The sequence below is a fragment of the Rhinolophus ferrumequinum genome, chromosome 12, assembly GCF_004115265.2.
Source record: "Rhinolophus ferrumequinum isolate MPI-CBG mRhiFer1 chromosome 12, mRhiFer1_v1.p, whole genome shotgun sequence".
Classification (NCBI taxonomy): domain Eukaryota; kingdom Metazoa; phylum Chordata; class Mammalia; order Chiroptera; family Rhinolophidae; genus Rhinolophus; species Rhinolophus ferrumequinum.
In genome coordinates this window covers 71,481,275-71,625,453 of record NC_046295.1, presented here as the reverse complement: position 1 = coordinate 71,625,453, position 144,179 = coordinate 71,481,275, and the positions used below count along the sequence as shown (strand labels likewise).

The 144,179-nt window shown below is 39.2% G+C and overlaps 2 protein-coding genes and 1 long non-coding RNA gene across 7 annotated transcripts in view; 1 reads left to right on the top strand and 2 right to left on the bottom strand.

Moving 5' to 3' along the window:
- The window catches only part of LOC117031698 (uncharacterized), a 4,753-nt gene extending 262 nt beyond the window's left edge, over positions 1–4,491 (bottom strand). Inside the window, exons 1-2 of the long non-coding RNA XR_004424594.1 lie at positions 4,381–4,491; positions 2,560–2,779 (exon numbers count right to left, since the gene is read on the bottom strand). This is a non-coding gene — a long non-coding RNA (uncharacterized LOC117031698). The remainder of the gene's footprint in view (positions 1–2,559; positions 2,780–4,380) is intronic.
- Positions 4,492–34,966: 30,475 nt separating this feature from the next.
- Positions 34,967–58,689, top strand: RAB14 (RAB14, member RAS oncogene family). Its single transcript, XM_033122677.1, has 8 exons — positions 34,967–35,250; positions 44,446–44,504; positions 45,564–45,617; positions 46,934–47,111; positions 50,739–50,805; positions 54,707–54,794; positions 55,136–55,166; positions 56,402–58,689. The coding sequence occupies exons 2-8, from the start codon at positions 44,453–44,455 to the stop codon at positions 56,577–56,579; spliced, it is 648 nt and encodes a 215-aa protein (XP_032978568.1). The 5' UTR covers positions 34,967–35,250; positions 44,446–44,452; the 3' UTR covers positions 56,580–58,689.
- Positions 58,690–60,517: 1,828 nt separating this feature from the next.
- Positions 60,518–136,197, bottom strand: CNTRL (centriolin). 5 transcript variants are annotated; one of them, XM_033122138.1, is made up of 46 exons: positions 136,073–136,169; positions 128,853–128,933; positions 128,357–128,604; positions 126,599–126,729; positions 125,243–125,373; positions 123,675–123,816; positions 122,297–122,483; positions 119,191–119,384; positions 114,816–114,872; positions 112,783–112,902; positions 111,690–111,918; positions 110,186–110,295; positions 108,044–108,238; positions 102,672–102,825; positions 101,430–101,650; positions 98,169–98,345; positions 96,324–96,458; positions 92,740–92,885; positions 91,933–92,140; positions 91,300–91,479; positions 89,214–89,393; positions 88,343–88,459; positions 87,891–88,050; positions 87,280–87,428; positions 85,486–85,675; positions 84,133–84,446; positions 82,096–82,301; positions 79,899–80,091; positions 77,564–77,694; positions 77,281–77,421; positions 77,050–77,176; positions 76,009–76,173; positions 75,078–75,237; positions 73,849–73,964; positions 73,548–73,765; positions 71,352–71,509; positions 70,219–70,292; positions 68,899–69,087; positions 68,221–68,446; positions 66,699–66,904; positions 65,540–65,680; positions 64,144–64,416; positions 63,903–63,965; positions 62,514–62,708; positions 61,143–61,229; positions 60,518–60,884 (listed from the first exon to the last, which is right to left on the bottom strand). In XM_033122138.1, the coding sequence occupies exons 3-45, from the start codon at positions 128,571–128,573 to the stop codon at positions 61,170–61,172; spliced, it is 7,086 nt and encodes a 2,361-aa protein (XP_032978029.1). In that variant the 5' UTR covers positions 128,574–128,604; positions 128,853–128,933; positions 136,073–136,169; the 3' UTR covers positions 60,518–60,884; positions 61,143–61,169. The 5 variants fall into 5 exon arrangements, with proteins under 5 accessions (XP_032978029.1, XP_032978028.1, XP_032978030.1 ...); XM_033122137.1 differs by lacking the exon at positions 128,853–128,933 and having other exon boundaries at positions 136,073–136,197; XM_033122139.1 differs by lacking the exons at positions 114,816–114,872; positions 128,853–128,933 and having other exon boundaries at positions 136,073–136,197.
- Positions 136,198–144,179: the final 7,982 nt, after the last annotated feature.

Genomic DNA, 144,179 nt, shown 5'->3' with positions numbered 1-144,179 from the left:
CAAATCATTTCCTATTCCTTACTCTTACAGATAATTCTGCAAGGTATACCCTCAGGCATACAACTTTTTTCTTTCCCCAGCCCCCCAAATTCTCTTCAGATTAAACTCCCAGGAAGAGCCAGGGCCCCACAGGCTTTCCCTCTCTCTGCCTGGTGAGCTCCGATTCTTCCAGAGCCTCGCCTTCAGATAGTCTTCTCTGACGCCCAAAGAGAATGAACCTCTGCCCCCACCTCCCTGGCCCCCTTCAATTTTACCTAGAACACACCATCTCCCTCAGAGGCACTTCTGGGTCCTTTCCTTCCAATACAATTTCCACATGGCCCCAGAAGGATTTTTCTAGAAATACATGTTCTCTCTGTGGGAAAACAGAGTCTCTTAAAATGGCTAGTGAGACTGTAATTTGATATGAGCTGAAAGATCGGTAGAGGAGCCGATAGACAATTAGAATACTTATCATTCTCTTTGATCCAGCGATTCCACCTCCAGGAATTTTTTTTACAGAAGTACTCAAAAATGTACAAAATGGCATATCTAAGATTATTGAGGCAGCATTGCTTATTGTGGTTAAACTATTGGAAATTACACAAATGTCCACCAATAGAGGATTATTTAAATAAATTATGTTACATGCATACACTGACTATTACAGATAGGTAAAACTCTTTATGTAGTAAAATGGGGGGGTTTCCAAGCTATATCTACATTTTTAAGTGAAAAATGCAAGGTACAAAGCAATGTGTATGGGATGCTAGTATGTGTGTGTGGAGACTAAAAATGAGGGGAAAGAATAGATATGTGTTCGCTTGTACTTTGTGTAAATACTTTGGAAGGATACATAAGAAGCTGGTAACATTGGTTCCCTCTGGGGAGGGTAGTGGTGGCTGGTAGATTGGGGAAGAAAGGAGATTTTTCCGTGTATACCCGTCGTTGCCTTTGAATTTTAAACCATGTGAATGTATATTACCTATTCAAAATAATAACAAAAATAGACAGAAACCACATGTTGTGGAGACACAAAAATATTGCTCTCTGTGCTTTTCGCTAAAGGGATGACCAAAGAATTCATCTTCTGGAGAAAACTGCTCTCCTGTTGGGGGAAACACCTTCTAAGGGCCTTTTGGTTGTACAAAGCCAAAGTCCAGGGCCCATCTGGAGGGGGAGGGTTACAACCACAGGAGAGTGGAGGATGACCTCTTTGGGTGAAGAGATGGTTCTGATTTTAAGTAACTATTTATCTCCTCTGGAGTGGACCTAAGAGACAGGATTTGGGGGCACTGGGAACTGGGAGGAGAAGGGACAAAAAAGGACTAAATAAGAATAAGAAATAAGAATGGACCTCCAGCACTGAGATGGCTCTTCATGATGGTGTAAGGCTGAAAGATTCCAGAACAAGTGACTTGTTTTGCGGGGAGGCCAAACCTCGCTATCATGTGTGTGGCAGGATGTGAAGCTTCCAACTGTTTCGGTATGAAAACAGTTGCCTCCTTTCTCTTGCCTACTTACTGCAATTATTTTTCCTCATTTAATGTGCAGTTTGAATGTTGAGCCCTCCCTACCCTGAAGAAAAGGGAAATCTTTTCTGTTTTCTTTTTGGTTTGTTGGTATTAATTGCTGATGAACCAGACTCTAGCTTTAACAGATCAACAAGTCTTCTGATAAAGATCTAGAGAAGAACAGAGGGACTAGAAGAGAGAAAGGAGGAAGTACTAAGAAGGAGGCCAAAAAAGGGGAAAAGAAAGGTTTTTCTCAAAGGTAGATCAGAAGATAGGAAAGAGAAGAAAGTGACAGGGAGGGTCAGTACGGACGCCACTGGCCTGCGAGCTGATCTGGGCAGTTCATCAAGAAGCAGGACGACCTGAAGCTCAAATGAGCCAGGGGAATGGAACTAGCGAAGAAGGCTTCAAGGGACACTGTTTGAGCCCAATGAACATGGTGAGAGCTGAGTTATTGTCTCAGATTGTTCTGCCATGACCAGAGAAACTCCTATTGCCTGCCCCGAACTCATCCCGTACACATTGTTCCTCTGTGGGCCGTTGGTGACTAGACCATGCCACTGGCATCGATAACTCACTGGATGCCTGCCCAGCTGGAGAGATACCCTTCTATACAACTTCAACATGAACCTGCCCCATTATTCCAGGTGACATAACATCCAGGACAAAACCTGGAAGCCCCAAGCAAGGGAAGGGGCCTTGGACCCAGTGCAGTGGTGACAAGAAAGCTCTGGGCATCTGTCCATGGTGGGGGAAGGGGAACAATAAAAGTGAGAGCTGAACTAAACAAGCTCAAACCCTCCTGAGAGGGAACAGCGGTTAACGACACCACTGTCACACATGGGTAGGGACAATCTGGATGGCAGTGCCTCGAAAATAGGACAATACTCACCTGCTTAAAACCTTTTGAGGGCTATTCTCTGCCTAGTGGGTAAATTCCAAATTTCTCAGCCTGGTGTATCAGTCAGGATAGGCTAAGTCATGCTGCAGTAACAAATTAACCCCAAAATCCTAACGGCTTAACACAACAAAAGTTTATTTCATGCTCATGGTATAAATATCATACCTGTGCTCCACGTAAACATTCATGGACCCAGACTGATGGAGGGGCCACCCATGTGGAGCTGCACACTTGGAACACGTGGCCTCCTTAGTCACTGTGGCATGGCAGGAAAGCTAAGGGAGAACTTGCTTTTTCATACTTCAGCCCAGAATTGACATGTGTGACATCCATGTACAGCATGTTGGTGAAACTAGTCACATGGTTTCCTCCAACTGCAAGGAGACTGGGAAACATGGGGAGTAAATGAATAGTTGGTGAGCAGCACATATCTCTGTCATACACAGCATTCAAGACTATTTGTGATCTGCCCCCCAGGGTCTCCTCCAGCTTCATTTCCTGCCACCGCTCCACTTCCCAACTCATAATCCACCTCTGCTCACAGGAGTCTTCACTCAGCTACTCAGCTATGTCCTTGAACCACTGCTCCTCCAAACTTTGCTCATGTTGGTTCCTGAACATAAAATGACCCTTTCCCACCTTCCCCAAATGCCAAAATTCTACTTCTTTTAAGCCCAGCTCAAATGCCACCTTTCCTATTCCTGATCCTTCAGGGTAAAATTAATCGACCATTTTCAGTTCTGCCATATCTCTTTTGATATACTATACTTCCATTAGCACCTAGGGTCCATGGGACTGCCTTCCTGGCACCTTTCATAGTGCCTGGCACAGAGTGGGCACTAAATAAATATTTGCCAAATAAATGCTTCTACTTTAGACTTTTTCAAATAATACTTTGTATGACTTTCTCCACACCCAACTACCCACCCCAAATAGGTTGTGTACTCTGGATGATACAGACTAAATGTTATTCATCTTTATTTCCCCATTACCTACCAGCACTGGGAAATTTTTCAGTAAATCTTTGAGGGAGAATTCATTAATTTGCCCTTACATTTAATTTTGAATAGTGATTTAAAAATAATTGCAAATGGGTCTTTTAAAAATGAACATTGGCTGTGTGTGTGTTAAACTTCACTTAAAAAGTGTACTCTAAAAACCAAACAAGAATAATAAGCAAAAAAGGGAAGTATTTAGAGACTAAATTGCATAAGCACAAAGGTACTTCTCGGAGATGTAATCACTGGTGTGTGAGTTTTGTAATAGCATCTGTAGACAAAAGTATTAACGTTCTTTTGGGCGCAGTAACATTGGCTAGAGCTGGTAGAAACATCCCGGCCTCAGGATCAGGGGAACACACACAGCCCTGTTCACTTCTTTCATTTGTTTCTCTGAGCACATATTTCATTATCCTCACTCACTAAAAAAACAGTGTTTTCTACTTCTCAGAACACAGCCCCTTGAACTATCAGCCAATAGCGACCTAGTTTCCAACTCCTTTCCAGAGAACACCAGCCATATTCTTTGACTCAATTTCAAGACCTCAGAGGAGGACTCTGAATGGCTCAGTTTGTTCATGTGCCCACCTGGCCCAGTTACAGGTAACCAGGTGGAAAGTCCCCAGACATACACATGGTTATTTCTTACCATGACCTTCTTTACAGGGGAACCAGACACCAGAAAACGGGCTGGGAAGAAAAGGCAATTGCTGCCCACTAAAATCAGGAAGAGGAAGAACCATTTTTGAGAAAGTAGCTTCAGAGAGAGGTAATATTTTACTATAAATATATCCTCAGAAAAGAGCGGGTGTAGGGACACATTTTTCGGGGGGTAATTAAAATGGTAGGAGCCGCTTCCTAGTTACTGTCTCACATCTCCCAATACATCACTGTGCGTGTACTTCCACTGCCACCTCCTATCTGGTCTATCTCCCACTTCTCTTGTGAAGTAGCCCCCACTCACCATATCCATTGACTCAGATCTTACCTTATCATCTTTGGTCTGGACAGTTGCAACTCCTGTGAACTGGTCTCGGTGCTTCCATTCTCACCTCATTCTAATCGTCCACCACCAGATGGCCTGCAAATGATCTTTCCTACAAACGTATAACAAAATGAAGAATATATAAACACTCCCCTGGCGGACTGCCCTGACCAGGGAACTTTCCCTACTTAATATGTTTGATGGCTCCCATAATCTTCCAAACTTCCTGGCACAGCCTTCGAGGTCCTCCTTGATCTAGCACCAGCTTCACCTGCTCTCATTCTTTCCTAGACACCAGGCTTTCCCCCATACCCTCCCTACCAGCAGTCTATGCTTTCATGTCTTGTCAAGAATTTGCTCTCTCTGTTCCCTCAGCCCAGGATGCCCTTCCCATCGCCATTATCTCTGTCTGGTGATGCCACTTACCTTTCAAGGTCCACTTAGATGTCCTCCTTCCCTCTGTGGTGCCTGCACAGCGTGCCCATTTTTGGCTCTGGATACATCTGTCCCCCTGCTGTGTTCTTTTAGGTGGTAGCCATGTCTCATTTACCTTTAAGCCCCAGTTGCAAGCCTAGGATCTGACCCAGAGTAAGAATCAACAAATGCTTATGAAGGGACATAAGGAGGGAGGGAGGGTGTAAAGGAAGGAGCAAGAGAAGAAGAAGGAAGGAAGGGGAAAGGAAGGAAAGAAGGAAGGAAGGATTAAGGAAAGACCGAGGGCTCTAAGTTGCAATATTTGTTTTCTCCATTATTTATCACGGATGAACTTGGACAGGTTACGGCCCTTCTGTCTCCTCCTCTGTAAAATAGTATCTGTCCTACCCAATTCATAGGCTTATTGGAGATCAAATAAAGAATATGGAAGCATTCTATTCATTTCCATGAAAAGACTAGTTATTGTTAATTGGCCATTGTGTAGCATTTATTCTCCTAACTATCTGAAGACTGCAGTGGCAGACCCCCTTCATTGGTCAGGACTCCCTTGCAGGGGGGCGGGGGAGGGGAGGTAGCTTTAGCTAGGTTTTAGGAGTGACTCCTTACCAGAAGCTTGTGAGTCAGGTGGGGCTGACATCGGGGTTCATCAGGATCACAGTGTAAGAAGTGAGTAAATTTGACATTATCTTATTTTGGGTACTTTTTGTATTTATTTTAAATATTGGGTGTTCTTTTTCTCCTGATTTAGATGAATAATAAGGAATAGCCATAGCTATTGGCTATTATTAATGATTTAAATTCGAGTCAAAAGTTTTCTACTCATTTCTCTTATCTTCTGGACCAGTTGAATTGGAAAGTAGCTTGCGCCTGACTGCAATGGGAGATGATGAAAAGCTGCTTCAGTTTGCAACTGCTTGCCTGTATGAATCAGGAGTTTTTCAGTACAGTGCAACCAAAATAGCAGGCAGAGGGAAATTAGGAGCTGCACAGATGGAAGGCTACAGTTGGCATATTGCACTTGTCTGGTAGAGCAGGTGGGGCCTGCTTAGGCCTGCTGGCACGGTAAGAAACAGAACAACGTGGGGCAGATGTGGGACAGCAATGTGGCAAGGAGACCCTGATGTGGGACTGAATGGACTCTTGAGTGCTGGTGCAGCTCTTCCGCGGGTGCCGTGGCCTGGCTGGTTCCTGACTGCCCTGCTGGCCTGCACCGTCCCGTGAACTTGAGCAGGCCTCGGGGGGGACCCAGGAGCCCCAGGGAGCTGGGGCTCCTCACTTGTCTCCTTGTCTCATGTGTGGCTTCTGCTCTGCGTGTTTGCTTTCCCTACTCAACCAAAGTAAAACCTGTCCAAGCCATCGTCCTCCCCAGTCTTTGTACCCACTCTCAACGTCATGATCGGGCTTGACCTGACTCAGCTAGGGAACTGTTTGCCCATTTGCTTCCCACCATCGGGCCTCTGGCAATTGTTCTTCCCCTTCCATCCACATGAACACCATGGAACTACAGTACCAGCCAATCTGCAACGCCTCAAACCCTAGCCATGACTGACCTAGAATTGGGCCCTTCCCCTCGGATAGGACAGTGTCAGCTCCTGGACCAGTCAGTGCCTTCTTCCAGAATTTTTGGAACTGGGTCTAGGAAAAATAATCAGTTTCTATCTGGACGGGCTGAACCTGGGTGTGTGAAACTATGGATATGCATGTTTTCCATGACGTGGACTGGAAAATGAAGATAGCTGGTCTGCAACAGGATAGAGCTGTGGTAGATAGTCAAATTACGCTGAGCAGAGGAGAGGAGAATGGAAAACATCCTAGGCAGACTTTTACACTTTGAACTATGTTTTTCATGAATCTCAGTGGCATTTCTGCCCTAGAATTCCTTGAGATTGCCCTGAATGCCCACGATGTATCTCCAAATTTTTTCTAACCTTTCTATTAGTTGCAACCAAAGAATTCTCAGCAATACACACCGAGAAACTCCAACTTCAAAATTTTTATCCATCACAACTGCCTCATTTTCTTATTAACTAGCTTTACAATTAGTTTAACACATTTTGAATTTACACAAATGAAATCTCTATCAGTTTGCCTGTGCTGTACCTTAGGCTTGCACACTCGTGGTCGCAGCAGCTCCAAGCATCACATTCTCACACAATATCCCCAACCTTTTCCACGTAACTTTAAAAAACAAACAAACAAAAAACAACCCTTTTTATTATAAAAATGTGGTAGTCATTAAAAATAGAAAGAATACCATAATGGTCCCAATGTACTTGTCACCCAGCTCTCACAACTATCACTACATAGTCATCCTGTACCATCCACACATTCATATAACTGTCCCCTCCCCTAGGACTATTTTGAGGCAAATCCTAGACACTGCATTATTTCTTCTGTAATCATTTCAGAATGTATCTCCAAGAGACAAATTCTTTTTTTCAATCTCTACAACATTATGGTCATAGCTAAAAATACGGACAATCATTTCCTAGTGTTATCAAATCTGCAAAAGGGTTCATTTCCGCCGATTGTCTTTAAAAATGTGTGCTTTTTTTTTACAGTTTACTTGAGTTTGAATTCTTTTTAGTGGTTATAGCTAGAAAATATGTATTATTTTATAAAGATCATACACACGCGCGCGCACACACACACACAAACACATACACAGTGACCAAAAAATGTATACGCATTTTAAGAAAGGAAAACTGCATTAAAATTGTAATACTCAATATATACCGATAATAAAAGAGGAATACAAGTCACATTTGACTTCTGCAATTACAAGAGGTGCTCAAAGTGGTTACTATCAGAGTTCAGACACTTCTGATTATGGCAAACCACTGCTTGAGCAACGTTGACCAAAGTGTCCACTTGTATACATTTTTCTGGCGCGCGCGCACGGTATAATGCCTTCATACTGATAATTCCAACTGAAATGGGGAAGGGGAACTGCAGTTTTCACTCAACCCCATCAACCCTAATCTGCATGCCAAATGTCTCAGTTCCCAAGGACTCCAACACAATGACTTATTTCTATCCCATAATATGCAGTTCTTTTTGTCTCTGGATATATCCCTCCAGGGGGACAGAGTCAAATGATGGTGATTTCAAGTCACTCAGTGTCTTCTCTGTGTGGTTATGTCATGCACTGAATGCGCAGTCAGGGTCATTTTTATTTCATTTTACTTTCAGTTTCTAAGGATGTTTTTTTTAATTTATAAACTTATAGCCACACAAAATTTATCTGTACCTGAATATACAGAGAGACGCTGAATTCATAATTGCCAATAATTGGAAACAACTCAAGTGCCCTTGACCTGATGGAGAAATTGTGACACGTTTCTACAATCGAATGTCACCCAGCAATAAAAAGGAACCAACTACTGGTACACTACAACATGGACGGATTTCAAACGCATTATTCTACAAGAAAGCAACTCCGTAATTCCATTCACTAGACATTCTCCAAAAGGCAATGCTGTAGGAACAGGGAACACATCAGTGGCTGCAAAGGGCTGAGGTGAGGGGATGGTTTGACTCCTAAGGAGCAGCATGAAGGGATTTCTTGGTGCGATGGAACTCTTGTCCATCTTGACTGTGGTAGAAATTACACAACTACATGTGTTTGTTGAAACTCATAGAATTATACACTATATAGAGTGAATTTTACAATATGTAAATTATGCTTCAGTAAACCTGCCTTTAAAAAAAAAAAGATAAATGCACAGGTCATTTTGCTCATTAGTGCCAAAATTCCCCCTGTGGGTGGATGATTCGTGGCTCCCATTGGTATCCAGGTCCTAATGGGACCTGTGGATGTTACCTGATATGTCAAAAGGGATTTTGCAGATGTGATTAAAATCAGAATCTTGAGATAGGGCGAGTATCCTGGATTACCCAGGCAAACCCTAAGTACAATGGTAAGTGTCCCTATAACAGGGAGGCAGAGGGAGATTTTACCATGGAGGAGAAGCCATACGAAGACAGAGCAGAGAGCGTTTTGAAGATACTAGACTGCTGGCCTTGAAGATGGAGGAAGGAGCTATGTGCCAAGAAATGCAACGAATGAGGCTCTAGAAGGTGGAAAAGACGAGAAAACAGAATCTCCCCTGGAGTCTCCAGAGGGAGCACAGCCCTGCCAACATCTTGGTTTCCACCCTGTGGGACTTCTGAGCTCCAGAACTTAAAGAAAATAATTTGTGCTGTTTTAAATCACCAAGTTTGTGGTAATTTGTTACCACAGCAATTATAAACTAATACACCCTCCATAGGGGCTATACTGTTTTTGCAGTCTGACCAAAAGTGTAGGGCATGTCCTTTATTTTTAAGAATGATGAAAATTTTCCCAGAGGCCTCAAAGCAGACATCCCCTATATCTCATTGTGTCACATGGCCATTCCTAAGCCAATCACTGGCAAGAATAATCAAGCTTCCTCCTACCCCTTGCCCTGAGGCTGCATCATTCTTTCCTGACCCTCACAGCTGCCTGACCCTGACCAATATGGACTTTCTGCCCTCAAGGAAGGAGAGGGGCATTGCTTTGGGTTGACCACCAAAAATTATTTGCCAAAAAAGAAAACCTCCCAATTCAGTATATATGTGTAAGAGTGAAAAACCCTTGGACTAGGCTCTCTGAGGGGCCATCAACTGCAGCCTCCCAGGCCGGGGCTTCCCCTGTTTACCCACATCTGGCTCTGCCAGCTTCTTTTCCCCTCTTTCCAGAGGAGGAAGGGCCCTGCTGAGTGCTGGATGTGAGTCACCAAGGTTAAATAAGGCCCCATGAACACACGGGCCTGTCTTCCAGAAAAATGTCCCACTTGCAATACTGACTCCGGTCCTATTAAGGGAATCTTTTCTCCCTGTTTTAGCATTTCTCTGACATACTATTCTAGAGTCTGTCAGAGCCACAAAGGCCCTTAGAGGGCCTACTACTAATCATATTAATATCTAATACTATTATTATGATGGTAATTATTGAGCATTTACTAAGTTCCAGGCACTTTGTATGTATTAGCACATTTAATCCTCCAGCCTTCTTGATGAAGTAGATATTATTATCACCCATCTGATAGATTTCAAAACCCAGGAAAAGAAAAGATGAATTATCCAAGGGAAATCCTGGCATCAGGGTTCAAACGGAGATCCGTGAAGACGCCAAAGTTTTTGCTCTCAAACCCCATGAAGTCCCAAACTTTTCATTGTACAGATAGGAAATGATAATCCGGGGTTGCGGGGGGTGGGGGGCACCAGGAGGCGTAAGCATGTTGCCCAGGTCATGTGACCAGTGAGTGGCCAAGCAGATACTCACATGAGCATCTTCCTTCTCCACGGGAATCAGATACTTACCAATCGTCATGTAACTGGGTTCAGTTAGAGAAAAGGTGCTTCTCTTTTTGCTAAATGAGAGCGATGGAGATTTTTCTCATTGTGATTGTCCAATTTATCTGGCATCATTGGGGAATTTTTTAAAAAAATCAGAGTCACAGTGTAGAGAGTGCCTTAGAGTTTACAAAACGCTTTCAGGTGCTCTCTCTCATGTGGTCCTTGCTGCAGCTCTGTGAAGCAGGAAGGTAAGATCACCCCACTTCGCAGAGGAAGAAACTAAGGCCTAAGAAGATAACAGTACTTGCCGAAGGTCTCACAGATCACTAAGTGGCAGAGCCAGGGTCCAAACTCGGTCCTGTCTCTTGGAAGGAAACGTGTTGGCTATGAGGACCTGACAATGAAGGACAAGGATTTTTCCTATGAATTTTAGACTTGTATTTTCAAGTTTAAAAATGTTAAGATTTTGATTGCCTGAGGTGATTTTTTTTTTTTGGCTGAAATTTTTACACTGAATAAATCAATTTAGGAAGAAATGATATTTTTATAATCGCGAGTCTTCCCATCCTTCACCTTTCAGGCCACCAAGAAGAGCCTGATGATTTTCTTAATAGAGACCCATTGCATTTTTTTGCTGAGTTTATTCCTTTACAAACTGCCTTGGTAGCTAATCTAAATAACATCTTCAGTTCTGTTACGCTTTCTTACTAATTGGTTTATATTACATTATTTTTATTTCCAGTTGGTAACTTGATAGTTGGGTTGAACGTTCCTGTTGTTTCCAAGAGCTTTTCAGCTAATTCTCTTCAGTGTTCAGCATAGGATTATACTATTTGCAAATAGTATTAAAAAAAACCAAAACAACAAAACCTGCTCTCCTGATCCCACCAAAAGTGTTCTACCACATGACACTGTATTTTTCCACTACTCTGCATTTTCCAGATGACTAAATGGCTCCTTTAAGTGCCAAAATATTTAGAAATATAACTGCCTGAGCTGAAAAATCTTTCTCAAGTGAATTACGATGTGTGCAAACAGCTCTGGTTTTGTCTGTACAACACATCTCTCCCCCATCTTTTGGTAGAAGCCTCTCTCTTTCTTTGAGGGAACTGCCTCTCCCACGCCCTGGCTGGACAGCCCACCACTTGATCCCGTTCACATACCCCTAAAACAGGCCCCAATTCCACTGCAGGCTGACCCAACCAATCTTCCATGAATTTGTATTGTGAGAGAAGAGACACTTGGCCAGAAGGATGTCAGAGTGGAATCTTCCAGAAGGCAGGCCCTAAGGAATGTCCATGAGCTTTGGCCTGGGGTTGCCCTGAGTTGTGTGTCTCCCTCCCAAGGCCTTTGATTCCAGGAGCTACCCAACATCCCTCCAATACCGCCCTCTGTTTGCTTCTGTTACAGATGATCCAGATATCAGTGCCCAAGAGCTGGTTGCAGACAATAGACCCTGTTATCGATTGAACTGTGTCCCTCCCAAAAAGATATGTTGAAATCCTAACCCCTAATACCTTCAAATGGGGCCTTATTTGAAGATAAGCTCTTTACAGAGGTAATTAAGTTAAAATGAGGTCATTAGAGTGGGCCTTAATCCAATATGACTGGTGTCCTTAAAAGGGGGAAATCTGGACACAGACACAGACACATACAAAGGGAAGACAATGTGGAGACATAGGAGAAGGCCACGTCGGGACGGAGACTGCATCTACAAGCCAAGAAACTCCTGGAAGAGGCCAGAAGCAAAGGAGGACATGGAGAACAATTCCATCCCTAGTGCCCTTAGAGGAAGCGGGGTCCTGCCGACGCCTTCATTTCAGGCCTCCAAAAGGTGAGATAACAAATTCCTGTTGTTTTAAGCCCCAAGTCTGTGGTACTTAGTTACGGCAGCCCTAGCAAACTAATGCAGTCTTTCCTCTGTACCTCTCTCTCCTGGAGAAGGAAGCCAATACTTTTGCTTGCGCCCAAACCCTCCCTGCATGTTGCTCAGTGGGTAACTCACTCCATCTGGAGCAAATAAATTGTTCGCACAGAAATATTTTACATTTAGTTTTTACTTGAATTTGCTTCCCCTGCCCTTTTTGCCTCTGCCAGCACCATGCCCCACGGCTTTATGGGAAACTTTTTACCCAGTCATGGTATGTCACATAGCTTGGACTCCTATGAAGGAATTCACTTCACAGCAAAAGCAGCGATGGCTTAATTCCTGCAGGATTCACTGTCTGCCTAGTAGGCCCCACTGGTGACCCAGGAACAGGAGGATGGCCTTCTAGAAGCTCCCAGTGTCCACTGGGACCTAAATGCTTGCTCTCCTCTGGAAGTGATCCCTGCTGAGTCAGCAGCCCATCCGTGAAGCTGTTGCTGTGTCTTTCTCTTTCCAGGACAGAGAGAAGGGGCAGGCACTTCAAGTAGCTTCCCACTAGCCTTTCTTACCTAAAGTAGTAGGATTTATAGCTGGTGCATGGGCGCCCACAGTTAAGACAACATTTGCCAGCCTTATTGGTCACTCTGTCAAAGATGTGGAGGCACTTCCCTCCCCACTTTCCGGCTCTCAGCTGAGACACCCACTTAAGTTACTGGATTTAGGTATTCTTCCTCTTTCTCCTCCTCCTCTTCCTTCTCCATTTCTTCTTTTTCCTTCTGCCCCTCTTCCTACTCCTCTTCCTTCTTCTTTGAAATAGTGTCCTAAATGAATTACAGCTGCAAAAAGCATTTTGAATCAGCTTCTTCAATTGAAGCATTTGATTCTGAGCTGGCTGGATCTCTGCTACCTTCATTCAGTTACTGTTTGAAATGTAGGAGTCCTTGGTAAGTAACATCAATCTAAGATGCTCATGAATTATCTTGAGGATTGAAAAGAAGACAAAAATACACCCACAGTCTCCTGTTCTCCTCCCAGTTATGTTTTTCCATGGAAGGAATGTAATTACATTGATGAAACACCCGTTTACCTTTACAGGGTTCTCCTACTTTGTGGAGGGTTTTCCCATCTAGTGCTCCTTCCCTCTTCTGAACACAACCTAAGGGAAAGAGGACAGGCACGGAGGTCAGGGAAAGCTGGATGGAATCCCTGCTTTGCTCCGCTTTGGCTCTGAACTGCCAACGCATCATGTGTTAAAGGAGGGGGACTTAGCCTTTGTTTTTAGTGTGATTACTCTGCACATAGTAGATGCTTATGAAATATACTGAGCGATGCTCTGAAGTCTGTCGGGCGGGGTTTGAGCCCTGATTTACAAGCGAGGAAAACGAAGTTCGTTAGAATGAGGACAAGAGTTGTCCAAGGTCACAGAGCTGGATTTGGAGACTCAAAGTCCAAATCCGTTGTTTTTTCTATCACCTGAATCCACTGAATAACAGAACTTTCTCAGATTTTAATAATAATAACAGCACTGTTGGTAAAGGTAGCTTTCATTTATTGAGCATTTAACGTGTGCCAGACATTAGTCTAAGCAGTTTATGTGAAAGAATCCTTTGCACAGATGGAAAAGTCTGAGATTCAACAAGGTGAAGTAACTTGCCCCAAAACACACACAAGGGCGGAATCCACTTGGGTCTGGAAGGAAACCTTGGTTTCGCCCTCATTCCAAAACCTATGCTCTTCTCCCCCACATGACAACTTCCTCAATAAATCAATTATCCTTGGAAAGTGTTGCTCATTGTCTAAGTTTGAAGTTATCCAAATGTTTGCATCTTATCGAGGCCAGCTGTGTGTGCAGTCAGCTAAGGAAGTAGCTGGCTTTGGGATCAGCTACATGTCTTGCTAAGGTCCTTTCTGCACTATAGGAATGGACGGTCTATCCATTTAGCCTCTTTCCTAGGAATTTGGAATCAGAGTCCTGAGCTCGATCAAGATCTCCAAATATCGTGAGGAGCCCAGCCGTTTCATCTGTCTGGGTCTCCTTTTCCTCCTTTTTCTAATGAGGGTAAATGGTGAGCCTGGACAAGCCTGTTGTGCCAGAAAGTAAAGAAACACTCAGAGTTACTGGAGACACACCAAGGTACACAGGAGCTGGCTCATAGCAGTTCCCACGGGTCAAATTTGGGACAATTTAAACATCAAAATGAATACGGATGATAATTGAATAATAATAATAAAAGAATCCATAAGTATACAATGACACTCAACCTGCCTAACTCTCAAAAAAAGAAAAAAGAATGGAGAGAGCTCTGTTATACAGAAGATTGCTTAATAAATGTGAAAGAAATTAGAAAACTTGTTCTTAGCTACAAGCTATGTTCTTAGATATATGCTCAAGATTTTAGGGGTGAAGAGTCATCCTATCAACAACTTTCAAATGGTTCAGGGAAAAATAGTGTGTGTGTGTGTGTGTACATACATGCACACAGAGATAAAACACCTGTAGCAAAATTAGCGAATCTAGTTGAAGGGTGTATGAGTGTTTATTGTACTGTTCTTTCAACTTTTTCTTTTTAATCTGAATTTCTTCAACATATAAAGCTGAGGAGAAAATGGAGGCAAAATAATGCCGATCTCCAAAAAGCAATTTAATGAGATAATATTAGTAATTGTCTGGTACATGACAGATGCTCAAAAAAACATAGCTAGTATTGGGAGATAATAGTTACCTAAGATCAAATGAGTAAATCTTCGTAGAGCATCATTTATTATACATTCAACATATAACCGGCAGCACCTCATATATGCAAGGTCTGTGCCAGGAGCTGGGGATGGAGGGAGGAGAAAGACACATTCTTTTCTTACAGGAAGCTCATAAGATAGTGGAAGAAGACATACGAGCTGTTGATTACAATATAGATAAATGCCAAAAAAGGGATACTGAGACTTAGCAAAGGAGAGTGACTGATTGCATCAGGTAAAGACCAAGAACTTGGGCCTGATGACCACTTCCTACTTGCAGTGGTATAGTAGCCAGCAGGTTGCACCTGAATTTCTGGGTGTACCAACAAAAACTCCCAGGTGGACCAGGTCACCTCAGAAGCACTGAGTTCCTGGCCTCGAATGTCTGGTTGAAGCTGGGATGGACTCCTGCCTGGGACGCCAGAGCCAGAATTCTTGAGCTGGAAAGGCCCTGCCTAGGCTCCAGCCACACTGGCCCTCCTTTGGTTTTTCCAGGTAACCCTGGTCTGTCCTGCTCAGGTCTTACAAGGGCTTCTTCCCTCAACTCTGACCAACGCTAATTCCCTCATCCCTCAGATCCCTTCCTCAGAGGCCTTTCCTGAATACTCCCAAGCATCCTGCTACACTCTGGGTTTCTTTCACTCAAAGCTCTCCTTCAATTGTAAACAATTCATTTTTGCCAAATTAACTGTTCTGTGTCCGATGTCCTCATTAGACCATGAACTTCAGGAGGGCAGAGACTGCCTCTCTCGTATTCACACTGGTCTTCTCAGCACCTGCACGGGGTCCAACATGCATAGATGTAAAACAAACATCTTGGTGAGTCCCGGAAATCTCTGTGGGTTCTCAGAAAAAGGAAAGGGAAAGGAACACACTTTTTAATATTTTTTATTATCTGATAAGCGGCTCTGTGCCAGGCAGTCCACATTTATCATCTTATTGATTCATCAAAAACATTCTGAGACGTGGGTATCACTAGCCCCTTTTTGCAAACAAGAAGATTTGAGCTGTAATGTATCCTGTCAAACTACGAGTAAATGCCAGCAGTGTCAGGATTCAAATCATGGGTGGTTAGTTTCAAAGCCTGGGCTTTTTTTCTCTTTTGAGGAAAGGTGATGGACTGACGCTCCCACCGCCCCCTTCATACCTGCACCCATGTCTGGTGCTTTTCCATACAGATTTTGGCTGTATCACCGGAAATCATAAAGATAATGGTGACAGCCATAATGTGCCCACACTGATGAAAAATGCCTTTGAACACACCACATTCACAGGCATTATCTTTTTTTAATTCTATAATTGATCTAATAGTTGGTGAATGCCTAAGTAATTTCTGATATTTTTGTTTGTTTCAAAGAGTGGGATCTTGTGTAAATTCTTTTTTTTGGTCTTTCAAACTCATTTGTAATAGTTTGTTGTTTTTTCACCATGTAGAAGTTTTAGTCAAATTTGTTAAACTTTTATGATTTGTTTTATAAATCATAGAACCAATTTACTCATTTTTTAATAGTCCATTTATTTTACATTTTTTTTACATTTAAGTGTTTGGTCCATCGGTGATGAGATAGGAATTGCATTTTATTCTTTTTCAAATGGCCTAGCTAATTATATCATCCCCATTGACTGACTAATCCAAAGAAGAGCTTACTTCTGATGGGTTCTCATCACTCCCACTGGTTTTCAGACAAAAGCAACATTGGTGGCAGGGAGGCTTGAGTAAAGGCTCTCTTTATTTCAGGAAGAAGTCAGAAAAGCCTGTGCAGGGTCCCAGGTGTGCTCCTAACTCACAGGATGCCTTAGATAGGTCCCTTCCCCACTGGGCACTTTCCTTTAAGTTTACAGCTTTACTCTGGGGGGAATGAGAGGTAAAGTGATCTCTGACACTGAAAATTATCCTTCTAAGAGTCCTGAAGAATTCTTGTTATAAAAAGAAACGCAAATTAAAAGAATACCATGAAATCTTTTTTCACCTATCAGACTAGCAAACATTGAAAAGATTGATATTACTCACTGTTGGCAAAGATGGAGGAAAATAAATTTTCCTAAGCTGACTGCTGGTGGTAGTATAAATTGATTCCGCCTTTTGAAGGACAATTTGCTCACATCTACATAAAGTGCACATATTCTTGGACCGAGATATTCCACTTCGAGAAATTCTGAGAAGTGGAGAATGATGTCAAGATATTCACCGAAATGTTCATCATAGAAGAAATTGGAAACAACCCAAATGTCCATCTACTGAAAGATGGATAAATAAACAATGATATGAAGTAGTAGTTAGGACTTTGCATTCTGGCTTCCCCACTTCCCAGTTATGTGATTTTGGGCAAGTTACTTTACCTCTTCTCATCAGTACAAATGGAATGATAATAAGATCTACCTAATAGCCTTGTTGTGAGGATTAAATGACATAATACTCATCAACTATGCATGGCACAAAGTAAGCAACCCCAAATTATTAGCTATTGTAACGACAATATATTGTAAGTTGTGAAAAATTGTGTAAGTTTATTAAGTGTCCTTTCAGTGTCTTCTTTGGGGGTTCCCTGATTCTATAGGGGCCAAAGTCTTTCACTGTCTTTGACTACCGTGTTCCCCGAAAATAAGACTCAGCCGGATAATCAGCTCTAATGCATCTTTTGGAGCAAAAATTAATACAAGAACTGGTCTTATTTTATTATTAGACCGGGTATAATATAATATAATACCCGGTCTTATTTTACTATACCATAAGACCGGGTCTTATATAATATAACATAATATAAGACTGGGTCTTATATTAATTTTTGCTCCAAAAGACGCATTAGAGCTGATTGTCTGGCTAGGTCTTATTTTCGGGGAAACACGATAGGCTATCTCACAACCCTGTAAATTATAGAAAAATGATAGTAATGTAAATTATTCTTGCCCATAGACATACAAATTGATTTTGTCCTACAAATGTACAATTTCAGAGATGATTCCAAACATCAGTTTATTGCACTAAATAACCAACTTTACATCTATTAGAAAATTTATTTCTGCATTCCTGTGTGTGTATGTTAATCAGATTCTCCTTTGAACTGATTTTAATATATTACTGGTTCCTTCATTAATTACTGAGTTAATAAAATCTTTGACAAGTGTTTATTTTATATTTTCATTAAAAGTCACAATTTTGACTTTTAAAATATTGTAACAGTGTTTCTAGTGTGATCCAACTTCATTGTAAAGATATATGTCTTTATATTTCTTAGAGAAAGCCTAGAAGGATGAACACAAAAATATTTATGAAGGATCACTCGGGCAGGGGTAGGTAGACTATTTCAGTTGACTTTTACTCTCTTCTTCATACATTTCTATAGCGTTCAAATATTTTTATGCTGAATACCTGTTTTACGGCAAGTTGAAAAAAACAACCAACCTATTTTCCATTTTTGAAAGACAAAACAGAAAATTCTCCTGCTGGAACCAGTCATTTGGGATGGCAGGAGAGTATTATGAGGGATCCAGTGAGAGCAGCTGCCTCATTCTACAGGGCTTTGCGGCTGGTTATTTACAGGATGGGACCAACTGGAAAGCCAGGAGGCCAGCTTCATTCCCAGCAGACTTGTTTTTCCTGACACAAGGCACTGGGGCGTAAAACAATCGTTAAGTGGCAAAGCTTCAAAGTCCTCCCGTGGCCTGGCTGGAGGTGGTCAAGTCTGAGAGTTGGACCTCAGCCCTGGCTCTTTCAGACTCTTTGATCTCGAGCTGGTCAATTGATTCAGCCTCAAGCCACAGCCCACAGAATGCCAGCTCTGGAAAAGGGTTCCCTCAACCAATCCTTTCTTTCCACTGATGGGAAAATGGAAACTGGGAGAGGGGAGGGAACCCACAGAGGTCACACAGCAAATTAGGTGTCACTCTAGCAGCAGAACCCCGGTAGCCAGAGTCCCAGCCCAGTGTGCTTTTCCCTCACTACACTGGGCTGATTGTGAAGGGCCGCAAATGCCAAGCCCAGGAGACGGGCCCGACAGAAAGGGGCATGCTTGAACAGAACACGCCAGGGCCAAGGTTTAGGAAGAGGCACACTTTAGGAAGAGTTTTCACTCAAAACAGGGAGGAGCACACCCCTCCCTGTCTGGGGGCTGGGCTGGAAAAGGGGGCTACTCTTAGGACCTAACGTTCCACCAGGTCTTTAACGGAAGGCCTTGGCAAAGCTGCCAGCCACCTAATTGCACTTGAGGGGAAAATTGGCTGCTCTTTTTATGTTTGAGGGAAAACAGTGTCACGTGACTTTTGTTATGTAAAGAGAGAAGAAAATCCCCCATGAAATGGAGAAATCGAGGACAATAAGGCAGCACAAAAGAAAGGCTGCACTCCTGCTGGGTCTGGAGTATTGTGATGTTAACTGGCTTTTCTTGGGGCTGGAGCTGGGCTGGGAAGAGGGGCCTCTCCTCCCGGTCCCCGCCAGGCACGGAGGAGAGAGGCGACCCCTCGGGACAGTAGAGGCCAGGCCAGGCAATGGATTCTAGCGTCATGTCTGAAGTTCCTCCTTAGTGCTGTTCCCCAGCCTTGAGGCTCCGAATCGCACAATTTTTGCCATTTTAATTAACAAATCACACTGTTGTTGACTTAATATTTTTTGTAAATCTATTCACTTTTCATAACTTAAATATATTTTAAAGGAACATTTACATGGCTACCTCAATGGAAAATCAACATTATTTCCATAAAAATAAATACAAAACAAAACAATGTCATTAAATTCTAGCTAGATACTGTTGCCTGCTCTCTCTGTTACAAAGGGAGATTGGCACACTTAGAGAACTTCTCAAAGGATATTAGAAACAACCTGAGGTTCCTCGATTTAATCAGAAGGAATGGAAGAGAACTGAAAATAAACTAACTCTCCCTGTGAGGTTCAGTTACTGAATGCCTTTATGTGAAACAACTTAAGTGAGGTGTGGTTCCACCACAACTATTAGCCAAACTTTGGAAAACGCTCTCCCACCGTTTAGCTGAGTGACCTTGGGAAAGTTCCTCAACCTCTCTGAGCCTTTGAGTCCTTAACTGCCAAAGGGCTATGTTGACAGACCTGCCCTCTAGGCTTCTCTGAGAGGAAGTAACGATGAGGATGATAATGATAAAATTCCTGAAGCTGAACCTTCTGGTATTAGGCGTGCTTTGGGAGACTGAGGACGGAGTCTGGGTCTTCACTTGAGTAAAGAGGAGCAGAGAGAGCAGCAGCAGACAGACCAGCACAAAAGCCGTTAGCTTTCATCAAGTTGGATTTGTGGAAAACGGAAGCAATCCCCAGATTCTCAGAACTATCAAGGAAGTGAAACTGAATAAAGATATTGGACTTCTGGTGGTCACGTAGGAAGGATGCTTGAACAATACTGGTTGAGTATTATAGTAAAGGGTGTTAAATAAAAATTCAACTGAGTAAATTTTTAAAATCTATTTGGCTTTATTCAACAATTCAAGAATGGGTCAGCATCCCATTTAGCAAATAGAAAGGAGCTACAAAGAGCTGCAGAAAAAGAAAGGGTTTTAAAGGCAGGAAGGGGGAGGGACGAGGAAGTCATAAACAAAAGAAAGGATTATTTCAGGAAAGATCACCTTCCTTTGAGGGATAAAAGGGGTCTATCAGGTGAATTACCTCACTAGAGCTGACCAGTTAATTCCAGACTGACCAGTTAAGATTACATTCCAGGGGGAGGCAGAAGCTACAATTAGGGAAGGTAGTAAGTCTCCGATTGGTGATGTGGGCTTAGCACAAGTGACTCCACTTTGGGCCTGCTGTCTCTTTTAGCAAGGGAACCTCTGAATGACAATTTGAGGACCCAAGGAGATGAGTGGTTTAATTATTGTCCTTCATTTTACAAAGAAAATGGGACTCTATAGTAGGTGACGTCACAAAACTCATAGCAGACCTAAACTCCATGCCTTCATTCTTTTCAATATTTCAATAAATGTCTGAACATGCTTAGCTATAGCTAAACTCTGGGTCTGTGCAGAGGGTGGGTGGATATTGTATCCATTCAAAAAAGAAGAAGAATGAAGTGAGTATTTGTAAAACAATATGGACAATATAATCTTATTTAAGTAAAAAGGAAAAACAGGAAAACTTTATTTTTATGTATGTGCACCCATATTTGTAAAGGCTTAGAAATAAATCTAGTAGCAGTGTTAACAGTTGGGTGGGGTGGGGAAAAGAGGACTTTAGGTTTACCTGTATTGTTCCTGGGAACAATAACAACAAATTTCTATATGATTTGGGTTATTAAAAAAGTTAAAGAAACAACTGTTAATGGGCTAAGTTGTATCCCACCCCCAAATCCATATGTTGAAGTCCTAACCCCCAGTACCTCTAGAATGTGACTGTATTTGGAGATAGGCTCTTTAAAGAGGTCATTAAACTAAAATGAGGTCCTTAGGGTGGGCCCTAAGAATATGACTGGTGTCCTTATAGGGAGAGGAAATTTAGGACACAGACCCATATGCACACAGAGAGGACCGTGTGAAGACATCCACCTACAAGCCCAGGAGAGAGCCCTCAGAAGAAACCAACCCTGTGATACCTTGATATCAGACTTCTAGCCTCCAGAATTGAGATGGCGAAACTGAGGCACAAGAGGTCAAATAACTTGCTTAAATTAGTCACCACTGAAGCTGGATGATGAATGCAGCAGTCTGTGTTTTTATCTGGAGCCAAAGTCCTTGCTCTAAAGGAAGGCACTTGCTTGTTGGTTAAAAAGCTTCTGATGTTTTTATTCATTCCTTCATTGACGAATGTCCTTAGGTTTCACACCTTTTTGAAGGAGGCAGCTGGGTGTAGCAGAGAGAGCACAGGCTCTCGTACTCAGAGACCAGAGCTTTGGTCTAGCCTGGACTTCAGTGACCCCATCTGTGAAATGTGGGAGCTCTACTGGCCGATCTTGATGGTCCCTTCTTGTGCCAAGAGTCTATGATTCTGTGATTTCCCAGGCTTGGGAAAAAGTTACCAATGATTAATATAGCACCTCATTTCCTAACGTCTCAGCAAATGACAGAGCCAGGATTTTAATCTAAGTCCACCTAACTCCACAAGCTTCTCCACTTCCTCCTCGGGAAAAGAGAAGAACTGAAAAGAGACGGAGGAAATACTGCTGCAGAACCAGTTTGGCAAGAGCAACACAAGCAGGATGGAGGACCAAGGACCACGAGTCTGGCTATGGAGCTGGCCCGGTGTGGGCCTGTTACACCCTCTTGTGGAGGACGTGGGAAATGCTCTGCTCTGCTAGCTTTGTCATTTTGGTACCAGACTAGATGGAGGGATTGGGGTGAGAGTGGGAGTGGGGGAACAGGAAGTGGTTTTCTCAATGGTTTTGAAAACCATTGACCCCAGCTATGGTCCTAAAATGGAGACTGCTTGAAAGCATTGGTCACTTCTCAGTGAAGCCCAGCTTCACTGGGTTCATTTATTGATGAAACACAGTTTTTTGTTTGTTTGGTTGGTTGGTTTTGTTTTTAGGTCTTGTACATATCTGTACCAGGTATAAAGCAGTGGACCCAACAAGAATGGCACCTTTCCTCCTTAGCTCAGGGTTGGGAGTGGGGAGGGAGTTAGACATTAAACCTATAAAACCCAGAATAAATAACAGGCAGGAAAAACTTCTTCTTCCTTCACACTTGCTTTGTTCTTTAGCTTTCTCTCTGGTATCTGGAGGGGAAAGGATCTTTGGCAAGACCAAAGAATGAGAAATAAAGACTTTGAAGCATATGAATTCCTAAAATGATGCCTATCTGCTCTTAAAAGTTCATTTGCCTGGCAGATGCTGTGCTCTGAGGATTCTAAAATAATAAAATCCTCATCTGAGAGGCAACCAACAGAATTGGAGAAGATATTTGCAAACCACGCTTCTGATAAGGGTCTAATATCCAAAATATATAAGGAACTCATATAACTCAACAACAAAAAGACAAACAATCTAATTAAAAAATGGGCAGAGAACCTGAATAGACATTTCTCTAAAGAGGACATAGAAATGGCCAAGAGACATATGAAAAAATGCTCAACATCACTAATCATCAGAGAAATGCAAATAAAAACCACAATGAGATATCACCTCACCCCAGTCAGAATGGCTACCATCAACAAGACAAATAGTAACAAGTGTAGGAGAGGCTGTGGAGAAAAAGGAACCCTCATACACTGGTGGTGGGAATGCAGACTGGTGCAGCCGTTATGGAAGGCAGTGTGGAGGTTCCTCAAAAAATTACAAATAGAATTACCATATGACCCAGCAATCCCTCTCCTGGGTATCTACCCCAAAAATCTGAAAACATTTATCCATAAAGACACGTGTGCTCCAATGTTCATTGCAGCTTTATTTATGGTGGCCAAGACCTGGAAACAACCAAAGTGTTCTTCGATAGATGAATGGATAAAGAAGTTGTGGTATATATACACAATGGAATACTATTCTGTCATAAGAAAAGATGAAATACTGCCATTTGTGACAACATCGATGGATCTTGAGATTATTATGCTAAGTGAAACAAGTCAGACAGAAAAAGTGGAGAACCATTTGATTTCACTGATATGTAAGATATAAAACTGAAAGCAACAAAGGAACAAGACAAACAAAGAAACAAAAACTCATAGACACAGACAATAGTTTAGTGGTTAAGAGAGGGTAAGGGGGGAGGAAGGTGGTAGATGAGGGTAAATGGGATCAAATATATGGTGATGGAAAGAGAACTGACTCTGGGTGGTGAACACACAATGTGATATATAGATGATGTGTTACAGAATTGTACACCTGAAACCTATGTAACTTTACTAACCGTTGTCACCCCAATAAACTTAAAAAAAAAAATAGGCCGGCCCGGTGGCTCAGGGGGTTGGAGCTGTGTGCTCCTAGCTCCGAAGGCTGCCGGTTTGATTCCCACATAGGCGAGGGGGCTCTCAACCACAAGGTTGCCAGTTCGATTCCTCGAGTCCTGCAAGTGATGGTGGGCGGCGCCCCCTGCAATTAAAGATTGAACACGGCACCTTGAGCTGAGCTGCTGCTGAGCTCCCGGGTGGCTCGGTTGGTTGGAGCGCGTCCTCTCAACCACAAGGTTGCCGGTTCGACTTCTGCAAGGGATGGTGGGCTGTGCCCCCTGCAACTAGCAACGGCAACTGGACCTGGAGCTGAGCTGCGCCCTCCACAACTAAGATTGAAACGACAACAACTTGACTTGGAAAAAAGTCCTGGAAGTATACACTGTTCCCCAATAAAGTCCTGTTCCCCTTCCCTAATAAAAAATCTTAAAAAAAGAAAAAGAAAAAAAACCAGAAGTAAAATCTTCATCAGTACTGAGGCACCATGAGGAAGGGGGTAGGGCATAGCTCCTGAGGGGGGAGCAGAGTTTTGCCCCTCCAAAATATGCCTTTATGGGGATACTGATTATTTTAAGCTGGTTACTTTTAAAAAACAAAGACTCGGGGGAAAAAATCTTTGACCTTCCCCCTAACTGCCCAAAAGAATATACATAGAGCACCTGTTCCAGGAAGGGAGCTATCATCCTAGGTAACTACAGTTTAAGGTGAGCCAGGTGTGATGGACGGGGAGGAGCCCTGCAAGGCCCCTTTGCTCAAAGTCCTCTCTGTGTCCCATTGGTAAAGACGGCCCAGCAGACATTCGTTTACCAAATATTTGCTTCTCCATCTTCAAGTGAATTGCCTTCCTCCCCTTTGAAGTCCCAAATCACTACCTCACCCCCTTTCTCCTTAGTCAAGATGGGATATAAGCCTCAACTGCCATGTTCTTACGGAACCTCCATGTGTATATATGTAATTAAATTTGGTTATTTTCTCCTGTTAATCCTGTTGATCTCATGTCAATTTGATTATTAGACTAGACAGAAGAGGGAAAAAAAAGGGGAAATTCTCCCCTCTCCCACAGCCTTCTCCCCATTGTGAAACCAGGGCAATGTCTAGAATCAAACTTGAAGGCTGCAGGGGCCTCCAGGAGGGAACTCACACCCTGACAGGGAGAGCAGAGGGGTGGCAATAAGGGGTGGGGTCTTCAGTGGAGAGGAAATTTTACATACATTTTGAACCTTCACAACAATCCAATAAACTAAGGGCTACCATACCTATTTTATAGATGAGACATCCGTCTATTGACCCTTCCTTGTCTGCCAATTTAAGGGCCTGAGCAGAAAAACAGGCAGGGGCCGTGGGAGGTGATGCAGCGGACAGGAGCGAGAAGCCCAAACCCCGGTGTAGCCATTGGTCAGTGATGCGCTGCTGGTGACCGAATCCCTGAGGAGTGAATGCCCTGTTACCTGTGATGTGTGATCCCCTGCTTCTACCTCCCCTATGTCCATCTCTCTTATTCTACTTCTATCCAGAGCCAAGCACCTACCTGGGCTTTGGAATGAATACACAGAACCTGAGACATCTGCACGCCCATGTTACTGGATGTGACTGATACACCTGGGGGAGGAGGAAACAGACAGGAGGGTTCACTCAGCCAGCTGCCTGACCCCTCTCCCTGTGCAGCCTCTCCTGGGTGGATCTCACAGCTTTCTCATAAGAGAACACACAGCATCAAAGATGGCAGAAATTCCCTTATCCTGCTGATTTTACAGTTCTTAAACAAAAGTTCCATCCCGCTGATTTTACAGTTTTTAAACAAAAGTTCCATCCATAAAACCCTTCAAAAACTTAACTGCTCTGTGTTTTTTTGGGGTGGGGAGAAGGGACTTGGGAAGGGATTAAGGCGGGATAGAACCTACTGGAACCTCCCTGGCAGACTCTGAGGCCCCTCAGTCTAAGAAACTTTGGGCTGGATTGCTCTCTGAGATCACCTAACCTCTGCACATTACAGATTGGAAAAATAAGGTCCCGAGAGGGGAAGCCACCTACCAAAGTCACAGCAAGTTTCAGCTGAGTTAAGTCAAGCCCTCATTCTCAATTCAGGGCTTTATTTACCCCACTCCATCCCATCCTCATCTTCAATTAATTAGCAATATTTATACCAGGAAGCATTTGTTTGAAATATCAGGCCCTCAAAATGCCATCACCTACTTACACAGTATCATATGAGCCAAATCACTCAAGGGTTGAAGACATTGTAAGACTTACTTTTTAAATATTAGCTAGTCTATTTTATTTAGAACATCGTTTTTTATTTTTAAATTACGAGTTGCAACCCAAAAGCGACGGCCCTGGGTGTGAGTTCTAACTATCACTCTCTACCTATGTGATCTTGAGTAAGCAATTTCACCTCTTGTTCTCACATCTGTGAAATGGAATTAATGAGCTTCCCAGTCCTGCAGTGTGGTTGTGGGCACTGAGTGAAATAAAATGCTGACCATCACAAGGCGTTATGTGCTAATAAGCTGGGCAAATCCTTCCTGTGGGCAGAGAGAGGGTTAGGTACTCTATAAAAAGCTTTACTCTCTCTCCTGATAGACTACTACTAGTCACGAGACCCCCTCACGGGAGGGTGGTACTTTCCAGTTTACAAACCACATTGGTATCTGTGGTCTCATCTGAATGCTTACCCTTTCTGTGAGTTTCACTGGACAAGTACTGCTAGCTCCATTTCACAGAGGACAAAGCTGAGGCTCAGAGAAGGCCGAGGGTCGGTCAGCTAAGAAACAGCTCTCAGTGGCTGGCTGTCCCTCCGTCACTTCAGTGTGTCTGGATGGGGAGGGAGTCCACTGTGGTAGATTGGATTACTCTTCACCTATGTTCACCTCCCCAGAGGAGAGTTATATACCTCGACTCTGTCAACATGAGGCTGTAAGACTTGCTTTGATCAAGGAAATATGAGAAGTGATGTATGTCACTTTGGAACAGCTTGAAGACTCAGCATGTTGTTCACCATGTCTCTTCTCCTTCTGCTATGAAATCTGGTAATTTTCCACACAGAGACAGAAAGAGTACTCCATCAGCCTGGGTCCTGGAGTAAGGATGATGTGGAATGGGGATTCAGCTGACCCATCATGGACACCGGGGTGAGCAAGAAGTAAACCTTTGTGGTTGTAAGCCACAGAGATTTTGGGGTCATTTGTCATACAACAAAACCTAGCCTCTCCTAATATATCTATCAAGGCAATATCCTTTCCAGGGAACAGGGGGTTGATGTCAGACTGCTGGTCTATGGGTGTGTGTGTGTGTGTGTGTGTGTGTGTGTGGTGGCACAGTGGGTAGGGGAAAGGAAAGGCCCAGCTCAGTTTACCCTGGACCATACTCCAGCCAATCTTTCAAACCAGCTCAGCCTGCAGAAGCCTGTTTCCTGTTCTTCCCCTCTTCTCCCTGTCTCCCCAATTGTTTTTATTATTCTGCAGAAACCCTTCTGATCTGTTGAATTCCATGATAGCAGATACAGGTTTTTTTCTTTCCCAATTAATATGGAGAAACTGCTTCAGGAGCTATTGATTGGCTCTCAGAAATAATATTCACAGCTACTGCTTCTCGGGGGCTTTTTCACTATCAGGCACTCTGCTAAGAGCTTTCTAGTTTTTACCTCATTTTCTCTTCACAACTACCTGAGGAATTAGGTACTATTATTTCCTCATTTTAGAGGCAAGGAAACAAGAATTAGAGACCTTACAGAACTTATCCAAAACCACATGGCTATTAGTAAGAGGCAAGGCTGGGTCTCAAATCCAATTATAATGTTGGGTAATTTCTGACTTGTCAACTTGGGTCCTTCTTGTATCTGTGGACTGCATTACAGTTGTTTCCTCTGCTATTTCTAAGCCTCACTCTTTGCTCACCATGGATGGGACAGAGGAATCCCTTTTTCCTAGTTCTTGTTTCAAAGGGAAAGGTGTTTTTTGCTTATTTGTTTGTTTTCTGAACACATTCTGGGTAGAGGAAGGACGGATCTGTTGGGTAGGTTTGAGAATACCTGGTCATGCTCAACTCAGCACCGTCCTTACAGGGAGAGAGCTGCTCCTGGGGCTCCACCCCCCACAGCAGGGCGCCTGCCCTAGTCTTTGTATCCTGGCTCTGGGATTCACTATTAGCTACCAGTCTAAAAGCCTCTTCTCCAACATGACTTACATCAGTATTATACTATAACTCACCTATTCCCTCCTTTTTTCCCTCCCTCCCTCCCTCCAGCTACCAAGGTTATTTGGTTACAAGCAATCCAGTTCTGAACATTTTAAGAAAACAAAAGAGGAGATATTGGAATAACACCAAAATGACTCAGTCTCTAAGAGCTAAAAAGATTGTTATGGTTGAATTATGTCCCCCCAAATTCATGCATTGAATTATTAACCCCCAGTACCTCAGAATGTGACCTTATTTGGAAAGAGGATTACTGCAGGTGTTACTAGTTAAGCTAAGAGGAAGTAGTCTGGTGGGCCCCTAATCTGATTGGTGTCCTTATGGAAAGGGGACATTTAACACAGAGACAGTCATGCATAGAGAAAATACAGTACGAAGAGACACAGGGAGAGGGTGGCCATCTACAAGCCAAGGAGAGAGGCCTAGAACAGACCCTCCCCTCACAGCCCTTAGGAGGAACCAGCCCTGTTGACTCCTTGATCTTGGACTTGTAGCCTCTTGAACTGCGAGGTAATACATTTCTGTTGCTTACGCCACCCAATTTGTGATACTTTGTGATGGCAGCCCTAGCAAACCAATACGAGGATACATATAAGAATTAGCAAAACCAAACCAAACCAAACCAAACCAAACCAAGCCAAACCAAACCAACCAACAAAAAAAAACCCCACAAAGGAAACGGGGCAATTCCAGGGACTTCAGCAGTTAGAGGTGTGTGATCTTTTAATAATACAGGTGATCTTTTGGCCTCTCTTTGCTTCTTTTTGTTTTATTCGTCAACTTGTTCAGAACTCAGGCAAGGCAAATGGGATGCTATTTACTCAGAGTCCCCAGAGAGCCCAAAATGGGCTCCTGAGGAATTACACTGGTGGGAAAGCTTCATGGTCTACTGCTGGTTCCAGTCCTCGCCTTGGTGGCTTCAGAGTGTAACTCTAGCTTCACTTGGCCTTCAAGCTCTAGTGCCTGCCCCCTCTTAAGCAAAGAATGGTGGTATGGCAGAAATGGCTAGTTGTTTCGCAATATCAATTTTTTTCTTCCTCTATTAATAATAATACTTCCCAAAAAAAAAAAATAATAATAATAATACTTCCCAGAATAAAGACTACATTTCCCAGCCTCCCTTGTAGCCAGGTGTGCCCATGACTCACCAATTGGATATGAGCAAAGGTGATGAGCACAACTTTTAGATCATACGTTAAAGGGAAGGCACATGCCATCAATTTCTTTTTCTCCTTTCTGCTGGCTGTAATGGGACATGATGGTGGCAGCTGGAGTAAGTATTTTGAACCATGAGATGGAAATTATGTATTTGGGTGGCAGTGCAACAACCAAGGAAGAGCTTAAAAATTGCTACCTTCAAGCTGCCATACCAGCTCTTGACTACTTATCCAAACTTCTGTGTGAGAAAGGAGTAAACTTCTAACTTGAGAAAGATGTTATCATTTTTGGGTCTCTTAGTTACAGCATCTGAACCCATGTATCTTAACCAACTCAAGTAGCGACCCCAGAAGATGCTTCCTAATTTGGGGGAGGGGTGTGGAGCTCTGGCAGAGGCCTAATTGTGCACCTGATTGTATGAGGGAATCAGTGAATGGGGAAGAATAGAAGAATTGGGCATCTGTTGAATGCTTAGACTATTACAGATACTGTGCCCAGTATGTTCCATTACACTTTCTTAGTTGATCTAAACAACAATTCTTTGGTGATACATCTATTATCCCATTGTGTAATTGGGGCTCAGAGAAGTTAAGTGATTCGACTAAGGTCACATAGCTAATGAAAAGTTGTGCTAGAAATGGAGCTAAGTTCAGTGTGCTCCCAAAACCATATTTTTTCCTCCATAGTAAACCCTTCCCTCATCGTCCCCTGCCACCAAGTATATAATACAACACAATAAAATCTTGTCCCTGTTGGAAGAAGACCCTCCATGAGTCTCTTGTGTTTTTGCACATCTTGCAAGCAGAGGCACTGACGTCACTTGTCCTAGACTATCTTTTCAAGGGTGTTTGTAGAGCAAACAGCCTTTGAAGATAGTTTCCCTCCAGAGCAAAGGACAGATGCTTATTCTGTACTATAAAAGATTTGGTTTCCCTAAGTTCAGGGTTCCTCTCCTGTAACACACTGTGTTCAGACATCCAGGAACCGATGTAAAGATGCTAATGCTCGTGCTTCATATCATGATGTGAACAATGAAGTCCTTTGTCTCTGACCTAGGAAGTCTCGTGTCTTCTGCCTGTATCCGTGAAACTGCATTAGGCTGTTAGCTTGCAACTAGGGTTAAGATTTCAGTTTTTGGCAGCACCTGCCATATTTTGTGCCATGTGGAGAATCACCGTGTTTCATACAGCTGTGTCACACCACACATGCTTTCAACTTACATTATTTCAACTAAATGTACAAGGTCAAAAAAGCAATAAAGAAAATGTAAATACTGTTCTGCCCTCCCTTAGTCTAAATAACTGTATGCCTTGGAATCAGCATGTGATGAAAGAATTGAATCTGCTATTTTCTTAGGTCTTAGTTTTCACGTAGATATTATGGCGTGGTCATTTTGCCACACTGAGAGTGATTCTTAAGTTCAAAGATGTATATTTTTCATGCAACATGGCCTTTAAATCTAAATCACCGACTTCTTCCGGTGCTCAGCCACAGAGACAGCTACCATATCCAACAATGGAGGAAAACTCAGTCTCCAGTGCAGAGCTCTCCTGAAAAATTTTCAAGTACACTTTTCACCTTATGTGATTTTTGTTGTTCTTGTTATGGATTAACTTTAGAAGCTCTGAGTCCAGAGGATTACATTACGGGGGAAGGGGATCAGTATAAGGCATGGGGGGAAGAGAACTATTTTCATGGTCATGAAATTTCTTTTATAATTGAATACAGCATATACATATCCTTACATTTATACATCACTTTTTTCTTTAGTATTGTACATTTGAATCCTTTTGCATATCCAGAGACTAAAGAGTTCCACGCACTTGATTTTGTGTTCTGGGTCAGCCTGCTAAATTTTGAAGTATATCAATTGCCATTTCTTTTTTGATTAATATTTCTAATTATTTGTTTTCACTTAATTGAATTATGTATCACTGCAAGCTAATCAATTACATTTGAAAATATATTAGTTTTTTTTAAAAATTAGGTAGCACATGCACATGGTAGTAAATTTCAGAGTATAGATTGTATTGGTTCTGCTGCATCTTCAATGTTACCTTAGAAATTGGGACACCAATATTTTGATATCTGGTTCTGAATTGGTGGCAACTCCAAAATCACTACACAGAAAGGGGTGAGCATAGAGACAGAGAAAAAAAAATCTACAATCCAAGATAAGCTTCTGAACCAAAATTCTACAACATATGAGGAAAATTAACAAATAAGATTAACCCTACACAACCAATAAAGAGATGAATTAATTAGATTTAAATAAACACAATTGAGAGATTTGAAAATGATTTAAATGCTTAGGTTCTGGAAAAAGATAAAGAATAGAATAACACCTATTGCTACCAAAGAACTTATAAAAATATATACAGGTAGAAATGAAACAAGAACAGGTGGATACGACAAAGAATCAGTACCTGGAGTGATCTCATGCATCTCCCTTAGGAATGGGTGACCCCTCACGCATTTGCTGAATCTTCCAGCTGAGGGCCAGCTTGAACATCTCTGTTGTTCTCCAACCTAGGACTGGGAAGTCAAGGTGTGTGTGAACATGGTGGGTGGGGGCAGTTTTAGTCCCTCTCCATCTAGAGCCCTCCACCATGATATCCAAAGCCGCCTGCTATGTGGTCTCTCTCCGTTTGTGTTTTCCTTTGCTTAGGAAGCAATGGGGCAGAGCACATCAGTAAGCCTGCTACCCAAACATGTATCTGGGGGGTTGCCAGTCTCCTCTGCCTGCAGGCACACCTAACGTTCACTAGTGAGTCTCATGGAGGGGGAGGAAGGGATGTGATTCTCACGGAGGGAGAGGAAGGCTTCTTTTCAGAACACTGCATTTTCCTAAAGGCTACGTGCCCTCCCTTCTCTCCATTCTTTCTTTCCACTATTTAGTGGTGACGTTTGTCTGTGAGGAGAGGGGTGGGAATGAGGAATAAGTGGGGTTGGTGTAAGGGCTGGTAGAACAATAAAGGCTCTTCAAATGCCCCGCTGGAATATAGATAGTACCAACCATTGGCAATTTTTTTTTAATTAAAGTTTATTGGGGTGAGAATTGTTAGTAAAGTTATATAGATTTCAGGTGTAGAATTCTGTATTACATCATCTATAGATCACATTGTGTGTTCACCACCCAGAGTCAGTTCTCCTTCCATCACCATATATTTGATCCCCTTTACCCTCATCTACCACCTCCCTCCCCGCCGCAATTCTTTAAATGTAGAATGTGGGCCCCTATGGACTTTTTGGTTCAGATTTGGGCCTCAGCAGCAGTTTCAGTACAACAGGGAAAATGCCCCTCAATGTCTAGTGACATAAGCACATATGTCTATTTCCCATTCCTTTTATATTTTAAGAAACGTTAGCATACGTTTAGTTTTCTGAATCTTTTTTTTCCACCTGAGGTATTTCTTAGAGATTGTCCTATATACATGTGCTTAATATTTTGAAATTGCTGCATATATCACAATATGTACGAAAATTTATAACAGCCATCTAGTGATAGTTTGTCTCTAGTCTTTTGCTATGACAAACAGTGCTGCAATGAATATTTTGTATATATATCTCCTTTCACATAAATAGCTTTTTAAAAACCGTTACTTAGAACTACCCTGACAGAAGTTTGGCAGGAAAGACGGTCCTTTTTTATGCTGCAATTGGTCACACACAGTTTCTCATAACTGAAAATTCTGTGGCTTATCACAAGAATCGACGATTTCTACTTTAACTGCATTGCTTAGCATGTGACAGGCACTCTGCATTTACAACAACGTTTCTCTTTAATGCTGCCTCAAAGTGTAATGTCTCTGACAGACTTACGCAACAATTAGGGATCTACAGTTAAGCTGTTACAAGTGCAAATAAGGGATGAATACCATGTTTCCCTGAAAATAAGACCTAACCGGAAAATAAGCCCTAGTATGATTTTTCAGGATGACATCCCCTGAACCTAAACCCTAATGCGTCTTTTGGAGCAAAAATTAATATAAGACCCGATCTTATTTCCGGGGAAACACGCTATGGAGTGGTGCTTAGGAATGGGGGTTCTGAAGTCATACATGCTTGAGTTCAAGTCCCACCACTGCCAGTTTTTGCCTATATGACTTTAGACGTGTATGACACTCAGTTCTCTCATTCATAAAATAGGGCGAATGTAGTACTGACTTCATGGGGGTGCTGTAGGGATTAAATAAGAAAATATTCACTATTCTTAGGATACTTCCTGGCACATAGTAAGTGTTCAATAAGCATTAGCTATGCATTCAGGGACAAATGGATACACAGAAACTTTCTAGCCAGACCTAAGTTCATAGCTGGACAAGTAACAGCAATTAATTCACAGCTTTCTCTATTTGGCATAGGCAAATTTCTTGATTTCAGAGATGTTAAACTGTGACCACAAACAAACTACACTTGTTAGAATTAAAGAACATAGGAATAGAAGCATAGACCTATAGGGATGGAAGGGATTTCAATATTACTTTATATTATCTTGTGATAACTATTCCATGTATTAAATCCTTGTATGTCAAGCATTCTGCATATATTATCTCATTTAATTTTACAAGGACCCATGGGAGATAGATATCATCATTCTTCTTTTGCAGAAGAGACTGAGGATCTGAGAAATCAAGTGACATGTCCAGTGGCAACGTATCATTACTGTGTTTCCCCAAAAATAAGACCTAGCCAGACCATCAGCTGTAATGCGTCTTTTGGAGCAAAAATTAATATAAGACCCAGTCTTATATTATATTATATTATGTAAGACCGAGTCTTACAGTATAGCATAGTATAATATATTAGACCCGGTCTTATACTAATATTATATTATAGCAAGTCTTATATATTATATTACATTATATTGTATTATATTATATTGTACCGGGTCTTATATTAATTTCTGCTCCAAAAGACACATTAGAGCTGATGGTCCAGCTAGGTCTTATTTTCAGGGAAACAGGGTAGTAAGTTGTAGAGCAGGAATTTGCACCCAGGTCCTTCTGAAAATAAGATTTGTAAATTGCCATACATTTTTCCAATGAAATCCCACTTGCCCATGGCAAAACTAGCTTATGAAAGGTATTAAATGCCACCACGAGTGAGCTTGAACTTCATTTTGGGGGATTGAGGCAGAGTGGTGTTATCCATTAGGCACAGTGCCTAAGGCCCATAATACTTTTAGGGGCCCACAATGTTTCAAGTGCTTTTAAAATCAGAAGAGAAAAACGAACTTTTAGGTTGAAGAAAATGTTTTGCGCTTTAATATATTCATCCATACCAATGCAGTTGTAAAATATGAATTATATATATAGATCCACAAGCACAAGGAAAAAGTGCCTAGGACCCACGAAAATCGTAACACGGCCTTGTACCGAGGTGGGCTAAACTTTCTGGGAAGGTGATAATAAGCAGACCAAATTGGAAGATGGGGAGGTGGTGGATAAATTGTGAAAAATGTGGTCACAATTTCTCTCCTCCCATCAAAGATACCCCCAAAGAGAGGTTAAACGGGACACAGGCGAAACATAGGGCAGAAAGTGCCACTTCCTAGCTGCATGATCTTGGACAAGTGACTTGATCAATCTGACCCTCAGTTTCGCTGTCAATAAAATGGGAACATGTACTCCCTGGGGTTGTTGGACAGGGACCTAGTGTGCCTTGCTCGCCGCTATGTACGAAGCGCTCAATAAACACATGCTGAGTGAAGTAATGTGTACTTATCACAGTGGCTGGTGGACCGTAAGCGTCCTGTCAGTGGTAGTTGCTGGCATTAAACATTGTAAAAAGTCCTCAAAGCGACAGCCCTATCCTGAAAGACCCAGACGTACCTCAGCAGCTTCTACGCGGACCTGCGCAGTAAACTGCGCTTGCGCATAAGCGCTTTCCTCCGCCCCTTCGAGCGTGAGGGCCCGTGGGGCGGGCTCCGGCGGCGGCGCGACAAGTCCAGGAGGGAGGATTGAGGAAGAGGCGTGGCTAGTAGGCCGGGCCCCAGCCACCTCCTTCCGAGCTCCGCCAGTTGCGCGCGCATCCTCCACCCCCCTTCTTTTGTGGTCCGGCCCATTGCGAGGGTGACAGGAAACCCTGTGCAGGGAGCGCCGCCATCTTGGACCTGCCCGAGGAAGATCCTGAGGGAGCCGCCAGAGCAGTCGCCGCTGCCACCGCTACTGCCGCCAGTGCGTCTGCACCCCTTCGGCTCGCCCGCTACCTGCCGGGGCCTCGGCCGACCCCCTCCGCCCCTCTCCCGCTGCTCTCGCACTCCTCTTCCTCGTCCTGACGCCCCCCTCCCTCCCGGAAAGCTGCCCAGCCACCAGCAACCCCCCAGGTAACCCAGGCCTTCCGCAGTGTCCCTCCGGCCGCGGCCTCCTCGCCCGGCTCTCCGATGGCAGGGTGTAGGGACGACAGCGAACCCTGGCCGCGGGCAGGCGGCGCCGCAGGGCCGGCCCTGTCAGGCCACGGCGAGCCCGGGGTCGCCCCGGTGCCCGGCCTTCCGGGACTCCCGTGGGGGGCGAGGGTGTCCCCGCGCTGCGCCCGCCTCAGCCTCCGGTGCTCCTCGCCCAGCGGAGAGCTTCGCGGCGTGCCGGGCAGGGTGTGTTCGGCGGGACTGGGCAGACTGGCCTCGCCGCAGGCCCCTCTCCTGGCTGCGGTTCCCGGAGGCTGCGGACCACCCCCGCGGTAGTTACGCACGCGAGCCGCGCCGCCCTGCAGCCCACGAACCCCAGACGTGGCAGTCCCCGTCCCTTAGGCCGCTCTGGCCCCGAGTACAAAAGGCAGCACCTCGCAACGTCGCCGGCATGTTGGACTGGCGCCGGTGCCCTTGTGGATGTGGGCAGACCGTCTCTGGGCTCGGGCTGGGTGGAGGAGGAGGTCTGGGGGTCGGTGCTTGCGAGGTTCCGGTTTGGGTGAGCCCCTCAAAGGCCCCTGACATGCTCTGAGGCCCTGAGCCCGGATAGCATCGAGAAATAATGAAGATCAAAAGTTTTGGCATTTCGAGGATTGAAGAAGGAACAAGCATGTTTCGATGGTTTTCACTTCACTGTGTGCCAGGCACCGGATTTAGTCGTCTTCGGACAGATTTATTTTAGCTCGTGGTGATAAGTCGAGTTATCTCCATGTTACAAGTGAGGAAACTGAGGCTTGAAGTTGTGATGTGGCTGGTTAACGACGGTGCCGGCAAACTCGCCTCTCCCTCCACGGTGGCTGGTTTTTACTGCACTCGGGTTAGGCTTGGGTTCACAGACACGACCATTTAAAAAGTAGCTACAGCTTGATTGCTTTTTTCCTGTTTTTGCCTTGAATGACAGCTGATGACTCCCTTATAACCCCAAAGTCTGTCGCGTCAGCGACTACACTGCCAGTCCGCATTCTCACTACCCCACAGAGGAGATGGCAAAATTTCCATCCTATATCTGTAGAAGAAACGGGGGGTTGCCAGAGAACAAGTGCTTTCCTGGTGGCCCCACAGAAATTGTTAGAGCCCACATTTGAACTTTTACAAAGTTGGCTGCTCGTTTCATTAACTGTCTCCACCACCTTTTATCTAAATGTGGTTGTCGAGGACAAACCTTGCAATAATCGAGCTCCCACTCCTCCTCACCCCAAGACTTCCCCCAAATGTTTCCTCAGGGTTTTGCTTAGGCCCTGTCACTTGGTCATGCCTTGACAAATGTAGTGTACTTTGACTTTCTAGTTCAGTGACTTTAAGCAAGTTACTTAACCTCTCAGACTCAGTGTCCTTATCTATATCGGGGATAATAGTACCTACATTTTAGAGTTGTGGGGATTAAATGGAATTAAAAGCCTTTCGTATGTTGCTTGGCATATACGTAGTTAAGTGTCCCAATTGCATGTAGTGAGTGTTTTGTGGAAGAAATGAGAGGAGCATGACTTTTGGAGCGTTAGATCTGGGCCTAAATCTTAGCTTTCCCTTTAGTAGTTTATGATCAAGGATATATCACCCCTCTGAGCTCATTCCTTATCTGTAAAATGAGTTTTTACGGTTAGAGATGTTTATAAAGTAGCTGGAGTAATTAGGCACGCAGTAAGTGGCAGTTGCTTTAAAGATGTGAAACCTTAGATTCTAATAACCTAAAAAATTCCTTGGAAATAAAGCTACGTTTTAAAAAGTTTTGCTCGTTATCGTTTATGTTATGCTTTATAGTTGTGTTATGCTTCAACTATGCAACAGAATTTGGGGTGTTCTTACAATTTTTATCAGTATTAAATATCTGCATAATGTTAGTAAGATGTACTATTAGAGGAAACTTTTGGTTAAGACAAATAAAATGTGTTAAAACTAGGGCTATTGTGAGATGTTTAATTTTTTTTAAAAAGCTTGAAATAGTACGTGGTTAAAAATGCCAGGCATGGCTGGAGACAACAGTGTGTAAATAGAAGTATCAAAGATACTGTGCTTTACTTTTTAAAAACTTTCTATTCTAGATAATTTTATACAACATAGAGTAGCATGCTGAGCCTTTACATACCACCTATCAGCCAGTGTCAACAGTGAGCAGTCTTGTGTTATCTATATACACCTTTACCCTCTCCACCAACTTCTTTTGAAGCAAATCTCAGCATAGCATTTCGTCAGTAAATTTTTCACTATTACTAATCTTAACGGTAGTAGGAAGTGCAGGGTTTTTTTGTTTTTGTTTTTTCCTATATACTTTCCTTCTATGAACAGAGATGCTGTACTGGAGTACTTTGTTTCCTATTCATAGCAAGCATACTATCATAGTTAGAAACATTTTGCTCTGCTCTTGACACATTAAGGAGTCCAGTTTTTTTTCTTACATTATTAATTTGTATAAAAGTGTAACATTAAATAACTTGTCAAAAGTGAGTTTTTTAAAGTGTGTTTCAGAAAATGGGTGGGCTGTTTTCAGAGGTTGTAATTCTATTGAGGAAAGGAAACTGACCACTCATTTTGATTAGATTAACTACCGAAAAGTTTTACGTCCACTTGCCTGACAAATCAAGTAGCATTCCACTTTACTGGGTCTATAAGCAAATCAAAATGCTTCTGTTCTTGAGTTCCATGTGGTAAGGACAGTGTGGGGATTTTTTTTTTTTTGGTTTTTTTTTTTTTTTGGATCATTACTATATTGTTAAAGTCCAGCACGAGGCTTTTGATTGCTAGATGCTCAACAAATATGTTTACATTGGAATCTCAAAAGCAGTCTGTCTTGGCTCTGGTGTTCTTAACAAGATGTCTTGCATGTAAAAAAAAAAAACTAATTTCAACAGTAAGGATCAGAATTTAAATCACCTGAAATAGTTAATGGGTTGTTTTTCTCCTGTGTTGTCTTGAGTCAGTTATGTAAAAATTACACAGTAACACCATGTGTTCTGAGGATTAGAATAAAATAGCTATATAACAGTTGTGAAAAGATTAGTCAGACATAGTGCATAAGTTAACACAGTAAGAATCCAAACTATATTCAAAAACAAAACAAAAAAACAGAAAAAATACCCTTGATTATCAGTGTGATTTTTGTTTGTATTTTGAGGCTGATTGGCTTCATATGATGGTCCCTGTATTATTGGTAAATGTAGAGGTAATGTTGGAAATATGAATGGGAGTTCTTTTTGTTCGTTATTTCATTTGTTTTATATCAGAATTGTGTGTAAAATGCTTTTAAAATATTTTAAAAATCCTTTATTTGTTCTACTTTTAATATTTAAGAACAGTACATATTCATACTATCAGAGCAGGGATATATAAAAAAAGTTAATAGTTTTCCCCTTCCCTTTTTCTACTCTCAGACCATGTATTCATTTTTCACAATTTGGGGTGTATCCTCTCCTGTTATATGTATATAGGATTGAGAGAGAGAATGTATGTTTAAAATGGGATATAATATTGCAAAAACCTCTGCAACAGGTTTTTTTTCACAAAATTTTTAACAAAATCATGGATATATTTCCAGTTAATACATATATTTCTAAGTGGTTTTTAAACTATGTGTATATTGTTTCATAGTACAGATGTACTTTATTCAGTCATTTCCCTGTTAATAGGACTATGGTTGTTTCCAGTTTTTTTTGCTGTAAAAACGCTGCATTAAATGCATTTGAACCCGTAACCTTGTGGACTGAAGCTTTTGTTTCTGTAGAGTATTTCTAAGTGAGTTTCTTGGCCAAAGGGTGATTTGGATTATTACTATTTTTTTATTTCTTTACGTGTACATCTTTGTTTTGTATTTATTTTTTATTTATAAATTCAGCACAAAGATCAGTTTCTCTGACCAAGTATAGATTTCTTTTTAAAAAAGATTTTTATTAAAATATAGCTAACATACAATATTATATTAGTTTTAGTGTACACCATAGTTATTCAACATTTATATACCTAAAAAAGTGATTACCATGATAAGTCCAGCAACCATCTGACACCATACCACGCTATCACAATATTATCAACTATATTCTTTATTCTATACTTCATATTGCCATGACTATTTCGTAACTACCAATTTATACTTCTTAATCTCTTCCCCTTTTTTACCCATCTCCCCCCAAAGCTCCTCCCATCTGGCAACCCTCAAAATTTTCCCTGTATCTATGAGTTTGTTTCTGTTTTGTTTGTTCATTTATCTTGTTCTTTAGATTCCACATATAAGTGAAAGCTGAGTTGGATTATTTTTTAACATTTTAAAATGTATACCGATTACTTCTCAAAAATGTTGTGGCAATTCAGACTCCCACAAGCAGAGGGTATGAAAGTGCCTACCTTCACATCTGTACCTGCAAATTTCAAAACTAATCATTTATATGTCTGTATAACTTTATTTGGAAAGGTGTTTGATTCAGTGTATGGAGACCATGCAATTCTGTTTTTGGCACAACAATGATTAAGTGTTTAATATGCATTTAGTAACTTCTCTCTCTCTCTCTCTCTCTCTCTCTCTCTCTCTCTCTCTCTCTCTCTCTCTCTCTCCCTCCCCCCCCTCCCCCTCCTGGAAATACATCTGTGATTTTGTTCAGTGAAAAAAAGCGCATTGTAGAGTTTTATGCAATAGCAAGCCCTAATTTAAAAGTTTATTTCTCATCCTAGCAGTGGAATGTTTCATTTTCAAGAGGTAAGGTTGAGAAATCCCTTGTTAAAGCAATATCAAGCATAGTTAATATTTAAAAGGGGCCACACAACAATTATTAGTGTTTAATTATGCATTTAGTAAACATTTCTCTTGACAGCCAGGAAGTTCAGAGCTAAATTTTACGTGCACTAATAGTAAAACTATTACCCTAAATTTTTGTTGTAATTATCTTTCATCTTTCTGTGATTTTGATTGTTTTGTTTTTATCAGTCTACATATAATACAGTCTACATATAAGGCAGTTTTAATAAGCTACTTTAGAGAAAATCAGGTTCTTTGGAATTAGTCCTGGGTTCAAGTTCCAGCTCTGCTATTTACTAACTTTGTAACACCGGCCAAATGTGAATTTCTCCAAACCTCTGTTTCTTCAGTTTTTACGTGGACATGGTGATTCTGCAATTATGAGAATTAAGTAGGAATTATATAAGACAGCATAAGGAAAAGGAGTGCAGCTCATCACATGGTTTACTCTTAACAAATGTTAGTTCCCTTCAGAAACTTTTGTAGGTAGATGTAATATGAATTATTATTACTGGTATTATTTATCCATATCTACAAGTACTGATAATAGTGCATCCTCTGAATTTAATTTTTAAATACTGCCTTTCAGAATATTAAATGAGAACCCAATGAATGAACTGAGAAAGATTTGTGTCCCAAAGTACAACTATAGAGTTTCATAGATGTACTCACAGGAGGAGACAGGATGGTGTAAATGGTTAAGGGGGGGGTTTAACAGTCAAAACAGTCCTGAGTTCACTAATGATTGACCACTTAGCTGTGTGACCTGGACATGTTACTCACCTGTTCAGCCTTTTCTCATCTGTAACGTAAGGATAATAGTCACTATTTTATAAAAGTAGTGGTAAGAATTAAATGAGAAGGCATGTATTTAGCACATTGCCTGGCATATATGAAGTGCCTAATAAATGGTAATTATAACAGTTGTTTGTTATTTGTTTACAAGTTCATCATGTATTTAATGATGCCTGTTGTCTGAATGTAGTACTTTTTATTTTCTTAAAGACATTAAAGGAGAACTTATGCACATGTGAACTTTACTCAAACGCTTTTTGTAAAACATGGAAGAAAGTGCATTCTAATCATACCAGTAGTTGTGCACAAGTTACAGAATGTTACCAAGGTTTTTCTAATTAGTGCTGAGTGGACTCATGTTTTCAGTGTTTGAATGAGACTAACATTTCTTAAGCCCTTTTTGTTTTTGACTTTTCAGTAAATAAAGCAGAAACACCCGTAAGTAATAAGAGAAAAACTTAAGCATAGTTTAGAATATATTCCTCACCATATCACCTTAACAGTGGCATGTTTCATGTTTAAGAAATGAGGTTGAGAAATCCTTTGTGAAAGCGTTATTAAGCATAGTTAATTTTTAGATGGGGCCACTTGAGTATAGTTCTACTGCAAATACATAAATTTGAGGGTTATCAATAAACTATGGGAGTATATTTAAATTTAACTAGTATCTTATCCTAGAGTAAGAAAAGGAGGACCTTCAATAAGATTGGGGTGATAACTTTGTAAGTTATATGAGTGTCTAATCACTACGTTGTACACCTGAAACTAATATAATATTGTATGTCAGTAATTGAAAAAGATTTTAAATTATTTTAAAATATATATATATTGTTGAAAGAAAGAAAGAAAAGGAGGACCTGTTTTGAGTGTTAGCGGCTACAGTGCTAGGTGTTTTCAGCCTTCCTTGTGTACTGAAATTAGTAAATTTGAGCCATTTTTCTTTAACTCTGCTTTTAGGGTTTTTATTTGTAATTTTAAAGAAACTTGAGCCAGAAAATTGCATGGTGAAGTGGATACAGGGTGCTTTGAAATAGTGATCATTCTCTTTTATTTGAAAATAGTTTGTGTCATTTAATGCTTGGTAATTTTAAAAAACATTTTCAAAATTAGTTATCTCACTAGATATTTAATTAATGAATTAAATTGTGTGGTAATTAGCAAGTACATAAATCATTATAACTAGAACTGGGTTGTAATTTCATGATTAGCCTTTAGAGCATTTCAGGTAAAAATTGATAATGTTAGAAGCCACAGTTTTAACATAATAAAATGGAAGGAAGCAGAGTATGTACAGCTACAACTTTCAGTAACAACAGGGAAAAGAAACAGGAAAATCAGAAGGGGGGAAGAACATGAGAGAAACTGTAATTTAAAGCTGACTGATTACTTTTCCCCAAGTTTGAATGGGGAAAGATGAGGTAAAAATTAATTAGAAGAAAAGAGTCTGGGTCTGGGATGAGTGCAAGTTAAGAAACTATAACCTTGAAATACCATTTTTACTGTGAGAGGTTATTTTTTTCCCTTGTGTTTGGGATCTGGTTCAGAGATCTGGTGAATAATCCAGACCAATTTTAGACTCGGGACCAAGTTTATTCTTAAATGATTTGAGTCCCTAGTGTCTGGAAAAAGGGAATCAAGTTATGATTATCAGAAGCAGAGCTAATCTAACTAGAAAAACCCCCTTTCCTGAAAGAACTGGTTAAGGGAGTTTACTATGATGTCAAAGACTGATTAAAAATGTGTTACAACAAGTCAAGCTGGAATGGGTAGCAGAGCAGCCACTTTTGTAGAATGTAATTTATACAGCTAAGTGAGAAGACTGCATTTTGTGAAGTGATCGTCTAATAATTTACAGCTTTCCCTTTCCTGATAACAATAATTCACTTACTTTAAATATATACTTTTTCTATAGATTAACTTTTATTATATAGAAATTTTATTTGAAATATATAAAGGTGTTAATTTCAGTAAATTAATTTCTCCAATCATACCAAATCTCTAGCTTGTATAATGTGAGAGTTGACTAAAACAGTAAAAACTGGATTAAAAAAATACTGGGAATCCGATTTCCTATTGGGGTTAGACCTTCATATATATAAAGAATTTTTATCTTTGTTTAAACTGAAAACTGGTTTGAGAATAATTTTATTGGAAGTTATTACCAGTATTAGAATTCATCTCTTATTTCTCTGGCACCCAGCACAGTGTCTCACACATTCAAGGCATTCATTTGAATAAATGGAGATGTTTTTTTTTTTTTTTTTAAGATTTTATTGGGGAAGGGGAACAGGACTTTATAACAGTGTGTACTTCCAGGACTTTTTTTCCAGGTCAAGTTTTCCTTTCAATCTTAGTTGTAGAGGGTGCTGTTCAGCTTCAAGTTGTTGTCCTTTCAGTCTTAGTTGTGGAGGGTGCAGCTCAGCTCCAGGTCCAGTTGCCGTTGCTACTTGCAGGGGGCGCAGCCTACCATCCCTTGCGGGAGTCGAACCGGCAACCTTGTGGTTGAGAGGACGCGCTCCAACCAACTGAGCCTTCCGGGAGCTCAGCGGCAGCTCAGCTCAAGGTGCTGTGTTCAATCTTAGTTGCAGGGGGTGGAGCCCACCATCCATTTTGGGACTCGAGGAGTTGAACAGGCAACCTTATGGTTGAGGGCCCACTGGCCCATGTGGGAATTGAACCGGCAGCCTTCAAAGTTAGGAGCATGGAGCTCCAACCACCTAAGCCACTGGGCCGGTCCCCCCCACCCCATTTTTTTAAGTTATTAAAAGTAGGAGACAAATTAGAATTCTTTAGGTTACGTCTATCTGAGGTTAAGGAATGGGTTGTGATCTTTTTGAAATATCTTCTTTTATGTACACTTTCAAATTTTACAACCACGAGTCCTATTTTATGCTATTAATTATTTCTCTCAGCTCCTAAAATAGTACTTAGCCAACATTTTATATATAATCTTCAAATCCTACATTTGGTTGAGCTACATGAAATTGACTTAAAAAAATTTACAAGAATAGTTTCATATGGTTCTAATTTTGACACTTTAGTTTGGAAGTAATATGATTGCTGTTTCTTTGGATGTATGCTAAACATTGATTTAAAGTAGAGTAGAAATGTTATTTTGAGTTTATAAGTCACTTTACTTTTTTAAAACATTCTATTGTAAAATCAAGGCGTTCTGAACAAGTAGGCCATCAGTAATTCACTTTACCAGTTACTAGGGATGGGGCGTTTGGGTCGGGGGGAAAGAAGGGCTAATTGTAATGAAGTTTCGCTTGAATTCGTAACGATTCCCTTATTTGAAATTTTCCAGAGTAACAGTTCTTATTGGATATTTCCAAGTGGGAAATACTGGAATTGTTTTGATATAAATGGTTTCTTACATTTGTGCAGATGATACATGAGAATGTTAAAGGAATGTTCACCCGTGAAAATTTATGCATTTGACCAGTTTGGGGAATGCAGTTTTTTCTCTGACTTGTTGTAACCAACATTTTGTTCATAATCAGTGTGCTTTATTTTATATATTTTTAAAGGATACCAATGATCAGCTTGGGTAACTTGTGTGTGCTTTTCTACTGAAGTAACACAGTTTTCTTTATTTTTAGTGCCACCATGGCAACTGCACCGTACAACTACTCTTACATCTTTAAATATATTATTATTGGTAAGTTTATTTAACTTACACTCTTGTTCTCCAAAGGTTAATATACAAAATATTAACAAAATTGAAGCTCCTTGGATAACATTTATTTTTGCATTAACAATGTACCTTTTGCTTAGTGGCCCTGGATGCTTTTGTAGTACAATTCTGGGTACCCTTTGAAGTAATGTTGGTTGTTCTTGAGGGCTCCTTGAAAGCTTGTTAATCCTGGGAATGAAATTAATTTCCTACATGTTCTGATACATTCCAAAAAATATAATGAAAGCTCTCAGAACTCCCTGTATTCCAAAAATTGATAGAGAACATGGATTCAGAATAATTGTATACTATGTAAAATGTAATATTGGTGGTTTTTTCCTTAAATTGCGAGAAGATTTTGCTCACTTTCAAAGGCAATGCTGTTTACTTAAGTATAGTTGTAAGAGCACAGTTGAAAGTGCACATACTTTTCAGTTATTCTTCACATGAGAACAGTTTGATTTAATGTTGAGCTTATGTGACTATACTGTAATGCTGCTTCCTTCACCAATGGTTAAATTGCTGTAGTACAGAGGTGATATCTGTTCTGTTATTGTTTCCATATAGTGTGTGTTCGTTTCTTCTGTGGAATTACACAAAAAATGAAATAAATATGAGATAAGACGGCATGGCATCTAGTGAAATGGGCTTCCAGAACTTATTTCTGCTTCGTATATTCTGCTGCCCTATTTATCACTCCTAGGAATCTTGATTTTACTCATGGGTTAAGGGAAAGAACAATACAAAACTTTGAAACAGCTCAAAGTAAAAAACACTGTTACAACAATTTCTTAAAAAGCACTACCCAGCAGGTAGCTAATAACATAATTTATAACTATACATTCTGTCACTGCTGAAAGTGGGCAATAGTGAAAAACTGACCTGTAGGATCTTTTGAACTCATTATAAATTAGGGAAATACAACTTTTCTAAGTGTCCCTAAAATTTGTGATATCGTAAGGACAATAGCAGTCATTGCATATAATTATAAGAGTATAAAATTGAGAAATGTAATTGCTACTTGAAACTTTTCTTTTTAAACAGGGGACATGGGAGTAGGAAAATCTTGCTTGCTTCACCAATTTACAGAAAAAAAATGTAAGTTTAATATGGAAGGTAAAACCTTAGTAAATTCTTTATTGTCACTGTTCTATCTTTTACAAAGTGTCATTTTCAGTGTACTCTATGCTTAAATGTAACCTTTCCCTATATATGTACTTTTGTCTTTAGGGAATGATTTTATTTTTAAAAAGGTACAGATAAAAGAAAATATACCCACATGTATAGAGTATTGAGTTTTTATATGCCATATATAATTTGATTTACTTATTTAAATTTTTTTATCTTAAAAATTAATTCTTAAAAATGTATACTATAATGTCATATTTTTTAACTATAATGTGAAATCTTTCTCTGATTTTGTATTATAGAAATTATTAGAGGAAACTAGTTGCTTATATCATCTGTTAACTAAATAATAGATTGGACATATTTAAAATGGAATTTTGTCTATTCATGACTTGATTAAAATTCAAAGTACAGCTCTGTCTTGGGTAGTAGGGGAAGAGGTCATTTTATTTTATGTAACTGATAAACTAAATATAGTTGAAATTGTTTCCGTATAGTTGAAATTATTTCTGTCATTTTTTTTTTCCTTAATATAACATTTTATGAAGCGTCCAGTGGTCTGTTTGTACTTGTACCTAGAGACTGGTGGGTTTAGGCTTCCTGTGGCCTAATAAGGAAAGGACTAATAAACTTGTCCTACTGGATTAGACATAATTCACTTGCCAGTATATATGTATGTTAAATGTGATGATTTTCTTTGAGATATTGGTAATATTTTCCAGGATAAAAATTTGTTTGAATAATAACCCCTAGAGTCCTAAAACCATTGATTTGTTTATATGTAATGATCAGAAGGATAAGTAGTATAATGTTGGTATTATGAAGAGTTTATTTCAATCTTTTAATCAATAGATTATTTCAGATCAGAGGTCAGCAAACAAGAACCTGTGGGCCAAATTCAGTCACTTCCTGTTTTTGTAAATTAAGTTTTATTGGAATGCAACCATGCCCATTTTATGTATTGTTTATGGCTGCTTTTGTGTTTCAACAGCAGAGTTGAATAGTTGTGACAGAGAACTTTTGGCCTTCAGAACTTAAAATATTTATTATTTGGCCCTTTACAGAAGTTTGCTGACCCTTGTTCTAGTCCATTTATGTGAGTTCTTACTTCTGGGTTTTTGCTGACTTTTTTTTTTTTTTTTTAAAGCACTAGCGTTAGTCTATTTATAGCCAACGAGCATTGGTTAGTCATTTGATTGTCCAGTGGATTTTTTTTTCCACTGATCTTAATTTGAAGCTTCCTGGAAGTTGGAATATCATATTATATTTCTTTTCCTTCCTAACAGTTATGGCTGATTGTCCTCACACAATTGGTGTTGAATTTGGTACAAGAATAATTGAAGTTAGTGGCCAAAAAATCAAACTGCAGATTTGGGATACAGCAGGACAGGAGAGGTTTAGGGCTGTTACGCGGAGCTACTACAGAGGAGCTGCAGGAGCGCTTATGGTGTATGATATCACTAGGTAAGAGATGAATGATTTTTCAACCTTCATACTGGAAAAAAGAGATCTACTTGAGGCAGGGCCATTTCTTTTTTATTGATTTAGGAATTCTTTAGTTCGTAACCGTGTGACTGTAATTGTGCTTCTTCAGGTTTTATGGTTCCCTTTAAATTGCTGTGTAAGACTTGACATAACGTGTCGATTTCCTTTTCTGAAAGTGGGTATGACTGAAGAAAAACTTTAGGAGATGCTGGTGGAGCTGACAGAAGAATACAATTCTGAAAAGCAGCATCAGTTGAATTATTTGAGGTGAAATAATATTTTATACCAAACCTTGTTCTTTTCACTTCAGTAGAAAGCAAGCAAGTCTTGAAGAGTTACTCTATTTAGTCTCTGGTGTTAAAGTTTACACCTTTTCAAAATAAAGCCAACCAAGGAATTAAATAGTTGCTAATCCAACATGGTAGTTATTAAAAGTTCTCATGCTTGCATCTGAAAGTGTTTATTAATTCTTTTTTGTCCTAAAATGGACCAAAGAGGTTTACAGTACTTCAGGCAGTGAGATTAAATTTATTTCAACTTAGCTGTTTCTGGAAACTTAAAGCACTTTATTCAAAGTAACAAAACAACTGTAAATGTTTGACTTCGGAAAACATGGAAAATTGTGACACTTCATTAAACTCTGTGCTGTTTGTCTACTATAAGTTGGAAGATGAACTGGATCACCTTTCCTGTTAATGCCAAATGTCAGGTGTTGTGACTGTCTCCCTTTTAGGAGGCAAGGTAGGCATGGGTGAGTGGGACCGAGTGATCATTAGACTTTCAAGCGTATTTCCTTTTGCTTTATGCTGTTTCCTAGAATTGGGTTGTTTCAGGATAAAACTGAGTGAAACAGCGTTAATGCTGTTCATATAGCCAGGTAGTGATCAGTAAATAGTTTCGTGAGAAGACTTTTAAAGAACCTGGCCACCTGTACAGGACATCTTTTTATGAGGGATGCATTCGTATAATTAAAAACTCCATACATTATTAATAAAATAAATATGGCAATGTGTGCTTAAACTATATCAACGTATAGTGTTGTAGTTTGTTTTTTGTTTTTTTATTTTTTTGGTGTGTGTGTGCTTTTTTTCTTTTCTAGCTTTATTGAGATATAATGGACATATAACATTGTGTAAGTTTAAGGTGTACAGTGTGATGATTTGATACATGTATGTTTTGCTTTTAAAAATACCTTTTAAACATAGTAAATACTTTTGGTAAAATGTGTGTATGTTTAAAAGTAATCAAAAGTAATTCTGCTGGAAATGACCCAAAAGTCCATCAACTGATGGATGGATAAACAAATGTGGTATATGCATACACTGGTATAGAACTCAGTTATTAAAAGGAAAGAAATGTTGACACATGCTATACCGTGGATGACCCTCGAAAACATTTTGCTAAGTGAAAGAAGCCAGAAATAAAAGGCCACATGTTGTATGATTCCATTTATATGAAATGTCCAGACTAGGCCAATGCATAGAGATAGAAAGTGGATTGCTAGGGGATGGGGATTGGGTGCTGTAGGGTATGGGGTTTCTTTTTTTTTGCGGGGTGATAGAACTAGAGGGTGGAGATCATTGCACACCTTTGTAAATATTCTTAAAATCACTAATTGTGTACTTTAAAAGGATGGGCTTTATAGTATGTTCATTATATCCCAGTAAACTGTTTACTGAAAAAAAGTACTTTAGGCTTTAGATAGGTGCTTTCTTGACTCAGTGATTCTTCAGAATGACATTGATGTTGCAGCCATGACACTGATTTTTTTCTATTATTATTCTTGACATTTTGCAAACTTCAAAGTCCCTGCTTTAATAATACTTTTTATTCTTGGCATTAACTCTTAATTGTTACAGGGTGCTTTCCTAAATTGACAGCATAGCTTATCATGGCAGTTTGTTTGGCTGTATTATTTGATATATCTAACATCCATGCAAAAGTTAGGGATATTTTAGCACTCTTTTTATTTTTAACACTAGAACCACCAGTTAATGAATATTTGGTGATATTGTAGTTGTAGATTTGAAATTATGATGGTGAATTTTAAATTAATGAAAGTTACCAGAACCATTGGCAGAAGTTATGGTACCTGTAAATAATATAGTTTGTAGTATCTTGATACCACTTACAAAGGATGGGTAGATTTCTCTGTTTACCAAAGTGGTGCCAGTATGTAGTTCATTCTTGCTGCCAGCTTTGACATTTTAAAATTCATCAAAATTAGTATAAATATTTTTTGGACTTGTATTATTTAAGGTTTTGTGCATGAAGTAAGGTATGTTTGTTGTATAAAAGCAAGATATACCAGTACTGCAAATACTGAACCAGTGATAGGGCTTGGCTTTTTAAAAATGACATTTGACCATTGTTTACTTAGAAAATTTGAACATTGGGAAAAAGTTATTTTGATTTATGTGACTGTTTTTTGACATTTAGGTGGCGATTTGTGTATGATATCTAGCACAGTAAAAACAGTCTGAGTAAGAAGTTCTTTTCCATTCCCACTGGGAAAGGATTAAATGTTTGGAATGTCGAATTTTATATGAGCACTGGCAGCTGGAGATTATATTCACAAGGCTGAACTTGAAACACTTTTGAGGGCCCAATGTGTGTAAAAGGTTCTAGGCCTGACTCTGAAATCATTTAAATCTTTGTGGGCTTCTGTTTCCTCACCTATTAAGTAAGTTAAGATGGATTAATGTTCTGTGAGTCTGTATAAATCAGAAACATTCTTAACCTTCACAATTTTATTATTTTGACCCCTTTGGTAAAGTCTGATTAATATTAATATTATACTCTGTGTAATATAGTCAATTGGATTTGTTTGCTATTTCAGGACCTACTTGACTAGTGCAAGTGAACCTATGAGTTTTTAAACTCTTGCTTGGAGAAAATGGAGAAATAGGGCAGTCTGAATCCCAAAATGATTTAGCTGCTGGTAAATAAGAGTACAAAGTTGGGATAAACTCACTCTGATATCTGGGAACTTGAATTTCCAGTCACATATATTAAATGCCTTTTTAAAGCCAGTTTTAATGCAGTTGTAATTAGCTTCCTCTTTAAAGAAAGGTGAATTTTATACCAGCATACTGTGGTGTGACTGTCTTGGTTTCTAATCTGAAAAATTTAAAGACAGATGCAAAAGTGGTTTCCATTGAATGTGTCATTAGTTAGACATTTTGGTACTATTTTGTCTCCGTTTTGTATTTGAAAGTCTGGATGATTTCACAATAATTTTAGGTTTTCAGATTGCAAATTTTGAGTTCAGAATTGTTTTCTGTAAATATTCTATGTTGTTCCTTGCTTGCTTATTGGTTTGTTTATGGGTGTGCTTTTAAATGTAAGCAATTTACTCCTGATATGTATGTAATTAGAGTTGTTGGATATTGAGTTATTTAAAAATAATAGTTTTAGATTTTTTAAAAGTATGTGTTTGCATTTCACAACTGTTATTCTTTAGGGTAACAATCTAGTCAAAGTAAAAATACTTTTTTAGGTCTGTCAATTAAAGTGTTTATTTTAAATATTTATTGAAATATCTTTTTTTCTATTGAAATGACAATTGTTTGTGGCAGTCACAGATATAAACTTTAATTTTTGCAGAAGAAGTACATATAACCACTTAAGCAGCTGGTTGACAGATGCAAGGAATCTCACCAATCCAAATACTGTAAGTTAAATGATATCTACTAAATGGAAAATTTAAGATCTAAGCTAACACAAAAAGGACAGCCATTTGCTAGTGGGATTTTTGTGTTTCGGTGATAAGAGTGAGAGAATCTTTATTTCTTAAATTGACTGAAGAAAACTTAACATTTTTTTCAGTACTCATTACCCCAGGCTTTTGTTCATGTTTGTGGTTAAAAAAAAAAAGAAAGTTATGAAAGGGGTGGTGATCTCATATCAAGTAGAGACTATGAAATCTGAAACTATCATTTTAAAAGGGATCTGTACTAGTTTTGTAAAATGTTACCATTAGAAGAAACTGGGCAAAATTTACGAGCAATTTCTGTATTCTTTCTTACGACTGCAGTTATCTCAATAAAATTTCAATTAAAAATAAAGAGTTCTGCGTGCTTTAAAAGCTTGTTAGCCAAACTGAGAAGATACTGAGATTTTAAAGGCCAGTCACCATGCTAGGCTCTGCAGTTTACAAAGATAAATGTGGGTCCTTGGCCCACAAAAAATTGTAGTCTAGCAGGGAGATTACCTGCGGAAATACAGATAACTAGGCTGAAAAGCAGAGTGAAAAATGAGTTAGAAATAGAGTGAGTGGTGCAGTGCTGGGTGGCCTACAATAAGCATTGCCATCTGGAGAAACCAGCTTTCCAGAGGAGGTGGTGTTTGAGCTGGGAATTTCGGGGTGAGTAACGTTTTAGTAGATGCTATTGAGGGTATTCCAGGGACAAGTGAGGAAAGGCACTCAGCTGTACCTGACTGAACTTCTCGGGAACAAGGCCTGTGTCTCATGTAGCTTTGTACCTCAGCAGCTAGCAGAGGCCTGGTTCAGTAAATATGTAATGAGTGGTAAGATTGGCTTTTATCAGGGAACAGCAATTTAATCATATTGAGAGTAGTTAACATGGTTTGCCTATTATGCCAGGGACTGTGCCTAGAATTTCATATTCATTATCACATTAAACCCACTGCGAACCTACAGATGTATGTTCATAGCAGCTGTATTTGCAATAGCCAAAACCTGAAAGCAGCCTAAATGGCACCGATAGGTGAATGGTTAAACAAGCTGGTACATCCATACAATGGAATACTCCTCAGCCATAGAAAGGAATGAACTATTGATTCATGCAGCGATTTAGATGGATCTCAAGGGCATTATGATGAGTGGAAAAAGTCAGTCTCAAAAGATTATGTACTGTATAATTCCATTTATAAAACATTCTCAAAAGGACAAATTGTGGAAATGGATAACAGATTTGTGGTTGCCAGGGCTTAGCGATGGGGGTAGAAGGGTGTGAGTTGACTATAGAGAGGGCAGCTCCATGCAGTTCTTTTGTGGTGATGGAACAGTTCTGTATCCTGATTGAGATGATGCAAATCTATACCTGCAAGAAAATTGCATAGAATTAACTAAACACACATTAGTGTGTAAAAAACAGGTGAAATCTGATTTAACAGCTGTAGTTTGTACTAAATCAGTTTTCTGGTTTTGAGAGTGTACTAGAAGTATGTAAAGTGCTATGCTGGGGAACCTTGATGAAGGGTACATAGGACCTCTCTACTCTTTTTTGTACACTTCTGTGATTCTATAGTTATTTCAAGTAAAATGTTTAAAAAAAAAAACACTCACTGTAGAGTGTCTTTGAGGAGTATAGTAAAAAATTAGCCATATTCTTCCTGCCTCATTGATGCCTCTTGAAATCTTACTGGATCTTTAGAAGAAAGAAAAATCTCTCGTTTAAGTTCCAGCTCAAATGTTAACATTTTCTATAGCATTGCCTTTGATTCCTATGTGGAAATTATAGCAATCTCCTCTTATCCGCCGGGGATACGTTCCAAGACCCCCAGTAGATGCCTGAAACCACAAATAGTACTGAACCTTATATATACTGTTTTTTCCTATACATACGTGTTCATACCTATGATAGTTTATTTCTAAATTAGGCACAGTAAGAGATCAACAACAATAATAAAACAGAAGTTATAACATTATACTGTAATAAAAGTTACGTGAATGTGGTCTCTCTCAAAATCTTTGTTGTATTGTACTTCCCCTTGTGGTGATGTGTTGACCGTGGGTAACTGCAAATGAAACCATGGCTAGAGGGGGAGCGCTGTGTATACTTTCTCCTGTTGTTGATGGTGTGTTTTGTACCTTCGTCCTGTTAGCATGCCACTTTGTCTCCCCTTTCATGGCGATAAGGAAGCAGTTGGGAAATTCTTCAGGAATTAGGGGAGGAGGCGGTGTTTCCATTCAGCGAACATTTGTTTTGAGTACCTGCTTTATGATGGCCCTGTAGTAGGCTATTATGACTTTCAGTCTTGATTTTTAGGAAAAGAAATTGATTTCTTTTTTTAAGTGTAATTACCTTAGTTTTTGAAAGACTAGTGGACTCATGTGAAAACTTCTTTCCTTCCTCAGTGGTCAGTTGTCCACAATGATTGAAGAATGCTCACTGTTATACTACTTAACTGCCCTTGCTCAGGGTTTACATTCAGGTCAGAAGTTTATTGGACACAATTTTTTGGAAGTGGGAGAGCCAGGGGCTGTAATTTCAACATGAAAAAGTTAATGGTAGAAATCCCTTTTAGTTTAAACCAGGGGTGTCCAAACTTTTTTCACCGTTTTTCACCAAGGGCCATATGCGGTAAAATACACAAAGAGCCGGGCCACTCACTCGAGGTGAAGTACGTATTGCCTCACCTGGTTTATTTAAGTAAACTAAATATATTTTTGGAATTTGCTGCGGGCCAATAAAAAATGGATCCCGCAGGCCGCAGTTTGGACACCCCCGGTTTAAACCATCCATTCCTCAAGTATCTGCATCTGGATTAGTGGTAATCTGTTTGGAAGGGGAAGGAAGGGAGGTGTGATTTACCAGTTGGTGCCAGCTTACATATTTACCAGCTTACATATAGAAACAGTTTATATATAAACCCCACCCCCCGATAAAGTCCAAAGCCCTATTTCCCAAGGCTACCCACTTTTTTTCTTAGAACTTTTCAGAGCTGCCTTTAACTTTGGCCTAAGTTTACTTATATAAAATGATTCCAAAATGGATGCAGTTGTGTGATATTTTGCCTTGGAGCTGAACTCACTGTATGTGTGTCCCCCAGCTCCACTGCCCTTCATGAATACACAAACATTTGTAATCAGTTGCCACAAACTTAGTCCTGCCTAGGGATAGTGTGCGGTCGGACAGTATTTGTCTGAAGGTCCCAGTTTGGGTTTTCTACCTGGGTTCCAATGTCCTCCTTACCACTGACTCACTGACTGACCTTTGACGAGTCCCTTTGCCTCATTTGAGCATTAATTTCCTTACCTGTAGCCTGAAGGAGTTGAACTAGTGGTTTTTAAACTTTTTGAGGGTCCCAGAAACTTTTGAAAATCTGATGAGAACCTTGTCTTCACGGAATGTCCTTGTTTAAAGCATTTTGTGCTTAATTTCAGTGCATTCACAGATCCCTTGGAGCTTGTCCATGAACCCTCAGTAATCTTAGATAAATCTTAATCTTTGGCCTAGATCATATGTGCTTCATGGGCTGTTTTATTTTTGAATGGCTTACGAGCTAAGAGTGGTTTTTACATTTTTAAAGATTAAAAAAAAGCAAAGAAGCACATACAGAGAGACTATATGGGGGCCCAGAAACCTGAAATATATACTCTGCCGTTTACAGAAAGTTTGTGAACCCCGGGCCTAGACGATTGCTGAGATCCCTCTTAATTCTAATGGCTTCATGATTCTATAGTCCTATCTGGTGGATAATTCCTAGTCCTTGGTTTCTTTTTTAGGCCCACAGTGTTTTTTCTATCAAGATTTTAGGATTTCAGAATTTTAAGGATTGATTTAAATGGTTGCTTTTGTTTTAAGATGTCTTTCTTTACACATTAGGTAATAATTCTCATAGGAAATAAAGCAGATTTGGAGGCACAGAGAGATGTTACATATGAAGAAGCCAAACAGTTTGCTGAAGAAAACGGTGGGTTTCTTTTAAGACTTTTAGTGGGGTTTTTTTTTGGGGGGGGGTCACACATGGGAGAATTTCTAAGGAAAGGTGGGGTTTTGATCCTGCAGATTATTTGACAGGTTTTTTATTTATTTTCTTTTAATGGCAAACTGCTTAAATTTCAAGAATGAAGAAACAGCAAAATGTGTTTGAGAATTCATGGGGTAGTACAATTATTCCCTCCATCTCAAACTCATACTATTTCATAAAATACTGAAAGCTGATGGAACACTTTTATTCAGATATTAACTGAAGAGAATGTCTTTGTGGGTTAATTTGAAATATCCTAATCATAGTCTGAATTTTATTTTTAGGTTTATTGTTCCTTGAAGCAAGTGCAAAAACGTAAGTATGGCTAAAATTAGTATATCATTTTCAATCAGATTTCTCTAAGTAGAACCATATATGTGAAACATGTATAATGTATGTATACAGTTGACCTTGAACATGTATTTGAACTTCGTGGGTCCACTCACACGAGGATTTTTTTCAATTGACTGCAGTTCATTTGACTCTCACAGTTCAAACCCGTCTTGTTCAAGGGTCAGCCATGTAGTTGGGAATCCACATGTGCGGACTGTAGTTACACATAGATTTTCAACTGCGAGGGAGATCAGTGCCCTTAACCCCAGTGTTGTTCAAGAGTCAACTGTACATAAAAGCTATAATATGGAAGTGCATAATGCTATGGCAGGAACAACACTAAGCAAACATCCCTTTGCTTCCTGTTTCACATTTCAAAATAATATTTTGTTGCTTTTTACCCAAAAGATGATACCTTGATTATGCCCATTGGTAATCCAGGTTAATAAATAAAATTGTGTTAACATTTCAGAAGTGTGTGACTTTCACAACTGAGGTTGAGTTTGCATCTTGGACTCAATCTTGATCAGCCTGTTCATTTAATACTTCTGATCATGGTAAAAAGCATGACTTAAGGAAATACTCAATGTCTAAGAGTAATCGGAAGCATAATTAACATTTTCTAATTGTTATTCCAAGTCCATTATTGAACCCGACTCCTATCATAGTTCTTCATTTATTAAGCCAAAAATTCCTTGCAGTGGAGAGAAGCTGGCCCATTTTTGTTTAGCCTCATCTCTACTGTTAGTCATAAGAGAACTGAACTGAAGTTGGAACATGGCTAATCATGGAATATGTTACCATCACTAAAAACAGTCCAATTCATGCTTGGCTAATCAGACAATGCAAATCCTGCAATCATGTTTGCATGTTTGAAGATATTTCACTTTTGTTTGGAATACCCTCTATTATTACAGAAATGGCCTCTCTTAACTGTCATATATTAATATATTAGCATTTTAAAGAGTAGAACACACCCCGTTATCCAAATATGGTTTGTAGAAACAGCTCAGTACTTTGTTTATATGCTTTCCACAGGAAATATTTTCCCATGTTGTTCTCTTAGCTCAGTCTTCTGGTAATCTCTTATTAGATGACAGTGGCTAAGTTGAAGACATCATGGCAGTTGACTAAAGGTTAGCAAAAGGTCAGTGTATAATGACTTATCTTTTGTAGAAAACTATGGCTCTCAAATAAAGTTGTCAATTGCCTCTTAGGGGAGAGAACGTAGAAGATGCTTTCCTTGAGGCTGCCAAGAAAATCTATCAGAACATTCAGGATGGAAGCCTGGATCTGAATGCTGCCGAGTCTGGTGTACAACACAAACCTTCAGCTCCGCAGGGAGGCCGACTAACCAGTGAACCCCAACCCCAGAGAGAAGGCTGTGGCTGCTAGTGACCTCTTTGCCATGGCTCTCATTTGACCTTTCACCCCTGTCTGTTGGAAGCAGTACTTTTTACTGCCTCATGTCTTCTGTACATCTTACTGGGTTTAATTACAAAAAAAAGGAAAAAAAAGAAAAACAACTCTGTTGTAAAAACAGTTTAACACAATACTAAACTGCTAAACAACTAGATGTAATCAGGTTATCAAAGGCAAGTAGAGTAATAAATCTCTCCTGCATGGAAAATCTAGACTTTTTCCCCCCGGTTGTCCTCGTGATAGGTATGTCACCAACACATAATTTAAACTGAGCACTGATGCTGGACTCCATGATTTTTACCCCTGCCTCTCTTTGGCTCGGCTTTGTCTCACTATACAGTTTAATTTGACATCTTAAGCCTTTCTCCCCGTCTTTTAACTGTTCACGTATGTCTGTTGTAACCAATAAGTTTATTGCTGTGAAATGACTTCTGATGCTAGAGAAGGGGTTGTATAATTGCTTTTGTTTTGTTATGTCAGATAAATTCCCTTTTGTGGGCGGCATTTTGGTGGCATTTTTCTTGAGGAGGTTTGCTTCTGTCTTAGCCTTGCACAGGGAAAATATCCATTTAGCTTTTTCTTGTGCTTAATTAATAGCTTTATCTCTCTTTTTTTTTTTTACATCATTTTATCCTTTTCTCTTTAGCAGAAAGTAAATATGTATAAAATTTGAAGGAACCGAACTAACATTACATTCTGTGTATATTATTTTAATGAAGAAAATAAATTGATTACTGGCATTGGAACAGTATAAATGACCAGTTTGTACAGTATGACCTCCATGTGACCATGTTATTCCCTTCCATTTCACACAAGGAAATAGACACAACTGCAGTTCACAAGTAATACTGGCTCCACCCTTTGGTGCTGGCAGTGTTTGGGGACATTATGCTGGAAAGAGCTCCTAGAGTGAGAGGATTAACACTAGCAGATTCTCTTCCATCTTTGCACTGTGGCTTACCTGCTGATTTTCTTAACTGTTCTTGTGCAATCAACAGTGTGCTAACCTGCTTTTCTCTTTTTGTAAACGTTTTGCATTACAGGCTGCATTTCTTGCCTTACTGTATAGAAAAAGAAAAAAGGCTGGGTTTATTATTGCACATTTTAAGCTTTTATACCTTTATCTTGGAATGGTGAGATTTTGAACCGACAGCCAGAACCACAGGCCTGCTGTTAAGGGATTTTAAATTGTGCATTTTTGACACTACAGTGAAATAATTGAAGAGATCCCTTGCCTTCTTAGATAAGGGGGCTATTTTATGTCATGTTTGCATAAATTATAAAAGGGAAAGTGTTTTTAACTGTTTCAGTGTTTGTGCTGATACAAAGTAAGTTATTACTTTGCAGTAGATGGTTTGGCCACTGAATACTGTATTGCAAGGGAAAAAATTTTGTTTCTTTAGACAACAAACTTACGTTTCACCAAGTTCTTTACTTCTGTTGATTGATTTCTAATCGAGTTTCTTCAGGCTGGGAATTCAGATGTTATTTGAAGTAGGATAGGTAAACCTTGGTATATTATATGAAAGGCACTCAGCTCAACAGCTGTGTTTAAAATACACATTTTAAAAATCCCTCTTTACAGACACTAAAGTAAAAATATACCTTTCTGGGTTGTAAACGTGGTAATACCCAGAGTATTGTATAGTCAATGTTAAATAAAAGCCAAAACTGGAATGTGCAGTAAATAGGATTTGGTTAATTTGTGGACTCATCTTTATTTTTGTCTTGAACTTTTTAAAAAAGATGTTGCCTGGAGTGCACTGGTACATCCTGTTAGACTTACAGCACCCGTTTGCTCACACTGTTGCATCACAAGGGACTCACCCAGGGACCATGACCTGCGGGGGTGTGTATATATTTACAGAGACAAAACCAACCAACCGCCCATTGGAATGTAAGGCAGCCATCACAAACTAAAGGCGGGCTTGTCGAGGTGCGATCCCTGACGCCCAAAGCCAGTTACAGTGGGTCTCATTGTTTTCGTGACAGGACTTATTCAGACTGCTGTACTCTTCATTTGATGTAACAAAATGCTATTAATCTAAATATTTGTAAATAAAGTACCTGTATCTAGATTAAAGTCGTTTGTATTATTTTCTGAACTATAATAGGATCTCATATTTTCTTCAAGCAAACAAATATTTGACATAAGTTGTCAGTTTTTATTGCAGAATTGTCCTTATTGTATAGCGGCGTATACGGATGTAGCATCTAAATCCACATCACTCGGGAATTGGGCTCCAGTTTCTGTCCTTGTGTTTGGATCACACTTGCTGTGTTTTCAGTCAGCCTTTTTCAAGGTGAGATCAGCACATTTGATGTCTCATAGTGTTCTCCCTGGACTGTTACTTGGGGCCAAATTCTGTTATTTGCAAGCGTAATCCCCTATAATAAACTTGGGTGCTCAAAAATAGAGGAGCAAATTGTCATAACATCTGTGTGCTAAACACTGGGCAAGTGCGCTATGGCGAGAATGTGAAAGTCTTCAGTTTTAATCCATGAGAGCTTCCTGCTTACTGTAGTCGCCGGCTTCTCTGGGTTACTCATTGCCCTCGCATCTATGAGGGGGCCTCCACATTAGTAATTGGGGCTCAGTACTCTATATGTTAGACATTCCAGTAAAAGGTTCAAGTGTTTTCCATGGATAATAAAGTGTCTCATGCAGTAAGCTTGACTTTTTTTGTGGGGAGGGAGGCGGGGATTAGTGATGTTCACATAATACTATTACTAGTTAGAGGTAGTAAAGTTTTTCTGGAAAAATGTCTTCTGGAACCAGATGTTTGGCTTCATACATTGATTACCTTACCTCTCTAATTCCAAGAGACTATAGTTTTGAGAGCTTTTTTGCCCACACATCTGTTGTTTAAAGGGTGATCTTTTTTTAACAGATGTGTGGTTCAGTTCACTATCCTTAAACAGAAAACCTAATGATTACCTTCCATTCCTGTTTATTTGGGAATTAAAGTTCATGTGCCAGTTTCGAAAGAAGATAGTTTACCCTCATTCAGCTCATGGATAGAACAGGAAAATGTGTCCCTGAAGGATTTCAGTAATTGTGAATAGGCCAGGCTTTTAAGCACTTTGCTATGACTTGTGACAATGAAACAAAGGAGAAGGTAAGTACAAAAGAAGCTACCAAATCAATTTTTGTTTTGGAAGTTGATTCCTTCTAGAACTTACTGTGTTAGTTTTATGTCACTTTTTATTTTCTTTGTTGTAACTATGTATCCCATGTCTAAATGGTCCAGTTGTAGCCAAACTACTTTTCAGGAATAGAAAGCTCAGCAGGTGGTGAGGGATTACCACACTGTGACCTCCTGTACTGTAGTAACACCTGCTGTGGGTCAGAAGCTACCCAGGTGTCTAGAGGGGAGTCCTGGGGCAAACTGTCAAACCTAGTACATGTAGCTTCATACTTCACCTATGCCATGGCAATAATTCTACTGCCACACATTTTTAACTGTGACAGTAGTTGCTATTCTTGTTTTTAAAGACATGTATTTGTAGACAGACCATGGAGTTCAGACGTTAATTATAGTACTTCAAAAATTTTAAAGTCTGAACATAATTTGACTTTACCTCTGGGTCAGAGCCTCCAAAGTACAAAGCTCTACTTTTCTGCCAAAGAATATTTCTGGTTGAGAAAAAGCACCTGAAGTGTAGTAGTTCTTTAACAGATTATTTCCAAAGGTGAAATATAATCATCAATAGGTAAAACAAACTTCAACCTCCAGGCAAAAGATGGAAAAACCATTTGAAAGACTGTCATTTCTTAGAATTAAGGTAATTGATGGCTTTACTGTAGATCTATGAAATGTGAAGTCAGACAATAGCCCCAAATTTATTTTACCTTTTATTTTCATAAGAAAATAGATTTTAAGCAAAATCCAAAAATAACTTTTGACACTATGAATGAAGAGAAGCATAAGTACACTTTTTTCTTTGTAACTATAGCTTTTAACAGATTTAAATTTGCAGTTACATTCAGCATTGGTTTTATAACAACACATTTCCAAGATTAGAAAAAGATCCTCAGCCATCTAGGACCCTGCTTTAAATGGCATACTATTCCCAGGTGTACAAGTGGTTTACAAAAACCCTGGCCTTAATGGTACCAGTGAAATAAACTACAGTGGAGTTTGAGCATCTGAACTCACTGGATCTTGATAAAAACCAAGTGGCATTTCAACTATGAAGTCAGTGAGGTAGTGGAGAAGGTATTTCCTCAGATATAGTTCTGCAAGAACATTCTCATCTGGCTGAGCCATTCTCTTCCTGCAATAAGACAAAGAAAGGATGAATCCTTGAGACAGTAAAAACAGGTCTTAAATAAACTAACAACAGTGATAGCATGATGGCTGATAGGTAAAATATAAATTAGAGTACCTCTGGAAAATGTTTTAAGATGAACAAACCACTGTACAAAATTATTCAAGAAAAAAGTTAAAAGGGTCCTTTTCTTAAGACTATAAGCTAAAATTCAAGACCTCCCAATCGAAAGTGCTAGTTAAAAGAACTATTTGTAACACGTACCCTGTGAGCAGGAAGCTAGGAATGGCATTAGTGTCGGTAACTGTCTGATGATTGTGATGGACCTTGTAGAACTTGTTGGAAGGAGCTCTGAAAAGGAGAGAGAGAAAACATTAGGTGCAGAGGCCAGCCCCCTAATTCCAACATATTAATAGTTCAGGCTTTTATCCCCCAGAGACCTGGACGATAACAGAGACTCCAAAATAATTCTAACAATCTCACCCCTACCCATTGTGCCTCTAACACCTCCTGTTCTCTTGAACTCTTCCGGCTGCCACCATGAGCTGGTAAATGAACCTGTCCCCCAAGCCCCCATGCCCTCATCTCCCGCAACTTAGTGCTGTCTTACCTCCAAAGCCACCTCCTTTGCAATGCCCAGTGCCCCTGACGCTTCCTTAAGGCCTGCCCTGGGCCTCAGTACCCGACTTGGGTCCTACCACAGAAGGTTTGAAGGTAATCATATTTAAACCTTGGCTCTGCTACTGATTATTACAGTAGCATAATCAGCATAATACAGTAGCATAATGCTGCCTATTATTACAGAGGCAACTGTCCTTGAATGTTCCTTGTGGCTCAACCATACCTATAATACACTGTTCTGTGGTGATGATAGATTAGCCCCTAAATCCTGGTTTTGTCTTTTGCTGTGACCTTGATGTCATTTCTCATTTTATACAATTTCCTTATCTGTATAAAGGGATAACCCTAACTTCAGGATGTAAAAACGGAATGAGCTAATACATATAAAGGATTTAGTACATGCACACAGTAGGCTCTCAGAAATGGTAGCCGTTACCTGTCTCTGACAGTACTACTGTGTTGCTATTGGTAGTCCTACCACCTATCCAGGAGTATATGTCACGTTCCCCCTAAATGAGTATCAACCTTATCTAGGTCACACAGAAAACCTTTGTTGTGAAAGTCCGGGTTTTCTTACAGACCCTGGTTAAGAGGTCTGCGTTCCAACTCTTGCTGAGGAGTAACGGCACAGTCTGTCATCTGTCCACAGGATACGGGGCCGGACAGACTAAGCTAGGACTTACACCCGCCTCACAGGTCTCGTCTCTTTATACTGACCCCACAGAGAATGAGGAAATCCAGAAGTAAAGGACATTAACGGTAGAATTAACTACGTCCCAGTCTCCAGTTCTAGTCTGTTTCCTAAGCCATCAGTTTATCCTCTTTCTACATCTACCAACTAGATGGTTCCAGTTTTCCCAGGAACCACGAAAAAACATGTCTTTCTCAAGACAAGTTTTCCAGCAATTTGAAGGTGGCATTTTTGTCCTTCTGAGTCTCCTCTAGATGGTGTACACCAGAGCTGTCAGGTCCTTTCCACGTACAGATCAGACCTTGTGAAGAGCTTCCTCTTACCTGGCTTGGTCCAAGCTGGCAGTCATCTGCGAGGGACGACTCCATGGGGGACAATGTGGAATCCACAGAGGAGCTGGTGACCAATTCCCCTAAAGCGTCAACTTGTCTCCTCAAGCTGTGTAACGTGCCCTCTGTCTGCCGCTTCCCTTTGATTAAAACTTCCGCTTGCTTGGACATACAGTGTCGCAGTTGGGCCTGAAAGTGTTATGGTGAAATTTGGGGCTTTACACGGAAGAAATGTACCAGAACTGTTACTCAGTGGAACATTCGATAGGCCAATCTATCATAAAGTAGGAATGGCTACTGAAAAACCTCTTGTCCTAAACTCCTAGTCCATGAGGTGCGTGCCCCTCTCGGTGCACGTCCACATTTACATCTGTGCTGTCAGAGGGGCCTTTTCTCAGCCTGGTCTCCCCACTGAACAACACACGATTCCCGCACCCCAGCCCCTCATGAAATTGCTGCCTCATCTCTCAGGAGAAGGCTGGTTTACACCTGCTATCTGCAGTGTCTCTCCCAGGGAGTTTCGTCTCAACCCCAGACCACTTTCTGGCTCTGCCCAGTGCTGTACCTTTGAAGTGATTCCCTCCAAGTGTACAGCAGCTCTGTCCAACAGAACTTTCTGTGACGGGAATGTTTGCTCTCTGCTTTCCAATAAGAGTAGTCACACATGGCTACTGACAGCTTGAAATGTGGCAACTGAAGAACTGAATTTTTAACCTGATTTCATTATAATGAATACACATAAAAGCCGCACGTGTCCGGAGGCTACGGGAGGTCAAGGCCTCCACTCCCTCATTCGGCGCATGGCTGCCTCTCCGCCACGCTGTATAACTGCTGTTCTCCAAAGATGCATTCTGTCCTCTTATTCTACCTCACTCTCTTCTTCCAACTCCCACCTCGACTCCTAAGCCCCAATCTTGATGTCAACACTGACCACTAACTCCTAGACTCCTATTTTCAGCTGCCTACAGCAGACATGCTTCCCTTCAGACTCAACACGTTCTGAGCCCAACAACTTATCTGACACCCACGCCTCCTGTCCAGTATTCCCAATCTTTCCCGCAACCACTGGCCTGTGAGCATAGTGTTTATCGCTGTATCTGTTTCCTGTCCCAAATGTTGAGGTTCTGTCAGTTTTAGTTGAGGCAAAGCAGCATTCCACAGGTTAAAGAACATGGGCTTAGCACCAGAGCTTGTGGTTTTGAATACCGAGCCCACCATTTACTGTGTGAGGCCAAACTCTCTGAGCTTTGACCGTGTACTCTACAACAGCGGGAGTGCTGCGATAGAGCCAGTGTGACAGCCATGTGTGAACGCAAGCCACTTCCCCACTGTCCTGAGTATGCCGAGTATCTCACACTACGTAGGGATTTTTAAGAGGGCAACCTTGAGTCGATCTTCACGGTGACGCAGTTTCTCTCGCAGTGCTTCTCCACGCCAGTGTTCATCCTTTTTCCGAGGCAAAGGGAAACATCAAAGGGTCAGCCAACACCACCATCAGTAACCAGCCACCCTCACCCTCCTCTTACCCTCCATACCCTCAAGCCTGTTTTTCAGCTTACTGGGGGAAGGTGGGAACCAAATTATCCTTTTACAGAGCCCAGGGAACAGCGGGATAAACCCTTACCATTATGTGAACCTGGGAAATATTCAGTTTTTCTTCAAAAGGTGACGGCCTCTCACTCACGGTGAATGGCAAGTTCTCTTTCAAGCTTTCCAACCCTCCTCCTAGGTTTTCGTTCCTTTCCAAAATAGCTTCCAGATCTTCTGGTAGTTCTGGAAGAAACTGGTTGAGATTCTTCAGGCTGGTTCTGATTTCACCTTTCACCTCAGATTTAAGTGTCCTCATTGCTTCACTGATTTCCATTTGTCTTCTCTCCAAATCTTTTTGGTTTGCCATCTAAAGAGTGAGAGTCAAATACCACCGGTAAAGTCTGAGACTTACTTGGAATGGTTTAATGTGTCGTGAATTTAAAGATCTACAAAATGTCAAAAACTTAGGATTTTTCAATTACTGAAGTATCTCTCAGCTACCAAGTAAACAATTTTACTGGCATTTTGACTAGAGCAACTTCCATTTAGAAAAGCGTGGGCACAGTGCTCCCTGGAGGTGTATTACTCTACAGAAGTCAGTCTCTCTGGAGTTAGACGGAGCTGGATTCCAATCTCATTGCCAGTAAACATGACCAGTATGACTCAGGACAAGTTAGCTAACTGCTGAACCTCTGTTACCTCATTTATACATTAAGATAATACCTTGTATTCAAAAATGTGAGAACTAGGTGAGAATTTTTAAGAAGCACCTGAGTGGTACCCAATAAATGGCAACTACAATAATTAAATCCCAAAGAAGAAAATAGCCATTTACTGAAACAAATCACAAGTGATCTAGATTATAAATGTTAATGCTCGGTCTTAGAAATGACCTGGTCAAATGTTTTCATTTTATAGGTGAAGAATCTGGTGGTTTGGGCCTCCCGAGGTTCCCACAGGTGCTGCAGGCTATGTGTAATACCCGAGATTCCTCTACGTGGCTCTCTCCACAAAGAGCTGAGTGAGGACAGTAGAGTCGTGCCCACTGCTAGCTGCCTTTACAACTTTGCAGAGGCTTGGGGCATTTAAATAAAACAGGTTTGTTTGTTTGTTTGTTTTTGTTTTTTAACCAAAGTGGGTGTGTATGGGGTGGGAGTGGAGGCACAGATGAAACTGAATGGCCGCATGGAATCATCCAAAGGACAAAGTGTGGCAGGTCAGCCGAGTGGCCACAGCAGCCTGACTAGAGTGTGCAGGGTGGCCCAGATGCTGACACCGACTAAGGGACAGCAGGGACATCTAGGATTAGACTCGCCCGGTCTGAGCAGTGAACAGCTCTCACTGCTGTCACAATGGCTCTATTGCAGCACTCAGCACTTTCACATTTCCAAAAAGATATACTCCTCTGAAAGAACTACTGAAGAACTGAAATTGGCCTGATCCCACGGGGAGTGGGTGTGCCTCCCGAGACTGCTCTGTCCTGGACACACCTGTTTCTTGAGCTCCGTGTACTCATGCTGCATCTGGTTGAGCTCCTTCATCAGGCGCCGGGCCCGGTCGTGATTGTCCTGGGCCACCTGTTCGATTGTTGCCATTTCCTTCTGCATGCAGCTGTTCTCCTGCTTTTGTTCCTAGCACAGGGGGAGGAAAAGGTCTCTTGTCTCCAGCACATGGAGGTGTCGTTGTTGGCTTACACACTCACTGGTTCTAACCGTTTCTCATCTGGGCAACTTCTCTAGCTGTAACATGGGGGTGATTCTACCTGCCTTATCAGCAGCTGTGGTACAGCTGGAGTACATACGTGGTCAGCCTATTAGTCCAAAGTCTGAATCTTAGATCTGCAACATCACTGTTGATGATAAGTTACTTTCCCTTTCTGAGCCTCCATTAGTTATCTGCAAAATGGGAACAACGCTCCCCATCATCACAGGGTATTGGGAGGCCTAAGACCTAGCCATTCGCATGCTGTCTTTGCAATCACGTTGCCTATCACCAGTTGGAAGGGTATCATCTTTTGGAAAACACACATGGTTGGCAAGTTCCATTCCACAACAGGGCTCCATGAATTCCTCCAGAGGGGCTTAGAAACATCCATTCCTGTGACAGTCCCTACTGCTGCCCATCTGCCCCATCCACCATAAACTGTTTAGAACTCATCTGAGTATCAGCTCCCAAAATTCATTTCAGGGATAAAAGCATGCTACATTGGCCTTCCTGGATTTCAGGTAATGATTACTTAAAAGCTAATGTTGACCAAAAGGGGCAGGATGAGAAAAATCTGGGAGCACTGACTGCAGCTGTGTAAATATGTCTTCAGAAGCCTTCTTTCTCCCAAGCCCCCTCCGCCCACCGTGGAGGGGTAAGCAGAGGTTTGCTAGCCAGGAGTCCTCTCTGCTTTGTGCTGACACTGTCTGTTCACGTGACAATCTTTCCAGCCAGCTAGCCAGAGCTCCTCTGGGGCTGGAGCCCAACTCGGGCAAAACCTGCCATCAGGATCAAGAAAAAATTATGCATAAACACTCCAAAAACAACAGGGCGATAGAGACTGGGTTGCCAGGTAATGTTTTGTCTACATTTGAAGTACTGTTTTAGTGTAAACATTTAAACGCATCATTTCCTCAAAAAAAAGCATGGGCGGTAGGAACTCACAAGAAGGTTTTTCTCCAGCTGGCTCCGCTGGATCTTAAGTGCTTCCTTCAGGCTGAGAACCTGTTTCTCAGCTTTCTTTCTTTCGGCCAAGAACTGGTTCCGCAAGAGGCTGAAGTCTGCCCTCAGAGAGTCCATCTCTTTCTGGAGAGCCAGCAGCTCATTTGATTTTTCCATTAATTGCTGCTCCCGTTCTGAAAGCTGTTGTTCTGAAACGAGCATTTTTCGTAGTTTAGCCAGAGGCCCCGGGCTTGCTGTGGGCAGACTGCGTGACATGCCACCCACTCCTCGTCACTGAGTCTTTCAAGTCTCCCCTGACCACATCAGAGCTCCAGAAAAAGGAGCCTCTTTTAGGCATAAGGATGCCTCTTGACAGAATTTGTTCCTGGAGGGCCTGATTCCAAAGTGATAGCTGCTGTCTTCCTTAAGTCTTTGACTAAAAACAGCACCAATCTTGAGGTGCAGGAAACATGGAATGCACTGCCGAAGTGTTTTTTATAAACCTGGATTTTAATAAAGGAGGGCGTGCCATCCTTCTTCCTTCATGGGAGGCGGTGCCGTGGAAAGAACACAGGACTTGGAGCGTCCGAGCCTGATGTTACAGGGGGAACCTCTCCTCGTGTTCAATGGGAATCATGTGTGCAAACATCTAGTACATCGTGAGTACTCTAGAAATAATGCTACTAAATAATGCTTATAAGTAAATCATGCAATTTCTAATGCTCATAAATTACAAATGTTTCTGATCAAACTCTTTAGAGTAACACCCTACCCAAATTTCGCTTTGACACCTCTGGCATTGCCACACTCAGCATATTTGTTAAGTTTCATCTTCATAATGAAAGGTTGGGTCTGGTTCTATCAAGAACTCCCAGAGAAAAAGAAAAAATAACCCTTTCAGATCCCCCAGTCCACTGAGTTATCTCGGGGGGCATTTTCTGAGCATTATTAAACCCTGCAGCCTATGAAAGAAAAAAATCACTTACTGATGTTAGAACAATCATTTACCTTGGATTCCCATGTCAAATGCATGTGCATATGACTCAAGAGAGAACAGACAGACCCAAAGGCAAATACCTGTATTTTGGTATTTGTCAAATATGACAGAAATTTGTTACTGTCAAATTTGGATAGAAAAGTGTTAATGTTTTTTTCTCACTGGTTGAGATAAAATGGGTAATTGGTCCCCAAACTCATAAATAATGTACTTCACAGAAAGTCTTTGGAGCACGTTTTGGCACTTCTTCGCCTTACTGCCCCACTTTCTTGGCAGAACATTCTCAAAGAAGGCAAGATGTCAAGTAAAAAGACTTAACAGTCAGTCTTAGGAGCAAATGCCGTCACCATACACATAACTGCTTCCTCATCTTTTGCAGGAGGATCAAATGGGTGCCTTACTTCCTGCTGTGCTTCTCCGGCCTCCTTCCTGGGCTATGGCTATGGCTGGGTCTCCTTTACACACTTTACAAGACAAGCAGCAGAGCGCCCACCCCACCCCTACAGAGTGATGTCCCAGAATACATACTGGTTTGGGAGAGCGTCTTCTCGAGGGCCTCACCCCACCTCTCCTCCTCCTGCAGGGTCCTGACACGCTCCTCAGCCACCAACAGCTTTGTGACCACCTGGTCCAGTTTGCTTTTCTCGTCTGTTAGTTCCTTTGCCAACTGCTGCTGCTGCTCCTTCAGTGTCACTTTACTGGCTTCTAACTTTTTTTCTTCACTTTCTCTCTCTTTCTGGAGTTTTTGAAGCATCTTAATAGAGAACAACCTCAGTTAGTCATAAAGTAACAAACAGTGTCCCAGATGAGGGAACTTGCATGGACACTAGACAGATTCCAGTTCAACAGAAAGTAGGAAACAGCCCACATGACAGGCAGTAAGTTCCCTTTACAAAGGTGATCAAAGAGGTCCTGGAAAACAATTTGGCCAACATGTGAGAAGGGGATTTAAGCAGTAAATGGCACCTGGCCATCAAGGTTCTTCACAGGACCGATGTAAGGCTTTCTAAGGCCTTAACGGTCCACAAATATTAATACCAAGGGAGACAGAGTTGGTGTCCAATCCCTTCTGCTTACACAGGGCAGTTAAAGGAGGCTAAGGAACTGCCCAGGGCAAGGTAGTTCTCAGCAGGTTTCTGCCAGGGAAAAAGGTGCACACAAGTGACAAAGTGTTTCCTCTTATGTAAAATCATGAATGTGAAGTACCACGTCTTGTTGGGTTAGTTTGGCCTTGTTTTCCTCAATCTCATTCTGGAGCACTTGGAGCTGCTGCTGTTTTGTCTCCCCTTCTTTCCGGCAGTCTTCAAGCTTCTGTATCCACTCGCTGATGTCCTTCTGGAGCCGGGACTGTTCACTGAGCCGTGCGTCCTTTTGCACGGTGGCCTGGAGCAGGTCCTTCAGGTGAGAGAATACATTGAAACTACTAACAGGGCCATCTTTACTAGAGGTGGCTAGCGCCACTCCAGAATCTACTCAGTCTGACAAAATGAGAAGCATAAAAGTTCCATATCCGTTTTTATCTCAGCAAACTTATACAAAGGTCCCCAGAACTCAATCATTGGCTTTCCTCTTTTTAGTACCTAAAAAAATAAGTAGACAGAAGATGTCAGAACCTCAGCAAGAGATTCAGTTCCTCTGGGCTTTAGTTGCCTTGTCACCAAAGAAGGTATAAACAACACCCACCTCACAGCCTTGCTGAGAAGATTTTAAAAAGCTGTGAATAAGGTTAATTCTTATTGAAAATGAACCTAGAGTCATAGTTTTGCTACCATTTGAAGTATGTATACAGGTTAAAAAACTCAGAAAACAATAAATACATATTTCTTTCTTCAAGGAACCCACATTGAGCATTTTTGAACAGGTTACCATATTTCTAACAACACAGAACATTCATAAGAACCCATGTAAGACTTTTTAAAAGATAGACTATTTTGATTTTAAGTTTCATACATCTTAGAAACACAAACTCCTAAAGGTAGATGGAGGAGTCTACTCCAACCCCAAATCCTAACTCACATGGTGGAAACAGGCCCAGAACTTGAGGTTCTCTGAAACTCAAATGACAGCACTATTCTCACAGGACAACACTAAATTAGCTTTAAGTAGATCATCAGAAGCACAAGAGTCAAGAATTCACTCTATGCGATATTCAGTATCTGACAAGATGGAGGCCCAGATCTGGCCGTTACTCTGCAGCTCAGGGAGTGATCACATCTAAGCCCAGCCTCTGGAGGTCTCATCTGTGCCACAGAGAAGAGATGGTTGCTGAGGGGTTGGGCTCAGCTCTAGCCACCACCTTATTTACCAACTTTGAGTAAAACACTGTTTGAATCAAGAGTTCTAGGGCTAAAATAAATCAGAAAATCACTGCTCTGCATCAACATTTTTTGTATATGTTGTTTGTGTTACGTAAATAGCCCTATGGCACCTGCTGGTGTGAAAAGGAACCGGTCTACTTTATCTGATATTTCACCCAATTCTCTGCCTGCCTTCAGGATATGCTAGAAGATTACATATTAGGCTTACCTGTTTTGTTAGGTTCACATGGTCTTGGACATCAGCCAGTTCCTCCTGGAGTGAGTTTAGTGCTTCTCGTTTTTCTACAGCAATAACATTGACATAAGAAATGCATATGTATGCATTTTCCAGATTCCCATCAGCTCGCCCCCGCAGTAGAGTGGAAGTGAATTTAAATGTATTTTCTGTTAAATGTATGACCACATCACACCACCTAATTCAAGGCCATAAAAGAGAGGGGTACATGTGCAACCCAGATGTGGGCTTGGAGCCCAGGTGTTTAAAGACTTCCATGTTCAAAACCTCACAATTTTTTTTTTTTTTGGTAAAAACAATACCTAGTGCTGATGAGGTGTATGGTTTAAAATCAGGTACCTTCAACATTGCTGGTAGAAATGTAAATTTGGTACAACCTTTCAGGAAGACAGTTTGGGAATAAATTTTATACCTATACTGGTTTTGTCACTTACTAGCTGTGTGAGCTTGAGCAGGTCACTTCTCTCTTAAGTGACAAGGAAACTAAGCTTAAGTTGCCTCATCCGTAAATGGGTAAAACAATATTTTTAATCTCATGAAAATGTGATAACAATTAAATGAGAAAATGCATATAAAATACTTGTATAAGGTCTAAGACATAGTAGGTGCTCAATAAGTACATTAGCTAGAATCACCTAGTGACTTCTCCTAAATAATCATGAATAGTTATAAAGATTTGATAATAAAGATATTATTTGCATCTTTGTTTTTCCTTTTTGAAACTATGCAAACACACATCCCTAGGAAAAATCTGGAAAGATATTCGCCAAACTGTAAACAGAAATTATCTCTGAGGGGTGAGGTCGATAGTAATTTTTATTTCATCTTTTTCCTGTTTTCAGATTGTTCTTTAGTTTTTTTTAAGAAAACAGCTTTGAGATGTAATATATAGACCATGTATTTCACCCATACAATTCAGTGGCTTTTAGTATATTCACAGATTTGTTCAAACATCACCACGACCTAATTTTAGTACATTTTTGTAACTTCTAAAAGAAACCCCATGCCCCTTGGCATGATTTATTTCTGAAATAAGGAAACTCAAACCATTCAAGAAGACTAACAGAAGGAGGAAGTCACATGGTCCCCGCCATGCTGCCTCGTACCTCGTAGCTGCTGCTGCATTGCTGCTATGTCTTCATGCAGTGAGAACTTGTCTTGGTTCAGTTGGTCTAGTTCCCGCTGCAGTTTTCTGACACCCAATTCCAGCTTTTCCAGGTTTGATCGCTCCATTTTGCTGCTCTCTTCTGTAGCTGCTGCAACCCTGCCATCCCAGCACAGAACAGTCAGATTGCCAAATACAAGATGTTCAAGTGCACACAAGCGACAACTGCAGGACAATGTTTCGCTTTCACCAGGCAGTTATGGAGTCTGAATGATTACACAGCCTAAAAAATTTAAAGCTCTTCAACTCATTTTCAAAAGAAATCTTATTTTCAGCTTTCCAAATAGGACATTTTTCAAAAAGTTAATTCACTACATTGAAGTTTTATAAAAATCAGGAATAAAAACATGACTAGCACCCAGAATTCCAAAAATGTGAGTGATTAACTTGGATCTCTAACTTCTGACAAGTGCAAAAGCAGGAAATATAATTGTATGTATAATAGGATTTGTCCAACACCAGACACGCATGAGCATGCCTTCTTTTACATAAATGGAATCACAGAGTATGGACTTGTCTGGCTTCTTTCACTGAGAATTATTACTGTGAGATTCATCTATGTTGTTGTGTGTATTGACTCCAGCCCTCGTGAGTACTGAGCAGTATCCCACCGTATGGATATACTATAATTTGTCTACTCACCAGCTGCTGGACATTTAGGTTGTTTCCAGTTTTTGGCTACTGCAAATAAAAACTGCTATGAACACTGGTGTACAATCTTTGTATGGACATATGCTTTCATATCTCATGAGTAGATACGTAGGAGTGGAACTGCTAGATCTTCAGGCAGGTATATATTTGAATTTTTAAGTAACTGCCAAACTATTTTCCAGAGTAATCTTACTAACATTTGACATTCCCACCAACTGTGTGTGAAAGTTCCTCGCTAACATTTGGTGTGGTCAGTCTTTAGTTTTAGCCATTCTAGTAGGTGTGTAATGATATCTCATTGTGCTTTTAATTTGCATTTTCCTAACGGTTAATGGTGCTGCGCATCTTTTTATGTGCTTATTTGTCACCCATATTTCTTACGTGAAATATACATTCAAATCTTTTGCCCATTTGAAAATTGGGTTGTTTTCTATTTTATATATATATATAATATATATATACATACTCGGTACAAGTACCTTATCAGATACATTGTCGTAAAGATTTTTCTCGTCTGTGACACTTCTGTTCATTATCTTAACAGCGTCTTTTGAGAAGCAGAAGTTTTAAGTTTTGATGAAGTCCAATTTTATCAATTTAGTATTTTATGGTCATGCTTTTGGTGTCATATCTAAAAAATTTTGCCTAAACCAAGGTTACAAAAGCTTTTTATCTATGTTTTCTCCTAAGAATTTTACATTTAGGTTTTACTTTTAAGTTTATGGTCCATTTTAAGTTTTACATATAGTGTGAGGTATGCACTGAAGTTCATTTGTTTTTATTTTGGATATGGAATTGTTTCAGTGGTATTTTTTGAAAAGATCATCTTTTCTCTACTGAAAAAGATGGTTTTGCATCTTTGTCAAAATCGGTTATCCTCATATTTGTGAGTTTACTTCTGTACTTTGTGCCATTGATGTATTTCTTTATCTTCATACCAGTACCACGGTGTTTTGAGTATCATAGCTGTACACTAAGACTTGAAATCAGGTAGCGTTAGCCCTAAACTTTTGTTCTTTTTCAAAGTTGTTTTCGTGTCACAGCTAAAAAGTTTTAGATTCTATTCTAGGTCCTTTATATTTCCACATGAATTTTAGAACCAGACTGCTAATTCATATTTTAAAAGCCTGTTGGAATTTGGATTATGATTAATTTGAACCTATATATCAATCTGAAGAGAACCGAATCTTAACATTATCTTCCTACCCACAAACAAGGTATGTATGTATCTCCATTCATTTGTATCTTCCAGCATGTATTATTTTACTTAAAAAACCACAACAGGTTATTTACAAAATTGCTTTAGGGGAAAAAACCCTAAAAGGAAACTCACCCCAAAATGCTACTGGTGATTGGCATTGCGTTACTGAGTTTGTGGGGTATTTTTTTTTTCCTTTTCTCTATTTTCCAATTTTTTAAATAGTGTGTTTATAATGTTTTAGCTTTCAAGACATGATCTTGCAAGTTTATTTGTTCCTGCTCTCACCGTCTGGTTTGTGCCAACTTCTTGTCCCAGACGTCACATTTCTCTTCAAGAGCTTGCTTTTCTTTGCACAAAGACTCAACACATGATTGTAATGCTCGGGTCTCAGCAGTCATTCGCTCTATTTCCCGTTTGTCCCTCTCGAGGAGCTGTTTCTGCCTCTCTATTTCCCCTTTCTGTTGCAGGGCTGTCTGCTGCAAATTCTCTAACTCCAGTTTCTCCTAAATCAAATAAAAGAGAACTCAAACATGCTAGGAGACAAAGACTGCAGTTTGGTTAAGGGTAAAACAGCTTTCTTTATTACCTCTAGCACTTCAACCTGAGTCTTCTCTAACTCAGACATTTTTTGATCATGTTGTAGCTTCAAACCTTGTAGCTCATTGTTTTCAAGTTGCAACATGTCCAGAATATTTTTCAGTTCTAACAGAAACAAAGCATGGTCCATGCTATTAAATGAACTTGGAAGGATTTACAAAATGAAACAGAAAATAATGTTGTTGACTGATACAAGAAACAATTAATAGATAATAAAAAAATATTTGTTGAGAATTAGTGTAGCTAATTAATTGTATTTTTAATGAAAAAATCTTTAAAAGTATTGCTAAGCATTAATTTTAACAAAACATTTTAATAAAACCATTAATAAAGATCTAGTTCTAAAAGTATTTACCCACCTAAAAGAATTTTAATAAAAATAGGAAAAACTTTAAAATGTGTAAGTCAAGATTTATATAACAATTTTTTGTCCTTTGAAATATAAATTTTTAAACATTAACTCTTTTACTGATTATAAAAATATTTGCTCACTATGGAAAATTTAAAACAACAAAGTAGAAAGGAGAAAACCAAACCCCCACCATCATCCCACTACCCAATGATCACTACTGCAATAGCATTGTGATGTATTTGCTCCCAGCACACACATACATACACACACACATTTTAAAATAAATTGGGTCCATATTCTGTATTTACCTATTTTTTTTCACTTTCATCAGTATTTTTGTATGTCATTAAGTGTTAACAATATGGCTTTAAGTTGGTCATATGTTTCTAAATTTTGTCATAAATATTGCTGCACGTCACCAACTAAGCCAGCTTAATTTGTGAAACAAGGAAATAAAAGCTTACTTTTCTTAAAATAAATAAATATTGTTATGACATGCATACAAATGCTTGCCGTCTCTAGAAAACTGTAACAGAAATGGCTAAATGGTTCAACAGGTGTGAATTTTAAGATACTTGAAACACTGGGAGAGTGTTCCAATTTTATACTTCAATCAACAGCCTATAAGGACTTTTCTCACCGCACCTTGGTCAGCAATCAATATGATTATTTTGCTTTTAAATAAACGTTATCAATTTGAATGGCAGAAAAGATCATATTCCTTTTATAATCTGTTTTTATTTGCTTGTTAGGAATGAGGTTAAACTTTAAAAGAAGTCTATTTGACCATTTGTATTTTTTCTGTGACCTAGAATACAGACATTTCCAACCTCAGACTTTGTATGATTATTTTCCTTTAAACTTACCAGTTTTATGTTTAGACATTTGCCCTAAAACTACCTGAAGATTTTCTTCCTCTTTTTCAATTTCCTGCTTTATAAGTATAAGTTGAGTTTTTTTTTCACTAATCTGTACATTCAGTTCTCCTTTCTGAAAACTCAATTCTTCCAGAAGAGATTTTACTTCCTGTGCAACAAAACAAGAAAAAAGTCAACCCCCCCCCAAATTATGAATGGAAATTAATATCAGTTCGGTTATTAACTGTCTGATTTCACAGAAATTCTAATTTGGAAACAAGCTCATTTTTGCCTCATGTCAAGAACAGCACTGTATTTTACACTAATATATTTCTGTGTAACAGAAGAAAGTAACAGACTGTCTTCGTTTAATATGTATATGCAATATTTCCTATGTACAAAGCAATATGGTGTAGAGAAAAAAGGCTGATACACATACATCTCCTGCCCTCAAGGGGCTTAGGTCTTGTGGGGAAGGAAGGCGGGAAACATGAACATGATCACGAAAAGGCTAAGATGCCCTAGGAAACGTGCAGAGCTACCAAACTCAGAAGAGACAGAAACTCCTTCCAGGGTAAAGGAAGTCAGGGAAGTCTTGTTAGCGTGAGGTTGGGCCGTGAAATATGGATAAGATCTAGACGTTTTCCAGAAGGGGTTCCTGGAGGAGAGATGCTATAATAACAGCATAGACAGAGAAAACCTTGGACACAGCCAGAAAACATTATGGAGGGCGAGGGGCTACAGATGGCAGCCACAGCCTGGATACATAATGTATCACCAAACCGATGTTATGGAGAGGTCAAGCGTCAGGAATTTATTATTTGCATTTGGTGGGAAATATCTCAAAATATCTCATATGAAATACGAGATATGAAAATATCTCAAAATAAACCTCTACCACTATCCTAGGACTCTTAAAAAAACCCCATGAAAGACATACCCTTATGTGACTGCACTTCTCAGCTACTTCAGTCTCTCCCAGCCTCAGCGCTTCTCGGAGGTCAGCTTTGGCCTGGACCATGCTTCCCTGGAGTAGCTGCACCTCCTCCTTTTTATGCCCTAACTGTCTGTCCAAGATGGCCATCTCCTGCTGCTGAGCTGTCACCTGCATTACAGAAAAGGAAGAATGCAAAGCTTGACAAAGGCCATGCAGCTTTCAGTGCTCACATGGAGAATAGTCAGTCCAGCTAAAGGTTCTGGGTAGAAATTAGGAGCTAGCCCAGTTCTACCGTGTTTCCCCACAAATAAGACCGAGTCTTATATTAATTTCTGCTCCAAAAGATGCATTAGGGCTTATGTTCAGGGGATATCATCCTGAACTCAAGCTAGGACTTATTTTCCGGTTAGGTCTTATTTTCAGGGAAACACGGTATTACCCTAGCTGCAAGTCAGGAGGGCCAAGCTGGGGGCACAGACATGAAATGCCTAATAAAGACCTTGAGCTCACGTACATAAAATCACTCAGATCACAGGAAAACAACAGGATAATAATGATTATCCCTAAGGTCATGGTTTTTCAAAGAACTTTCATATCTATACTTTATTCCATTTGACAACTATCATGGCAATGGAAGTTAGGCAGAGATTTAAATTTTTTTCATTTTTTAAATTTAAAAATTAGTTACAATTTTAAGGGCAACATATATTTGTTTACAAAAAAGCAGAAAATGCAGACATGCAAAGGGAAGAAAATGGAAAATCCTCACAACCCCCCTTATTAGATGACCACTTTCATACTTTTGTATAGACTAAAAATACAAACACAAGTTAAGTGTTCGCAAACACATTTAACATAAATGATCTCAGTATATTCTGTTCGGAGAGTTACTTATTTTACTCAATAATATATTGTGGATATATAGCCCCATTTATGCTTTATACTTAATTTTGTATCTTCCAGTCTTTTCTACAATCAAACGTGTATTACATGTTATGTAGGTTTCAAAACAACGTGAACTGGTTTTTCAGGTGTCTGCCATACCTGGCTTCTCAGCTTCTCCAGCTCCACTCTCTTGGCCTGCAGGAGGGTCTCGGACTCTTTGAGGACCTGCAGGTGGTCATCCTCATTGCGTTCCGCGGTCTCGATGTCTTTTTGTAGCTTCTGCAGCCTACAAAGCATGCAGGACTAGAGCAGGTCCAAAGGGAGACTCGACCCCAAGAGCCGTCTTCCAGCACAAGCCCCTAGAGGCCTTACAGCAGCCATTGTACTTACTCTTCGGTCAGTATTTCCTTCTTCTTGTTTAGACACTGGAAGTCTGAATCTTTTGCTGCAACAACTTTGTTTATTTCTTTCAAGATTTCTTCTTGCTCGATTTTGTGCTGCTCCAAATCCTTTGTGTCAGCCTGGAGCAATCTAAAACACATCTGATTATCCCTCCAGACCCTTACTTAGACTTTACATGCATTATTTGTCATAAGGCAATTACCATCCTCTTAGAACCAAGTTTCTCATTCATCTCACCTAATACATCAATGGCTGAGGGAATCCCACCTACCTGAGCTGCTGGTCGGCTTTGACAAGGTTAATAGCAGTTTCCTGAGCTCTCCTTTCTAATTCCTCAGCATCTTTCTCGGTTTGCAGTAAATTTCTCTTGGCATCAGTGAACTTTTCAACAGTATTTTTTGTCTAGAAAAGAAACTGTCTTTAAAAGCAGTTCAGTTACAATACTCTCTCACAGCTATTGGTAGTGTAGATTGGTATAACTCTCAGAAAACAACAAGGCAATACAGAAGTATTACTAATAAAAATGCTCATTCACTTTGACTCTCCAATTCTCAGAAAAGAATTCAGAAGTAAAGAATGCTCACTGCATACTGAAATAATGTAAGAGGACAAATAATAGATTCAGCAAGTGATAATGCGTCAACATAATGGAATACTGCATAGCCTTTAAAATAGGATGACAATGTAGCAACATGGGAGAATGTTAATGATATTATGTTGACTGAAAAAAAGATAAATTTAAACTGACATAAGCACTGTAAGAGCAACTATGTAAAACTATCTGTGTCAACAAAGACAGAAAGGCTACCCAAAAATAAAATAATCATTTGAGGGTGGTGGGCCTGTATGATACTATTTAAAAAATAATCAGTAATATTGTTATACGTTTTTTTTTTCAATTAAAAATATCTACCCAATTAAGTGGCAGTGAAGTGATTTTACCAATATTCCCTCCAAACAGAGATTCTGGCTGTACTCTCTAGATATTTATCACGTTAAGTAAAACCTCTTTCATCTCAAGATGATTTAACTGTGGCTGAGAAACACAAATATTAAATACTTTTGAAGTATTTCAAAAATATTCCTATACAAGATTTGGCAAAAACAGTAATTTTTTTTTACTTATTAACTTGGTTTCTTTTTCTGTCTAAAACAAGAGGCTTAAAACAATGTCATCAAAGGTCCAAAAATAGAGTTTGGTTGGCGCTTGCTTGGGCAGTGACTCATCTTCAGCTAAAAACTCAAGTTTTGCAGTTGCACTAAAGTCAGACGCATCTGTATGTTAAACTAGTCTATCAAATATCCCATGTGGATACAAAAAGGCTGGCAAGCTCCCGAAGAGCTAGATATTTCTTCACTTTACTTCTTTCCATTTCAGAAGGCTGGTTTCTGTCAGTTTCATCAGCAACGCATTGGACAAAACTCATTACACATTCCAGAATGCCACAGTTCCAAAGTATTAACAGTTTTTTTTAATCTCCTTCTATGTCAGGTTTTAACATGTCTGGCACATTCCTTACAAAATGCAGCACTTCCTCCCTCCCTCTTCCTCCTTAGCAAGCTCAAGCTGCCTCCTTGAGTCATTTTGGGAGGATGAAGAGGGAAGAGCTTATTAGCCCCAGTTCACTTACTATCTCTGCCTACAACCGGGATCATCAATTTTCTTTTATGCACCAGCGATAAATTTTTCTCTAGCCCTGCTTACATCTATTTTCTCTCACAGTAATCTAACATGGAATAGAAGGAACTGCTCATCTGAAAAGAGAAGAGGATATTTTTCCATTCTTATTAAAGCCATTACACACAAAATTTCTTTAATAATGCCTTCATTTCAGTTCTTGGGTAATAGATTTCTATTCATTTAAATCAATGCCTGTTGAAATAACAGTATAAAAACAGTAGTTCCTGAGGTGCTTCATGTGGGTACTGGATTTTATCTTGGAATTCTCATCTGACTAAAACAGCTCTCTTGGTGAAACAGAACTTTAACTGTGTGATCCTGGGCCACTTACCAGCCTCTATGACCTATATCTGTGAACTGGGCTAATGACCGTCTTACAGGGTTGCCAGGAAGGTTAAATAAAGTGGTATTTCTAAAACAGCCAATGTGTGGCCATAGTAGGGGCTCAATAAATGGTAGTTCCTTCTGTGTTGTAGTCTCAAGAATACTATCTCAGACCAAAAACAATTTGATTTTATATTATCAACTAAGAGAACAAAGACTAGGAGTCCTGTAAGGTCCATTGTTGCTTTATAAGAATATAAGATTGACCTATTTAACAAATACAGATATCAAAGCTAAAATAATTTTTAAAAAGACTCAAACAAGATAAGGAAGTGGCGTGTGACAGGCACTAATGACTTCAAAAGTTTTAAATATGCTACTTCATGTAATTCAGACCGAACAGCCTAGGTGTTCTTAGCCTGGATTTATGGATGAGGAAAGCAAAACTTAGGGACTTAAGTGACTTGCTCAGATTCTTACAGCTACTTGACTAGCAGAGTCCAGCCTGGAACTGGGCTGTCTGACTTGGACGACTGTGCTCTTATCATATTTCCTTTCTAATCCTTCATGCTGACTCATCCCAAACCACCACGGAACATACTTTCTCTTTTGTGCATGAAAGTTCACTCTCAGCTTCGGCCAGCAGTCGGTCAGCTTCCCTGAGCTCTGCTCGACGTTTCAGAAGGGTCTTCTCAATGCACTCAATTTCATCTACAATATCTTCATGGTATTTGAGTGACTTTTCCATTTCTAGTTCATTCATAAGACTCTCCACATCTCCATCAATGAAGTCTCTAAAAAAATTATATACACATACGTTAAGAAATGTTAAATGTAGACAACACAAGTGTCTACTTGTAGCCTAACTGATAAAAAGATGCACAATGATTTTCTAACTTTATATGAGAAAGGGTAGGAGAGACAGCTACACTTGGTTATGTTCAAGTTTTATGTTTACCTTTTTATTCAACATGGCATACTGTTGACAATAAGTGTATAATACGTATGATGTATGATGCACTTCATTTGTCCTTTTTAATATAAAGATTATTTTTTTGTTAGCTCTCAGTCAACACAATGTTGATACTTCTATTCTTCTGTGGTATAAAAATAAATCAAACCACAGCTACAATAATCACCTATTCCCTCAAAACTATCCTTCAATACCCAGCTGCTCCAAAGACCACCTAATTTTGTCTGTTTTCCTAGAGTAAAATTATGGCGATGAGAGCTAACAAATCAAAAAGCATGACACAGGATTTGGTAACTCAAGGCTATCATGTCAAAATTATTTGAAAACCGGACTACCTGTAACAGAAAAACATGAAAATAAATGCATTGATATATTCTCTTTAAATGAAGGCATAGAGATGATTTTTACTTTTTCTTTGAACGTTTTTGTGTTACCAAATTCCTTAAAATGATACTTTATTATACTTTCATATCTGGGAAAAGAAGTAGTTATTCCACTGCCCTACCATCCTCCTTAAAAAAACACCCCTCAACATACGCATACACCTACAAAAATAATAGATCTAACTGTCCCCCAAACCTTCAAACACCTAGTCCCAATCTTCTGTTGGTGTGGTCCTTGCTTTTCCCTGCCAGGTCTATTAGAAGGCAGAGACCATATCTCACTCACCCGTGTCCTCCACAGGTCTCCCCCCCAAACTCTGGTGCTTGGGCGAGTCTGACTTAAATGACAAAAGCTGGGCAACTGTCATAATTCATCAACGACTGCAGAAGATGAGCTTCTACCTAAGTGGCCCACTCAGCAGAGACTGATTCCTGAACAGACCCCACACCAGGTGCTATGGCTCAGGGGAGGCTCCTTACAGCAGGGGATAAACAGTACTAAGCCCAAGGCTGTCAATCCCACACTGGGGGAGCCTGAGATGAGAAAGACTTTGTGTAATGGAATCCCTGAACTTCATCTGAAAAGACAGGTCGGAGTTAGGCAGGGGGGTAGGAAAGACATTTTAGGCAGAGGACAATATGTGCAAAGGTGGGGAGGCAGAAGAAAACATGGTGTCTGGGGAAACCAGAGCAAAGTAAGTAAGGCCAGAACAAACACTGTGCGTGGGAGAGAAGGATAAAAAAGACGGGCAGGGTTCAGATCCTGGAGGGGGTGTATATTCTGACAGGACAGAGTCACATGGGAGAGTGGCACAGTGAGACTTACAGCCATGTCGAGGTAGAGAGAGACAGAGACCAGACAAGGAAGGCCAGTGTGGAAGCTACTGCGATGAGCGAGGATGAGACTGACTAAAACCCAGTGGAGATGAAAGAAGGGGACCAGTTTGAAGCTCTGTTGGTACAGAGTCAGGAAGACTTGGAGACTAGCTGGAAGGGGACCAGTTTGAAGCTCTGTTGGTACAGAGTCAGGAAGACTTGGAGACTAGCTGGAAGCCTGGAGGAGTGAGGGAAAGGGAGGAGTTGAAGACACTTGGCATGCTTTTAGCCAGGTAACTGGAGAGGAGGGATACTTGTGCCATTCTCCAGGAGAGACTACAAGAAGAGCTGACCTGGATTATTGGCTAAGAGAATTTAGGGATTACACTGTCCAATATGGTAATCATCATGTGGCTATTAAATTAAATTCCTTTCCTCAGTTCCATTAGCCACATTTATGTGCTAAGTAGCCGCACGTGGCTAGAGGCTATTGTTTTGGACAGTACAGATGAGAACATTTTCAAGATCACAGAAAATTCTGTTGGACAACATTGACTTAGGTTACCTTAATGAACAAGTACTATATTCATCTTAATTATAAAAATAAAATGACTAACAACAATTACTTTCGCTGTTGATGTTTCTCGATGGTTCTATGTAACTCTTCTATTTCATACTCTAAGTCTTTCTTCTCTTGCAAAAGATCATCAATATTGTGATGCAGTTGTTCCATTTCTTTTTCAGATTGCCGCTTGGATGCTTTCGTCCACTTCTCCTGTTTCTTTGATTTCAAATGCTGCATTATGTCTTCTAATCTAGAAACTTCATTCTCCTGAACAGAGGGGGAAAAAAATGCAACCCTGAAACATCACACAGTGTTTTCCCTCTTTCCTGCAATTAACTGTGGTTAAAGTGGTATGTATATCTGACCTGAAAACGGTGGTAGCTTTTAAAGCTTCAATATAAAAAGAAAAATTAAATTGAGCCATTTTTTCCACATATTATTTAATACTATAGATGAAATTAGTAGACTAATAAAGCTTTTAACTTTTCTGTCAATCCAGCTACGGTTGATACATTTTCACCAAGTACCTCCTGTGGATAATCTCTGCCTCCAGAGTTCAGCATCTAGCAGAAGAGATACACAGAGAGGTCTCTCTCTGCTCCCAGCACATGGGAGAGGAGCGATCTGAGAAGGCTGCCCACAGGAAGAGATGCTTTGCCTGGGTTTTGAATAGTAAATAAAATGGAAAAGACCTAAGCTGAAGAAATAATGTGCAAATATCAGGAGGTATGAAAGTGCACCTGGGAAACTACAGAAACAGCTAGTTACTATTGGAGATAAAAACCAGCTTAAGAAATCATCAAATGCTGAACCAATAGAATTGCTATATGTTTAATGAGGACTGAAAAACTGCAAGATAATGTGAATGACTATCATTTTTAACTACCGTGTTTCCCCGACAATAAGACCTAGCCGGACAATCAGCTCTAATGCGTCTTTTGGAGCAAAAATTAATATAAGACCCAGTCTTATACGTTACATTATATTATATTATATGAGACCTGGTATTTATGTTATGTTGTGTTGTGTTGTGTTATGTTATGTTGTTATGTTATATAAGACCTGGGCTTACATTATATTATATAAGACCCAGTCTTATATTATAGTAAAATAAGACCAGGTCTTACATTAATTTTTGCTCCAAAAGATGCATCACAGCTGATTGTCCGGCTGGGTCTTATTTTCGGGGAAACACGGTATGTAAATATACGCAGTCCCCTGGAAATCAGTCTGACCTATGAAAAGGGGGCTGGTGGCTGGAACCCAGGTGTCCTAGTCCTTTAGCGTCTTCTCAATCTGCTAATAAGAAAATGAAAAAGATAGAGCTCCAGGTGTCTTGAGTTTGAAGGAGGAGCTTGTAATACATTTGAATTCTTTAGAACTAAAAAGTTATGAAGTAAGCTAATGATTATAAAGTAATCATTTCTTGGAATCTAACCTAGGAAAAGAATATAAAATACAGTAACAATTTACACTCAGTTAAGTCAACTACAGTGCCTATAAACAAAGAAATGTTGTGCAATCATACTGTTAAAAAACAGATGTAAAACCATGGGGAAATGCTCATAACATTAAGTGGGAAAAACACAATACAAAGTTGTGTATACAGCTAAAAACAATGAAGAGACAGAAAGAATCAATAAATCTCACCACCCAGAGGTGATCCCTATCAAAACCTTGCTATATGCTGCTCATACCTGTGTATGTACAAGCACATACATGTGTGTATACACATATATGCATATATGCGTGTGTGTAAGTACAGGCACTAGTATATAAATATACTTATACATCCAAATTAATATAGTGCTTGTCAGTAGAAAAGTATATAATAAACTTTCTAAAAATGGTTCCTTGCTGGACGGAAAGCATTTTTGTTATACAATAGTTAAACCAGGTTTGTAGACTGGTCTGGTACCCTAACTCCTGCCCAGGACAGTATTTTACATGAGAATGCTTACTCAGTTCTAAACATCAGCCTTACAAACAGACTTTTGGGACCTAACCCATGCATAAGAAGGTCGACTCGTTAAGGACATAAGCCTTTCAGTCCCGCACGGACGCAGTGTGCACAGGCGCCTCCCGTCTTCCCACTTACTAAGTTATGGTGCTCCGGGACGTTGCAGTGCAGCGCGCCCATAGGGATGAAGGGGACGGAGAAGTTGGGGGGAGGCGGTCCATACACGATGGGGGCGCCAGCAGGAGGTGGGCCATAAACGACAGTGCCAGGGGTGAGAGGCTGGCTATTGTTGGGCAGGGGCGGAGGTGGTGCGTACAGGGCCATGCCCTGGGGCACGGGAGAACCATCAGGAAACACGGTGTACAGCATGTAACCAGGAGGAGGCACAAATGGGACGGCCTCCTGCTCATCCGGCTCGCTCTCTTCCTGGCTATCTCCTCCACTGTCTGCATCTTGAAAGAAATAAACAGAAAGTGTTTTACCTCCAAGGCTTACTAGGTAAACACGTTTAGCAGAAAACAGTAGCATTGAGGCCAAGATATCAGAAATGGGACAATAAAATTTTGTAAAAAATTTCAAAAGCAGTTTTGAAAAGCAGGTCAAAATAGGGATTCAAATTATTTTCAGTGGCTGATCGTTGAGTTTTTCTTATGCCTATCTGTTGGTTTGTTTTATTCTGTATTCATTCACTCATTCATTCACTCATTCATTTATTCAGCAACCATTTGGAAACCTGCTTTATGCTCCATAAAAACCCAACAGAGATGTGCTATGAGGTCCCACAGCTCTCAGCATTTATCTCTGTCACGACACACAGCACTCTCCAAGGTGCTCTCCCTATCTCCCCTACAAACAGGAACTGTTTGTTTATTACTGATGACAGAACCTAGCACACAGCAGGCAGTCAATAAATAGTTCCTGAATGAACAAATTCTCAGATGGTGGTAGTCCCATTTTATAGATTAACAATTTCAGAGCAGCTAACTAATTTGCCTAGGATTATACAGCTACTTAGTGAAAGAGCTAGGAGATACCCCAGGTCTGACTCTTCCACACAGAGCTTTAGCAGCCAGACCTCTAACACTTCTTTTTAGTCGAGCCAATTAATGCCATGATTCAAGGGTGTAAGCTGCCATGCTCCAGGAGCACAGGCTAAGAAGCCGCTCAGTTCGCCAGGGGAGGCAGGGTGGAGGAAGGCTCCTCAAAGGAGTTGTTCGGGGACCTGGATGAGTAGAAATAGGTTTGGGAGAGGAAGGAAGAAAAAGGACATTGAGGTCTGAGGGAGCTGGCATGTTGTTGGGTGTGGCTGACGTGCGGGAGAGTGCTGGGAGGTGAGACAAGAGGACAAGGTCACTGGCCAAGACCAAAGCACAGAGGGCCTCACAGAGCAAGCTAAGGAGTTGGGACTATGTCGTAGCGATTTCAGGAAACCACTAAAAGGTTACTAAACGGGCATGAGAACAGCAACTCTCCTTATATGATTTAACTTACCTCTATTTGAGAATGATTTGTGTAACCCACTCCTGATGGGAGAATACACCCAGTATCCTGAGGCAGGTGGAGGCCCACTGCCTTCTTTCCCATCCTGCCGCTCAGGCTGTGGTTTCCTAATAGGAGTGGAGGCTGTGTACTTTAGGCCAACACCAGAGTCCTTGGTGGCCTGGGAACTGTGGCTGGAAACCTAAGATAAATGACAACAGAGCAGACTATCCATTACAAATGAAAAGGCTAATTTTGAAGAATGTCAACATCTAGAGATGTAGCAAAGTTGAGAAAGAACTGGTTTTGCTTCATATATTATAATTCTCACTTTTCACAGAAGTGAGACGTGATCACATGTTCATGTAAGATGCATGGGTGTCAGCCTCTCTTCTCCAGTACTGATCTTTTCTAGTGGTTTCTCTTCTTTTGCATTGTCCTTGATGGCCCAGCAACTGAGGCAAAGGACAGTAGTGAACTTTCAAGGGCCTCTGGGGCTGTAAGTGTCCTGATGCCCTGGGAGCTTGACAGGGCTTTAAAGCTCAACTCTGCTACTCTCCCTCACCTTCTCTCACCCACACTGCTTCTACCTCCAGCCTGGTTGTGCCAACGATGTTGGCTTCCTTTAGGTTTCTGGGGGAAGAATCTCAGATTCTGCTCTTTGGGGTTCTAAGTCTGCACGCCCTGGGATCCTAGCGTGTCAGAGCTGCTTCTCCCTGGCGGCTGCATGTCAGCTGTTTATAGTGGGATGTCACCCAGCTGCTCTGCTGTGGATGACTGTCACTTACAGTCCTCTGCTCCCTTCCCACACTCAGGCCCCAAGCTCTGATCACTCTGTGTCCTGAATGTCCCTCCATGCCATCTCCTCTGCTCCAGCTCTGGCTCCTGTCCTTCACCTGAATGAGTTCAGACAGCCCCACGCAGAGTTCTTCACCATCAGTCTCGCCTCCACACTCAGCCCAATTATTCTTCCTAAACTACAGCTCTGATCACATTACACGCAACCTCAGTTTCCTAAGGACTACATAAACTAAGCGCCAGGGATCTTTGAGGCCCTTTTTATAAAAGCATGACCCCAATCTACTTTTCCAGCTTCACCTTTCCCTGTTCCCATCCAACCCTCCAGCCCCACAGGCTACCTGCCATTGGCTAAACCAACTCTCCTCTTCTACACGAGCTGTTCCCTCCCTCCTAAACGCCCATCCCTTCCGGGATGCTAAGCATTGACTTCACAACCCTGCTTGTGAAGCCTTCCTTCCTGCACTGCCCCACAAGATGAACCCCTGCAGCTGGCGCACACAGGTCAGTCTGCTGTCACATCACGTCACTGTTTTGTGGTTACATTAGTGCACAGGTCTGCCCTGCCAGCCCATGAGCTCTTTGAGAGCGGGGGCTGTATCACCCATGGCACCCCTCCCCTGTCTAGGCCCTGACCTAGGTTTCAGTAAGCACTGAACGAATGTTTGGTAAAATGAAATGAAATCCAGGTGCCTATTTTTCTGTCTGAGTAGCACAATTCTATACCCATTTTCAATAGGCTCTCTGGGCTCAAGTCATCTTATCCCCTCACAGGATCCTCATTCAGGGACCCCACAATGTACCACCTAAGCATAAATGGGCAATTGCTACGTTCCTTGGGAAGGCCCTATTTTCATTCCAAATATTAAAAATACTTAAAAAGTTCAATGCATGGCTTAGCCTACATATATTGTTCTTGACATTCGTTCACAAATTTGGAGAAGGGAACATTGTCACACTTTCTTCAAAAAAATTCAGTATATACTCCCAACACCAGAGACTTCCTACTTTTGATGATGATGGTGGTGGCATAAAGTACCAATAGCCTCGTCTTTTGAAGGGATCTGCCATGCTGCTGATGTAATCATTCTGATAAGAAACTTCACGTCGAAGTTCGGCAATTTCTTCCAAAACGTTTTCAAAGTTTCCTTTGTTATCTGTAAAGAAAAGCCAGTGTATGAAGTTGGCTATAAAATCATCTACTTCCTTTCTCTCTCAATATACAAAAGTGATTCCATGACAGTAAATGACTTTCATCAGTCCCTCAAAGCTGACTTTCAGCCTGCGCTTTGGTAATGAGATTTTGCTTACACTGAAAGAGGACAGATGTAGCTTTCTGTTGTTCACTTATACAGGAAGCCAGAGAAAGAAAAGAAACAGATTTGAAAACATTATTTCTTTTAAAAATACAAAAATAAATCTCTTGTCTCTTTGTAATCAAATCCCTTCATACTGTACTTACGTAAAATTTTTTTTAAATTCTTTTATTTATTAAGCTAATGATCAAACATGGAACTGAACTGTAACCGTTATATAAATTTGTTAACGGTCAAACATACGCAAGAAGATTTGATTTTAGAACTACAAAACCACTACCAAAAACAAAGCCCAATACTTACCAGCCAATACTTTACCAGCCCCTGTGAGGTCTAGTAAATTCCGCAGCCTTGTGATCTCTGTCCTTTGTCTCTCCATTGTCTCATTCAATTTCTCGATTTCTAGAACCTGTGAGTTTGCTCCTCTGCTGCCCACATCTACTTTCTCCATCTCAATTCGAAACTATTGAGAAATCACACACACAAGGTTGCCAATGAATAGTCTTTCCCACGTGTACTCATCCTTGCCACTTAATTATAATTCTATAATTTTTATTTACACTTTACTAATGAGGAAACCATACTACTCCTTATAATTACACTGCACTGTACCTGGTACGTAGTAGAGGATAAAGTATGGACTAGTGAGTGCACTTCCAAATTCTTTGAGACGTTACCTTGTTACCTACAGTGATCAGTCTTTTAGGAACTAATAAGGACCCAGTAAGGAGGAGGTCTCAGGTATCCACACTGACCTGCTCCTCTTTGTCCCTGAGGAGATTCTGCAGGAGTTCGATCTCCGCCTCTGCTCGCATCAGATCCCTGGCGGCTTTTGCTGCCTTTTTGCTGAACCTCTCCGTTTCCTGCAACTCCTACTGGGACAGAGAGAGGTATGAGAAAGGCACCACTGCCATCCCAGGTTGTCCTCTTCATTTTTTTCTTCCTCTCAGGTTGATTCCTCTGCTTTCATCAGAGCACTTGCCTGGCTACCCCACCTACACGTGGCGCCAAGTCCCACCTTTTCCTGTGGGCAGCCAGCACCACCCCTCTATGGGGCTAAGTAGGCAGGGTGCTGCATCAGAAAGAGCAAGAGCTAATTCTTTCTTCACTGTTCTATAGTCTTCCATGACTGGTGTCTCTCTGGACTCTCACCATTAGACTTTTCTCTCCTATGATCTATTGTCTTAACTGCATTAGCATTTGCATCCTATAAACACTGTAAGAGACACTGTCTCAGTCAGCAGTTATAATAGCCCTATCAGGTGAATATTAATCATGTGACTGCACAAGATGAAAAGTCCGAGTTCAGAAGGATTACATGGCAAGCCTTTAAAGACCTTTGTTCAGGTGTGTCTTGACAGCCACCTCCCTAAGCAGATCCCTATACTCTGAGGTAGGGATGGTATGTTTCATTCGATGGTTCCTTTCAGGACTCAATACAGTGCAGGATATATGGCAAGGCTGTGATGGGGGAAATACAATCTTCAGGTCTGAAGGGAAACAGACAACTTTCTAGTGGTTTAAAAAAATAGCCAAAGTCTATCACAATAGATCAGTAATACAAGTTGCTATGTTTTTTGACAGCAGCAGCTCTGGTGGAAACTTGCTCTGTACATGTAGACTCACCTCTGCTCGCTCCTGGTTAATCTTCATAACAGTTCCATGAAGGGACTTCAGCTGGTCTTTAGCAATGGTGAGCTCAGCTGTGGCTACCTTATCAGAGGCGGCCACAGCTTTCTTTAGTTTCTTTAATTCTTTATCTAAATTAAGAAACTGCTCCTGAGATTTGGCATCTTCAAGTTTCTTCTAAAATAAAAGAAACATTAATTAAACAGATGAATCATTTGGTAGCAACGAATTAAGATGTAAGCTCCCGTGAGGGAGGGCAGGGACTCTGTCCATTGCTCCACGCCTCGTGCCTACAGTATACCTGCACATAGTAGGTGCTTGACAAATACTCACTAAGAGAATGAATAAATAAAATCATCTTAAAACTGTATATTAAACTTGGAATGAAATCAGTCTTCTTGGTCAAGAATCCTAACGATCATAAATTCATTCATTCATTGGAAAAACATTTCTTGGCACCATCACCAGGTGATGGACCAGCCACTTGGAATCACTGAGTCAGGCGATAGGCGTATAGTGGTAAACAAAACAGACTTGGCTGCTGCCCTCAAGGAGCGAAGGAGAGGCAGATATTAATTTAAACAAATACTCAGACAAATGTATAACTAAGATTGTGATTGGACTGAACAGGGTACCATTTGAGAGACGAGCAGGGGAGAGACCCAGATTGGTGGCAAGGGGGCAGTCAGGGAGAACAGTGGAGGAACTTGGTCCAGGAGGGAATGGCATGTGGGAAGACGAGGAGGGAATACAGAACTTGGCATATTTGATGAACTGAAAGAAGAAACATGGTAAGAAAAGGAGAGAGAGCTAAACAGAGGCAATCATGCAGGGCCTCAACGGCTTAAGAATTTTGTTCTTTATCCTTAAAATAAGGATGCTACTAGAGTGGGGAGGGAGACAGAGATGGAACTGACAAGAAGCAATTCATGTTTCTGAAAGAACACGTTGGCTGCTCTGTGGAGCAAGGTCACGAGTGAAAGTGGCCATAGCAGTGGTCCAGGAGAGAGATGACGGCTGGAGTTAGGGTGGGGGCATTGAAAAAGAAGATATATTCCAGATATATTTTGGAGGCGAACTCAGTGAGACTTGGGGGACTTATGGGTTCTCAGTGAAGTATGAAGCAGGTCATCCACTGAGGCTGGGAGAATGGAGAGGGTAGGTGTGAGAAGGGAGAGGGTAGGTGTGAGAAGGGAGAGGGTAGGTGTGAGAAGGGAGAGGGTAGTTGGGAGAAGGGAGAAGGTATGACACAAAGAAGCATATGGGAGGATGAGATTACTAGAGAAAAGGGTACAGTTGCCCATTTGAGGTTGGTAACCAAGAATTTATAGTGATACCACTATGCCTGGAAGGGTGATTTTTTTTCTCTAGGAATACTTAGCATGTGCAAGCCCAAAGAAAGCAGAGAGCTGTAGTTCTGTCAGGGAAGTAAGACAAGAGAAAAGGGCAAGGGATTTAAGGATATTTGCAAACATGGCTATAGCGGTAGACTATGGAATTTAAGTTGGGTAAGGAGGAAAATAAAGACAGGAAGGCTTAACAGACAGAAAAGGCGGTGCTAACGCACTGGAATTCTCAATAAGTTTGAAAAATCATCAGAGTCGGGGGTGCTGGGAAGATAAGAGGTTACAATCAGAGAGGGACACCAGTTTGTGATTTCAGAGGTGGCAGGCACGATTTCTAAATTGGACCAGGTCTAAGGTGTGACAATGGGAGCCCATGGTGGAGATGGGATGGAGAAGTTCAGAGAGGCCAGGATGTTAGAATGGAAGATGAGGAATTGAAAGTAATTCCCCACGATGTGTCCAATGGGGCAAGGAGTTTCAAAGGAGGCAAACTCATCCCAACGGCATTTAAGTACCACCTAACTGGCTCTCAAGTCACTCTTACATTCCCAATTCTCTTGTTTGCATCTATCACGGCACCCTTCATTTGACGACGTGCATCCAGGTTTTTCTCAGGTCAGGTTCACCTCTGGGCCAGCAATGCAACCAGAGGTGACGGTGCATCACACCCCTTCTCAGCTGGCCTGATCACTGGGGGCAGGAGGAACTCCTGTGTCTCGCTTTCCTAGTCTTCCCACCTTTTTCTCTAACTCTTGGAGTTGAGCCAGAATTCTCTCCTTCTCTTCATCAGCTTCCTGAAGTTGCAGATCTGTCAGGCCTTGGATTTCCTCCATACTTTTTAGATTTTCTTGCAAATAGTGAATTTCGTGCTCTAACTGCTGGATTTTTGCTTCATGTTGCCTCTTATCAAAATTAATCTGTAAGGAAACGGGAGTTTCAAAGTTGATTTTTAAGCAAAATATGTTTTTAAGCAAAATAAAAACTTTTTAGAGTATTATATCTCATTTTACTAAAGAGTGTAAGGAAATTTAGTACGAGTTACCCGGAATGGTTTTCTCTTGAATATTCTCTAGGATCCGTTTTAATATTTGTCTCATTAAAATAATTACATCAAGAAAAATCAGATTGTGGCACCATACTATACTCTCCCTTGCTTCCAGGATAAAGAAAACACTGTTATAAGGAAGCCTGACTTTGACATCAGAAGCCATATTCAGGGTTGAGTTTTAGTCACACCCTGCATGAATTGTTATGAGTGAAAAATAACAACATTTATACTGTATTTACATGAGAGAGAAAACACTGTAATTTGCTGAAAACGTGAGTATTTGCCAAACACTCCCCTCCACTGCCTCTTGCCCTTTTCTTACTCTTGCTTCAAGGGCTCTCTCACAGGCCCGCCTGAACTCTTCTTGTCCGTTGGCCAGTTTCTCCTGTTGCAGAGCCATTTCTTCTTGCAGTTTTCTCTCTCTCACTTGTGCTTCCTCTCTTTCCCACTGGGAGCATGCAAGAATTTCATTGAATTGTTTCTGCAAATCAGCAAGACTTTTCCCTAAGACATCTGAAGGACTATGGACTCTGGTAAGGGGGACAAAAGATGGTATAAATGTGACATTTTATTCTGATGCTGGGTACAAACATGCTGGTATCATTAGAAGTAAAAAGAGTTGTGTGGAATGGGTCTAGTGTCAATCCATAGCAACTTACTGAGCATCTCCTAAGTACAAACTATTGTTTTATCAAATGTCTGCTGTCACTCTGAAAGCACAGGCTCTGAACAGGCTAACAACGTTTATTCAAAGAATAAATGTCCATTTCGTACATTTCAATTAGCCTCAGTTTTTTTTTTCATATTTGTTTTCTATTTAAAATGCATAATGTGGCTCTACTTCCTGCCATATGCAATGAACTTTCAAGAAAGAGATATTCTTAAAACCTTTGTGTTTTTTCAAATTAAATAATACCAAAAAGTATAAAAGATTTAAAATGTAAAAAGAAATCAGTGACAGACGATTTGAATTCAGCAATCTTATGTCTCAATCGTGGAAATATGGTAAGGGGAAACCTTACAAACACATCGTCCATTCACTGTACTTGGAAAGGTGAGTTCATTATTGACCCTCATAACTCGGCCCACTGTATACTTTGTATACTTGGAGGTTTTCATTTTCCATTACCTCATTTCCCCAGCTCCTGACTTCAGTTTTCTCCGTAGCTCATCTACACGAGTTGCCATGTCTTCTGGACGAATCAAACCATCAACCACATTGTTAAGGTGATTCTGGAAATCTTTAAGTTGCTGTTTTAACAGGTTATTGTCATCCTATGGAAGGGATAAAATGGGGAAGTCAAAGTTACCAAAACCAAATTTAAAAATACACCCACATACACATACATAGCCTGTATTACTTGTCATATGATAGTTTTATTCAGCTCCTTTACCAATTTTTTTAAAATCCTTTCCACTTGGGCTGACAATATTTATGAATCTACTGATCAATCTAAAGTCACAAAAGACACAACCAGGCATTATGATGTCTCCTGATGTGATAGGAAAAGAAGTACCTATGAACACTGCCTATGAATGTCTTATGTCTTCTTACCAAAACCTAACTAACTTGAATCTAAATAAGCCTCCATATGTGACAAAATTAATACTATGGGGATGCAAACAGCAAAATCTAGAATATGTAAAACTCTACAGGACAAAGATCTGGTTTTTCTTTAACATATAACAGTGAAAAAAGAGAGAAAACCTATAGACTACAAGAGCCTTAAGAATCAAGTAAACCAAATGTGATGTGTGTACCTTATTTGGATCCTTATTCCAACAAAACACTTATAAAAATTGATGAGATAATTTGAAAAATGTGAATACTGATAAGGTATTTGATATTAGAGAATTACTTTAGGTATAACAATGGTATCCGTGCTTATGCTTTTTTAAGCCCTTATTTTTTAGAGATACATACAATAAATAGTACAGTATTTACAGACAGAATAAGATGTTTCAGATTTACTTCAAAATAATTCAGTGTGTGAACAGGTGTGAGGGACAGGATGTGGAGGGCTTTACAGATGAAGTAAGATTGGCCGTTGTTGTTGAAGATGGATGGTATATACATGAGAATTCTATTTTTGTATATGCTCAAGAATGTTCAGAATTCAAAGTTAGAAGAACAAAAAACACTTTCTCATACTCAGATCCATCTGCCAATCAACTGAAAAATGGACCATCTAATATGGAAGCTTCTCTAACAGCTTATATTTCTCTGTGGGACTATTTGTTACGTATCAGCATATTTTCACTACCAACAAACAAACACATCTAAACCACAGAATTAAATTCAGACAATGGTTCTTTCAAGTAAAAAGAAACTGCTAAATTTCTCTAAATTATAAAGAAAAATAGTTCTATATCCTAAGCTACTAACTGTATTCTCTTGACTACCTACCTGAGTTAGAATTGCAATGAATATGCTAAGCACCTGTACTACCTGAAGTCCTTTTATCTATAAACTGTCCATGCCAGTGGCCATATTTGTACTACAGTGTCTAATCCGGGCTGCAGTAATCTGACCTAAGGCCAGCCAATCCACTGACTAGCCAGAAAACAATTTCTTATTCTCTCCAAAAGTTGAACCAAGATCCAGTACAGCAAGTCTGTATAAGAGCTGGACCTGTAAAAATATGTCAGTTTAGGGCTGGGGTCCCTGCTAGGCCAATTACAACGCCTAGAGAGCCAGAGAAGGAGCAATGAGAGGCCTGTGAATCCCCCAAAAAGACTGACAGAGCAGCACTGGGTCCTGGCAAGCTGTCTCCTTTCTTGAGCTAATGTTAGTAGGTTTTGGTTCACTGCAACTAAATGAGTTCCGACAAAGCCAAATGGACAGTGAGTTTAACTTGTACACAGAATCAGGTTAGTAGGCCAAATTACCAGAGGAATGAGTTCTAACTCAGGTAGTCTCACAGGACGGGCCAGCATTCTGGAGAGCTGACTTCAGTTCTACCCTGGAGGAGAAGGCCCCTGAAGAATGTATTTTAGTCCTTTTCTTTTCTCTTTTTAAATTTTTTTTATTAGTTTAAGGTGTACAAAACAATGTAATAGTTAGACATTTACACCCCTCACAAAGTGATAACCCCCCAATCTACCACCCCTCTGACATCGTACATAGCTGTTACAATTTCATTGACTCTATTCCCTATGCTGTACTCCACTTCCCGTGGCCAAATATATATACATATATTTAATTATAGTTTACATTCCCTATTATTCAGCTTCAGGTATACAGCGCAGTGGTCAGACATCTATACAGTCCATGAAGTGGATTACTCCTTTTCTCGAAGAGATGTATACTGAAGTATTTATGAGTGCAATAAAGATGCATGAGATTTTCCTTAAAATATTCAGCAAAAAAATGTGGACTAACTGAAATAAGAACGGCGGAATGCTGAGACTTGTTAAAGCTGGGTTGACCAAAGGTCGTAAGACTATTCTGTTTTTGTGATTATTTGAAATTTTCCATAGTAAAAATAAAAAACAATCCAATGAACCCTCAACATATACACAACTCACACAAGAATGGAAAACATGTACATCTTTTATATTTGCTTCAGAAGCTGACCTGATAGTAGGAAAAATTAAATTTTAGGTTTTTTCTTAAATTTTGAGGAAAAATATTCAAGGCGTTGGAGGAAGAGAGAGAATTTGGGTGAGCTTAGTCTGAGTTGTCACAACACCCCCGCATGACATTTGGGAAGCTTTCCCCAAACCACAGCAACTCTGCCCCTTTATTTCTGGTAAAGTGCAACAGCTGCCAACTCAGTCAGCCAAGCGGCCCCTGACCTCACAGATCTCGGGACCTGGGTATTGATCCAGGGATCCAGGTACGTATTATTCAGACATCTGTTCTCTTTGAGAGAGTTCAATTATCTGGAAAATTCTGTCCACCTGCTTCTCCCACAGTTTGTTGGTCAGGTTACTGTGACGATAGCTATTGCCAAAGAAAACCCCCAGCAATGTAAAATGACTGCCTTTTTAATAGCACCCTTTCTGAGATGGGGACTGTAAAAACTGTTCACAGTTACAAAGTTCTACTACGAGCCACTCTAGGTAAATTCCTGGATAATTACACAGATATTTCATTGGAAAAAGAAGGCACCAATCCGGTAACTTTTGTCTGGTGACAAATCTGCTTGTAGGATAAACGAAAGGTACTGTGTTCACCCATGATTTTATACAGTATTCCCTGTCTACTACTGACACTACCTTCATCCGTTTGCACTGTCATAACAATATGAAGAATTCATATCAAGAATTTTAAAACAACGGGCTCACAGGGGAACAGAGGCTCTGGTCCTGGCCCACTCAAAATTCCCTTTTTTGTAATAATTCAAGCTGCTTACTGCATGTTAGAGCAGGTTGGTAAGTGTCTGACTAAAGACAGCAACATCTTCGAGTGTCCCATGTAATAATATACAGTGGTACCTTGGTTTTCTAACGTAATCCGTTCCAGAAGACCATTCGAGTTTTGAAATGTTCGAAAACCGAGGTGCGTTTCCCCATAGAAAGTAACGCAAAATGGATTAATCCGTTCCAGATCTTTAAAATCAACCCCTAAAACTGCAAAGTTAGCATGAGTTTTACTATCTAATGATACCATATATCCATAAAATTTCTGACAGTTCGTAAACTGAAATGTTTGTCAACAGAGACGTTTGAAAATCGAGGTACCACTGTATTCCAAACCAACAATCTCACCTGCAGCTGTTTAAGTTGCGTGCGGAGCTCACTATTTTCTTGGTCCTTTTCTTCCGAGAGCTGGACTTTTTCGAGGGCATTCTTGAGGGCTTGCTTTTCCTTCTCAAGTTCTGCTTCAAAGGCTAATTGTTCTAACTATTGCCAAGCAATGATATGAAAACACAAAACAGCAATAATTTATGATCTAAAAAGGCATAGAGAAATTTACATATACATGCAGTTCCTTGCTAGCTATGGTTTCATAACATTTCAATTTTATGTCTGACCTCCCAGATTTAAAAGCCCAAGGTAATTTTTTCACATGCCTCCTTAAACTATTATTACTTAAGGAAAAGTAAATATCAAAATCAGCTCAGCCCAGATATGCCAAATCAGAATCTCCGGGGGTGGGCCCAAGCACCTCCCTTCAAAAGCTCTATGAGTGATCCAACAATCACTGCTCTTCTTTCCCTTTGACCAATATTTCTCAAACTGTGGTCCTCAAGTGCCTGCATCAAAATCACTTGGAGTGCCTGTTAGAAATGCATAAGCCTGCCTAGCCTCCATCTTAGACTTGACAGACCAGAATCTCTAGGGTGGGCCCAGGAATCTGCATTTAACAAGCATCACAAGTGATTTCATGTAACTAAAGTGTACCAATCAGAGACCTGTAGATCACAGAGAAATAATCTGTTGTGCTCCAAACTGTCAATATGTGGTTTGAAGACCAATTCTGCCAGTCCTAATGCTAAGGAAGGGAGTGTCTTTCCATACCAAGTGCCTTTGTGAAAGGGCCAGACTGTTATATTTTTGTCAAGGTGCATGAGGAAAAAAAAGGACAAAGGAGGTACAAAGGATAATGGATTTCAAGCTAATGGCTGGCTTAAAACTTAAAAAAGAGAGAACTGAATGGAAAGGAGATGCCATCTAGAAATTTTATTGATTATTATTTAAAAATACGTATATACTGTTATTTTAATTATACCCCCCCAACCTCCTTTTGTAAAACTTGGTACTCTTGGAAAATGTAATCCTGAAAATTGACAGGTGGTTATTTGATATCTGATAAGTAAAGGAATACAAAGTAATTCCTGTAATAAGCCAGACCTTCTTACTTCCTTTTCTAATCGTCTGAATGGCATTTCACATGAATTCTTGGGATTCAAACTATCTTATTTGATCTCACTTTCATCCAATAAGAACATACTGACCCTCCTCACGTTCCAGGCACTGAGAAAACAGAAACATCATTTCTGCAGGGCAGTCTTCCCTGACCACCCCTCCCCTGCACAGAACCCTATCCCCTTCTTTCTCCCACACCTGTTTCACGTCCTGGACTGTCAGCCTCACAAGGACAGTGCCCATGTCTGCTGTCCCTGCAGCATTCACAGCACCTGGCCCTCAAGGGCCCATGAATAAGTACTCACTGGATGAACAACGATTTCTCTAATTTGCAAGTATAATTTAAGCTAGTGGCTATTTCATCCAATCAAAATAGGAAGGAGCAAAATAAAATTTAACATCAACTTAAAAGAGGTCTCTTACAGCTGTTTTGAGAAAGACCAGACTTACTGAATTCTAGCTAAGTGCTTTCATGCCCGTTATCTCCCTTATCCTCATCATAACCCATTTTACAGACGACAAGGCATGTGTCAGAGACTCAGAGCCGTGAAGTGACTTGCACTTGTTTATACCTGGGTAGTATTTGAACTCAGAATGTCTGACTCCCAAACTGTGCTCTTCCCATCACTCCACATACATCGCATGAAAAAGCGTTTACTCTTACATTACATTACACTACAGGAAGGCTGAGACGTTAAGGCCACAGGCTATTTGCCTTCTAGACGGCTTTATGCCCCTACTTACCTGGCTGAGCCTCTTTAGTTTTTCCAAATCTTCCTTGAGCTGGCCGGCTTCAGCATCGCGTAGTTTTAGCTGCGTCTCTAGTTCAGCCTCGTAGGCACTGAGCTCCCCCTGAGTGTGCTGTAGGGTTGCATTCACCTCATGTTGCTCCTGGAGGGCGATTTCTAGCTCTGCAAGCTCCTGGAAGGATTCAGGATATGTGACCACAGAACCCTCACTGTGCTGCTTAAGCATCTGCAAATCATTATAAGTAACTTGAGCACAGTAAACCAACTGCTGGCCAGCCTGGCACAGAAAGTGTTCATTAGCAATATGATGAAGCCACAGGCTGTGCATATCCAGGTCAGAAAGCAAAATCCTCACTAAATGTAATCAGAAAAATCAGTAAGCTACAAACATGTCTTCCAAAATAACCAGTTGCATGATATTTTAAATGTGCCTGAATATGCAAGAAGAAAAAAAGAACAGAAGAAAATTTAAGACCTATTTTCCATCAGACATTGGAATAAATGTTTTCACATCCATTACTTCATTGCATCTTCATAATAACTGTGTAAGACAAGCTATTAATCCCATTTTACAGATGAGGAACTAGAGAATGGACACCTAAGTAAACGGCATAGGGCTGTGTAGCTAAAAAAAGATAACAGAATATGAACCGAGATCTCTTACTCAAAAGCCCACACTATTAAACCACAGTATGTTCACTTATCAGAACAAAACGGGTCTAGCACTCTCTATAATATTAAGGATATTAGAGTAACTTAAATGAGTGCTAACGAGAATATAAGTATATATTGATTAGCATACCTCAGTGCTGAGTCATTTTAGCCTATCTGTTTTTTATGAATAAACATTACAGCTTTCATCTATTTATTTGGGATCTTAAAGCATTAGATCAAACTATGTTTTCTGGATTCAAGAGGGGGATCCTATGATGAAAACTTCTATAGAAGAGTTTCTTAATGGGTGGTTGAAAGAGTTCCAGGTGTCTGAATCATTTGGGTTGCTTGCGCGAAATATGGCCTCTATATGTAACCAACAAAGGGTTAGTATCCACTAAATACATAAAGAATTCCTACAAATCCTTAAGAAGCAGACAAATAAAACAATAGAAAAATGGGCAAAGAATATGAACAGGAAATTCACTGAACAGGAACACTGCATGGCAAACAAACAAATGAAAGGCGCTCAACCTCTTCAGTCATCTGGGGGAAATGAAGTTTAAAACAAGATACTACTTTATACAGAGCATAGAGGAACACGTTAAATACACCATGAGGAAACAATCAGACTAAACACACCATGAGGAAACAATTAGACAAATCCAGGATGCGGGACACTCTACGGGACTACTTCCTGGACTACATGTGCGCACACACACACAACCTATACCTATAAAAGACATTCTTGGCACAATTGGGAAAATCTGAATATGGTTCAGATATTAGATGACATTAGGGAATTATTGTTAATCTTCCTAGGTGTAACAATGGTTTCATAGTAATGTAAAAAAAGTCCTTATTTTTAAGAGATGTGTACTGAAGGCATGATGTCATGATACCTGCAACTTTCAAATGACCTAGTCAAAAACAAAAACAAAAACAAAGAACAACCATTTGGGTTTGTTCACAGCAAACTATCTGTTGAATCTAGGAGAGCACACAGGAGTTCAGTAAACTATTCTTTCAGCATTCTACAAGTGGAAAAATTTTCATATAAAAAGATCCCATTTCAAACTCAGCAGATTGGCAAACACCAAGTCTGACAAAATATTAAATTTCCTGAATTTGATCATTAATCTGTCTTTATATTAGAAAATGTCTTTGTTCTTGGGAAACACATGCTGAAATATTTAGACGCTAAGCAGCAAGATGTCTACAACTCATTCTCAAATGGTTCAGAAAAAATTTTACATAAAAATATATAAAATTTATATATGAGATAAAGCAAATGTGGCAAAATATTAATTGGTAACTGAATGAAGTACATCGTGAGTTATTCCCGTAATTCTCCTGTAAGTTGGAAATTATTTCAAAATAAAAGCTTACAAAAATCCAAGTTGCTGGCAAGGAGGTGGTGTAATGGTAGCCCCCACATTCCTGGTGAAGTAGAAGTGGATAGAATCAATGGGCAGTGGTTTGACAATATCTTGTGACGTTAAGGAGGCAGATACTCTAACAGTCCCACTCTGAACACAGTTCTCATGCTCAAGACGTGCACAAGAATGTTACTCTCAACACTGTCATAGCAAAAGACTGGAAACCACTTAGATGTTCCCCCAAGAGAATGGATAAGTAATAAACTTGTGATGTGTACGTACAATAGGATGCTACATACATCAAGAAAAATAAACAAAGTAGACCTATATGTATCAATGTGCATAATTCTCAAAAATATAAATATGAGGGAAGAAAGGAAGTAGCCAAAGAATATGTACACTATCACACCTTTTATATAAATCTTAAAATTTGTAAATAATACTACATATTGCTTATAATGGAGATACATAAAATAAAAGAGAAGAGATGCAGGGAAATAACAACCATATTCAGGATTTTGTACCTATGGAAGTGGTACACAGAGGATTTCAGCTATATCTGCAAAGTTTTATTTCTCAAGCTGAGTTGTGAGTACACAGTGTTAAATACTATTTTTGATATTTTTATATGCCTGAGAAATTTCATAATATTAAAATATATTAACTCAAATTTTCAGAGCCAGCCCTACTAAGGATGAGGTTTGTGGATCTGGGTTCTCATACATTATAAAGTTTGCCAAACAACTAAAACAGAGCAAGTAAAATCTCCAAAATGGAAACAAATGAGGGACTGAAAGGTATAATTTATAACACCATGTCTGTCTTATCTGTAAAATAATGTTAAAATTATGAAGTAATGACAACAAGAGTAAGAAAAATTATGTTGCAATTAATTTTGAGAATAATAATAAAATATAAACATTTACTACAGCATTTATAATAGCTACAATTTCATATTCTTTAGTTATTTGATAATACCTTTCAGAATAGAAATTCAGCTAAAATAACCTTCCATTCTTAGTAAAGGAAAAATAATGATTCCAAGTGTATCCCAATGAAAGGAAAAAAACAACAAAAAAAAATCCAAAAACCAACACTAAATACCCCCTAATACTTTTTTGCCACTTATAATTGTACTGTTGTTAACGTCCTTACCTAACTTAATTTGGACGTCAGATACTTCTGAGGTAAAGGCGGACAGGCAAGAAAAAAACAAAGCATACCTTCCGCATATTTTCTGCATCTATAGCAACTATTTCCAGCTGGTCCCTCTCCTGCTCAACCTCAGTCAGTCTCTGCAGTAAGGTCTCTTTCTCGTCCTGTAGCTTTCGGCACTCATTCTGAGCCTGAGTTGCCTGGCCTTTGACAGTCCCAAGGTATTCTTGCAACCCACTGATGACACCTTCCAGTTCCTTCTTGAGGGCTTCATTTGCTGCTATCTGGCCTAAAATGGAAAAAGGGGAGGTAATAATGTATATAAGAAAATGTTTTCAAGATACACAAATAAGTACTGCATTTAGTCTCCCTAGCTATTTGTCACTAGCTAAGAATGCAAGTCCAAGCTTTCAATTATTTCCTACTATCTTATTTTTCAAGATATAATGATAGAAATATTAAGCAGGTACACAATAAAGAGTATATTTAGTAGACATTGCTTATAAAATGTTTAACTTATGCTGTAAAAAGTTGAAAGTGGTAATTCCCAAATAAAATAATGAAAAATGTGCAGCAACCCCGAGTGCTTGTTGCTAGATACACAAAGAAAACCACTCAACAAACAAGATCAACCCAAGACTGGGAGCATAAACATGAAACTGAAGACTTAAAAACAAACAAACAAACAAACAATATATTAGGTACCTACATACCATGTGCCAGGCACTTTATGAACACTATCTCCCTTAATCTTCACGACAACTAATGACTGAGATAGAAATAACTCATCCCAGGTCACACAGCTGATGATGGCAAAACAGAGACTGGGATATTCTTACACCAAGCAAAGGCTCACCCTATCATCACAACCTATTATCACAACCTACTGTCCTCCTCTTCCACTCTTACGGCGACGTCACAATTTAAGTCTCCATTGCAAAAGAAGATCCTAAAATTCTTCCTACACTATCCTTATAACTAGACACTGAATGCCCTGATGTCAATGGGCTCTTCGCTCCTGAAAGGATTTAATGCCTTAGAAGGAGACAATCACATGCCTGAGTTCATCACGATCATATTTTGACTTCTTGCTTACTGAATGCAATGCCCTAACTCACCAGGACATCAACACAACAAAATTAAATCAAGATTTTTTAATTTTATTAAACACTTTTGGGTACTGTGCAAATATTTCCTTATCAAATACTAGTACTAACAGCTGAAGCATATTCAGCTAATACCTGTCTGGGTGTCATTTGTCTTTTATTAATATTGAAACTGATCTATCTTAAATCAACTTAAATTCTCACCTTCAGTAAGCTGTTGTTCAAGGTCCTTAATCTCTTCAGTTTCTTTTGCAATTCTAGAAAGTATCTCATCCAAACGGCTCTCAAGTTGTTTGTACTGCTTGTTCATAATGTCAAGCTGTTGTTCTTTACCCCTTTTCTGAGACTGCATATGGCACTGAATTGAAAAAACAAAAACAAACGACTCTTTTAAAAAAATAATTTTTAACATTGCTAAGGAAGAATGGAAAAGAAAATGTAATGATTTGCATCTATTTTGTGTCAGTCTGTGTTGTTGTCAAGTGTGTAGTTTTCATTTAAACATCATAACTTTATGTGGGAACCATCTCCATTTTATAGATGAGCAAACTGAGGATAAAAGAGGTTAAGTGACTTTTCCAAGGGCACAGCTAGTAGGTAATGTAGCCAGGTTCAGAGTTCTTTGAACTGCATTAAAATGTCTTTAAAAAGGGTTTCCAAAAAGTTAACTGATTACATATACCGTGTTTTCCCGAAAATAAGACCTAACCAGAAAATAAGCCCTAGCAGATTTTTCAGGATTACATCCCTTGAATATAAGCCCTAATGCGTCTTTTGGAGCACAACTTACTATAAGACCCAGTCTTATTTTCGGGGAAACATGGTACATATAGAAAAAGACTATATTCCAAATGTTAGCAAGGATTATAACTGGGTGGAAGGATTACAGGAGATTTTTTTCTTTTTTTATAAGCTTTTATATTAACAATTTTTTATATTAGACAAGTGATACCTTTTTAATAAAAAACACACTATATGTACTTTGAAAAAAGGTTTCTTAGGGGATAGTAGAGACATACTTACTGGAAATTCAAGTTTATTTTCAATTCTTTATACAAAGAAACATTTTGCTTTTAGGTTCAATAACCTGGGAGCTGAGAGGAACCTCAAACACCATTTAGCCCAGTGATTCTCAAGATGGAAGCCCTATGGAGGCATTCTCTTCCACCACTATATATGCCCCTGGTGGAAAACAGCCTTCACAAACCCACACACCCTCTCATACCCAGACAGTCATGGCTTTAGGGAGCTACTGGTAACTGAAAAGACTGGATTGTATTTCTCAGGTGTGCTGGGGGGAAAGAAACTGACAACCAGTGATCTAACCTTTCTTTTTACACGTGAGAAACCTGAATCTCAGATCCATCAAATTATTTACCCAGGTCATTTGGAAACTTTTCATATGGAGACAAAATACTCCCCCAGAGAATCTTTGCCCTCTCACTCACCCTCACAGCTCTAGTTTGCCTCCCATAATCAGAGCAACAGAACAATGAATCCAGAGAGTTATCAGGAGAAAAAAACTACATTACAGTCTGAATAACAAACTCCATGGTTTTCAAGTCTAAGACCCATTTGATTATAAAAGAACACTTCTCAATTTTAGAAGTCTGCTGTCTCCAAAGACAAGACAGCAGTCTTTTCATTTCTGAAGAACAAATGAATGGCAGCCAGATCGAAAGGTTTTTAATTTACTACTGGTAAAATTTGACGGGATTTTAAAAAACTCTTCTCCCTACACTCTCAAAATATCCATTGAAATCTTTCTGAAAAAGTAACTGCGGGTAACAGCTTAAATTCTAAGTAAATTTAGGATTTTTATGGCTCAAGAAAGAATAGTAAAAAAAAAAACAAATAAACCCCTCCCGCATTCATTTCTATCAATAAATCTTTAAAATTCACCATTAAAAATTTCACTGAAATATCTTTAAATGCAGAACAAAAAGTTGGTTCAATATGCCCATGATTTGCATTAAACACATGGTGCTCGAGCAAAAGTAGATTCCTCGATTTTCAGCACCGTGAAGCTCACAAAAGAGTTACTTGTAAAAACAGGAACTTACATCTCTGACTCCTCCTCCTTTTAAGTCCTTTGTATATAGAGAGAAAATTATCCTACCTTAACTTAGAATTTGTCCTGTTAAAACTGAGCCGTTGAGAACAGGGAAATTGTGGGCGGAACGCTTTCTAAAGTCTTCAAATTTCTGTGCACTTCCCTCTCTGACAGCCACATTTTTGTAAGCGCCTCCAAACCTCTGTAACTTCCCAGCTCTTCAAACCACATTCCAGGCAGAGAGTGAGCGGCAGCCCAGCCAGTCCAATCATGAGCAGCCTCTGCAGGAAGCTTCCAAGGGCCAATCACACACACCCTTTGCAACAGATTACTACAGGCTAATTCCCCACAGAGAACAGTTACCTTTTGCTTTCAAAGGGCAGTGCCTGCCATATAGGGAAGAGTGATATAAATCTTTTGTCATTTGTTCCTGTGATATATGTGCTTTAAGCTATGGCCGTTTTTTATAACTAAAATGGGATTTGATTTTTAAATATCTTTTCCTTTTGAAACCTAGTTAAATGTTTATGTTTATTGAAAACTTGATTTAGGCTTGGTTCTGAGCTAATTTTAAAAATAATTAATCTCTTTAGACCTTCAATTCCTTTGTGGGGAGAGGGTCATTGTAGCAGCATAAGCATGGGCTCTACCTCTTCCTAAAAGGGTGAGTTTGGGAAATTATTTAATCTTTCTAAATCACATTCTCATCTTCTGCAAATTGAAAAAAAAGTCACCAATCTCATATGGATGCTGTAACAAAGTTTCTCACCAGTATATGCAAAAAACTCAGCACAGTGCAAGATTTGTTTTCCATCATATCTCAGAGTAACGTACTGTTTTCTAATCTCTCAAGCTTTTCCTTTAAATTTTATTTGCTATTCAGAAAGATACCTCATCTGATTAAATAATAAAAGTTAACTGAACAAAAGTCTATGTATATCTGTAAAAAAATATATGCAGGGATCCCACTCTTCTTTCCTTTTTGCTAAAATGTTCGTATTTGTAGCCTGAAATGGGTGTCTAATACTAGCCAATAAGATGACTTTGTGAAAATTAGAAAAAGATGCTCCCTCTGGGTGAACAAATTAAAAAGAGACATCCTGTGGTGCCCAGACTAAGGCTGTAACCTTAAGAACTAACCTGTAGTAGTTTTAACAATACCAAAAAGGAACCTTAAATCTGGTTTTTATGTTTCATCCTCATTGACACAGATTAATTCTGGCTACCTTCAAAAATTGGACGCCATTCTTACTTTTAACTAACTCCTTTCAATATGTAATTCTCTGAAATACAGAGAGCATTAAACTCCCTGTCTGCCAGGAATATCACAGTCGTTTGTTGAAAGCAAACACACAGTCTAGGTTCTAATTAGACTCAGAGATCACAGAACTGGAAAGGGCAGCAAAGGAGCTTTGGATAGGGCCTGTAGGCCGGTTCCTCCCTGCCTTCCTTGATGCAAACATTGGTAAACATAGAGTGGCCCCTGGGAACACCAGTCCTGTCTCAGGGGCTCACACGGGGTGATAGACTTCTGAACAAATAAATGCAATAAAGTAAGATATTATTGACATATTACACACATTACTTAAAATCTCTAATCTTTCGTGTACTAAAAATTCTTTAAAGTAATCGAGACTACTTTTGGTTTCAATTTTAATACTAAGTGTTAGGCTTTTGTTAGAAAAGACCTATGTCTGTGATGATAAGGTCATTCTTTGTCAAAATTAGCTGGCTTGTAAAAACTATCTATGCTTTTATTAAAATGTTTAAAGGAATAATTAAAAACTTGTCAAATACTTAAAACAATTGTCCTTACTATGCATTGTCCTTACTATGTTAAATTCTATGATTTCTCTTGATCCAGAGATCTTAAAGTTCTTTAAAAATAACATTATTCAAAATATACCAATAAAACATGCAGAAAATATATTTACTTCTATTTTATAAATATTGGCTAAAATATAAGCAAGCCATTAGTAAGACTTCTCAGGGTAGAGACAGGAAGACTAGAACCTAACTCCATCATCCAGCCACCCGACCACCTCTGGCCACATTTTAGGAAGACAGACATTAGAGAACTGTTTCCTTTTTAAGGACAAAACAAAACAATATGAAACAACAAACAGCTTTAGTGGAATATTTGCATAAAGGATTAGAAAAGGGGTAGAAAAAGGACTCTAAACCCCCTTCAGCTCTCCTATTTTACCAGCTGGCTCTTAAGAAAGAAGAAAATAAGGCAAAGAGAGAGAAAGGGTAAGGGGTTTGGAGGGCACCTTGAAGCAGGTTTCTCTTGATTTGAAATGTAATGAAATTCAACTACTTAAAAAAAGAGAAGTATATAATGCACCCCTCATTCTACTGATAGCTGACTCCTTCAAGCCTTAGGTGGTTGTGTTTTAAACACACACACATATATTTTATATATAATACACACACACATATATAATACACATACACATATAAACATATGAGCTCTGACAATTAAGTTTGCGAACTCATCCTAGAAAAAGCGCTACATACCTCATTGCTGAATATCACTATAGTATTTCGAAGTACTCCCCTTAAGAAGCTATGCACCGATGCCAGTGCCTAGTCTACCCTTCAAAGCAATTTTGGAACTCCTTTTCTGGAATGGCCAACAGAGCTGTCATCGTATTACCCTTGATGTCCTGAATGTCACCAAAATGTCTTCCTTTCAATATTTCCTTTATCTTTGGGTAAAGAAAGAAGTCATTGGGGGCCAGATCAGGTGAGTAGGGAGGATGCTCCAATACAGTTATTTGTTTACTGGCTAAAAACTCCTTTGCTTTTGTTCATCTGTGCGCTCCGCTGGGACCATTGTTGCACACACCTTTCTCAGGCCAAGATTTTCAGTTGAGATTTTCCTAACTGTTTCTGCATTGATGTTTACTTGGTCTGTTATGCTTCTCACAGTCAGCCGACAATTTTGACATACAATTCGACGAATTTTTGCAATGTTTTCATCAGTTCTGCTCGCTACTGGCCACCCTGACCTCTCTTCATCAGTGACACGTTCTCTCCCCGCAGAAAAACATTTAATCCATTTGTACACTGCCGTTTTCTTCATGGCATTATCCCCATAAACTTGGACTAACACATCCCTGATTTTACTTCTACTCTTGCCAAATTTAACAAGAAATTTAATGTTTGTTCGTTGCCCTAATTCAAGTTCAGGCATTCTCGTGATGGCACACAAAACACGCAACAATGATGAACTCAGTAAGACACTGCCAACACGTCGACATGAACACAGCTGTGAGACACTGATATACCAAGGTTATGAAACCTTACCGAGCTGTTTGTACCGGCTGCCAATATAAGCACATGGTAGAAAGTTCGCTAACTTAATTGTCTGACCTCGTATGTATTAATCAAATTTGTACATCAAACTAAAAAAGAATTTCAGAAAGACTTCTGCAGCTAAAAATGATGAGACATAATATCTAGATAAAACTATCTTCTAGTCCCCACAAAACAAACCAAAACGTTTTCATTTACTTACATGTTTTGGGTCTTTGGAATCCAGGCTATCTATAGCTATTTGCAGGTCCTTGACCTCCTTCTGCTTTTCAGCAATTTCTTGCCTTTGCTTTTCCATCTGCATTTCTAAATCCATAGCTTCTTGGCGTAATTTATTTAGAAGTTGTATTCTACCACTCAACTGCTTGAAAAGAAGATCTTTCTCTTCTTCTGAAATCTAATCCCCCCACACCCCAACACACAATTAACAGAGGATAGCAACACTGATTTACACATTTAAAGAAAACAACTTTTACAACATAAAGGTATTCTATGCTCTACCATTTTATTAATAAAAGTAAAATGTAGAAGTTACCTAGGCATTTCATTCATAACTTATACTTTTATGCTTAGATGTAGAGAAGTCTTATTTTATAAAAGTTTATGAAAACTAATAATTTAATAGCAGGCAGAAATGAAGTTGTAGTATAAGCAACTTGTAAATTATTGATAACAACAATAGCATTAATGGTAGCTGACTTTGTCTAGTACTTACCCTTGCTATTAGCATGTCAAGCAAATTAATAATGTAATGAAAAATTTAGATTTATATTTACTCATTTAAATTTTTTTTCCAAGCATTTTGTAAGCATCCACTTATTTAAAAATTATGTGCATGATTTACACCTATCAATCTATCTATATTAAAACTTGGCCAGTGCTATTCTAAAGCATTCTTATTTAATTATAAAAATTATTCTTGATAATTTTTATCCATTTCATCTCCCACTTTCAACCCGTCTTTTAAGTCCTATCAATTTCACTGCCAAATTTTACCTAGAATCAGCCTGCTTTCTCTCCATGTCCACCATCACCTCCCTAGGCCAAGACATTATCATCTCTTGCCTGTGCTAACCAATAACCTCCTAACAGATGTACACGTCTCCATTCTTTCCATCTCCCTCATTTCACTCTTCTTGAAGGAGCCAGAGTGACCTTATAAAAACACAAATAGGATCAGCCACTTTACTACTTGAAATGTTTCCCATTACATTCAAAACAAATTTCAACCCCCTTAAAATGGCCTATGAAGCCTGGCATGATCTTTAACCTGTTCTTCCACTACACTCTCCCTCACTCTGCTGAGGGATCTTTCGTTTGAAGGTCTTTGCACACATTCACCTCTGCCTGGAATAAACTCACTGGCTCCTTCTCAACCTTTGGCTCTCAGCCTAAATGTCACCTCCTCAGAGAGGCCTCTGTGGGTCCCCATAATCTAAATTACATCCTTTTTATTGCCTCTCCTAATTTACTACTTTTTTCTCCAACACTTATGTTGTTTAACTACGTATTTCTTTTTTACCTTTTTTGCTTTGTTTTTTGCCTATTTCCTATTTCCATGAGGGTGGGACACATATCTGTTTTGTTCATTGAGTACTGAGGGCCCAGTCAGTGGCTGCCATATAATAAGCTTCCAATAAACTTGAATCAATTCCTAGTTACTAAAAAATCTGGAAGTAACAATATAGTATATCTTTTAAAAGAATCTATCATTTGGACTTCACATTCTTGTTCTACCTACTATGGTATGAATATAATGACCACTATAATTTTGAAACACCATTGCTAAAAGTTGCAAATAACTAAAACCTTTTACATACTTAAAAACTAAAATGTCAAATACTTCCTTTTTTTCATTTTCTCCCTGTGTAATTACATCATGGGTTTGAGCTCCTTACTTCATGACACACTTTTCTGAGAGTATCACTTCCATCTTTTTGTACACCATATTTTATATGATTTACATTTCTGCTGCTTGTGTTTGATAATGTTCATGGTATAGTAGAGATGTCTTCTGGTTCTTAATCTAGGTCCCAGGATCTTAAAGGTGGGGAGTGTTTAATTAAATTAGAAGAGATATATCTGGAAGCAACTTCTCATAAGAGTAGACCAAATACATCTTTCTTATATAAATCACAAGCAATTTATTTCTACACACTTTAGAAAATGCTAATAGGATGTCTTTATGAATGAAAGGAAAATGTAATTGGAAAATAGTAAAACCATATTTGACTCTGAAATCTGTTATTCTGTAACTAATCAGGCAACATTGTTTTACATGGTTATGAAGAGAGAAAGCATTTTTTGCATTCCCTCTTAGCATTGCTGCTTTGCTTTTACATACTTTTTTAAGATGTATAGCTTCTTCCAGTTGTTTAAATTCTTCAGTAGCTCTTAAAATTTGTTGTTCTGCCTTTTCTATTTCATCATGCAGGTCTGATAGTCGAGTTTGTGCTGCAAATTTAAAACCATGTACACAGACACACACAAGAAAAATCTTGAATCCTCAAATTTCTACCAGATTTTTTTCTTTATAATAACCTTCTCCCTCCAATTAATTTCTAGATTATATTAAATTATAGATCACAGGAATAAAAAACTAATTTCTTATGATGGTTTTCCTCTCTATTAATCTCTAGAATAGTTTCATGATATGCTATGGAACTATAATTGATCCTTTTATTTGTACAATCCTCAACATGAAAGGGGCTTTACTTGATAATCCCAACACAAGAACTCTTTTGAGAGAATAAGGATTGTATTGGTAAATATGCACTTACATGTCACTAAGTTAGAATCAGACTCAAACTATTAAAAACACGACAACCTGTGTTAGAGGTACATGCTTTCATGATGGGACTCAGTATCAAGAAACCCACTACTGAACAGTCTTGCTCAGCTAGCTGAAGGTGATCTCAAATTAATCACTTTCTACTTCAAATTTCCAATTTTGCTATCTCCCTCCCTCCTCTAAAATGATTAACCCCTTGAAGTTAGTCTGCACACATATCTGATTTATTTTTGCTTTCTCCCTCCGGCATATAAATAGTAATGCAGACATGGACAACTCAGTCTCTTTTCTCCCCTTTCCAAGTCAACCTCTACTGGCCTTCCAGGTTTTCCATTTAGCTACCAACCAAGGGAAGATAAACTGCTTATCTGATTGGTGAAAGACCCACAATGGGCCATGATTATTAGTGGGAGGCATGACCTCAGGTCTGCTTTCTCTTTCTTCCGTATCATGCAGCTGAGTGGGTAAGTGGATTCTAAGTTTGTTATCAGCAGGGTCTCTAAGAATTCACTTAGAAGTTAAATAACTTAGAAGTTAATCCTCTTGGATTAACTTCCTCCTCTTTGTAACTTGCCAGGAGGTGATAAGATCCCTTGAGCTAGACATTTTTGGGGGTGGAAGAGAAGGTTGAGGAGGTGGAGAGTTGGGACAGGCTGGGAGAATCAAAGGCAAGCCTTACGCTAAAGCCTAAGGAGAGTGCACTGATCCAGTTTATTCAAAGCACTGCGGCAGGTTTTGGCTACAAGTACAGTAATAAAGTGGTACTTTATTTGCTTCAATTATTACTAATTATGAATGTATAGTTCCAATGGTGACAAGGATCTGTTGGTATCCCTGGACATGCTGCCAACAAATTACTGTCAAAAACCCCATTTTCTACCATAACAGGAATCATTAAAAAATAATCTGAGCGATAAATCACTACTTTTGTTTTAGACTTTTCATGTAAACAACTTAATACCTTCAGCATATTTAAGTAAAAGAATTATAAAACAAAATTTGCCTATGTATTCAACATTTTTATATGTTTGAAGGATGTAAAATAACTTTTTTACACCTGCACTTATTTGTTCTTCTTTGTCTTCCAGTTGTACATCCAGTGGCGGATGGGCTCTCAAGTTCACACGTTCATTTCTAAGTTGTTCCCCTTCATCTGGCTCCATCTTCCTGATCTCTATTGGTTGGGCTTTAGCGATAATGTAACTTTCTCCAGTGAACATATTTCTCTTGTATCTGGACTTGCCAATGTAAGGGCTTTCATCTGGGGTTTTATCCATTTCAACATACTAAAAGAAAAATAAATTAATAGATTTATGGTTTAATAAGTAACTTCTAAGCAATCAAATGACATTCATTTTACTAGTGAAGAACACATCACAGAACTGCCTAAATATTAATCCCACATGCTGAGAAGTTGAAAAATATGTATAATTCTTTTATTCTTAATACACCAAAAAGAACTAGAGCAAAAAAATGGTCTCAAAGGATTCTTCCTCCTATCCCTGAAGAGTGAGTTTGGATTGACTGATTAAAGAACTGCCTATAGTTATATGATTTTTAGCACTGCTTAATCGCTCAAATCAGAAATCTACGTATTTTATTTTGATTTCTTGGCTGATATACAAATAAATCTCAGTTTAATAAATTTTAATAATTGCATTTCTAACTAAATAATATATGATATTGGTTGAAATCACTGGGTCTTAGAAGTTAAGTGGTTCTCAGTTGCAGTAACTTATGGCATTTGTATAAATATCGGTTGACCCAGTGATTACTGAAGATACAGTAGAGAGATAATTGTATGAGTGCCGAAGCAGGCAGCACACTTTTCCTGGAAGTTTACATGAAAGGGAGCTGATCAACCACACTCTCCAGTGAGGTAATTGAGAGTTAGAAAGCTGCTTAGGGTTATGGTTATCTATGGGTAAAGATCCTTCTAAACTTTTTACCTCTTTTGGATACTGCTCTAACTTAGGAAGCCAAATAATTCACAGATTCAACCAACATACATTTATTCTGCTGATGCCCTGATAACAAGAAAATGGAGTGGTTACTGATAAAATCCCTTGACTGTTTCCATCACCTGCCCTCCCTTGCCCCACTCTATGCTGGCTTTAACTATGGATTACTAAAAAATTAAAGTAACTTACCTCTGATGGATAATAATTTAGTGGCTCAAATTTAGCATCAATTTTATAAAAGGCCAATTCCTGTTCCAGCTCATACTGTTTCTGACATGCTCGGTTTAGTTCCATGGTCTTCTGTTTTAGCTATTGACCCGGTTTGATATGAGATAACATATAGCATCAGTAAGTTAGTATAAAGATACAGTGGTATGGGGCAAGTTCTAATTATAACTAATAATTAGATTCTTTTAAACTCCATAGCAAATAGCACAACATTCAGAGCATTTTATATAATTCTAAAATATTAAAAGAATGAAATACAAAATTATCATTTCATAAGAGATCACATAAAAGACCTTTGAAGTTTATATGCTATTTCAGGATACAATGAATAAAGATCTTTAAAAATCATTTAAATTTGCTTTATACAAACATGAAAATAATTCTGTAGCAATTATTTTTAAGTAACTAGTCTACTAAGTACCTGCTTGCTGATTTCCCAATAATCAGCACTAATTTATTTAACTTCCTCTGTGGTTTTAATGATAACTTCAAATCATGGATGGAAACGATATTTGACATTAATTACAAAGGAATCAGGAGGAGCAGTGAGAAGGATAAAAATAAGAGTTTGGTTTTAACTGTTGTACTGTTGTTGCTGTTATATTTTGGCTAATCTCAGTTTTAAGTGTTCAGAACACTATTCTTTGTCGTAGAGAATAAGGGATGTGAATAAGATCACTCAGATCCAAATATGGAATATTAAATTTTTAATAAAGTAATTCTATAAATACAACTTTTTTGTTATCCTTAGAAATTTTGAGCTAAAAGAAATCAAATCTAATTCTCTTGAATTTATAAATTAAAAAACTGAGTCCCAGACTGATGAATTGACTTGTCAAATGTTACATATTAGATTAGTGGCATTGGCTAAATATTTTAGCTACCAGTACCAGTCCCCTTTCTTTAAACCAATCCTTTGAGTTCATTTCAAAGGTCCACTAAGTGATTTTCACCTCTTTTTTTTTGCCAGTGTCTGATAGTAGCTACCAGACAAAAAAACATGCAGAAAAAACTTACTAATATAAAAATGCAAGCTACAGAGAGAAATACATAAACAAACAAACATTTTACAAGGCCCAGGAAATCAAAGTCGTGCATGATTTAGCTTGCAGTCACCTCTTGATCATCCATCAAAGGGAAGTAATGCTAACCTGGGTTAACAGGTAACCTTGATTGAGTATTCACTGTGTGATAGACACTATACTAAGCATTTTACCTGTGCTCTCTCACAGAAACTTCGTAACTACCTTCATAACACAAGGTGATTAAAGCTACACAGAAACGTTAAATAACTTGCCCAATTGCACAGCTGGTAATGGAAGAGGTAGAGTTCAGTTCCAAGTCTCCTAATTTCAAATCCAACCCTCTGCCTATTATACTTTACAGTCTTTGATGTCCTGCTGCGGGGTGTCCAGCGTATTACCCCCACTGATGGATGCTCTCTGAGTCTCAAGAAAGCAACTCACAACCAACAGTGTCAACTAATCTTGGGCTTCTCTCCCCAAAGATCATTAGCAGTAGGGCCAAACAAAGGAAAACGTGACTGGAACGATGGAGAAAGCATAGACTAGTCTCTGAAGGCAAATAATAACAAATACTCTGTGCCTCTTAAAGTACCTTTGTGTCTCCTATAGCACTAGGCTTAGCATATCATAAGCATTCAATAAATGTCCATTGCAGAAATGCATAAATGAGAGCAAGTTAAGAGTCAAAAGACTTGGGAAGTAGGTTAGTTCTAGTATTAGCTGTGGATAATCAAAAGTTGACTGCAGTTAACATATTTACCAACAGGAAAAATCATACAAATTCTTTCCCCCAACATTCAAATTCACTCTCTTATGTACACATCCATTAAAAAAAATTATACATACACAAGCACGTTTCTTGAGAAGGCAAGCCAGTTTTAAAACTTAAAATGTACATAAGTATATTAATACAAGTTATCATGCAAACCATGAAAAACATAGTGTGCAATGCAGTCCTGAAGGAACTACCTTTAAGGAAGAATAAAGAATCGGCAGAAAAGGGTCTGCAAGAAACCAAGACAAGGGCTGAAAGGAGAAAGAAGCAAACAGAGACCATCACCTAGAGAAATCTAGAGAGTTAGGCTTTAATAAGTTGTTCTTTACTGACAACTTACCTTAAAAAGATATTGTTATTATTACTTGCATTGTTCTTATATGGACACATTTTACCATCATTCTATGAGTTACAGATTTACCACCTTCTATTACTTAGCTTGATTCATTTCAAATTATTTTCACATTCATTGCTTCATTCAGTCCTCACAATTCTGTGAGACTGGCAGAACAGGTAAGTCATACTCATTTTAAAAATAAGGAAACTGAAGAACAGGAATTAAATAATATTCAAAAAGATAAAGAGCAATATTAATATTAAAGTTAATCAAAGTTAGTATTGGTTGGTGGCAGGAGACGGGGATTACTATAGTTTAAATAGCCACCAGAAGCTTTACTTCAATGTTACTACATTTCTTTTATAGTTTGACCTATTACATGAGGAATTACTTTATGAAACTGGAAAACATATAACTGTAGATGATATTATCACCAAATATTTTGCATAAAAGAATGGAAAATGTTTTTCAAATGCAGGCTCTTAGAATAAGACTCAGAATTCTTTTAAAGAAACAGAATAGTCCTATGGAATAGTAAAGAACAGGCAAAACAATAAAAATTTAAAGAAGAAATTTAAAGAATACTAAAGAGCTAATGAATATATATGTAATACTCAACTCTCCAACCACTAAAGAAATGTGAAGTTAAAGCAATGAGATTCCGTTTTTTTTCCTATTTACAAGTTCAAAATAATAATATCAAGTGGGGCATGGGCTCTTCCACTCACTGCTGTAGAAGTGTAAAACAGTTATAAGCTTTATGAAAGGTGCATTAATAGTTAACAAATTTAAAATGCAAATTACATAGTAATTCTACTTATAATTTATATTAAGGAATTACTAGTATGAATGTATAAGGGTATGTGGGTGTGTGGGTGTGTGGGTGTGTGTGTGTGTGTGTACAATATATATACCGGAAGTACCCAAAACATGTATACACATTTTAAGAAAGGAAAAAACTATTAAAATTGTAATACTCAATATGTACCAATTACAAAAGATGAACACAAGTCATGTTTGACTTCTGCAATTACAAGAGGTGCTCAAAGTGGTTACCATCAGCGTCCTGACACTTCTGATTATGGCGAACTACTGCTTGAGCAATGCTGACCAGTGTCCACTTATATACATTTTTTTTGGCACCCATGGTAGTATATATACATATATATATATATAAAGATTTTCTCTGTAGTATTGTTTCTAATAACAAAAAAGTGGAAGCAACCTAAATATTCATCAATAAGAATAGGCTACATAAATTATGGAGGATCCATATAATGAACACAATATAGACTTTGAAAAGAATGAAAAACATTTACGAGTGTGTGTATATGTGTGTGTGCATGCACACATGTGTGTGTATTCTTCTTCAACTTGGAGAGCTAACTATCCATGATATATTGTTTTGTAAAAAGTAAGATGCCGGGGGAGAGTGAGACCTTCATTTTCTACTATATACATTTGTATTGTCTGAATTTGTTATAACAAACATTAACTTTGTATGTAAATGTGTTTTTAAATGGTTAATGATAAAAATAGCATGACACAAAGATGAGCACAGTCTATCGTCTAACCAGAAAGTTACAAAAAACAAAACAAAACAGCAAAAACTGTTGACAATTTACAAAACATTTATTCACAGCACAAACATATCGACAACATCATAAACAAACAAAAGAGAAAACTAGGCAATATAGTAACCCATTATTTGGGGATAGCTCAAAGTCATAAACAACAACATTTTGCCAAGGTTTTCAATAGGCTCACTAACATGCACCATGGAGTCAACATATAGAAATTGTAATTCCTTTTATCTTAATAAAAAATGGATTCTATATTATAAAAAAAGATCAGTAATTTAAAAAATTTTAAATGTTCACAAATGTCAAGTGACACCATAGTAAGTACAGTTTGTTTGTTTTTTATATTTTAAATACAAATGTTAAGTGATGGCACAAAGAGTTCACTGCTAAAATAAAATTGATTATCATGCAGGTCTCCAATGATTTAATTGCTCATCAATCCATTTTACTTTATTATGGAATGGAGAGCAACAGAAGTACGTATAATATAAAACCATTGATAATCACTGATTTATTAACATCACATATAATATGCCTTCAGAACACAGCTGACGTATTTGAAAATTACCTTCAAATAAGAGGCATGTGAAAGAACCTACAAATGCCCTGTATATGTCACTAACAGAGCTGGGGAAGATGCCCTTTCATCACATCTCTTAGCTTTTCTCTCTGGCAAAGAAGAACTCAAGAAGGAGGTAGATAAGTATCTGGATTTCAATAACAATTTCCCTTTCTACAAAAAGAAGGGAACACTTTTTTCTTGCTAAAAAATTTAAGTGCTTAAGCAGAATTCTTGTCAACAAATCAAGTAATTAAGCCAAGATGCCAATCTTGAAAGGGGGATGTGAAAAAGAAACTGTATATCTAAGATTCTATAGTTATATGAGAAGTATAATTCTCTAAGTTATGCATAGGTCAGAAAAAGAATTGTCAAGAGAGAAAAAAAAAGTACTAATAGCTATTTTTTCCTTACGAAGAGCAGCCTAATAATTTTACAGAATCAGAATCTCTGGGAAAGACCATTTAAGATCATTTAGTCCACCTCCCTGCCTCATGTTTTTCTTTTCCCCAAACCCTGAGCATATGCCCGTTTCAGTGACAACAACACATTCCAGAGTTATGGCACTTTAGTTCAGGACAGCTATTAGAAATTTCTTCTTACTAAATGAAAAACTGTTTTCCTATAATTCTATTTGCCATTTCTTCATTTTACCATATGGAACCTTAGTCAATAACTCTAAGTCCCTCGTTCATGAAACAGTCCTTTCTATCTGAAAGCAATCACCATAGCTCACTGGGTCTCTTCTTCTCTAGCCTGGACACATTTGTTGCATTGTCCATTCCTCATACGACATGGTTGCACGACCTTTGAAGCCCCTGGGTCAGGGACCTTTTGGTTGTACACTGTCTAGTCGTCTAAATCTTTATCTTTTAAAATATCTTTTCTTTTTATTTCAACCATAAAGCCAAATTACATAAAATTTAAACATTATACACATGCGTAAGTAGCAATTAGAAAGTCTATAATTCCACTCCTCATAAGTAACTACTGTGAAGAGTCTGGTACATATTCTACCATTTTCCCTACAAGTATGATACTATTATATGCTATTTTTTAAAAAATATTTTTCCCAGGTTGTTACAGTATTTTTTTTATTTTTTAAAAAATTTTACTGGGGAACATCCATGGTCATTGGTTACACATTGCTTTCACGCCACAATGGCATAGTTGACTCTCTTAAGGAGGGCGCAGCTTCCAGTGACCCACGTGGGGATTGAACCAGCAACCTTGGTGTTACCAGCACCACGCTCTAACCCACTGAGCTAACTAGTCACCCCTATTATATGCTATTGTTATATATAGGATCATACTTGATATATTGTTGCACAGCTTGCTTTTTTTCACATAGCAATATGTGTTAGACATCTTTCCGTATCAGGACATACAGCTCTACCTCATTTTAATAGTAACACGATTAATTTACCACATGGATAGCCACTGAGGGAATTTTAATTATTCTGAATATTTTGCTAATGTAAACACTACTGTAGTGAATGTCCTTGTATATGTACATGGGTATATGTGTATTTATATATATGTATGTATGTATTATACATATATAATATCTTTACACATTCTTGCTACCATTTCTACAGAACATGCTATTGGAAATACATATTATGCTACACTTATATAGTAAAAATAAATAATATAAATACAATAACAAACATACTATATATAATATTTCCAATATAAAGGACATAGATATATCCATTTAAAGTAGGATAATTTTGTCAAATTGCCTTCTAAAAGTTTTTGCCAATGTACAGCCTCACCAATGTTGTCATTACAAACAATACGCACATTGACAGACAGTCTGACCAGCTGCTCACAGTGTGGGGCTTCACCTCTCTCCTTTGTTCTGGGTACCATACTTCACATAACGCAGCCCAAGACAGCATTTGTCTCTTGGGCAGCCATGTCATACAGTGCCCGTCAACTACAACTCGTAAAATCTTTTGCACATTCTTCTGTTGAACACATCTTCCCCATTCTACAGTCTACAAGTTGTGTTTTTAGACTCAAGGGCAAAGAATTCTCTATTCAAGAGAATAAAGTCAAAGCAACGTAAAATAATATGAACTTACCAATTCATTTTTCGTGTTTAGGTTACTCTCTAGCTCATCATAGCTCTGTTTTTGTAACATGGTCTCCTCTTTTAATGATTTGTTCAATTTATCTTGATTTTTAATTTCCTCGAGGAGCTTTGATTGTTTGCTCTTAAGCTCTTCAGTTTCCATTATCTTCTTTTCCAGATCTCTTTCCAGTCTTTCTACTTCTTCTGCCAATACAAATTTAATAATTTATTGATCATTATAGTTCCTATTTGGAGAAAGGTAAGACTATTTCTTAACTAATAGCAAAAGACCTCTTAGGATAGTATCAATACAATTCTACTTTCAAAATTATTCACTATGGTTTTGGGAAAAAGACTATCTTGAACTAGAAAGGGATTTATAGTAAGAGGTAAGAAGTCACTATCATTCGTATAACAATTTTAAAAGACAACACTTTTCTTCCAAGTATTTAATTCAATTAGTGTATTGATAAACACAGGTATCCTAGAAAAAACATGCAACATTTTATTTGATATTAGTAATTACACTTTAAAGGATGCTGCAAGCATGTTTGCAAAATATTATGCTATCTTAAAATCCTTCAAGGCTTCCCATGATGCTTAGGATAGGATCCAAAACGCCTGCACGAATAATGGACAAGGCTCTTCATGACTGGGTCCTGAACTCCCTGCTCTCCAGCCTCATTTTCAAGCATACCCCACTGCAGTCCATTTGCAATGATTCAATTCTTCAGATTTGTGATGCCTCTTCTCACCCTGCAGGCTTTTACTCACACCTTCTGCCTGGAACTGTCTTCTTCTATCTCCTATGGGTCTATTTTATATCCTCCAGGTCTTAGTTTCAAAAACACTTTGAGAAGTCTGCCCTGACTCTCCCCTCTCCCCAAGTTAGATGCTTCTCAGGGGTGCTCTTCCACCACCCGGCACCTCTTCTGTGGCCCTCATCTACAGGGCATTGTAAAATGTGATCAAATATCTTGGCTGCCTGCCTTCTCCACTAAATCTTTGTGAAAGCAGAAACCATCTATCTGGCTGACTAATGGGTCGCAGAACTCAACACATTAAAGGCTCCTAATGAATATTCAAAGTCATAAATGCATCACAAGTAGTTTAAACATCTTCCCCTGTAGTAGTCTATTTATATGATGACTTCCCTTTGCATTATTTGTATTTTTAAGGATTCTAAAACATAAACTTCAGGGTAACAAATGTTGAGTTAGAGGGATGCCAAACTAATAAAAATTTACCATATTTCTCAAGTATTGGATCAAACCATTATCAAATTGCCATTTTTGTAAGTCAAAATGGATTAACATTAACTTTAAATGGTTGACGATAGAGGCTCATTTCCTAACATTTTAAAACGGCTATTTCATACCTTCTTTCTCTTCAACTCCCATACCCCTATTCTCTTTTTCAGTTGATGACCTCATATTTCATGAGAAAACAGACCCCACCAGTAGGAACTTCCTCAAAACTACCCATGCCTGCACATATCTGCTCTCCCTTCTGATAAAGAAAGCGTCCTGTCCCTCTTATTAAGAGACAAGTCTTTCAATTTCTCCGATCTCATCTTGTCTTCTCATGAACCAAAAGAACTAAGCCATGATTTGTCTCTCTACGCCACTCTTGAATATTCTCTGTTTCTTTAATTACTAGCTTTGAGGTTTACTACATTCACTTCTGCCCCTTTCCTGGTCTGGAAGCTATTGGTGATTTTTTTTTTAACACATTTATTAGGTATCTGGAGAGAAATTGTGGGAGGAAATTGCAAATCTTCACCCAAATGTCTCCTTCCCATTCACTCCTCCATCTATAACCTAGCATTTGTCCCAAGCACTCCTTAACTGCTCTTGTCAAGATCATCATCATACGAGCACGTTGCTGGTCTGTTGCATTCTCTGTGCTCATCTTCTTTATGTCTCAGCAACAGTCAACATTGCCAACCACTTCCTCTCTTGAAATCCTCTTCTCTGGGCTTTTGCAACCCACTGTTTCCTGGTTTTCTCCTCCTTTGCTGGCTTCTTTTTTCTCATTTTTCTTAGCTGGCTCTCCTTCTTGATCTTCCCAACCCCTGTCTGAGTGAGCTAATAGATTCCATTGAGTGGAATTAACTATATATTTATGCTTGATGACTCTCAAATTTATATCTCTTGTACAGATCTCTTTGAACTCCAGACACATTTCCAACTCTCTTCTTGGGTGTTGCAAAGGCATTCACTCAAACTCAGCATTCTGAGTTCTCTCATTTTTATAAACAATATCACCACCATCTAAGCACGTACGCAAGCCAGAAGCCAGGAATTATCCAGTCCATTAGAAAGTGCTGCTGATCCTACCTTCAAAACTGATGCATCTTTTCTACACCTGCCACCTAAATATAGGCCGTCACCACGTCTAGCCTAGAGCTCTGCAACAGCCTCCTCCCATGTCCCTTTAGTTCAATTTTGTCCTTTCCCAAATCATTCTCCATCCTGTTTCAAAAATAATCTTCTTAATATATAAACTGCCTCATGTCCCACCCCAGCTTAAAAACTGTCAATGGCTTTCCACTGCACCTGGAATAAAATCCCAACCCCGAGGCCCTGTGCCATCTCACCCCTTCCCGTCTCTGCAAACTTTTCATGAGCTATCCTGCAGTCATACTGATCTTCTTTCAGTTCCTTAACTCACCATGGTCTTTCCAGCCTCAAAGCACCAGCTGCTCCCTTTCCCTGAATGCCTTTGTTCACATGGCTAATCTATTCTTGGCTTTGCCATCAGCTTAAATGTCACTTCCTTAGAGAGACATTTCTTTACACCACTTTCCCAAAAAGGGGGGTTCTCCTCTGTTACTTTATCTGGGTTTACAGGCTTTTTGTCTGTCTGGTCCACTAAAATGCAAGCTGCACGAAGGCCAGTACCATCTATCTTACTATTGTATCCTCGGTGCCATATACGGTGCTTGGCTCACAGGACATGCTGAATGAATATTTGTTGAATTGATTTACAGTGTCATTTTCCATGCAAATTTTAATAGCACTATAAAGTTCATAACATAATATATCTTCCTGGATAACTTCTGAGTTATTCCTCTCCCCCCCCAAATTTAATTTTTTTAAAAAATGTCATTTTACCTAAACTGAATCTCTCAAAAGCATCCTGTCTGTCCTGAGTGGTTACTGGCTGACCTTCCAAACTTTCTAGTGAACGGAGGTGAAAAATGGTAAACTGGAGGTAATGAGGAAGGGTCACAATTGGATTTTCAGTTAGAATCAGAGAAGTCAAATCTTGAAGTGGTTTCAATCTGCTTACATCTTGGAGCTGAAAAGATACATAACATTATTATTGGTATAATTTAAAAATCATAAACACACCTAAAGGAAGTACTAAGTCAAGAACATTGTTATTAACATGGCAAGGAACCTATTTTCATGCAATTCATCATCCAAAAGTAGTGTGAATGGAAGAACAGAAAGGGAGTATTTGAGTATCTATAGTGTATCCGAGCAATACGAGGCATTTTCCATACACCAGTTCATTTGTGGCTCCTCACAACAACCTATGACATAAGCATCAACTTAATTTTAGAGATGAAGAAACTGAGGTTCAAAGAAGTTAGGTAACTTGCTCAAAGCTCAGAGGTTATAAGTGAATGAAACAGGATTTGAATTGAAATCCGTATAACTCTATATCTATTGTCTTTTCATTATACAAATCAAAAAATATAAATGGCTATAAAAAAGTGTCCTTCGAAAGATGATTCATAAAGAAGTTGTGGTATATATACACAATGGAATACTATTCTGCCATAAGAAAAGATGAAATCGTGCCATTTGCGACAACATGGATGGATCCTGAGATTATGATCTCGAAACAAGCCAAACAGAAAAAGTAGAGAACCATATGATTTCACTGATATGTGGGATATAAAACTGAAAACAACAAAGGAACAAGACAAATAAAGAAACAAAAACTCAGACACAGACAATAGTTTAGTGGTTACCAGAGGGTAAGGGACAAAGTGGGTGGTAGATAAGGGGAAAAGGGATCAAATATATGGTGATGGGAGGAGAACTGACTCTGGGTGGTGAACACACAATGGGATATATAGATGATGTATTACGGAATTGTACACCTGAAACCTATGTAACTTTACTAACAATTGTCACCCCAATAAGCTTTAATTTAAAAAAAGGATAAATTTTAACGTTTTAGTTAAAAAAATCCCTGCACTTTCTTTTTAACAAGAGTGTCCTGAGGCTCAAATGGAATGATAGATGTGAAAATGCTAAGAAGTCAACTCTCAGCTACCATGGAACCAAGTAAAACCAGGAATGACTATACTTAATTACCCTAGAGAATCCCAGGTTATGTCTGAATTTGATGTTTGGTCAAAGGAACAAGGACCTAAAAGAAGAGACCCCATTTAAAAAAAATTTAGATTTTAATCTTTTTTTTTTCAGTTAAGTCCAAAAATTTGAAAAAAGATTCTTGCTACTTTGAATAACTTACCGATGATATCTTGTTGCCTTTCAGATTGAGAACTTGCAAAGATTTTAACTTCTTTCCAAACCATGCTGGAATATGTTCAATTTCATTTCCTGCAAGGTTTAGCTTTCGTAGATTACACATATTTTCTATGCCTTCAATTTTGCTGGAAACCAGAGGGTAAAATCAAACTTAGTAATAAGTACAATGAAATGAGTTCCTCCACTCTGTTTTTAGAATAGCCTTGGGTTTTTGTGGAGCTCCTTTTCATAATCATAACTTAAGCCTTTTCATAAATGAGAACCAAAAAAGTGGCTAAAAACAAATTTACCACAACAGCTTTGGTAAACTCTTCATTACTGTGTCCAGGAATCCCACCTATCTTACTATCAAACTTTATGATCCCACAACACAGAAAAGAAGTGTGTGCCCACGTCAGTCTCATTAACCACTGTAAAGAGTACCAGTGGACAGCCAGGGAACAGCTGAAAACTCAACAGCACACACTGTGCTATGTGCTACAGCCCTGCACAAGAGAAGATGTCCTTAATTATTACCTGAAATAATTACCAAAAGATTAGCCTCAATAGCAGAACATGGCTGCCATTCTGAACTGGTGGACCCACAGAACGATACTGAATTTATAAACATAAATATTCTCATCAGAATATTTCAATTAATAAAACATGTATCACCCATATTTATGAATTTTCATTGATGAACTATTTTTCTCAAGTTGATTCCAATTTAATTCCTTGGTCAATTTTCTATACTGGGAAAATATTTCCAAGTTTTATTTTCACTTTCATTTTGTTGAAGTTATTTTCATCAGGATCAATTATTTTTTATACAAATTTTATATTAAGTATTTAATTCATTAATCAGTTTTCCCCCCATTTCATTTTTGCCATATTAGAGCTTCTGCCACTGTTAGTGTTTTTTGTTTGTTTGTTTGTTTTTGGTGTGTGCGGGGGTAGGCATTTGATATACCAAGTCTAATGTGGGGGGAAAGTATACAAATATAAAGATTTTCAAGATTTGATAATTGTATCATTTTGTCTATAACAAGTTTTCTATTTGCAGTTTTAGCCTCTGTCAGTTTTATTATGTTTACATCTCAAGAGTAATGCATATTATATATATTATGAAGTGGAAACAAGACAGAGTATATTGCTTATAGCAATGAGCAAAAAACAAGGAAAAACACATACGTGAAAACAGGTGGAAATATCTTTGGGATCAAATTGACATGGTTAAAACATATTGCTTCATGTCAACTTTCTTAATGTATGTAATAAGGCAGTGAATCAAAGACTCTATCTGGGAAACTTCCTGTCAAAAATGGAATTAAGATAAAATTTGATACTCAAAAAATGTATCTCCTTCTTTGATAATGCTAGATTAAGATATTAATCCATTCTTTAGTAAGGCCAAATCGTGAAGGCAGTTATCAACTGCGAAGGGCTAGACTATCAATGAATAAGGATCAGGTGCTTGCTGTTTTGAAGGCTTCTTTCAGTAACGTGGGCAGCATTAATTTACCTTTTACCAAAGGTGACCCTGCAATGCTACCTAAAGAAGTATTTACTTACCAGATTTTGTTATATGACAAGTTGAGTTCACGTAATTTTAACAGCTTGTCCAGCTTCTCAATCTTCCCTATTAGATTATAGCTGAGATTCAGTACTTCAAGTTTAATACATTTTTCCAAATTTTCGATATACTAATTGGAGACAAATGAATACTTTATACAACAGATGCCTTGACATAAGCACAACATGTAAGTATGTGTATCAGGGGCTGTTCTGATCAGTCATCAGAGACTAAACTCTTATTGCTCTCCTGACAATCCCTTGGTACGGCGCTCCTTGACCAGGAGAAGCAGCTCTCCTCAAGCTGCCAAACTCTCCCTTCCCCTCAGTGGACACACTTCCTACGTACTAAGAAGCTCAAGACTACCCAACAAGAACACTCCCACCTCATCTTTTCCATGCCTTTCCCTCCCTCCTCTTCTTCCTTCAAAGCTCAGCTAGGTACTTAGGCTCTTCATAACCTTACCCATCTCCTCTCCCCATGCTCTTGCATCTTCAACCTCTTTCCTTCTCCTGGATCTTCCCCTCAAGTTTAAAAACAGTCATTGGTCGACCGAAATTGATTACACACTTACTACATAGCAAGTGTGGCACCAGGCAATGGAGATGCACCAGGGAACTGGACAATTTCCCTGCTGTGTGGAGCCTATGTTTGACATGCTCAATCTCCTCTACATAAAGCAAGTCACCTCAAATGGAACTTGTTTTTAAGGTCAAGCCATTATCTCCTTCATTTGCATTTTTGTTGGTTTGATTTTTGTTTTGTTTTCATTAAGATCTTCGATTAATTTTTGTGACGAATGCAGTAGGCATCTAAGTTTACATTTTTTCTAATTAAAACATAAGTTGTCAATTATAATGTGTTCATATTGTATAGTTTATGAATAAAGTGGTAAATACTCTACAGCAGGGATCAGCAAACTTTTTCTGCAAAAAGCCAGATAGCAAATATTTCTGACTTTGTGGGCTACAAAGTCTCTGTGGCAACTACTCACCTCTGCTATTACAGCACAAAACCAGCCAAAGACAGTATGTAAACAAATGAGTGTGACTGTGTTCCAATACGATTTTAGTTACAAAAATAGCAGCAAGCCTGATTTGGCCTGTAAGCTATAGTCTGCGGACCTCATCTCTAAAGAGAGTCAATAATGCATAAAATAATAGGAACTTAATGTATTTGAAGGTGTCATACTTCTGATGTAGAACTTTTCACTGGAAAAAATAAAAAGGTCTGCTACAAATTAGGTGACATTAGAATGAGATGTTACTGTAAATCTAAAATAATCTTCTTTTCTCAGTTTTAAAGCACAGAAACATCAAAAACAATGTCTATATTCAGAAATGTTGGTAACTTACCCTAAATTTCTTGCCACCACCTTTAGAAAGTGAAAGGTTCAGAGATTTTACCAAGGCCAAATTATCCTGTTTCGTAAGTTTTTTAATAAGAGCCTCTGTGATATATCGGACTCCTGCATGAGAATCAGCTTCTGAAATTACAGAAACAGATCATTATCAGGAGAGGAAGACATGAACACTCTGAAAAACAAATTGTTTTCATGTTATATAACAAAAAAAATTTTTTGTAAACCATGCAAATATAAAAACACCTGGCTCGTTCTAATTGCAATATTTTAGTAATATTTTACTTTATATAGCATTTCATAATAATGACATTAACAGTTATACTCTATAAATATTACCTGTGTACTAAGCTTTGTGTTAAATGCTTTAAATTTAAAACATTTAATTTGTACACAAATCTTTGAGAGAGACATTCCCAAATCTTTGAGAGAGACTATTCCCATTTATTTTTAAAAAATTATAATAATTTGCTCAAAATCTTGCAGGTAGTAGTATGCAAATCCAGGATTTGAACCCAGACAGATGAATCCAAAACCTACACCTTTAATTATATGCAGCCCTTAAGTTTTTAGCAATTAAAAAAAATAATACACTGACACTATTTAGTTGTTTGTTTTTACAATTCTAAACTAAAGTTGGAAATGCTGGAATTCTTTAAAATCCTCTTTTCTTGTGTTCTTTTTTTTTTAATAGTGAGAAACACAAATTTGTTGTTCTTTTAAATAGAGATATAGGAGACCCCGTCATCCTTTATAGAGATAAAGTACTAACTTGATGGGTAGCAGACCCTGTCCTAAGCCCTCCACAGATATTGCTGTCAAAGTTTCTTAAAGCCATGTCACATTTTATAAAGGAAGCCATAAAAATAAAATTGCCTCTTGGTTCTTTCTCTAAGAGTCAGAAAAAATTAATCCTGGGTTCAGATCTAGGCTGTGGGCCAAAGACTTCCTATGATTATTTATAATAAGTTAATATTATATTTATTTTGGTTCAAAATAAATAATTTTTTCTTCAACTTGGGCTGTTCTAGGAAAGAATGACTAATATTCTAAAATATTATACAAATTAGAAATAGCAATGTATCAATTGATAGCAAAGGTATAGTCGAAACTCAATGCTGATGTTTATTAATAAAACTGATCAGATATTCAGGTCACTAGAGTTTGATGGCTGTGATTTCATGACTTAGCAAAGAAATCACAGTTTTCTTTCACATTTAATCACATTAAATAGATTCGTAGAAAAAATAATCAATTTTGGAAAATAGATTCCCAGACTAACAGAATGCTTTTAAGAAAAAAATAAAAAACTTGGTGGAACCTATACATGTCCTTATGTGGAAATTAGTCCATTCACAGATTAGCAGTTTGCCAACAAGCAGACTGGAATAGCCCAAGGGTGGATAACATTTTTATACTGAATTAAGGCATTCCACTCTGAGGTGAACAGATATGTCCTCCCCCTACCCAAGGATGATAATAAATTTGGCAGGTGAGCTTTAGGCTCTGTCCCACCACAGGAAATAAAGCTTCCTTTTTCTGGAAACTCCCTTCTCCTAACCCATTCAGACAGCTTCACCCTTACCCCGAAGCCTCCATCGGCCACTGCCCTCATACAATGTCTGTTAATAAAAATGATAGGTCAAGTCAATACCTGGATATATGCTACATTTGGACCAAAAAATGTAAGTTCAATATCATCCCTCTCTACTTCAGAGTATGCGGTTAAATTCTAAGATTAGAAAGCATATACCTTTATGGTCTTGGTAGTCCAAAAGTATAGTGTTTTCATCTGCAGTCTCCCCTCGTTCACACCACTGTCCTTCAGAATGAAAAGGCAGAGTCTCGGATCCGCTTAAAGGTGAAAGTGACCTAGATCTCATATTGAACGTAAGAGACGATGGACTAGGAGAGTGAGATGATGATGGCATCTTTGGTTTGGAAAATTTTTGCTGAGAACCTTTCTTCATTGCAAGAATAAAGCCAGGTGTCCATCAAAACCTGTAAGAGTTTTCAGTATATTTAACAAGGTTAATTTTTTTAGAGTTATCAAAATTATTAAATTAATCTATTTCGAGAATTTTCAAGACTACAAAGCTATAAACTCACAGGCTATAGAGGTTAGGACCCACACTACTTTAAGCTGCTGGGAGCAGCCACTATTTCAAACATTGCCAATCACCTTGCCAGAGGGAAAAGAGACCGTCATAGGGTTTTGTATTGATAAATGCTTTAGCCAGAAGTCTTACCTGTCATTTCTGTTCTCAATTTATAGGACCGAATAAGCCACAGGCCCCTGATGCCCACACGGGGTCCTTAGAATGCAGGCCCTGGAAATATTTGGCAACAAGCTGTATTTAATACTGATGAGCATTCTGTCCTTCCTGAAACAGTTTCTTCCTTTGGATTCTGGGACACCACACTCTCCTAGTATCCTCCTGCCTCGCTGGCCACTCTTTGGCCTCCTTTGCTGGCTCACACTCCTCTATTCAATCTTTAAATGTCAGAGCTCCTCAAGTCTCTTCTAGTCTCTCTCTAGTCTCATTTTAGACAATCTAATACACACCCATGGCTTCCAATGCTACCTGCATACTGAGATTTATATCTTCAGTCCAACCTTTCTCTGCGTTCCAGACTCCTCTTCCTAACTGCCTACTTGATTCCTCATCGGCATCCTAAAATCAACATGTCCAAACTGAATTCATCACTTCCTCCATTCCTCCCTCATTTTCCTCCCATCCTGTTCCTCCTCCAGTGTTCCCTAACTAGTGAACAATGCTCATGGGAGTAAGATGGAAACCTGGGAGTCATTCTTGATGCCTCCCTTTCCCCTTTTTTCCTATACCAAATCAATCACCAACTTTTGTCAATTCTACCTCCTAAATCTCTGTCTCAAATTAGTTTACTTCTTTCTGTCTCTACCCTCAACCACTCTAACCCAAGCCCTCAACAAACTATAAAATAGTTTCTAACTGATCTATTTCCTACTCTGTAACTACATTAGTCAAACAGCCAGTCATCTATTTAAAAAGTAAATCTGGCTATAATGAATATAATATTTGCCATGACCTATGAGGTCCCCCCATGATATGGCCCTGTCGCTCTAGCTTCACTTCTGTCACTCATTCCCTCAAGTCCCTGGGCTCCAGTCACACAGACCTGCACACATAATTCCTTCTGCTACAAACGCTTGCCCTCAGTCTTTTTTTTTTTTCAACTTTGTTTCCATCATTTTTTTTTTTTAACTGCGGTAAGTTTTACAACATAAAATTGACTGGTTTAACCATTTTAAGTGTACACTTCAGTGGTATTAAACACATACATAATGTTGTGTAATCATCAGCACCATCTAGCTCCATAACTCTTTTCATCTTGTGAAACTGTAATTCGATACCCGTTAAACAATAACTCCCCATTCCTCCCTCCACAGCCGCTGGCAACCACCATTCTTCTTTCTGTCTCTATGATTCTGACTACTCTAAGTATATTATATAAGCAGAATCATACAGTATTTGTCTTTCATAACTGACGTATTTTACTTAGTATAATATCCCCCAAATTCATCCATCTAGCATATGCCAGAACTTACTTCCTTCTTAACACTGAATAATAGTATATTATATGCATATATCACATTTTGCTTATCCATTCATCCGTCAGTGAACACTTGGGCTGCTTCCATGTTTTAGATATTATGAAGAATATTGCTATGGACGGGTATACAAATATCTCTTCAAGACCCTTCTTTCAATTCTTGGGTATATACTCAGAAGTGGAATTAATGGATCATATAGTAATTTCATTTTTAATTTTGTGAAGAACTGCCATACTGTTTTCCACAGCAGCTATGCTATTTTACATTCCCACCAATGGTGCATGGGGGTTCCAATTTCGCCATGTTCTTACCAACACTTGTTATTCATTTATTTTTTGATGGTGGCTATCCTAACGAGTATGAGGTGGTATCTCATTGTATTATTGATTTGCATTTATTTCCCTAGTGACTGGTACTGTTGAGCATCTTTTCATGTGCTTATGGCTATTTGTTTATCTTCTTTGAAATGTCTATTCAAGTTCTCTACCCATTTTTAAACCAGGTTGTTTCCTTTTTTTCTTGTTGCGTTTTAGGAGTTCTCTCTATATATTCTGGATATTAATCCCTTATCAGATATATGATTTATAAATATTCTGTAGGCCTTTTGACTCTGTTGATACTGTCTTTTGATGAACATTTAAACATTTTCCGTAAGTCCAATTTGTCTATTTTTTCTTTGTTGCCTGTGCCTTTGGTGTCATATCTAAGAAATCACTGACAAATCCAATGTCGTGAAGCTTTTGCTCTGTGTTTTCTAAGAGAGCTATACTTTTAGGTCTGACATTTAAGCCTTCGATCCATTTGAGTTAATTTTTGTTTATGGTGTTAGGTAAGGGTCCGACTTCATTCTGTCTCCCCTTTAGACTGTAAGCTCCACGAGAGCTTCTGTTTTGTTCACCACTTTCTCCTCAGTCGAGCATAGTGCCTGGCATCTAGCAAGAACTCAATAAATATTTATCGAATGAATGAATGAAGTCATTTCCCATTCGTCCCTCTCCCTCAGCCATTAAGATACTGATTCTAGTTCTGAAATTTTCTAAACGCATCTCTATCTTCATAGCTCCTGCCCTAGATCTAACTTTTATCACCTCTTGTTTAGACTGTTATGATTCTTTCTTAACCAGCTTCCAGTCTTCCTTTGCCTCACCCTCAATCCTTTCTCCCTGACTCACTTTATAAAAAAACAAAAGACATCTGATGGTTCTCATTGTCAATAAATCTAAACATTTCTGCACCATACATAGAACTCACCACAATCTAGCCAAGCTTTCGGGCCTCATTTCTTACTCCTAGCCACCAAGCATCCTGCACTCTAGTCATCTTTCTATTATTACCCGGACACATCATGAGTTTCTTCTGCTCGTGAATTTCCCTCTTCTTAAAATGGCATTCTCTTCTTCCTTTCTACCAACTAAAATGTCATTTTATTTGTAAAGGCTTTCCAGAAATCCACTTCCTTCAAGTAGAATTAATCTTCTATACTTATTATCATACTGAATACACCTCCATCAGAGACTCATTCTACTATAATACTTTTTGCTTATCCAGATTGTAACATCCACAGGTAGAGTCGTCATGCCTTATTCATCTCTGAACTCCCAGCACCTCAATGGTAGGCCATGAAAGTATCTAACATTTTACAACTAGAATTCAATCTGTTTAGAAGCCATATTTTAACAGCATGTCCTCTCCCTCTCTTTCTCTCTCTCTGTCTCTCTCTGTATATGGATGTGTGCATATTTTTGTTGCATTATATATATTAAAAAGTACACATATCATACATACATAGCTCTATGAATTTATATACAATGAACACAGCTGTATAACTAGTATCAAGATCAAAGAACAGAATATTACCAGAACCCCAGAAGCCCTCGCATGTCCCCTTCTGGTCACTATCTCCCACACACGGGTAATCACTATTCTGATGTCCAACATTAAGATTTTTAGACTATTAGGTTGGTGCAAAAGTTATTGCAGTTTAAAAGGTTAAAAATTGAAAACACCGCGATTACTTTTGCACCAACCTAATATTTTTTAACTTTGCGTAAAAGAAATAATAGAATATCTTTTATATCTGCCTTTTGATAAACATTACGTATTTGATGTTCATTTGTTTGTCTCATGCTATTTGAAAACATCTAATTGCTTCAGACTACCATGCCTACTATTGCTTGTCCATAAAATCAATTTATTGAAATCGAGGTCTTCCAGAAGGAACAAAAGCATGTATTGATGAAAGGGATCTTAGTCAAATTCCTTTCTTTTCATATAAACAAACAAAGGCCCAGAATGGTAAATGACTTGGTCAGTCACGATGCTAGCTGTAGTAATGATGAGAGTCAGTTCTGCTCTCATACTAATTTGTAATCAAATCACATAATTAATCTAGTAGAATGTAAGTTCCATGAGAGTAGTGATATTGTTCACTGGTGTATCCTGGCCTAGAACAAAGCTTAGCTGATAGAAGACAACTTTTAGAAGATGGAAGACAATATTTATTGAGTGAATTATTCATAAAGAACATGGAACTGATAAAATGCTATTTAGTACCCCTACAGAAGAATATCTTCATGAGCAATATTAGTCCTCAACACCAAGAGTCCTAATTTGCAAGGTTAAGTTTATGCAAAAAACATTTTCATAATAAACAATTGCTCCTATAAATGCATTCAGTCTAAAAACATTGCAAAAATTATGAATTTGACAAACTGAGACAAAAAATATCTCATAAGATGTTTAAGTCTTGAACAAGGCTGCGTTAATAATGATCCTATTTTTGCTCAATATCCATAATCTCCCCTACTCTCACTGCTTAAAATGTGAAGACAAAAACACAAATTATTTTTTAGAACAGTCGTTTTCAAACTAAAGATTTTCGGTAGGTCAAATCTAATGCCATATAAATTGATATTAGAAAAAGACATTATAATGGTTTGATGTGTGAACATCTTCATATATAACACCTTCACAGATGTATGAATATTATTATACAGGCTGGAATTATGAAGAAACTTATTTTTTAAAGGGTTGGAACATATACAGTATATGTAAAGGAGAGTTGCCATTACACAGTCAATCAGTTAACCAATATTTAGCAAATACAATACGTTTCAACAATTATAGAGAGAAGGAAGGGTTTCAGTCATTCTAGGAATGCTGATCTTGCCCAAAACATTTCTGGAATTCCTCTTTGGGTCCTGCTCTCAGAATTAATTTAGAAGTCTCACAAGAAAATCAGACCCATCATTTCAGCTACATTTTGTTTTTATTTATTTTCCTAGGTTGATCATTAACTTTTATCATGTGCTAAATGTTGTGATAAGGTCTCCTATGTATCATCGAATTAGAAGGATTAAATACAACTACTTATGAAATAGGTGTTGTTATCTCCCATTTAAAGATTAAGAGATTAGATAATTTGTTCAAAGTCCCATAACTAATTGGTTTAGCCAAGACCAGGTTCTAAAGCCCATGTCTTCATTACCATGTCATATTGCTGATTTTTCTGGAATCCAAATCCCTTTGATTTGCTCTCTAGGGCCTAGCAAGGCACCTTACATAAAACAGACTATAACTAAATGCCACTAAATGACCATGATTAATGAATGGATGGCATATATTATTAAAAATTCCTGAAGGAAAAACAAAAAATTTAATGTGATAGCTGTCACTCTCAGACTCAGATATTTGCCCTGATCTAATCATCCTGTGTATCACAGCTTAGTAGAGACCACCTCCACCTCTATCCAGCCTTTCCTAACAATGCAATGCAATTATTTTGTGTCCTGCATCTCAGTTTTCTCTCTTAATTCTTAAAATACTGAACCATCCTGAATTCCTCTTATAACATCTTAATGACCAAGACCCTTTGGGTCTCACTAAACTATCATGAAGTCCTCTGTTACACCTCTTGATTAGAAAAACTCTGTCTTACTCACTTATAGAGTTAAAAAAATATTAGAATGGATTCCAGAAATCTAGATAACCTCCTTCCTTTTAAGAATTGTAATAAGAAAGATTAAGTGTTAGCAATTTAATCACATGTCAGTACTTTCCCTGAAATTCTACTTCATTCCATACCCTTGGACCCACTTAAACACTCTTACTCTTTAGCTTTCTCTAGTCCTTTCAAATATCCTGATTCCCATTCCTCTCCAAAGTCTCTAAGCCACTGCACTTCTTTCCAAAGGCAATTCTCCCATCCTGTGTTTGTCAACCTCTGTCGCTCATACTTCATCCCATTCTGATTTCCAAGTTTCCCCACAAATGCTGTCCCAATTCCCTAACAGTGTCTTACATCCATTTCTTTATTGCTCTTTTCAGTATCCTGCCTCAACACTTTTATATCCACCCTGATTTCCCAAACTGCTCGTTCCAGAAAATATTCTGACATCCTAGTTCATTCCAATACTCTGACTTCTATTATTTCCCTCCTTAAAGAAAATACTCAAACCTTCACCTGTTCACCTTCATCCCAACACAATTATCTACCTACTTGCCTTTCCCTTCTAACATCCTGACCTCTGCGTCTTTCTCAATTCTATTACCATTCTGAATTTGATTCTCCATTCTACTCAGGTACCTTAAAACCCAAGCTTCCCATCCTTTTCCATTAATTTATTTACTCAGTCATTCAATTTTACTGAGCAACTTTTATGCTCTAAGAACTGTGCGAGGCTCTAAGAATAGAGAGAGAGAAGGCAGGGTTTCTACACTCAAGATGCACAGCAAGATTACATCTCCTTATTATAACTGGTTTCTGAACTTTATAACACCTTCCAGTTAGAATGAAATGATTATTTGTGAAACGACTTGATTATTGCTTATTTCTTCTTCTAGAGTTTAAGCTACAACACAGCAGGGGCTCTATTTGTCTATTGTCTATTGTACAACAAATATTTGTTGAATGAATGAAGAAAGGGTTCTCTACTAAGCACTCTAAAGACATAGCCAAATTTAAATCTCGCAGATGCTTTATAAGAACAGAATTATTAACCTTATTTACATGTGGTGGTATATCATTGAGTATTAAAAGCATGGGTTCTGGAACTAAATAGCCTGAGTTAAAATGTCAGTTTGACATTAGGCAAATTACTTAACCTCTCTGATCCTCAGTTTCTTCACTTTTAAAATGGGGTTGGTAACCATCATACAAGTTATTTTAAGTTCTAAATGAGTTAATACACGCAAACGACTTAGAACTGAATTCGACAAATATTGTACGCTCAAAAGTAATGACAATTATTTTTACAAATGAGGAAACACATGCGCAGAAAGGTTAAGCAATCTGCCCAGTCATAGATTTGGTTAAGTAACACAGGGTGGCAGAATCAAGACTTGAATCCAAGTTTTGGCTTCAAAATTCACCCCTCCTTTAACCATTATACAACAAAGTATTTGCTCTTCCCTTCCTTTTAACATTTCCTTCCAACATTCTCTCATTTTTCTTCCTGTACAATCCCATGATACCCCGTCAGGATACCCAAACCATCCTTTACCCCTGTCATTCCCCACAGACACCTGGCACACCCCAGCCCCTCCCTCCTCCTCTCGATGGAGGGATCCCCATCCTTCTCGGCGTTACACCCCAACGCCCAACTCTTTCTACAACCTAGTCCTGTTTCCACAACCGCCCCCGTATCCCCCACCCCTGACCCACTGATTCTCTTCTCATCCAAACCTCCCTCCATCATTCTCCTCCCCACACCGATTCCGGGCCATGCCCTCCTTCCCATCCAATCCCATATTCCCAGGCACACGCCCCCGCCCCGAATCCATCCCGAGCTGGCGCAGGCCTTCTCGCCTTTGCCTCCGGCCCCCACCATTCCGTCCAGATGCCGGAGAACGCCTTCGACCAGGCCTGGCACTCACCACTGAGGAGCCGAGCCAAGCGGACCCGCCGGACGAGGCCCGGTGAAGATGCGCCTGTCTTCCCCCTTAGGTGCCCAGCGGCGCGGCGGCCATTTTGTTGTGTTGAGCCGGTTGCCGTGGGGCAGCGCGCGCGGCGAGGGCGGGGCCTGTGGCGGCCACGCCCCTCCCGGGACAGTTGTGGGGTGGGGTGGGGCTTCCCGCCGCCTGTGCCGCCTCAGCTGCAGGCGCGCAAGAGCGCGGGCGATCTTCGGCGCGAGACATCTCGCGCGTACTGAGCCTGTGGAAGGAGAGGTTTCCTGCCGCAGCCGCCAGCTCGCGGGTGTCCTGTCACTGAGGCGAAGCTGCAGACGCCTCTTGCCGGGGCTCGGACACGCACTTTGGCGTCTGGGCCAGAGGACAGCCTGAGGGACCTACGTACCGTCGTGCTGTCGCCAAGCTCCCGGACTTACCATGCTTGGCCGTCTGGCCTTGAGCTCGCGTGCCTTGAAGCACGCTTCTCCTTTCACAACCTATTTCAGAGGCGAATTCTGTTCTTCAGGGGCCGAAGGCCAGAAGTGGGTGAACCGCTGAGGGAACGCAGCTTGGGCTCCAAGCCGCCACCCGAGTTTAAGGGAGCAAGACCAGCCTGGGAGTCGGGCAGCGAATATTCCTGTTCGCTGGTGGTGGAGAATATTTCTCTGGCTTGGTGACAGGGAAGCTAAAGCAGGATGTATTTGAGGAAACGGGGGCTTACCTGAAAGTGCTGCATTTCACCATATACCCCACGGATAGTTGAGAATTTAGCAGATACTGTGTGTGCTGGGTGCCAGAGGAATAGTGAATTTTTCAGAGACCGTTATCGCCATGGACGCCTCCACTCCAATTTTGAAGCTTGTACCTGGACCATGTCACCGTCAGAGGTTGCACCATCTCCAGACATCTCCAGTACAGTCACTGCCTGTCTTTTCCCATACTCTTCAAATTGTTAACAGCTTGTTGGCCCCAAAGATCCCAGTCCCAGCACAATTCTTATCTTCATTGTGACCTCCAATCCTTTGTTCTTACCATTTGCTCACAATTGGTTCCTTTCTTCATCCTAGAATTTATGGTTCATCTTTGTAACACTATTTTAGAAATTCCCTCTATCCGTGCCTCAGTTTCCTCATCTATGAAACGGGATAATCATACCTACTTCCTATAGTTTTCCTGATAATTATAAAAGTTAATACACGTGGAAAAACAGGACAGTTCCTTCCCAAGAGTAAGTTTTCAGCATGTTTTAGTTATTTTTAGGCAAAGGTTTCCCAGAAGAGGTGACACCTCATCCTAAAGCCTGAAAGAGGGAAAGAATTTAGTCAAGGAGTACAGGGTGGGGAAGAATTTGCTTGGCAAAGGAAATTACTTGTGCAAACCCCAGGAGGAGAGGGGGAAAAGATCTTGGCAATGAACTGGACGTTACGTAGATCATATGGCAGCACAAAATCCGGAGTGAGGAAGCTAAAGCTGGAAGAGGAGTCTTATAAACCCCATTAGGCACTTGTCATTTTTCCTAAAGGCAGAGATGGACTCAGGAACTGGAAATTCAGTTGACTTCCAATAGGAATGGGGTACCATTCCTATTCACTTTTGTGTGAGTGATGCTCCCCTTTCCACTATTTAGGCAATACAGAAGGAAGCCCCTAGAATTGTAGAAAAGCCAAAATTCCTGAAAAGCTCCACATTTTAAATTAATAGGAAGATTTATCCATGTTTTTAATCAAAGTTCAGATGATATTTATTAGTTTGGAATATGTACATTGCTGACTTTCAGTTCTATTATTTTTTGGTTGGCTTGCTTGTTTGTTTTGACACTCATTTCTATTTCCGTTTTCCACCAGAGAATGGGTTTATTGTATAACCTCACTGCTATGGTCTTCAAAGCCTGTAATGATATTCAGGTGGGATTCATTATCACATCGTGGTATGTTGGTATGATTCATTATCAATCTTGTAAATAGCCATCAAAAATACACACAAAATCCAGAGGATGGTGCAAAACACTTATTTTTCCCTTGGGTAGTCACTCAGTCCATATCCACTTAATCTTGAATGGGTCCTCTCCAGTCTCTTCTGTGCCAGTTTTCTTCCTTCATCCAGATGCAGTACCCTCTGCTGGCGTCTAGCATGGTGAAGGCCTTGGATCAGGGGTGTCCAAACTGTGGCCTGCGGGCCAACTGCGGCCACAATCCATTTTTAATTGGCCCACAGCAAATTCCAAAAATATATTTAGTTTACTTAAATAAACCAAGTGAAGCAATACGTACTTCACCTCGAGTGAGTGGCCCGGCTGTTTGTGTATTTTACCGCATATGGCCCTTGGTGAAAAACGGTGAAAAAAGTTTGAACACCCCTGCCTTGGATGGACCACAGGCCTTAGAGATGTCAGAGGAGAAACTTTTCTATAGCTAATTTGAATATTAACTGCCTCTCTTAGCATGCTAAAAGAGTGAGGATAGGAAAGGAGTGAGGGCAACTCTTTCATTTCATACTAATTTGTACTTATACGGTAATATAAAGAAGTTACTACTCTTCTGCGTTGCATTTACAATATAAATATTAGCCATCGCAGAGTGACCTAGCTATCCTTCTGTTCTTTTTTTCCAAATGATAACAAAGCCATTCTGTTTCTTTTTAACTTGCCTCATGTTTCTCGGAAAATAACAGGATTGTACAAAGCTGGAATATAGCAGAGACAGGGACACTAAAACCTTGAATAATTAATTCATAAACTGAAAAGCTAAGATCACATGAATTCCTAGAAATAATAGCCAGTGTCACAAACCAAAGGACCGATAGTCTATATAAAATTTTCCCAGATTCTTTTCAATAGATTTATGAAATGTAAGAAGTAGAGAGGATCTCAGGGTTTAGTCATATCATCTAGCTAAACTTTAATTTACCATTAACAATATCATCTTTTGGTTCTAAAAGATAAAGCTATTTTCTTACATAGAAATGGTCAGGTTCTAGTGTTTAGTCATTGGCTGGGGGCTGCCTGGAAAGAGCATGGCCTCAGCTTGAAAGGTAAGGTGGGTCTTGAAGGCATTAACAGCTGGAGGCCATCAGCTAATACTCCTTGCAGCTGGAGAGCAAATTCTTTCTTCAAGGGAAATCTGAGCAGCCCATCCCCATGGTTGCCACACTGCCGTTGACCAGCAAAGACACCATTCTATTGCCAAAGTGCATAAGGTATGTGCTGAGGTATGTGTTGGCGTCTGATGACAAGGGGACTTTTGTTGTACTGAGGGAGGAGTCTCCTGAACCAGGAGGTCCTGGCCTCTTGTCATTGTTGTTTTCTTTTTTTCTTTTCCAGTTTTACTGAGATATAACTGACTCTCTTGTCATTGTTAATTGTAATCACCACCGTTACCAATCAAAACCATAATGCTGAGGTCTTATCTCTCAATGCACCGTGAAGACTTGAGCATTTTTAGCTAGCCTGTTATTGGGGTTTCCTGGGCTCAAGCATGAGTCTACTGAAGCTACTGAAGCCCAAGGAAAGTCAGAATGGCAGACAATGTGCTATTGACAGAATCATCTTCCCAGCTCCATGTAGCTCAGTGAAGGAGCTTGAACTCCTTTTTGCTCTCTCTTATAATGATTTCTGAGACCCTCGTTAGGCATTAGGTGGGCTTCACTTAGGGTAATACTTAGGTTCTAGCTGATACCCTGAAAGGATAAAGTGAAAGAGATCAAACTGAATCTTAGGAGGTGGTTCCTTAGAAGAGAATCTACTTCTAGTTCAGGGGCTCTTAGCCATGGCTGCCTATTTAATCATCTGAGGAGCTTAAAAATACTGATGCCTACCCACCCTACCCCACCACACCTACGTATCTTGATTTAATCAATCCAACGTATTGCCTAGACTCAGGATTTTTAAAAGTTCCCCAGATGATTCTAATGTACAGCCAAGACTGAAAACCAACTACCCTAGTTTGTGGTGGAAGCTAAAGAAGCATCAGCATGTGAGTTCTTCAGTTTAATTTGTTCAATTCATTTGTTTAGTAAATAAGGCAAATATGACTTAGCCTTGCCTACCAGTCATAGCTACATTTCAGTAGGGGAATACAGCAAGTAGAATATAAAAAGAGAATGACAGAAATATACGGGAAGTGTTGAAAGTCAGGAAGAATACGGCTTTAAAGGCACACACAGGAAGAGATAATTATCCTTTTCAAAGCAGATCAAGGAAGGTATCCCAGAAAATATAGTTTGTAATCTGAGACCTGAGGATAACCAGTAGGAGTTAGTCATATGAGGAAGTTGGAAAGAGCATCTAAGGTAAAGGGAATCAATAGCCTGTGCAAAGACAAAAGATACTTGAGAGAGCAACTTCAGAAAACTAGAAATTCATCAGTAGGGCTAAAGCAGAGTTGGATCAAGAAAACCATGAACTAGGTGCCACAGCAAAAAGGGCTGGATGAGCCATATGAAGTTTTAAAGCTGTAGATCAATTTGGGGGATATTGCCATCTTAACAGTATTAAGTCTTCTGACTCTTAAGCATAAAATAGTCCATTTATTTAGGTTTTCTTTAATTTCAACATTTTATAATTTTCGAAGTAAAATTTTGTACTTTTGTTAAGTTTCTATTTTATTTGACGCTATTGTTTCTTACTTTCATTTGGTTTAGTCATTGCTGCTTTATAGAAATACAATGATTTTTATATACTGATCCTACATCCTACAACCTTGCTGAACTTTTTTCTTAGTTCTATTTTTTTTTTTTAGTGGATTCCTTAGGATTTTCTATATACAAGATCATGTCATCTGCAAATAGAGATAGTTTTATTTCTTTTCCAGTTCTGATGACTTTTATTTTTATTGCCTATCGTCCTGGTTAGAACTTCCAATGTAATGTTGGATAGAAGTGGCAAGATTGGGAATCTTTGTTTTTCTTTTAATCTTTGGAGGAAAGCATTCAGCCTTTCACCATTGAAGTACGATGTGAACTGTGGATTTTTCATAGATGCCATTTATCAGGTTGAAGGAGTTCTCTTTTTTTGTATTAGTTTGAAGAGCACAAAACAATATAATAGTTAGACATTTATCATTTATATCCCTCACAAAGTGATAACCCCCCTCCACCAATCTACTACCCCTAGGAGTTCTCTTTTATTTCTAGTTTGTTGAGTGAGTTTTTCTTTTTTAATCAAGGAAGAGTGCTGAATTTTGTCAAATGCTTTTTCTGTATCTATTGAGATGATCATGTGAGTTTTGTCCTTTATTCTATTGATATGCTGTTTATATTAATTAATTTTGGGATGTTAAACCAACCTTGCATCCCTGAGAAAAATTCCACTTCATCGTAGTGTATAATCTTTTTTATATGCTTCTGGGTTTGGTTTACTATTATATTGTTGAGGATTTTTGCATCTATATTCATAAGTGATATCAGTCTGTAGTGGTTTTTTTTCTTATGATGTCTTGGTTTTGGTATCAGGGTGAGGTGGATGTGTTCCCTTCTCTTCTAGTTTTTAAAAGAGTTTGAGAAGAATTGGTATTAATACTTTTTTATGTGAGGTGTGACAATTAAGTTTGCGAACTTACTGCAACGTTGTTGCTAACCTTTTTTTATATCAGAGGGATTATTCATTATGAATTTGTACCAACTGGACAAACAGTTAACAAGGTTTACTATTTGGAAGTGCTGAAAAGGCTGCGTGAAAAAGTTAGACAACCTGAACTTTTCGCCAACAATTCATGGCTCTTGCATCACGACAATGCACCAGCTCACACGGCACTGTCCAGGAGAGAGTTTTTAGCCAGTAAACAAATAACTGTATTAGAACATCCTCCCTACTCACCTGATCTGGCCCCCAGTGACTTCTTTCTTTACCCAAAGATAAAGGAAATATTGAAAGAAAGACATTTTAATGATATTCGGGACGTCAAGGGTAATATGATGACACCTCTGATGGCCATTCCAGAAAGAGTTCTAAAATTGCTTTGAAGGATGGACTAGGCATTGACATCGGTGCATAGTTTCCCAAGGGGAGTACTTCAAAGGTGACCATAGTGATATTCAGCAATGAAGTATGTAGCGCTTTTTCTCGGATGAGTTTGCAAACTTGTCAGACCTCGTACATTGAATTGAATGTAATTCATATCATATGTCCCTGGGGTGGTTAAAAAATGACCTTAAGAGAACAACATTTGACTGCTGAATTAAATCCTACCAAGTTTGTGCTTGGGTCCGAAAGAGGGAATTATTTTAGCATTTTCTTGCTGTAAAAAAATCAACATTAACTTTTGAAATGGATTTGATCCAACAGGTGCAGGTGAAGGATGCTTTTGACAATTTTGTAGGAGGGATTTCAGGAACCTTGATTGAAAAATAATTGATAACACTCAGGGGAGGAGAGATGTGGATCCAAGAAAAAGTACAACAAATTATAATGACGGAATAGCTTCATTTGTGGTTAATATTCCATCTGATATGACAATGCTGGAGTTTTCATGTGCACAGAATTCTCATTTGTCGTATTTTCTATTATCACCTCAGTCTATGTGGTAGCTAGTGTGCAAGAAAGATGGGGGAGATTTTATACATAAGTCTAATGAACTTCTCTGAAACATTTGACTTGTGGGCACAGGAAATACAATTTATTTTCCCCCCTTTCTTCCGCCCCACCCCACACTCCAGTTCAAGCCATTGTTACTCGGTCTAGTTGTGTAGGATACAGCTCCCTGGCCCATGCTGGTATTATGAACCTTGCGCTCCTTTGTTCTTATTTGTTATCAAATTACATTTACCAGCAAATATCTAATTCTTCAGCTTCAGGGAAAACCTGAATGGTTTCAGCCTCTTGTTCAAGAACTGGCACAGCATAAATATTTATGAGTTACCTAGGGCCTTGCACATTACCTTCAAGAACAGATTTTGTTTACTCTCCTAAATCCTTCTACCTGTCTCTCTCCTGAGGGCGAGAATAAGAAATTATTCTTATTCCATTCACAACCAAAGTCTCTACTAGACTTTAAGAATTATTGCCACATCCCTTGCTGCATTTTTCCTTTCCCCAAATTCCTACTTTCTGCCAGCCTATGGCAGAAGGAAATGAGTCAGTAAGTTGATATGTCATTTAAGAAAGAAGGCCAACCCTAGATCTAGGATCTTTTCTCTTCTTTGACTCATTAGACTCTCCTACAGTAGCCTAGCTTTTCATAGTTAATTAAATCATTTTTAATAGCCTTTCTGTAGTCACTTGATAACATAGCTTATCATGATGTTAAGGCAGTGGAATGCTAATTTGCTTTTCATAAAATGTTTGAAGCCTGAATATATATAAGGTATATGTATATATTCACATATGTCAAGCACTTAGAACCAGACCTGGCACTAAGGGAATGCTAGCCAAGTGTTAACAGTTACCAACACCATCCTCGTCATCAAGTTAAGCATCGGTGTTAGATCATAACTGATGACCCAAACTTTCCAGAAGAATATTAAGCCAGCAATGACTGTCAAGAAGTGGCCTACTCATCATGCAGCCAAAGTTGCCTTTCCCTTAGCTGTAAGATAGTTACAAGAGTTTGCTTGGAGTAACATCTGAGCATAACTGTTAGTCCATAAAAGTTCATATGCTGAGAAGATTATATACTACAATTACTTGGTAAGTTCAATAATATCTTACTTGCATCTGGTCCCCTACATGCAAGATTTCTTTACTTATGCAAATAATCCCTAAATGATTCTTTACCTGACACAAAGCAGTACCCAACTGATATTTAGTGAATGAATGGATGAACTTATACAGCACTTTATAGTCTGTAAAGCACATCCACAACATCCTTATAACAGAGCCTTACAACACCTCTTTGAGCTCAGCAGACAATGGAACAGATTGGAGAAGCCAAGTGACTTGCCATGTTTGCAAGTAGTTAGTTGTTGGTTTAGGATTTTGTCAAGGTCTTCTGACTCCTAGACTGATATTCCTTCCATACATAGCATGGTATGAAGGGTTTGATCAGAGCCTTCATTCAGTCCCCAGACTAGTCAATGACCTCAGCAACATTTCATGGCCAATCAGAGCATTACCAACGCCTGAACCACTAAGCCTTGCCAACATTCCTTAAGAACATGCCTT

What these genes read in the sequence shown, in the direction of transcription:
- RAB14 (XM_033122677.1), top strand. Translation starts at nt 44,453, where the DNA reads ATGGCAACTGCACCGTACAACTACTCTTACATCTTTAAATATATTATT. An exon ending in CTTTAAATATATTATTATTG is followed by an intron (nt 44,505 to 45,563) that starts GTAAGTTTATTT and finishes CTTTTTAAACAG; the next exon opens with GGGACATGGGAGTAGGAAAA. An exon ending in CTTGAAGCAAGTGCAAAAAC is followed by an intron (nt 55,167 to 56,401) that starts GTAAGTATGGCT and finishes ATTGCCTCTTAG; the next exon opens with GGGAGAGAACGTAGAAGATG.
- CNTRL (XM_033122137.1), bottom strand. Translation starts at nt 128,573, where the DNA reads ATGAAGAAAGGTTCTCAGCAAAAATTTTCCAAACCAAAGATGCCATCA. An exon ending in TAAACACGAAAAATGAATTG is followed by an intron (nt 114,873 to 119,190) that starts GTAAGTTCATAT and finishes TTCTCCTTTCAG; the next exon opens with CCCTTGTCTTGGTTTCTTGC. An exon ending in TCAGGGACAAAGAGGAGCAG is followed by an intron (nt 88,051 to 88,342) that starts GTCAGTGTGGAT and finishes ATTTCTCAATAG; the next exon opens with TTTCGAATTGAGATGGAGAA.